Here is a 144179-nt window from a genome sequence, read left to right as displayed (position 1 = left end):
TAACAGGGGAAGGTGCTTGAAAATGGGGGAGTGGAGATCCGAACGCAGGCGTGCCTAATTATGCAGACAGCATTTTGTGGGAGTGCATACGGTTTATGGGAGTGCATAATTAACAAAGTAGCGTCATGGCACATGTGATATGGGAGGTTTTTACACTGACATGATCGTAGAGCTTAAGAGAGGGTATGGTCAACCTTAAGCTCTACGACCATTTCTGATGCTTGCCGATGGTCTCGATTAATCCTTATATGCCCGGAGATGACATGCAATGCGTACGAGAAGGGGGCGGATTTTTTTGTCTTCCGACCGCTTCCTCCCCTTGGTTGGCCAAATACCGATCCGAACTTAGGGACGCAACTTGCGAGGGAATCATTTGCATATACGGCCCCTTTTCGCGTACGACCGTGTGGCCGCTTCGACCGACTCTGAATGAGGTCCTATATCTTTTCTTTACCATTCTATATTGGCACCGGAATCCCCCTTATCCTCGACACACGAACTAGCATGGGAGGCAGATTTGGGACACCCATTGGGCGATGACACCTGGGAGACAATACATCTTACTATTTCTAAATGCTCCATAAAGTTCTCACCAGGTGGTATTCAGTCCCAGAATGCCTCCATCATATGTATCCCAACACCTCTAACCTGTGCTGGAGGCAGTGTGGTCATGTCGGCACATTTTTTCATATTTGGTGGTCGTGCCCAAAGATAGTCCCATTCTGGAATATAGTTTGCTCCCTCATATCATCTGCTGTTACCCTACCTTTCTCTCTTTCCCCCGCTAACATTTTACTCTGTGTCCCGATTGATCAGGTTTCCAAAGATGCTAACAAATTAATTTTCCACATCTCCTATGCAGCTAAATACCAACCAGCATGCAACTGGAAAAAAAATAACACCCCAACTGAACAAGAACTTTTAAATAAAATCTGGTTTGTTTCTAAAATGGAGTATACTACCAGCCTCTTGAATAACTCAGTGCATAAATTTAATTCAATTTGGTCACCCTGGTACTCCTCCCAAGCAACTCCTCTTCCAGGTCTTTCATAAATCACACCCCCTATATCTATTCCCGATGTTTTCATGTTTTCATTTATTGTTTTATACCATGTTGTCCCGACTCACTTACACATTACCCCCCTCCTCCCTTTTTAACTTCTATACTTTCCCTTCATCCCAAATATCCTCTAAATGAACTTTGGGCCTGATTCAGACCCACTCGCGAGCGGCTGTCCGCTCGCAAGTGGGTCGATGTTATGGACTGAGCATGCGCACGACGGAGGGAGCTCCGTCGTGCGCATGCGCCAGATGTGACGAGCGAAGGAAAGTCCTTCGCTCGTTGTGTCCGATCAAAGGGGGCGTGCTGTCAATGTTGATTGACAGCACGCCCCCTTTGGTGGGCGTGCCGGGGGCGTGCCTCCCTGATGGGGGCGTTCCCAAGGGAACGCCTCCCGTCAGAAGCCGGCCCACTGACATCACTAGTGATGTCAGTGGGAGTGATTTTGGCTCTGATAGAGCCAAAATCACTCCGGAGCTTGCGGTTGAAAACCTCAACCGCAGGCTCCGGCTCGCAATTTCGATGGTCGCGATGGTCTCGACCATCGTGGCCATCACAAAGCACGCTCGTATAGCCTGTGGGTGGTGACCCACAGCTATACGAGCGTCCAGGAGGACGCTTCATGAAAATGGAGCCCGGCCCTCATTCAGAGCGTGCGCTCTGCTCAGAGCGTACGGCTCTGAATGAGGGCCTTTGACTTTTTATCACATCTTACCAATGTTGTTATGAATACTTAAGATAATATTTTCCTCAATTTCAAATTAGCTGAAGAATTTCTTCTATTATGATGCCACCGGTGTATTCTCTCTATATGACTATATATATTGTTTTTGAATAATATATATATTGTGACACTGAATTGTACTGTTGTTTACCTCTAATTCTAGCTGGCCACACGGTAGGCCATAAATCATAAGTAAAAAACACAGAATGGAAGCGCTATCCCTGAGAACCTTAATAATAGGTATAATATTTTCAACTAAATCAGTGTTGCATTAACACAATAAACATTAAATGAGCTGGTAATTGATAGACAATTCCATGAGCAGATCAATAAAAAAAACTTTATATAAGAAGAGAAATATAAAAACCAAAAAAATAAATAAAGATAAATTAAAAAACACAGAAAATTAAATAAATATTTAAAAATAAAATCCAAATGAAATTGAATACACATAAATGACAGTAATAATAGTAATGAACATCAATTGGCTTAAAACCATCTAATTGTGTAGCAAATTCATGTAATAGTAGCTTGCTGAATTTAGCTTAGGAAATAAACCTGTAACCCAAGTTTGAACAAATGCCTTTGGCAGCAACTAGATTGCCACACACTTTCAATAAGCTGCAACAGTGTTGCCAGTCAATGTCAATAGACGCTGAAATTTTAGTTCTCCTATAAGCATTCAATGTGCATAATAGCTGTATTCGGCAAGTTGTAGTAGTAGCCACCGGTAGTGAAGGGGTTTATAGAAAACAGGTGTACACCTAATGCACATAAAATGACACTGGGATTTAAACTAAATCCCTATAACACAGCTGATGTAATCCCGATAAGGCCTGTAAGGGAGTCCCGATCGGAGTACAGGCACAGTACATATACAATGTCCTTGCAAGCGGACACTCTAGAGCCAGTGATTAATTCGGCCACCGTGGAAAATAATAATATGGTACCTCAGTGTCCAGTTAGCGGGTTCCACAGTCTCCGGCCATCCGGGATGTATCCTTACCGAGTGCACTCGTGACCGCCTAATTGTTGTCTGTCAGCGCTCATTAGTTGATCAGCGGGACAGTAGTAACTGCAGCGTGTGTCCGGGAGCTCCTAGTCCGGCTCCTGTCAGGCTGCGGTGTGGAAGAAATTAGCACACGTGGGGTTCAGCTGTGCAGAGTCAGCAAACGGGGGTTGTGAGCTTGACGCGTTTCTCGGCACTTGCCGTTTCTTCAAGAAGCAGTCTCCCCAATGATAAACACAGTGGCTTTAAATACCACATATAGCCCATCAAAGAGACAATCCCACACCTAGGTCTCGTTGGTGTTAAATTACCTGACATAGTCAGGTCTTTCATAAAGCCTATTTCTGTGTTAAGCAGCATGGAAATTGAACCTCAGCAAACACAATCATATATAAGGAAGAAAATGTATTATTAACAGCGTGTACAAATAAACACCTTCGATACATCCATATAGTGAATCTTTAGATTAAATTAAATTAAAACCTATACATAGTCAGCTCGCTAGTTAAAAATATATAATGATATAATAATGTAATAATTAATAATAGCAGCAACCTTCCTAGAAGTCTTTAACCGTACTCACTTAGTAAATAAGTAAAGATAGAGAAAAAAAGAATAATAAACTATCGAACTGATTGGGACCAACATAGGCCAAATAGATTTAGTGTTCTTCAACATGAAAATGTCGATACACCAGAGCCCGCAATAGATAATGATGAGGGGACTTCCATCAAACAACGAACACATTTTTTAGAGATTGAGAGAAGGCTAAATCATCCCCCAACGTCTCACATAACAAGAGAAAGGGCCCCCACTATAGACTGGAATGGCAAAAGAGTAAGAGAAGAAGAAAGAGAGGAACCAGAGGAGGCCTTGCCAAAAAGAAATCCAAACAAGAATTTGAGATGGAGATAAACAACAAGGGAGTGTTTAATTTGTCAAGTAAAAAGTTGACATTGGATGAGATTAGACTACTCAAGAAGGGCCTCAAATTTGCCCCAGTTATGAAGCCTAATCTTTTTGATTTATTTATTGATTTAAATAAATTTGTTAGGACTTTAAGCCGTAAGAGGTACTTTGCGCAAAAAACTTTAAAACAAAAAAATATCGATGGTTCCCCAATTGTTCTAGACTCTGGGGATGATGCCTCATTGGGAATTTTAGAATCCCTACTTGAAGAGAATATGAACACTACAGAATTAGAGATGTCTAAATTATACGATGTATCAACACACACCAAAATGTTCAAAAATCCATCTAATTTTTATCCAATGCAACATAGAGGCCCTTATGTAGAGAGCTTTTATTCAGCCACCATGGAGGATTTCAGGGATCTCTGTAGGAGGGCTGATAGGAAGGTCAATGCCAAAGATAATTTGACTAAACAAGAAAGAATGGCTCTCAACAAATTAACTAAGGACCATTCTATAGTGATCAAACAAGCAGATAAAGGGGGGGGGGGGACTTGTCACCCAAGATAGACAGGACTACCTCTTAGAGGCCTATAGACAGGTGGATAATCTTGCTTTTTTATAAGAAATTAACTAAAGATCCCTCTGAGGAATTTAAGGATGAAATGAAATTGATGCTAGATCAGGCACTATTAGATAACATTATCACTAAAGAGATATGGCAATTTTTATTTATTACAAACCCGGTGATCCCAATTTACCCAAAATACACAAAACCCTAACTTCACCCCCAGGACGTCCTATCATTTCAGGGGTTGGGTCACTTACCACGAATTTATCAATGGCCAGAGGATGTGGAACCCGCTAACTGGACACTGAGGTACCATATTATTATTTTCCACGGTGGCCGAATTAATCACTGGCTCCAGAGAGTCCGCTTGCAAGGACATTGTATATGTACTGTCCCTGTACTCCGATCGGGACTCCCTTACAGGCCTTATCGGGATTACATCAGCGGTGTTATAGGGATTTAGTTTAAATCCCAGTGTCATTTTATGTGCATTAGGTGTACACCTGTTTTCTATAAACCCCTTCACTACTGGTGGCTACTACTACAACTTGCCGAATACAGCTATTATGCACATTGAATGCTTATAGGAGAACTAAAATTTCAGCGTCTATTGACATTGACTGGCAACACTGTTGCAGCTTATTGAAAGTGTGTGGCAATCTAGTTGCTGCCAAAGGCATTTGTTCAAACTTGGGTTACAGGTTTATTTCCTAAGCTAAATTCAGCAAGCTACTATTACATGAATTTGCGAAACAACCAATTAGATGGTTTTAAGCCAATTGATGTTCATTACTATTATTACTGTAATTTATGTGTATTCAATTTAATTTGGATTTTATTTTTAAATGTTTATTTAATTTTCTGTGTTTTTTAATTTATCTTTATTTATTGTTTTGGTTTTTATATTTCTCTTCTTATATAAAGTTTTTTATTGATCTGCTCATGGAATTGTCTATCAATTACCAGCTCATTTAATGTTTATTGTATTAATTCAACACTGATTTAGTTGAAAATATTATACCTATTATTAAGGTTCTCAGGGATAGCGCTTCCATTCTGTGTTTTTTCCATGATGTATAAGAGGGTCAGTTCCTCTATCGGCAGCAGCAGTGATCTGAGACCTATCTGATTTATCTTTGTATTGTCTCTTAAATTAAGGAGGTCCTGTTAATAAGTACTGTTATTAGTCCACGATTAATATTATTATCACTATTATTTTATTACTATCATCACTCAATTCCTTCCTTGTTAGTTTAGTGCCTTGATTTTGTGTTTTCCTTTATAAATCATAAGTATTAATATTGTATTTCTATTATACTCTCGCAATAGTTGCAATTTCAGGAAGACATTGAGGCTGATAGTGTAAAGAGGATGAACACACCCACACAGTACTGACCACACCCACACAGTACTGGCCACACCCACATTGCACTGGTCACACCTTCTCCGCAGCTCGCAATAGACCCATGATCATTTTCAGCTCCAGGCCAATGTAGCCATTATTACGGCCCTGGGCTGTGTGTCTGGGAATGCGTCCAATTGCATTGACATGCACTCGACACGCCCATAACAAGCCCTGAATGGCCCATGATTGTGTACACTACTAACCACCTTCCAGTCACGAACCCCCATCACTTTTCCGCCACACGTCTGATACCATCTATCCTGATCGTAATAGCGCCTTTCTGTGTACACTCTGGACCTGATTCAGAGCCGCTCGCTAGATGCGTTCCCTCGCATCCAGCGTATGCAAATTCGGCACCCCCGGGGGGGCCTCAGGGTTAGGCACCCCCCCCCGGGGGACTTAGGTTTAGGCAGCGGGGAAGGGGGTGGTTAGGGTTAGGCACTTAGAGGGGGGATTAGGGTTAGGCACATGGGGGGGAAGTTAGGGTTAGGCACCCCTAAGGAGGGTTAGGGTTAGGGGGGTTAGGTTAGGTTAGTAGATACTTACCTATCCACGATCGGGATTTCCAGCGCTGTCGGGCTTCCGCTGCTTCTAACTCTGCTGATGTCGGGCTGCCGCTGACGGCTGCGGCCGGCGGTATTTCATACCCATTGCAGCGAGTGGGTTGCGATCGCACAGAGTAGTTCACGCACGCGCAGAAATAAGCATGCGCATGTGCGTTTGCATATCATTGGGCCACTTGCGAGCGCACAGCGCTTGCGAGCGGCTCTGAATCAGGTCATCTGTGTAATGCATGCGTCATAGGGGTTTTCAGAAGTTTTCACACATGCACATTTACAAATAATCCTGAACTACATGAATATCAGCATTACGTGAGGTTCTGAATCAGGGCCAGTATTTGTTATAGAGCAGTGAACAAAGGTGAACTTTCTGTTTAAATTGAGCCATTTTAAGATCTTCCAAGGCTGCTGTCCCTATAACCCACAGTGCTTTGCAGGGCAGCCTGCAAGAAAGGGGCAGGAGCCAAAGATAGTGTAGTCCCATAAATAAGGCAATTATTGGGACATGTTTGTCATTTCTTTACCCAGTACACCCTCTTCTCCTCTTAGCTGGAAATGTGCACTGCTATCATCAGTGGCCTTCGGGCCTGATTCAGACCCGTTCATTAGGTTGCGTTGGCACGTAGCCTTCCGATGTTTGCATGTGCGAATTCGTATGCATCTCAGCGCACGTGCGCAAACTAGTCCATGCGATCAGAAAGCATTCGCTCGCAATGCATAGCCTCCTTGCTAGAATGAGTGACAGGACGAGCCGTTTGCGGGCGGTGATGGGATGGTTGATGGAAACGGGGGAGTGGTGATGCGAACGCAGGCGCGTCTAAGCATCTTAACGCCGTTTCAGTGCCGTGCATAATTAAGACACAGCGTTATAATACACATCACATGGTTGAATTACACACTGCAGCACTTACAGTGGTTGCGGTAGGGTATGGTCAGTGACAAGTGCTGCGTACGGGTCCAATGGTGCTCTATGTTACCGATTGTTGCATACACTTCCTGGAGATGACGTGTATCACTAAGGGAAAGTGGGCATCTTAAGACAGGCTGGTGGGCATCTAAATACAAACCACGATCGCACTCCAAGACTTAGTGGGCATGCTAATGCCTTGCCGTGCAATCGCAGGATTTGCATACTTTGGCTGCATGCAAATGCATCTAGCGAGCAGGTCTGAATCGGGCACTTCATTCCTAGTCTATGGAAGTACTGGCTGTATGTAAATGATGAATGACACTATAGAGTTCTATATTACCCTGGAACGGTTTTATATGAACACCTGAGTGACTCAATTAACAGATGACATTGCTATTTTATTTTTCATCTCTAGCATCTTCTCATTCAGTTTCCATAACAACCTATTTTTGTTTAATAACAGCACTATGACTTGAGAAATCACTTATCCTAGACAAAGAACTACAGTACATGGGGGATGTCTGTGGATTTATCAGTATGTTTCACCTGTGGATCATGACCCTAGAGAAGTTACATATCATAAAAATAGGTCTTTTATAAAGTCCATAATTGGGGGCTTTGAAATACAGTACATAGGACATTAAATGAGACCACCACTCAAGAACTGTATCTGATGCATGCCCAAAGCAAGCTCTCTGTCCCATGTAGAATTTTGTTGGGTGCTTCACCCATGGGTCTCACAGTCTCTTTCGTACATGCACAAAAACAAACCTATTTGGACAATGTAGGTCACATTTCTGATCCACCCAAACACACCAGTATCTGGACAAACACACCTAAATCTACAACCCATCCTCAATGAGAACGTAGACCAAATGCAGAGGTTCCCAAACGTGGTCCTCAAGACTCCACAACAGGTCAGGTTTAGAGACATCCATTATTGAGCACGGGTGGTTAAAACAAATTGACTGATGTACTAATTAAGTCACCTGTGCTCAACAATGGATATCTCTAAAACCTGAACTGTTGGGGAGCCTTGAAGACCGCGTTTCGGAACCTCTGCCCTAATGCAATAGCCTGTGATTTGCGAGCACCAGCACAATTTTGGCGATATAGCCCCTGGACCCTAGATTTAAAGCGGCAATGAGTTTTAAAGTAAAACCTGGTTGGTTTGGACTTAAAACTAATTTCCGCTTTAAATCTAGCAGTTATATTGGTGAAATCACGCCAGTGCCCGCAAATCACATTCCATTTGGGTCCATATCTAGTAGACCACTCCCTTTTCTGTCACTGAGAATCAGCACATTCAAACATATGATTTTATAGCAGATATTAACCAGTAGGCCCATCCTGTGTTCCCATTTTTTTGAACCTCTTATGACTAAAGGGAAGGATTAGCATCGCCAGACTTCTCCTAAATTTCCCTACACTCCTAGCCTCTACTAATTCTATTATAAGGTTACTTCACCAATCCCCTTTGCCTCCAAGCATCTTGAAAGGATTGTCTATCTCTGCCTCACCACATTCGTGTCTGCTCACCCTCTTCTCACCCCTCTTCAGTCTGGTTTTTGCCCTCCTCCACTTCACTGAAATGCCATCACCATGGTCACCAATGACCTCCTCGCCGCCATTAGCTTCTTTCAGAAGGATAATGTGCCCTGCCACCCTGCAAAAATTGTTCAGGAATGGTTTGAGGAATATGACAAAGAGTTCAAGGTGCTGAATTGGCCTTGAAATTCCCCAGATCCCAATCCAACAGAGCTGTGGGATTGATTTGTGGGATCTACTGAAAAAGTAAGTCTGAGCCATTACAGGACTTAAAGGATCTGCTGCTGCTAACGTCTTAGTGCCAGATACCACAGGACACCTTCAGAGGTCTTGTGGAGACCATCCCTAGATGGGTCAGAGCTGTTTTGATGGTACGTGGGGGACCAACACAATATTAGGTAGATGGTTTTACTGTTATGACTGATGGGTATAAATGAGTCGAAACAATTGACCTTATTTCTCTACATCAAATTAATTAACATGAGCAACAGGGGTTATATTGCCAGCCAGAGGTACAGCAAAGCCTCAGAGCAGAACAGTCTACTTGCTTTTACCTTTCAATACGACCACCTTTTTGTTGTGAGCATTCTTCCCCATTATTCATTAGTCCATGCCTCGATGGGTCAGAGCTGTTTTGGCGGCATTATGGGGAGCAATTAGGCTGGTGGTTGCAATGTTATGGCTGGGCAGCTGGGTGTGTGTGTATGTATATATATATATATATATATTGTGACACAGTCAGATTAGGGGTCCCTCTCCTGGGTAGAGGTCTCCTTCCTTACACACAGATACAGCAGCAGGGAAGCAGCACACCAGTCTGGATGCAAGTACAAGCTGGTCGGCGCCAGTCTTTATTGTACAATGTCAGAAATAACATAAAGAAAACATAAACATAAATCCTAGCCCTGTCGGGGCACTAACTTCACAGGTAGTTCCCTCACTACCAGAACCTGGCAGGGCCTAATGCCCTCACCAGCAACAAAGGCACAGCACAACACTCACAGTTAGGTTTCCAAGTGTCTCTGAGCAAACTCCCTGTCTGCTCTCCCAGGTGAGACACTCAGCCCTCAACACACAAGGCCTATATTGGCCACTCTCAGGTGGGATCCCTAACAAGCCTGTTACCAGGCTGCGAGAACCAAAACCTGGAGCGGCCGTGGGTGGAGCCCTCCCTCTCCTCTCACCCACACCCAGGTCCCAAACCGGCTTTTCAAAAAGCCGAAACTCAAGCCTGTTACACTGCAGACTTTCTCCTGGGGGTTTAAAACACATAAGACAGGAATCTGGGACAAATGTACCTGCCACAGATCACTTTACCAGTGATCCTATCACATATCCCCCCCCTTTGTTTCGACCTGTGGGGTGGAACAACTGAAGCCCCCAAACAATGAACGCGTGACAATGCGTCAGCATTGGCCATCTGGCTTCCTGGCCTATGTTCCACTGAAAATGTAAAAGTTTGTAACGCCAAGAACCATCTCGTAATTCTTGCATTACTGTCCTTATTTTCGGACATCCACTTCAAAGGGGCATGGTCAGTGATCAATTTGAACTTTCTTCCAACCAAGTAGTACCTGAGAGCCTCTAATGCCCACTTTATGGCCAACGCCTCCTTCTCCACTGTGGCATAGTTTCTCTCATGTACATTCAACTTTCTACTTAGATAGAAAATAGGGTGTTCCTCACCCTCCTTGTTCTGGGATAGGACCGCTCCTATACCTACTTCTGATGCATCGGTTTGTACTATGAATTCCCTTTCAAAATTAGGAGTCATCAGAACTGGTTGGGAACACAACACTACTTTCAACTCCTGAAAAGCTTTCTCTGCCTCAGGACTCCATTCTACCATGACTTTTTGTTTGCCTTTGGTCAGGTCAGTCAGTGGGACTGCCATGGTGGCAAAGTTGGGTATAAACCTCCTGTAGTACCCCGTAATTCCCAAGAAGGCTCTCACCTGCTTCTTATTCAGAGGCCGTGGCCAGTTTTGTATGGCATCAACCTTATTGAGCTGAGGCTTTATCAGGCCTCTGCCAATGGTGTATCCCAGATATTTTACTTCCTCCATGCCTAGACAACACTTTTTTGGGTTGGCTGTCAAACCTGCCTTATAGATGGAGTCCAACACTGCTTGTACCCTGGGTAAATGAGACTGCCAATCAGGACTATGAATGACCACGTCATCCAGATAAGCAGCCGCATACCGTCTATGGGGCCTTAGAATCCTGTCCATCATTCTTTGGAAGGTAGCAGGTGCCCCATGTAGCCCGAAGGGCAACATCTTGTACTGAAACAAGCCCTCTGGCGCTGAAAAAGCTGTCTTTTGTTTGGCGCTCTTGGTTAACGGTACATGCCAATACCCTTTGGTTAGGTCAAGAGTGGTTAAATAACTTGTCGTCCCTAGTCTCTCAATCAGTTCATCCACTCTTGGCATCTGGTAGGCATCGAATTTTGAAACACTGTTCAACTTTCGGAAGTCATTGCAGAAACGCACACTCCCGTCGGGCTTTGGAATCAACACAATGGGACTTGACCATTCACTATGTGATTCTTCAATAACCCCTAACTCTAGCATATTTTTTATTTCTTTCGACACCGATTCTCTTTGTGCTTCTGGTAACCTATAGGGCTTTAGATTAACTTTAACCCCTGGGTCAGTGATGATGTCATGTTTAATGACCGAGGTTTTCCCAGGTACGTCAGAGAACAGCACCCTATTTCTGATCAGAAACTCCTTGACCTCTTGTTGTTGAATTGCCGACAGGGTTTTTGCCACTGTCACTTCGGGAACTAAGGGCCCTGGATTTACTGGAGGGGCTCGGACGGCCGACAGTACTGTTCTATCCTTCCAGGGCTTTAACAGATTTTTATGGTATATCTGTTCCGGCTTTCTTTTCCCCGGCTGGTAAACTTTGTAATTGACCTGCCCCACTCTTTCTAAGATTTCAAAGGGCCCTTGCCATTTAGCCAAAAGTTTATTTTCCACAGTGGGAACCAATACTAACACTCTGTCCCCAGGAGCAAAGCTGCGTAACCGAGCATTGCGGTTGTATACCCTCTGCTGTGCCTGTTGAGCCTGTTCCAGGTGCTCTCTCACTATCGGCACTACCGCAGCAATTCTCTCCTGCATTTGAGAAACATACTCAATCACCGTTTTGTAAGGACTAGACTGCCCCTCCCATGTCTTTTTGGCAATGTCTAGTAACCCCCTTGGGTGTCTCCCATACAACAAGTCGAAGGGTGAAAACCCGGTGGAGGACTGGGGAACCTCTCTTATGGCCAACAATAAATACGGCAATAAGTAATCCAAATCCCTACCATCCTTGTCGACCACTTTCCTAAGCATGTGTTTTAACGTCTTGTTAAACCTCTCGACCAGCCCATCGGTTTGGGGGTGATAAACCGAAGTTCTTAACTGTTCAATTTTGAACAGGCGACATAACTCTTTCATGACTTTTGACATAAACGGTGTACCCTGGTCAGTTAGTATCTCCTTGGGTATACCCAGCCTGCTAAAGACATGAACTAGCTCTCTGGCAATGGTCTTGGTTGACGTATTGCGCAACGGGATCGCTTCCGGGTACCTGGTAGCGTAATCCATTATGACCAGAATATACTGGTGTCCCCTGGCAGACTTCATTAAGGGTCCAACCAAATCCATTGCTATTCTTTCAAACGGCACCTCTATAATAGGCAATGGAACTAGTGGACCCTTAAAATGTGGCCTGGGAGCATGATACTGACACTCAGGGCAGGATGCGCAAAAGTCAGAAACCTCTGCATTATTCGCTCAGTGGTTTTCTCTACCCCTAGATGGCCTGCCGTTATATGACCATGGGCCAGATCTAACACTGTTCTTCTGTAGGCTTTGGGAACTATTAGTTGTTCCACAATATCTTCCCCCTTCTTAGTCACCTGATATAACAAATCCTGACACATTGCCATGTGGGGATAGGACAAAGGACTATCAGGGTCTACGGGTTTACCATCAACTACTTTTACATTCTCCCTGGCTTTTACCAAAGTAGGGTCATTCAACTGCTCCACGGCAAAGACCTCTCTTCTGACCTCTAACTCAGGCAGATGATCACCTGGCCCAACAACACTTCCCACCTCAATGGGAGGCACATCAGTTGGCGGGCCACCGTCACGCTCCGCATTCTCTAGTTCGCCAATCATAGTAGAAAAAGGGAATAACTCTGACTCAGAAGACTCCCTCCTCCACTACATCGACAACCTTCTCAAATGGATCGGGGTTGTTCACCTCTGGAACAAAATGGCTTTCCCACAACTTCCAGAAGTGAGCAAAGTCTCTCCCCAATATTGCATCGTACACCAGACCATGCACCAAACCCACAGAAACTATAGCAGAGCCACATGGTGTCTCGATGTTCACCTCGGCAGTAACATAATATCGAGTATCCCCATGTATGCAGGTCACACCAACAGTTTTCCCCTTATGCCTCAAGGGGTTCACCAGCTCAGCTTTTATAAGTGTCACCAAGCTACCAGAGTCTAACAGTGCCTCTACTCGGTTGCCATCTACAGTGAGTACACACATGTGCTTATCAGTCTCAGCCTGCCGGTCAGCCGTACAGGCTGTCTGTGCAAAGAAAGACCCCCTGCGGTAGACATGAGCAGTATCACATTGCATAGGTTCAGTTGTAAGTGAACAATTAGCGGCAATATGGCCGAAGCCACCACATCGGAAACACTGAGTCATATTAATGTCTAGTCGTTTATGGGGCAAGAACCTTCCTGGCCTGGCAGGCCTGTCTCCAGGTTCTACACCCTCAGTCTTAGGTACATTCCACCGCCCAGCACCCTTCTCCCCTGGAACAGTGTTACCAGTGTCTGTGGGAGTTCGCCGGTGCGCCATCGGGGCTCGGTGGGGCATACTCATCAGCTCCTCAGCCGCCACGTTCCTCTCCACCAGCTCGACCAACTGGTCCGCAGACTTAGGGTCTGCATGGCTCACCCACTTGCGCAGAGTCACAGGTAACGATCGCAGGTACCGGTCCATCACGACCCTTTCCACGATCTGTGGTCCCGTCAGCGTCTCGGGCTGTAGCCATTTTGAGGACAGATGGATGAGGTCATGCATCTGTGAATGTGGAGGCTTGTCCCTATGGAACTCCCAGCGGTGGACCCGTTGGGCATGAACAAAGGAGGTGACTCCCAAGCGAGTTAGGATCTCCTGTTTTAGTTTTTTATAGTCCTTGGCATCAGCCAGGCATAAGTCGAAATATGCCTTTTGTGGCTCCCCAGACAAAAAAGGTGCCACCAGACTTGCCCACTGCTCCTGGGGCCAACTCTCCCTTTCAGCTGTTCTTTCAAATGCGGCGAGATCGGCCTCCACATCATTGCCCAAAGTCATCTTTTGGAGGAAGTGACTGGCTCGTACGGAGTGAGTGGGGGTGGGAGGACCAGAAGTAACCTCTCTGGGCCGGGCGACCAGATGCTGTACCACCTCTCTTATGGCCTGGCTGTTTTCCGCTAAGGCCTGGCGGGTTTCCTCAATGGCGACCTGTTGAAGTCTGTTAGTCTCCTGCTGAGCTCTGGTAGATTCCTGCTGAAGTTTGTTTGTCTCCTGCTGAGCTGCTGTAGCTTGGAGCAAGGCCTTAATAATGTCCTCCATTTTGTCCTGGGGTGTAGGTTGGAAGCTGAACCTTGCCTCTCTGAGCATTGGCTGACGCCTCCTCTATGGGACTCCAAGGACACAGTGTTATTTCCACACTCACAAATTGGGTGTCTGTCCCTTTAATTTTTAAATGGAAAGTTTTCCTCTCGCTGCAACTTCAGTGTGTATGGATGCCCGCATTCTCCACCATATTGTGACACAGTCAGATTAGGGGTCCCTCTCCTGGGTAGAGGTCTCCTTCCTTACACACACACACAGCAGCAGGGAAGCAGCACACCAGTCTGGATGCAAGTACAAGCTGGTCGGCGCCAGTCTTTATTGTACAATGTCAGAAATAACATAAAGAAAACATAAATATAAATCCTAGCCCTGTCGGGGCACTAACTTCACAGGTAGTTCCCTCACTACCAGAACCTGGCAGGGCCTAATGCCCTCACCAGCAACAAAGGCACAGCACAACACTTACAGTTAGGTTTCCAAGTGTCTCTGAGCAAACTCCCTGCCTGCTCTCCCAGGTGAGACACTCAGCCCTAAACACACTAGGCTTATATTGGCCACTCTCAGGTGGGAACCCTAACAAGCCTGTTACCAGGCTGCGAGAACCAAAACCTGGAGTGGCCGTGGATGGAGCCCACCCTCTCACCCACAACCCCCAGGTCCCAAACCGGCTTTTCAAAAAGCCGAAACTCAAGCCTGTTACACTGCAGACTTTCTCCTGGGGATTTAAAACACATAAGACAGGAATCTGGGACAAATGTACCTGCCACAGACCACTTTACCAGTGATCCTATCACAATATATATATATGTAATGCAGATGGCGGCACTCACAGGACTTCCAGTCAATTGAATGATTGAATGCTTACATCATTAAGTGTTTTGGCCATAGGATCACATCCCCCTCTTCGTAGCGGAGTTGACAGACACAAACTGCTCTTTCAAAGGGGCGTGTCAGTGGATATATAAGCTCAATACTCTCTCTCAATGAGGAACTGTTTTTGCCCAGGGACAGAGCCCCCCCCCCCCCCCCCCCTCCCAGTCCCCATGCACTGGCTACACTGTGACTGGAAGTGGCATCTTATTGAAAGTGATACCAGCCAGTCACATACAGCACAGGCAGCCCCAGGGGGAGGTGTCTTCTCCGCCTGGGACTGCCAGTCAGGGCTGCTAATAGCAGAGAGCGGCTTCCAAGCGGAAGCCGCTACTCTGCCTTTTCTCCAGCTCTCACCGACTCCTAGTGGCTGCAGATGATACAATCCTTTGGATGCCGGTGGCATGTGCGGCTCCCCGCCGCAAGTGCGCATGCGCCGGTCCCGACGCCTGACAGATCGTTTGCGCAGGTACCAGGACCCGGTCGGAGCGGCAGCGGGTGAGTGATTGCACCCTCCCTCTCGTTTTCAGTGGCGTTAGCCCCCTTATCTAAGAGGGTAGGAGCCGCTGCTGGTTAGACTGTATATATTGGATTACTTCTGTGAGATAATGTATGTTTCTACTTCCATATATGTATCTATATATTTATGTGTCCACTCATTTGCTTCGTGTTCTCTATTTTTACACTCTGGGTTTGCTTTCTCTGTGCACTTTACTTGATTATTACAGTAGCCTATTGGGTTAATTATCAGTGGTGGATTTTACCTAGGGGCAGCAGGACTGAAGTCCCCCCAGTAAGATCCACCACCCGCCGAGACTTCCTAGCAGTAGCTTCCATTGGAGGCGCTCACTGCTAATCGCAGCTGGACAGGCTTTCTCTCCCAGGGACTGCAATTAGCAGAGAAAGCACTTTCAATGGGAAGACACTCTTCTTCTATAACGGCAGCCCTATCTAGATTCTAGACCTCCCGGTAGTAACAGGTAGGAGTTGCTGCTGCTAATTATTATTTATTACATGAATATTGCTGCTTTAAGTTGATATTACCTATACTTCAGATTTAGTTAATATTTGTAATTTTGATATGAGTACTTTGTGCAACTCTGGGGGTCATTCAGACCCGGTCGTTAGCGCCGATTCGCTCGGACCGGGTCGATGGCCCCCCACGGAGCATGCACACGACGGCGACGGCACCGTCGTGCGCATGCGTGAGACCCGCTACGACCAACAGCGCCGGTCTTATCGGGTCTCGATCCAAAGGGGGCGTGCTGTCGATGTTGATAGACAGCTCGCCCCATTTGGAAGGCGGGCCGGGGGGGTGGCAGCCCAAATGGGGGGGTTCCCATGGGAACGCCTACCATTTGGGGGCGGCCCCACTGACTTCACTAGTGATGTCAGTGGAGAGCTTCCGGCTCAGACAGAGCCGAAAGCTCTCCGGGGCTTACGACAAGAGAGACCCTACCCTAGGGTCTCATCGTAAGCCCCAATGGTCGCGATGGTCTTGACCATCGCGACCATCACCTCAGGCGGTCGTAAGGCTGTGGGTGTTAACCCACAGCCTTACCACCGCAAAGGAGGACGTCTTGAAAATTCAAGACGTCCTCCCCTCATTCAGACCGACCGCACGCTCAGTGCGACCGGCTCTGAATGAGGTCCTCTGTTCTGCCACCTTTAGATAATTGTACTTTGTTATTTTCGTTTGTTTCACATTAATTTTATTATTTTTTCCAAGTATTATATTTTTGTAAGATGATGTTTAGATTGTGCTTCACTGTGTTTTCTGAGCCAGTGATTGTACTAATGCCAGGACTTTGCTAACCTCATGATATATATTGGGAATCCCCGCAACGTCACTTCAGATCTGTGGAGGCCGGCTTCCTTGCTGTTGTAGGAGGTGGGGGCATGTCTTCTGAAGCTGGAAGCCATTGCAGTTACAATGAAGGTTGTGTATTAGAGTATGGACTGTGCTCCTGTCATCTTGTGTGAGGGGGGAGGTTCTTGGATGACGCTTACTCAGCTGGCCGCACCGTCCACCTTCGCGATCAATGGTGGTGATGGTTATCCCAGCCTGCAAAGTTGGTTGCAGTGCTGGGATCGCAAATGTAGCAGGGGGCGTCAGACAGGGCCATAGCTAGGATAGTGCGGCCGGTGCCATCGCACAGGGCACCATAGGTCAGGGGGCGCTATTTGGGCCTGTCAAATTTTTTGTTTATTATCAATCTCACTTGTAGCTTCCTCTTATTTTATCCCCAGCATCTCCTGGCCTCCCCTATCTCTTACGTGGCCCTTTCCCATGAGGCCATGGCCCTTTTTTGGGTGCATTATGTCCCTTTGAAAAATGAGGGGGGCGTCAATGCTCTTTCTGGCACAGGGCACCAAAATGTCTAGTTACGGCCCTGGTGTCAGACACCTCCTGGTACATTTGCATATATGCAAGGACGGAATTTCAAAGCTGCTTGTGTGCGGCTTTGCAATTCCGTCCTCTGCTGAATCAGCTCCATGGTTCAGCATATCAGTGTGAGGTATTGTTATCTGGGATGACCTTTCGTACAGCAGAAATTGCATAGCTCCCAATTGTCCCGATTTCAACGGGACAGTCCCAATTTCAGCAGGACAGTCCCACTCATTGGACACTGTCCCACCCATGGGCTGCAGTGTCCCGCAGGCCCATAGCAGGATATTTTCAGCTCAATTTATTTGGTGATTTTATGGAATTACAGTCAGTGCCGAAAAGAGCAGGCGCAGGCCCGGGTAAAGGGGGTGTGGCCTAATCACAGGTGTGGCCACACCTCCATTTAAAAATGTTTCTGCAGCGCCGCTTCACACTGGGGAGGGGGCGCTGTAAGCCCCTCTGCCCAGCGCAAATCCAGCATCAAGCAGTTTCCCTTTGCAGCCCAGTACACAGCAGCATGTGCTGGGTTGCACAGCTGACAGGGAAGGGGAGGCGGCATCAGGCATCAGACCCGGGCCCCCGCCAAGCCAATCTAGCAAGCCCAGGCATGGGTAATTAGTACCCCCCCTCTCAGCGCCCCTGATTACACTATGACATTTCAGGTTATCAGGTGTGAAAATGGAGGAAATAAATCGGGACACTAATTAAACAGGCCATGCGGAGCCCGGCGGGGTCCTGTGCCAGCTGATGAGGGGTTCTCCCTTTGCAGTGCATATTATTTTACATGTTTTTTGTTCCAGAGAGGGAGTGGCCACGTCTAATGGATTTGGCTTCTCCCCTCTGTGCCTGGACTCCATGTACGTCTCAATGGCCTTGATACAACATGTTATTTTGCATTACCCAACAGGATTACAAATCAGTAAAAGTGAAGTTATGTAGGTGAAAGGATCAGTAAATGGAAAATAGTATCTTATTGCCACAAATGTACATTTCAGAATTTCTGTAAAACACTGTTGTAAAAATAAAAATAAACTACACTGGAGGACATTGTGCAATTTTTTAATATGCTGGAAAACAGGTTCATCTGCATTTCTAGAGTCAGGATAATAAATTGAATTTGTTATTTTTTTTCCATTACAAAGTATTGTTGAGGTTTTGTTATACTGTATGTAAAAAAAACGGCACATCACAATGTACGTATGCTGTAATTACAAACACAGCTCAACTGGTGACAGGCATTTATGAATTATATTTCAAAATACATTGAATAACTTAGCACTTACTTATTGGTGAACTGCCAAATACTTTCACAGGAAAGAAACATCCTTGAAACATTGTAACAAATTAATAATGTAACAAAGCATAAGAATGATACATTTCCAAAATAGTGCAACATCATAAACCCAGCAAGGACAGATCTCATCCCGGAAAAGAATTTAAACTGAAAGAAATCTCAATAATCCAACAACCTACTGCATTAAAAGCGACAACATATCCACACACATTAAATTTAACATTTGAAAGACATTTATCTATTTAAGGAATAACTAATAAACCTATTTAATTTAATTTTAATTTACATTTAATTTTAGATTCAAATATTTCTAACTAACTTCACTTTTCACTGTTTCACTCCTGTTGCTTTAATGTTACTGTAGTTTAATATTTTATTTATATATATATGTTAAACCCGATGGTTTGCATATATCTCTGATTGTTGGGGGCCGGTGCATATGCAGAACAGGTCCTATGTGATTGCTCACAGTCCTCCCTTAGGTATGCAGTCGGGAAGCCGGCGGACTTAATCCCGACAGCCGGCTTCCAGACTGCTTTATCCCAGCGAGGGTTAAATGACAGGCCTCTGACTGTAGACGCCGGTCATTTTACAGACGCCGCGAGACCAGTGCCCGCGGCATCCCGATCGAAGGGATGCCGGGCGCCGAAGTGAATAGCCACGACGGGGGGAGGGTTAGGTTTAGGGCTCCCGGGGGGGACTTAGGGTTAGGCACCCCCCCGGGAGGTTAGGGTTAGGCTAGGGGGAGGGAGGGTTAGGGTTAGGCACCCCTGGGGGGGATCTAGGATTAGGTACCCCCCCGGAAGACTTATGTTTAGGCGGCGGGGAAGTGGGGTTAGGTTTAGGCACTTAGAGGGGGGATTAGGGTTAGGCACTTGGTGGGGAGGTTAGGGTTAGGCACCCCTAAGGAGGGTTAGGGGGTTAGAAATAGGTTAGTGAATACTTACCTTCGACGATTGGGATTTCCTCCTCTGCCGGGATGCCGCTGTTGGGATTCCAACCGCCGGGCAGGGGTCCAGCGGTAAATCATACCGACTGACAAAAGGCAGCATTTGGTGGGTGGATACAAGGATCCTTCTCCAAAGCGTGGGGCATCACCCCTGTTTTGGAGGCCTGCTGAGCCCAGGTTCTGCCTCGTCGGACACAGACGTCCTAGACCCAGCTGTCCAGCTCAGAGACAGCCAGGCTGAGTAATACCTCTTTTCTACCAAAAACCCAGGTCTGACCTGGGTTTTTGAACATGGTTCCAATCCAGGTCAGACCCCATTTACACTGCACCTTCGATCTGGGTTACTCCCAGGTCAGCCCTGTTCACACTGAACTCAGGTCTACCCTGCTAAACCTATGAGGTCATAAAAAGTGGGAGGTGACTGCTCCACAGCCACCAACCAGCTCATTATAGGCATGACCCAGGTCAGATAACCCGGATTGCACCATCACACTGCACCATTACCCGGGTCCATCCTGGGTCCAGCCCTGGTAGCTACCTGGGTTGGATTGCAGGGTCACTTTACCTGGGTAATTTTTCAGGGACCCTTTTACACTGAGCTGCAACCCGGGTAGACCCAGCAAAAACCCAGGTTTTTGCTCTGGTGTAAAAGGGGTATTAGTTTCAGCTTTCACAGCCTGGCCAAAGCAGCAGCCATCTCAATCGATGGTTGGTATGGTCACGATGGTAAGCTAAGGCAGCATCCACGGACACTGCACTCAGCTCACAGATGCAGCAAGGAGGTGTCTGTTTCTTACAGACAGCTCTGGCTGCATATGCATTTTCATTGGACAGTATTGCGCAGTCGCTTCCCTGTGGCTGTGCAATATCGTCCATCTCTGAATGAGGCCCTGAGTAAAATACGGCCTCTTTTTCATTTCTTTTTTATATGACAGATAGAAAGAAATCATAAAAAAAATAAAGATGTTTCATACTAGTTAATACAGGTTTGGAATATTAGGGGTATATTTACTAAAGTGAGAGTTTTTAGAAGTGGAGATGTTGCCCATAGCACTAGCGCACACAGGGAGGGGGTTTCTGAGTACCCAGAAACCCCCCCTGACCAACTTTTTTTTTTTTTTCAGAGACCGGAGACAGACTTGTCTCCATCTCTGCATAATCAGCGGGCCACCCTCGGAGCTGCCCAGCTGCTGCCTGTTCAGCTGTCAGCGCTTCTGCGTCAGGTGCTTTCATACCTACTGACACGGAAGCGCTGACAGCTGAACCGACAGTGGCCGGGCAGCGCGCAGTGATCACCAGGGACTGGACTGGAGGCCCGGACAAAGAGGGGGGCCCGCGCGCCCGGCACCGCCGCTCCCGACCCACGCGCCCGCTATGCTGCAGTGTAAAGCCTGCAAGATAGGTTTTTTTTTCATTTGGAGAAAGAGATATGGTGAGACCCGGCAGCCGGCGCGCATGACATTATGCCGTGCCACTGACAGCAGAGGTCTTTGAGCCACGGCTTTTGACTGAGGAGCTACTACAAGCAGCAGGTAAGTGTGAGGTTGGGGCTAGATGTCTGGGGCAGGGACTGGGAGGCTGGCTATTGGGCTGGGGCAGGGGCTGGCAGGCTGCCTATCGGGCTGGGGCTGGCTGTCTGGAACAGAGGCTGGCAGTGTGGGGCAGGGGCTGGCTATCTGGGGCTGGGTGGCTGTCTGGCTGCGGCAGGGGCTGGCTGGGACTGGTTGTTTGGGGCTGATATATATGTGTGTATGTATATTTAAAATATACATATATATATATATATATATTATAAATGGAAACCCCCCCTTAAAAATCCTGCGTTTGCCCCTGTATAGCAACCAATCAGATTCTACTTAACATTTAACTAGCACCTTCTAGAAGATAATAGCTAAAATCTGATTGGTTGCTACGGGCAACATCTACACTTCTAAAATCTCTCACTTGGCTTAATATATACCATGTATGTCATTGAGTAGTATAAAAATCAACTAAACAGCTCAACTAAACAATGCAGCTAAACATTCAGTTTCTAACCACAAAGACATAAATAGAAAGGGGAAAGGGAAGGGTGAGGGAGGGGAAACCACTTTTATAATGATAATATATTAACATTCTGCTTCCCAAGACTCCTAATGAGCACTAATTCCTCCAGATTTACCAGCATTTATTATTATTTCTTTTACTTTTTTGTTTTGTTTTTACTACTACTTATAATATTATCTAGTGTGTTTATTAACAGAATGAAAGCTAATCTTCACTGCAGCTATTGTCGGGGAACGACTGGTCTGGTTGCTGACATATTTGGCTTCACTCTTTTCTAGTCTATTGGGGGAAACCTCAATTAGGAGCAAGTTTTCAGCTGTGACCTTGTGTATTAATATTCCGCTGTAGTCACAATATTTTTATCAGACTCTCTCTCATGTGATTCAATTATAAGCTTACCATGTGCATATCTCAAGCTAAGTTTTACATTGTGGGAGCTATGTGATGTCCATATACTACAGTAGTTCTCAAACTCTGTCCTCAGGACCCCACACAGGTCACGATTTCCAGGTCACCCAGCAGGTGCACATGTGTATTCATTACTCACTGACACATTTTAAAACAGGGGTGGCCAAACTCGGTCCTCGAGATCTACCAACAGTTCACGTTTTCCAGGTCTCCTCACAGAATCACAAGTGAAATAATTAGCTCCACCTGTGGATCTTTCAAAATGTGTCAGTGAGTAATGACTACACCTGTGCACCTGCTGGGTGATCTGGAAAACGTGAACTGTTGGTAGATCTCGAGGACTGAGTTTGGCCACCCCTGTTTTAAAAGATTCACAGGTGGAGCTAATTATTTCACTACTGATTCTCTGAGAGACCTGGAAACACGCACTGTTTGGGGTCCTGAGGACCGAGTTTGAGAACCTGTGATATACTAGTCCAGTGGTTCTCCAACTCAGTCCTCAGGACCCCACACAGGTCACGTTTTCCAGGTCACCCAGCAGGTGCCCAGGTGTACTCATTACTCACTGACACATTATAAAAGATCCACAGATGGAGCTAATTATTTCACCTGTGATTCTGTGAGGAGACCTAGAAAACATGCACTGTTTGAGTTTGAGAAACTATGTACTAGACTTATACCCCTTTTACACTGGAGCTAAAACCTGGGTTATTACAGGGTTAACCCGGGCAGCTCCTTGGTGTAAAAGGGGTGAGGGTTGGATCGCCGGGTCGAGTGACCCGGCAATCCAACCAAGGTAAATAGCAGGGTTTAACATGGGAGTAACCCATGAAACCCTGCTGTGTGTACGGCGCACACCGGGTCTGGATGACCTGCAAGTGCGCCGCAAGCCAGCCGATTGGTCCGGCTTCAGTGGTGCTTGGAGATGACATCATCTCCAAGCGTCCACTTTCACGCCGGAAAAGCCGGGTCTATGCAGACCCGACTGCAGTGTGAGTGGCGCCGACTTGGGAATATCCTGAGTCGGCGCCGGCTAAATTCTCGGTCTGATCCGGATAGGAACCATGGACCTGATTCAGAGCCGGATGCTCTGACAGAGCGCTCGCTCTGAATCAGGGCCGTCCTTCTTAATTTTTAGAGCGGCCTCCTGGCCACTCTTATAGCTGTGGGTGACCATCGGGCATGCGACGAGACCCTTGTGGAAGGGTCTCGTTGCCACAAGCCCTGGACTGCTTTCGGCTCTAACAGGAATGCCTCCGTCTGGGCAGCCACGCCCCCGGCACGCCCACCATCAACAGCACGCCCCCTTTGGTACGAGACCCATAGCGACGGCTTGGCTGTTGCTATCCGGGTCTCTCGCATGTGCACGATGGAGCCGGGTTTGTCATGCGCATGCGCACTGGACCAACATCGACCCGCTTGCGAGCGCTTAGTGCTCGCGAGCGGGTCTGAATCAGGCCCCCTGTTCCAACTCCGTCTAAGACCCGGAATTTTGGTGGAAAAGGGGTATAAATTAGGGTGATTCCATTAATTGATTGTGGACACAAATACAGTAGTTTTAATGAGCTATTAGCATTTTTTGTCCTTAATATTCATAAACATTTTCTTTTATTGTCCTTATTATTGCTCATTTGTCTTTATGGGTTTTGGAAATTACACATTTCTGCTGTTATAGCCGCCCTATTAGTTACACCTTTCTAGTACTGGATAGGGTCCCCCTTTATCCCAGAACAGTCTAAATTATTCAGGGCATGGATACAACACAGTGCAGAAATCCCATACCCAACTCGTCTGGCACAAGGCAGGATGGATCCATGGTTTATGCTGCATTCTGATGCCACCTTCTGCATGTGACAGCAATATTCAAATGTCCAGTGTTGGTGAGCCTGTGCTCACTGTAGTCTCATTTTCCTGTTCTTAGTGGACATCGGTCCAAGTAAAAGTATGGCGTGCTCTGCGTTCTTTTGTGTATCGCTGGTGTAACGCACAGTTATCCGAGTTACTACTGCATTCCTGCCAGCTTGTACCAGCATGGCCATTCTCCTCTCGTTAACGAGGTGTTTCCACCCACATAACTGCCACCCAGTGGGTGTTTTTCGCCTTGCGCACCATTCACTATAAACTACAGACTGTTGCATGCAAAAATCGCAAGATATCATTAGTTTCTCCGATACTCAAACCACCCCATAATGCATCAACAATCATTCCATGGTCAAGGTAACTAAGATTACATTTCATCCCCATTTTGGTGTTTGGTCTGAACAGCAACTCAACTTCTTGATCATGACTGCAAACTTTTGTGCACTGAGCTGTTGTCACGATTTGCCAACTCGTAATGGCTCATAGGGCAAGCTCCTGAGGGCTGGTGGTGACCATGTTGCCTACAGGAGCTGATTATTAAAAAACTGAAAATGGGCCACAGGAAATGTGTCTGTGTGTGTGTGTGTGTGTGTGTGTCTGTGTGTGTGTGTGTGTGTGTCTGTGTGTGTGTGTGTCTGTGTGTGTGTGTGTCTGTGTGTGTGTGTGTGTGTGTGTCTGTGTCTGTGTGTGTGTGTGTGTGTGTGTGTCTGTGTGTGTGTGTGTGTGTGTGTGTGTGTCTGTGTGTGTGTGTGTGTGTGTGTGTGTGTCTGTGTGTGTGTGTGTCTGTGTGTGTGTGTGTGTGTGTGTCTGTGTCTGTGTGTGTGTGTGTGTGTGTGTGTCTGTGTGTGTGTGTGTGTGTGTGTGTGTGTCTGTGTGTGTGTGTGTGTCTGTGTGTGTGTGTCTGTGTGTGTCTGTGTGTGTGTGTGTGTGTGTGTCTGTGTGTGTGTGTGTGTGTGTCTGTGTGTGTGTGTGTCTGTGTGTGTGTGTGTGTGTGTGTCTGTGTGTGTGTGTGTGTGTCTGTGTGTGTGTGTGTGTGTGTGTCTGTGTGTGTGTGTGTGTGTGTGTCTGTGTGTGTGTGTGTCTGTGTGTGTGTGTGTGTGTGTGTGTGTGTGTCTGTGTCTGTGTGTGTGTGTGTGTGTGTCTGTGTGTGTGTGTGTGTGTGTGTGTGTGTGTGTGTGTGTCTGTGTGTGTGTGTGTGTCTGTGTGTGTGTGTCTGTGTGTGTGTGTGTGTGTCTGTGTGTGTGTGTGTCTGTGTGTGTGTGTGTCTGTGTGTGTGTGTCTGTGTGTGTGTGTGTGTGTGTGTGTGTGTCTGTGTGTGTGTGTGTGTGTCTGTGTGTGTGTGTGTGTCTGTGTGTGTGTGTGTGTGTGTGTGTGTCTGTGTGTGTGTGTGTGTGTGTCTGTGTGTGTGTGTCTGTGTGTGTGTGTGTCTGTGTGTGTGTGTGTGTGTCTGTGTGTGTGTGTCTGTGTGTGTGTGTGTTTTGAGGGCGGCACAAACGGTTGTGATGTGATGCCATGGATGTAAAAGAATCGCTATTGGTTCCATAGTTTTGCAAGGTCACACTCCCCTGTGATGGACTTTTTATTGGCTGTCAACACCATTTACCAGCTGAATGTGCGAGGTGCTGTACCCCTGATACACTGCAGGTCTGGGAAAAACATACCTCAATATGCACCTACCCCCGTAGAGCATGGCCTATATGCTCCATAGAATTACATAAAACAGCAGCAATAATATGTATGTACAGTATATGCTTTTAATAGCAAAACAATTCATATTTTGCCATTAAAAGCATATTCATTTTGAATTTCAGGCTTTAAAATGGGAATCGGTATGATTTACCGCCAGACCCATGCGCGGCGGTTGGAATCCCGACAGCGGCATCCCGGCAGAGGAGGAAATCCCTATCGTCAAAGGTAAGTATTGTCTAACCAAATTCTACCCCCTAACCCTAACCCTCCCTTAGGGGTGCCTAACCTTACCCTTAGCCCCAGTGCCTAACCCTAATCCCCCCTCTGTGCCTAAACCTAACCCACCCTTCCCCGCCGCCTAAACCTAAGTCCTTCGGGGGGGTGCCTAACGCTAACTCCCCCTTCCTCTAGCCTAAACCTAACCCTTCAGGGGGGGGTCCTAACCCTAAGTCCCCCCTGGGAACCTTAAACCTAACCCTCCCCCTCGTGGCTATCCGCGCTCAGCGTTCCTGCGATCGGGATGCCGGGCTCCCAGCATATGTCTAATGACAGGTGTTGGCATATCGACGCCTGTCTTTAGACCCTTGCCGGGATATGACAGTCGGGAAGCCGGCTGTCGGGATTAGGTCCACCGGCTTCCCGACTGTATACCTTAAAATACATGGAAACATCAGCTTGATTAGTAAATAACTCTTGTGATAGCAATTGTCTAACATGGAGGAGGAAGCGCGATGGTCTGGCGCTCTTTTGCTGGATCCCTAGTCGGTGACTTGCACAGAGTGACATTCACCCTGGACCAAAAAGGCTACCACAGCATTTTGCAGTGCCATAAAATACCCTCTGGTTTAGGGCCCAGTTGGACAAGGGTTCGTCCTACCACAAGATAATGACCCCAAACACCTCCAGGCTATGTCAGGGCTATGTCCGAGAAAAAGAACAAGACGTTACAAATCATGGAATGACCAACACAGTCTTCAGACTTAAACCCCATTGAGCTGATTTCCGATGAACTGGACAGAAGGGTGAAGGCAAAGCAACCTACTCATTGTGGGGATTTCTGCAACAGTGTCTGGAGGAACTTCTCCAACAATATTTGATTCCATTGCAGAAAGAACGGCATGAGCGTGTCCAGCAATTATATCTGTAAACGGTGGCTACTTAAATGTTGTTGAACTAAATGATTCAGATTAATTTTTAGTCGTCAATTTATTATTTTTTTCTATGCTGTAAATATCCTGTATATGTAAAGTTTTCCCATTCCTTTAGATGTTTGACATTGAATTTTTATTTTACTGTGTAGGCGTAGGTGCCACATATCCTTCTGTTAGTAGCCGTTTTCTGCAAAATGAGGCTCACTGCAGTGTCCTTCAGTGGGATTACTGACAGGAGATCTGTGTGTAGGAAACAAGCTCTCGTCACAGTCACAATTGTTCTCAAATATCTCTTCAACTCTGATAAGTTCCTGTAACTTTTACTTACACAGACACATTTATGCCGAGTTAGAGGCAAAGGGAAAAAAAAGAAGAAAATCTTACCATGTTGCAATGTAAGGGGTGCAAAGGAACCTATTTTGTTTTTATGTTTTTGCATGCAGGGTAAATACTGGCTGCTTTTACATGTAGCCCAGATTAAAATACATATTAGTTTATAAGGACCACAAGATCAAAAAGGCAGATTATCTGTATGCTGTCTGCAATGTACTATGCTTAGTGCACTCAGGGCCAGATTAAGATGTTTCCACAATGCCGATATTTACGCATTTATCAGCCGATTGTGCGTGCATCGTGGTCGTACTGCGCACACACCAAGATACCTTAGCAATGCTGATCTTAAAAGTGATTGACATTCAGGGACAGCTTTGGGGGTAGTAACGGGGAGCGGTGGCAAAAATACAGGCGTGTCGTGACCATTTTTGCGGCATGTCTCAGCATACAACTACAAAACTATACGCAGATAAATTGACACCAATGTCTCAGTTCCCGCAGCCAATCAGCGTGACTATAGGATTACTCAGATGGATGATTATCGAAGGAACTGCGATCGTCGCTGCCTGTTTGTACGCACTTGCTTGGATCTGGAAGCAGCCGGGCAGCGTCTCAATACATTTCCCAGAGGCTGCGTGCATTAGCGTATTTTCACACAGCAGCTGCGTACAGGCTCCCGGCTGCGAATGCATTAGCGTACATACAGTATGCGAATCAGGCCCTCTGTACCTTTCTACATTCCCCACCTCTGGCTCCCTTGTATTATTAGAGCTTTTAACATAATATGGGCCGTATTCAACTAGAAGCGAAAAGTCCGAGGCCTGTTTTTTCGCCGTCATCGGAGGTTTTGCCGTCGAAAAGTTATAGCGCGCGTCCCCGTTTATCCCCGTATTCAATTCAAGATCGGAGAAAATGGGACCTGGCGAAAACAAAATTGGGGGAAAAGTTCTGTCAGTTTTGGGGAAATCAGCCTGACACCCCCCCCAAAAGATGCTCTGACATAGGGGTTCACTATGGGTACCCCCGAATAGCCCTGCAAAAGCTAATTGGGGTCTCTGAATGGTCTCAATAGGTGCTGTTTAGCGTTTTTAAGAAGGTGGTGAAGAATAGCATTTAGGAGGGTTTTTTGGGGCAAAATAAGTAGTCCCATCAAATTTGGGGTACTTGAAAATGGGTGCTAGCATATTTTAAAGTTGTTAATATGAAGTTTTAAAAAATTTGAAAAATCCACCTTCCGCAACAACCTGTCATCAATAAAACACCTGGGGCATACTTGGGGACCCCCCTAAGTCTATTTCACTAGTTTAAAAGTTTGTCCCCAACTTTGTTTTTCTTTCGCCCCCAAAATTAAAGTACTTTTTCTGGGTACTTTTTTAATTTTTTTAATTTTTTTCCAGCTTGTGCTCCTCCACTAAAATCACCCATTCAATACCACAGGCAGTGGCATCTTTGAAAGGGGCACCTACTGTACCAGCACAATATGTCTATCACATGTCCTAGAATCGGGATAAAACCAGAACGTTGGCAGACAAAAATGTAACCCAAAAGTTACAACATAAACCTCAGTTCCGGCAAACTTTGTAAACCGTTACACATACAGTATAGGAGTCTATTCAGCCATCATTTGTTTACTTAAATCATGTGCAAACCTTAGTTTCCGCATGATTTACGCGTCCCAGCTATGCAGGAACGGGCAACGGAGAAGATAACGCAATTGTCTACTCCGTTACTGCGCATATTCTACAATATCGCACTGTAGAGCGCACGCCTATAGCTCTCTACAGCGCTTAATGCTTTCTGATTTTCAGTTAGCCGGAAAACCTTTAAAAAAATCCTTAATGGCTTACCTGATATAATGCCATCTGAGAATGGCATTATATAGGGAAAATCCTTATTGATGTCAAAAACTGCAGGGACAGATGGCTCCCATCCAACCACTCCCTACACCCTGCTGATGCTCCTCCCACTCTCTGCCCCTCCTTCGGTAATTACTCTGCCAGTGTTCCCAGGCGTCTAATTACAAGGCTTTGCAAAAACGCATATATATATATATATATATATATATATATATATATTGTGTGTAACAACTCACCTAATGTCCAGCACTTCCTTGTGCAGCCACAGCATGCCCTGGTGCATTACCAAGTTTTTATGTATAACCCAGTGCGTACGGGTGGCACTAAGGGTCTCAGCAATGTTATTACAATACTGCCATTGTCTGTGTATTATTAACATTGCTGAGAACCCGAGTGCCATCCATACACAATGGGGTATATATATATATATATATATATATACACAGTCAGGTCCATAAATATTGGGACATTGACAGAATTTTCATATTTTGGCCTCTATTCACCACCACAATGGTTTTGAAATGAAACAAACAAGATGTGCTCTAACTGCAGACTTTCAGATTTAATTTGAGGGTAATTACATGCAAATCAGGTGAACGGTGTAGGAATTACAATGGTTTCTATATGTGCCTCTCACTTTTAAAGGGGCCAAAAGTAATGGGACTATCAACTCAGAAGCTATTTCATGGACAGGTGTGGGCTATTCCCTCGTTATTTCTTTATCAATTAAGCAGGTAAAAGGTCTGGAGTTGATTCTAGGTGTGACGTTTGCATTTGGAATCAGTTGCTGTCAACTCTCAATATGAGATCCAAAGAGCTGTCACTATCAGTGAAGCAAGCCATCATTAGGCTGAAATATCAAAACAAACCCATCAGAGAGATAGCAAAAACATTAGGTGTGGCCAAATCAACTGTTTGGAACATTCTTAAAAAGAAAGAACGCATCGGAGAGCTCAGCAACACCAAAAGATGCGAAAGACCATGGAAAACAACTGTGGTGGATGACAGAAGAATTATTTCCCTGGTGAAGAAAAACCCCTTCACAACAGTTGGCCAAATCAAGAACACTCTCCAGGAGGTAGGTGTATATGTGTCAAAGTCAACAATCAAGAGAAGATTTCACAAGAGTGAATATAGAGGGTTCACCACAAGATGTAAACCATTGGTGAGCCACAAAAACAGGAAGACCAGATTAGAGTTTGCCAAACAACATCTAAAAAAGCCATTACAGTTCTGGAACAACATCCTATGGACAGATGAGACAAAGATCAACTTGTACCAGAGTGATGGGAAGAGAAGAATATGGAGAAGGAAAGGAACTACTCAAGATCCAAAACATACCACCTCATCAGTGAAGCATGGTGTGGTAGTGTCATGGCGTGGGCATGTATGGCTGCCAATGGAACTGGTTCCCTTGTATTTATTGATGATGTGACTGCTGACAAAAGCAGCAGAATGAATTCTGAAGTGTTTCGGGCAATATTATATGCTCATATTCAGTCAAATGCTTCAGAACTCATTGGAAGGCGCTTCACAGTGCAGATGGACAATGACCGGAAGCATACTGCAAAAGCAACCAAAGAGGTTTTTAAAGCTAAAAAGTGGAATGTTATGCAATGGCCAAGTCAATCCCCTGACCTGAATCCGATTGAGCATGCATTTCACTTGATGAAGACAAAACTGAAGGGAAAATGCCCCAAGAACAAGCAGGAACTGAAGACATTTGCAGTAGAGGCCTGGCAGAGCATCACCAGGGATTAAACCCAGCGTCTGGTGATGTCTATGCGTTACAGACTTCAGGCTGTAATTGCCTGCAAAGGATTTGCAACAAAGTATTAAAAAGTGAAAGTTAGATTTAGGATTGTTTAGTTTGTCCCATTACTTTTGGCCCCTTAAAAAGTGGGAGGCACGTATAGAAACCGTTGTAATTCCTACACCGTTCACCTGATTTGGATGTAATTACCCTCAAATTAAATCTGAAAGTCTGCAGTTAGAGCACATCTTGTTTGTTTCATTTCAAAACCATTGTGGTGGTGAATAGAGGCCAAAATATGAAAATTCTGTCAATGTCCCAATATTTATGCACCTGACTGTGTATATATATATGTGTGTGGGGGAGGGAGCAATATGAACTATAAAGCTGCATACACACACAACGATTTTGTTACCAACGATTTTATGAACGATTTTCTGTCAGATTATCTGTCAGATTTTTTAAAGTGTAATGAACGATTTTTTTGAACTACAAACGATTTTTGCATATTCCCGTACTGAAAATCGTTCAGTTGACAAGTTTGACTGAACTACAAACGTGAACGCGCATGAACGCTGATCGTTCATCATTTGACTCAGAAAGTGAACGATTTTTTCAAACGATTATCGTTAAACGATATCGTTTAACGATAATCGTTCAAAAAATCGTTGTGTGTGTACGCACCTTTATGGAGCGTACACACGGTCAGATTTGTCAGACTTGTCAGATTTGTCAGATGAACGACTGAACGATTGAACGATTTGAACGATTGAACGATTTTTGACTGCATTAAAATGAATGGAATCGTCCAAGTCTGACTGCAAACCCATCAGATGTCAGATATCGTTATCTGACAAACGGGAACGCGCATCATTGATCGTCCATCGTTCAGGCATGTCAGATATGTCAGATTTTCCTTCAGATATGAACGATTGAATGATTTTTTAAATCGTTATTGTTCAGATCTGAAGGAAAAATCTGACCGTGTGTATGCACCATAATGGAGCATACACATGGTCAGATTTGTCAGATCTGTCAGATGAACGATTGAACAATTTGATCGATTGAATAATTTTTGACTGCATTAAAATGATTGGAATCGTCCAAGTCTGACTGCAAACACATCAGATGTCAGATATCGTTATCTGACAATCGGGAACGCGCATCGTTCATCGTCCATCATTCAGGCATGTCAGATATGTCAGATTTTCCTTCAGATATGAACGATTGAATGATTTTTTAAATCGTTATTGTTCAGATCTGAAGAAAAATCTGACCGTGTGTATGCACCATAAGGCTGAAAAGTGCCGGAAAGACAACTTATGTATCGATGTTGTCTGAGAATATTCTGGCCAATATTGACACTGATGCTGAACAGAGCCCGTAATTCTGAATGTACTGTACATAGTTAGACATTTTTATTAAATGAAGGAACTATTGCACTCTGCATTCATTACCCTGGGTAAATGTGACCTATTTATGTGCCGAGAGGAACACTGATAATATAACACACAGCGCACACAACTGATTCATTTTTCGGGTTGGATTTCCAACGTCGCCTGTTATTCCATGTCACGTTAAGCCCACAGATTCCTACACGACACAATACGTTTTGTTTTTTTTCCGCCTTTATTACAGCAAGGCAAAGCTGTTCTGCTTTATTACGAATTAATTGTTGTACAAGATGTGGCATTTCATAAGCAAGTCTTTCAACCAGGGCAAAGGCTTTTTCATGCAAAGAAAACCTAATTTAAGCAGTTTCATCTCCTCCCACACGCTGGAAATGCCTTCACTTTCATATATTCATCAGCAAAACCCGGTGCAGCTGGTGATAAATCTGTCAGCCTTTTAACGCCTGACCCTGAACTAGATTTTGTTTGTTAAGAATATATTTCTTTGTAAAGGAACCAAATTTAGCACTAAAGAAATGCGCAGAGGTAATTGTTAGTTACAGACACTTTCTCTTGTCTGGCTGAAGCCTGATTGTGCAATGAAGTTTCTCCCCATTACATATAAAAGAAGTTTGAGATTTATATATATATATATATAGCTGGCTTGTCTCTGTACAGAAAGAAATGTGTATTTATAGATCATTTGATGATACATCACAGTGCTAATTTTATTGATCAACTAGAGAAAAACAAAAACGTACAGTAAAAAAAAATTTGGAGGTAAATATTTTTTTTTGTTTCAAATGTTTTTGGACTTTGGAGATGTTTATCCCTGGCGTCCAGGTAACGAGATCCAAAATAATTTAATGTAAGCATGGTGGTGCCACGTCACTTCTCAAATCCTAATATTTACACTCCATCCCAATTTTAGGACTCTTATGGAGCATACACATGGTCAGATTTTTCTTTTGAACGATTTGAACGATTTTTTTTTCAAACGATTTGAACGATTTACTCAACGATTTGAACGATATCTGAAGAGAAAGAACGATATCTGACAAATCTGACTGCAAACATGTCAGATGTCAGATATCGCTCTCTAACAAACGTGAACGCGCATCGTTCATCGTCCATGCTTGTACACATGAACGATTTTTTCATCAGATTTGAATAATTGAACGATTTTTAAAATCATTATTGTTCAAATCTGATGAAAAATCTGACCGTGTGTATGCACCATTAAAATATCCATACTGCTGAGTGCATGATCTTCCAGAATGAGACAGAAGTGTATGCATTCTATGGTATAGATTCCATAGGTGCAGAGTAGGTGTAGGACCTCAGAGCATGATTTAAGGGGGGGAGGTATTTATTAAAGCTTGGAGAGAGATCAAATTGTGAGAGATATAGGGCTTCATTTATCAACAAGTTTTAATCACTCACAACGAGTGATAAAACTCGCTGCATATGATAAATGGTGATCCAGCCAATTAGCTCGCACCTGTCATTTTTCAAACAGATGACAGTTGGGAGCTGATTGGCTGGGGCACTGTTATCATACGCAACGAGTTTTATCACTTGTTGTGAGTGATAAATCTCGTTGGTGAATAAAGGCGCATATCCACTACACGATAAAAATGAACGACTGAATGATTACGACATCGTTATTGTTTAATCGTGCAGTGAATATGCCGGCAACGACCAGAGATGCGCGCCCCCGCTGGTTGTTGTCGGCAACGGTCATCGCCTGAACATGCAGGCCAGCCTGCCATAATCGACAGGTTGTGCATGTTCGGGGATGAGGGAGGGTGCCGGCACTGAATGACATCGTTCGGTGTTGGCACAATATCCACTGCACAGGATTATGAACGACTGAACGATTACGATGTTGTAATCGTATAATCGTTCTACACTCGTGTACTGGATACGTACCATAAGGCCAGAAGTGCCAACCAAACAACTTCTAACTTTCATTTTTCAAACACAGCCTGTAAAATATAAGTTAGAATTACTGATCGGTTGGTATTTTATCTCTCACAATTTTATCTCTCTCCAAGAAACCAGGGGGCGCTAGGCAAGATACCAATTTGGGAACCCTTCTCCCCCTCTGTATTTAGATAAAATTGGATCACGGTTACCTATGCCTCTCAGTCATACCTGCCTACTCTCCTTCAGTGGCTGGCAGGCTCCTGAGAATAGAGAGGCACTCTCGGCAGCCCGAAAAAGTGGGCAAGTCTCCCAGCTGGCCGCCTAACCCTGGTCACCCCCACACACACACAAACTCGCAGCAGGAAGGGGGCGATGATGTGATTTGCGTTAACTTGCATCTGATCTGAGCATTTGCACAGCAGATTTGGGGGGATGGGGTCATAAATCATGTAAGCATTTTGAAATTTTTTTCTGTCACCAGCATTAATATATATTATGTCACATCTTAAATGAAAAGTATACATTTCTATAGATTCCTAAAATGAAAAGCTATTTACAAGCAAAGCAGAATTTTCCGAGTTCTAAAGCCCTAGATTATATTATGACAACACGTAAAGATATTTCAAATTATAATTTTTTTTAATTTAGGCAGCAGGGAATTCAAGGCATGTGCAATTCCATTAAGGGATTTAAACACTGCGCAAAGCCCTGATCAATTCCTTTTTATTAGTTGTTGCCTATTCACCGGCACTTGGCTGAGACAGTAAGAGCTGGAATCTCCTGGTCACGAGTAAGCTAGCTAAAAACTCTGATCCTAAACTAGGAGGAACTACGCAGAATGGACTGTGCCAGAGTCCCAGAAGCCTGAAGGAACAGTTCAGTGTAGTCCCAACTGTTGTTCCTAAGCGCTAACTACTCCACTGATAATTAATGGCTGATACTCTGTTCTACTAATGCTCTGATAAAGCATTTTCTCACGTGGAAGAGAACTTTAAAAAAAACCCCAGACAATATTTAAAGCTTTTAATTAGTAGAGTTTCCACCCGCCCTGTATCCGGCGTGATGTTCTTCTTCATGGCTCGAACGCGTGGCACCTGTAATACAACGGGAGAATTTTATTATTACAACGATTTATAACCAGATCTTATTTGACGTCTGTAATATTGTGCTACCTACTGTTGTTGTTGCTGTTTTTGTTTTTTAAACATGAAGATGTACATTCACATTAGAAACATTTTTGTTTTTAGATTGTTTCATTTTTTCTATTTTCCCTTTTAAAATTTCAAGTGTAATCAACATAAAAAAAAAACAACTTTTTTTGGGGGGGGGGGGGCAAAAATTTTACTCTACATTTTAATAAAAGAAAGGACCAGTGTTTGGGGGTGACTCATGGTTTACAGTACACATGCTCATTATCTCAACGTAAGATACCTGTAGAATATACAGAGCAGTCTGGTCATGACGATTTGCGCTTGGAACACCGCACAAGCAAGGTCATACTGAAAAGCCGACCAAATGCTCATCATGAAATGAATGAATGTTAATTTCCCACTGCCAAATGCACAATAGTTTCCACGACAAACACAAGATATTTCTGAATCTCTGTACTGCTATGTGACATGTAATGTACAAGGGTTCAAAAACATTTTGCACTCATTATTTAAAACATGGACATACAGACAAGCAGGAGATGAAGTGTTCTGGGTTAGAACATCCTGTAGCGATAAATATTAACAGCTCAGCTAATTATTGCATGTCCGTGTGCAGGCGAGATCAAGGTTTAAGTGATGGTGTTAAGCCGGGTACACACTAGACGACATTTTAAACTAATTTGCCAATAACAACCATTCGTTATGACAAATTCGTCCAGTGTGTACGTGCTATGTCACTGGCGATGCGCGCTCCGGCGCGTCGTTGGTGACATCGTACGGCGGGCCTGCATGCAGGTCCAACGGGCGTTATCGTCAGCAGGGGGGCCACGCTGCCGAATGCAGAATAGCCCCCGCCATCGCTTCTGGCATCGGGAAGTGTGTATGCACTTGACGATGCCGGCACCCGGCCGGGTCCAGTTGCTATCGAGGTAAGTACACATTAGACATTGTCTAGTGTGTACCCGGCTTTAGTCAGTGATAGGCCTCTACCTTTGGCCTCCACCTCCTTCCTGCTTCATTAGCAGGTTTGTTTGCTGTGGCTAGTAACACCTGTTCAAACTGTCTGTTAAAATGTTATTACAGATAGGCTTTTTCTTCTATTAAATGTATTGTTTTAACTTATTAGTGTCCATGCGGGCCCTGAAGTGTATTGTGTTGTCTGTGACTGGTTTAAGCCAATATATAGTGGTTTCAAATGGCTAAACTGTAATAACAGCCATTCTAGCATAACGCTCGGGACTTCGCTTACGGAGTGCACCACGAAACACCTTAGATTTGCAGCTTACATCGATGTACATGACTCTCTCCGCTCTTGGGGGGGGGGGGGTGGCACTGCAAATTAGCAGTGCATCTAGGCGTGCAGAGAGGTGGCAAAAATTGTAATAACATACAAAGGGTGTGAAGCTGGGATGGGAATAAAGCAAGAAAGCCAGTAACTGTGCACCGTGGTAAAACACTGTTGCAATGCAGGTGGGGCAGATTTAAAATGTGCAGAGAGCTATAGATATAAGAGGGATGTGTCCAAACCAGAGCTGAAACTAGACATTTTGGTGTCCTGTGTGGAAAAGAGCAGCTTGGAAAATCTGACAGCTTCGCAAACCCCCATAGAAACCTATGGGAGTTGCCGCTGCTGTCAGAACTGGAGGGACCTCAGCAGATATCAGATATATTGATAATGAAATTGTGGGAAGTGAGGTTATGCGGGAGGGTGGGAAGATGATCAGCTCAGTCTTAGGCACAGGCTGATATGTACCAGTGGGGGGCAAGCAGAGCTCTAACGGAAGAGCAGTGAGTCAGGGGATCAACTGTCACACTGCACCTGCACCGACAGTTACTCATTTCCTCCAAGCACATTTTCATATGCCATGGTCTCCAATGTTGGTCTGTAGACATTTCTGCTCGGCAATGATTTCTGCTCTGCACTGATTTCTGTTCTGCAGTGATTTCTGAAACCACAGTGATTTGGAAAGCTATACTGATTTCTGTCCTGTAAGTCACTTGTAAAAACTTGTTGCGTATGATAAATGGTGCTCCAGCCAATCAGCTCCCAACTGTCATTTTCCAAACAGATGACAATTGGGAGCTGATTGGCTGGAGCACCTTTATCATACGCGATGAGTTTCATCTCTCATTGCATATGATAAAACTCATTGACAAATGAGGCCCCTTTTGTGTGGTATGTGCATAAGTATTTGAGCCCCGGATTTCCTCTGCCTATGCTCGTCCTGAGGAGTCTGTGTACTAGATAAAGTGGATGGAGATAAAGTACCAACCAATCAGCTCCTAACTATAATTTTTCAAACACAGCCTGTAAGGTGACAATTAGGAGCTGATTGCTTGGTAGTTTCCCCATCCACTTTATCTCTCTCCCATGCTTAGTACATAGACCCCTGCGTCATAATTTGTCTTGTGACTCAGTAGTCCTCTCCTTTTACACACTGATCTGTGATCTAATCTGCATTTTGGACAATTATATGACTCACACAACGCATTATTAGTTAATATGTTCTATGAATGAAGGCATGGTCTTTGGGGGCTTATAATCATTCGATGTTAGTATACCTGATGAAGAAAATGTATTACATGCAGTTCACATAATTTAGGAATTTTGCAGTGTCTTGAATAAGCTGCTGTTGATCACATTGCAGGAAAAGATGTCACTTTTATCCAAACAATATGCGTTTTGTGTGTTTTTCACTTAATAAGGACATTTTAAGATGTCTCATTGGTTTCTAATCCATTTACACAAAGCTCATAAGATTAGATGTCATAAAACATCTTGATTCCATGAAAAATAAATAAATGCACGCACACACATATCACATAGGGGGTGATTCCATCCATCCAATTCCTTCCTTGCAAACATGCAAATGCAGCAGGGGGTGTATGACACACCCTGCTGCATTTGTGAACCAAGCACTGCACCGAGGTCGCAGGCTGGGATAACCACTGCGACCATCGTTCGCGATGCTGGACAGTGTCGGGCCGCTGGCAAGCTAAGTAAGCCTCAGCTTGCTCAGGCTGTCTGGCTTGTGAGGCCAGGAAACTGCGTCCGTGGACGCAGCCCCTGCCCTTGCCACCCCGCGAAAAACGTGGCGGACACGCCCCCATTTTCGGGAACCCCGGCTATCCTCGCCCCTAGACCCCTCCTTAGATGCCTCAGAGGATAGAAGGGGCTGCGTGCGATCACGCAGGACCTGTTATGCACATTCGCAGAACGAGTCCAGATAATCGGGAATCTACGTTCAGCTGAATTAGGCCCATAGCTTCCATAGGGTGACAATCACAGCACTCACCTGGCCACCAATCTGTCAGCTCACTCTCACTCACTCTCACACTGACGCTGTCTGTGCAACTTGCTATGAATATGCGAACTTGAATCTGCCTGCCATCCTGCTGCAGCCACCGCCAACGGCTCCTCGCTCGGCGCTGTGGCTACACCCAATGGTGGAGGCCAGAAGGCGGAGATCCTGAGCACCGTGACCGGACTGCAGAGAAGGAAGAGCCGGGCGCACCCCTGGTAACAACATCACAGTGGGCACCAGCCAAATGGAGATCACGATGGCGGCCGGTTCTTCCCCAGGGCATCCTGCTCTCTCTGCGGCTGCACCAGCTGCACCGCCCTAGGGATGGAATTGGGTAGAAAACCTTCTGGATGTTATGTGGGAGTTGTGAACGGTGATAAGCTGCCTGAGAGGGTGAGTTCTCCCTGGGAACGCTTGAAGGAAAGTCTTGATGAGAGACGCAGACATTGTGCAGAATGTAGGGGTGAAGCCGGGAGATATTTATTGATAAGCAAAGAGATGTAAATTGGTGTAGTTTAGTTGAGAGCCTTCTATATATGCAGAAGTATTTTATATTTCATTTGGTAGATTACAGGTAACCAGTGTACGGAGTGACAGAGTACAGCAGCAGTAGTAGGATGATTTGTGCGGGAATGAGAATGTAGGGGTGACAGTGTTTATGGGGTGACAAGTAAGGCGGCTGTTAATGCGGGAAATAATGATTACATGAACACTATGAACATCTATTCCAATAATCTGCAGTACCCGGCATAACGGTAAATTAAGAAGTTCAAATCATGTCTGAGTGGAGCCAAACTTTAATGAATGTGCTGTATATTTTGCAAATCTTCTTTCTCTTTTTTTAGTAAAGGGGGACATGACTTTTCTGACAAGTGAGACTAACCAGCACTCAGACTGTTACTGCATGTTTTAATATAGTTCTAGATATAAATCGAAGGCATTACCTGACCTGCCAAACCTCCCACAGCAGATGTCAGTGATAGAGGCCTGTGACACCTCTCAGAGATACCAGCAAAGCCTGTCTCAGACATTATAATAAAGAAATAATGTATTACTATTCCCCAAATAACAGGTTGTAATAGAAAAGAGACAGGGGGCGGGATGTACTAAGGATCGCATTGTGGATGCAATACATACCGACGTTAACAATGAAGGAATGCACCTAGAAATCTCCCGATAAGAGCTGTCCTTTGTGATAGAAGATGGCATTACACAGCGAGTCTAAGATCCATTCCGGAGCTTGGTACATATGAGAAATGCAGCCATTCCGAAACTGCCAGTTCTCAGATCTGTACCCGCATTTTTTGTTTAGTAAATCCCACCCTGGGTGTTTTGGTACCTAACATTACTACAACCCTAAAGATAAATATTTTGCAAGACAAACACAGCTCAACTTGCTTGAGGCATACAGGGGTCTCAAGGTGCGTACACACTAGACGATATGCTCGCTGAGCGATATCGTCTAGTGTGTCCTCGGCAGGCTGTGCTCAATGTCGTTCAGCGCCGGGCTCTCTTCCCCCATTCCCCAACATGCAGCAACCTGACGAGGTCGTCAGATTGTGCTGCATGTTCAGGCGATGGACAATGTCATAAACGACCAGCGGGAGTGCGCATCGCTGGTCGTTTCCGACATAAAAGTGCACGATTTGTGCACGATCACTGAGCGATTGCACGATTACGATGTCGTAATCGTGCAGTCACTCAGTAATATCGCCCAGTGTGTACCAACCATTAAACTGTGCAGCTGATATATATGACCACTACCAATCAACCACATCAGGGAGCAGATGGGTCATACATTTGTCCATGATCCAGGTCTTCAGGTGTGACACCAAAACAACCAGATCACTACGTATGTAAGAGACCCTGGGCACCTACTTATTATTTGAAGGAAAAGGATTAGGCACTGTAGGTTCTTTACAAACCACTCAGTCTACACAGGGGCCCATTTATCAATTAGTTTTAATACTCGTTGTGTACGATAATGGTGCTCCAGCCAATCAGCTCCCAACTGTCATCTAATTGAAAAATGACAGTTGGGAGCTGATTAGCTGGAGCACCATATGCAAAGAGTTTTTAAACTCGTTGATAAATGGGGCCCCAAATTCAGCAATTTAAGTTCTTATTTTAAATTTAAGTATTGATTGTGAATTTTAGTTCTGATTGTGAATTTAAGTTTTGATTGTGAATTTAATTTCCCATTGTGGAATTAAGGGCCTGATTCAGAGCCGGACGCAATTAGCGCTCGCTCGTCCAAAAAATAGGGGTGGCTATTCAAATGAACCGTTCGCTCTTTGCGTTCTGTTCACGCCTCTAGGTCTGAACGAGCGAACAAAACTTGCGGTCGTTTTGTGGATAAATACGCCCCATGGCCGCTCGCATCCTACGTCATGTCCGCTATTTATTAGATTAATCGAGTACATCGACCAGCGTATGAACTGCTCGCTATTCTTGTGGTTGGTTTTGCTACCACAATCTTGCGAGCAGTTCTGGCTATAAAATAACACATCCATAAAACGCCCGTTTTGACCTTTAAGCACGCCTGCGTTCGGATCTCCACTCCCCGTTTTCAAGCACCTTCCCCTGTTACCACCCACATACGCCTCTTTCTGTCACTCAAAATAGCAGGCATTCGCTATTTAGCGAACAAACGATTTTCGGCCGCACTGACTGGTTCGCGCATGCGCATTACGATCCGTACGCATGCGCAGTTGGGCAAACATCGCTCAGAACGAGCGTACTGCCGCTTACGAGCGGCTCTGAATCAGGCCCTAAGTTCTGCTTTTGAATTTAAGTTCTGCAATGTTACAGACAGCTACAGCATGTCAGACATTGTTACCCAAATACTATTCTTTCAAACAATAATGAAATAATGTAATTTTTTGCTCCTAAAATGTATAACATTAAAGGGAATGTTACCCTATGCTTTTTTTTTAGTAATATAATTATTAATTTATCTTTTCATTTGCCTAATTTAAAGCATACTGATGTAGTAAAAATAATCTTGCTACAGGACTTTACCTACTTTTTACGATGGTGCTGGTAGATGCTTTTTGATAATTGCAACATTCAGTCCAATGGGGCTGGGATGTGAATAATTCACTATTCTCTGGACATCGATGTGTAATATGGGGAATGTAGTTTCAATCCTGGCTGTCGGGATTCCGACACCAGTCAGAATCCTGGCGGGTGCATCCCGGCGGTAAGTAGTGGGGTTAGCGGGAGGGTTAGGCACTTGGCAGGAGGCTTGGGGTTAGGCACTGACGGGGGAGGGGTTAGTTTTATGCTGCATGGGGGGAGGTTAGGTTTAGGCACTAGGGGAGCGGGTTAGGTTGTCGGGATGCCGGTGTTGGGATTATGACCGCCAGTGTCCCGAGAGTCGGCATCTCGTACCCAACCCGTACTATGGTAGTGTTAATATTACTGTCCCTCTTAATCCAGCAACCGAAACAGCTGAAGATGAGTCAACTTTGAAAAGTGTTGCTTAGTATAGTTACCCCTCCGAGCTGACAGCGTGACTTCCATGGACTTTCTCTGTAATGCTAAACATCAATAATAAGACTAATGTGATTAAGGAGATTTAAATCAATCGATTTTCTAGCCCCTCCGGAGCTTCTGTACTTTTTGATACTATGTAGCTAACTACATTGGAATAAAAGCAATCCATGGCTGCCGTGTAAATAAGTATAGGGCACACACAGGTCTGTGTGTTTATCAATGTCTCCGTAGTTTATATTTTCAGTTATATCTCCCACAGAACTCCGTCTCTGTCCTCCTGACTGTCCTATCTATCTCTCTCTCTCTCTCTCTCTCTCTCTCTCTCTCTCTCTCTCTCTCTCTCTCTATATATATATATATATATATCTCACCAGCTCACCCTAGGGAGCCAGCCCTCCAGGTTAGCAATGGGCTGTGAGCAAAGCTGCAAAATAATGTAATTCTTCTACTTAAGCTCTGAAATAGAGAAAACAACAACAAAACTAGAAACTTAATGTAAAGGGACAAGATAGTAATGCAATACATATATATATATTTAAAAAAAATAGCAAGCTATGAATTTATAATTAATAATGGGGAGGAATGCTGGTCGTATTAAAAGGTAAAAGCAAGTAGACTGTTCTGCTCTGAGGCTTTGCTGTACCTCTGGCCGGCAATATAACCCCTGTTGCTCATGTTAATTAATTTGATGTAGAGAAATAAGGTCAATTGTGTGGACTCATTTATACCCATCAGTCATAACAGTAAAACCATCTGCCTAATATTGTGTTGGTCCCCCTCGTACCGTCAAAACAGCTCTGACCCATCTAGGGATGGTCTCCACAAGACCTCTGAAGGTGACCTGTGGCATCTGGCACCAAGACGTTAGCAGTAGATCCTTTAAGTCCTGTACGTTGTGAGGTTGGGGCCTCCATAGGTCGGACTTGTTTTTCCAGCACATCCCACAGATGCTCGATCAGATTGAGATCTGCGGAATTTGGAGGCCAAGTCAACACCTTGATCTCCTTATGCCTGAATCAGTATGGATCGCAACTGCGATCGCAATAGCGATTGCGCGCGCTTTCTCACTGCGAAGATATGCTAGTGTCTGCGATTGCTATTCCATACGCAGCCTAACATAAGGACACCCACCTTATCTTACACACATAATATTAATACTAATACTTAGCAAGACTGCAAAACCATCGGTAACAGTGAGTACCATCGCAGCCTCACGCACACATGCACAAGATCTGACCTTACTCAGGAATTGCTAACCTCGTTGCACGCAGTGAGTACACAAGCTGCGGGTGGCATCGCAGTGGCTAATTTATGCACATCCCTGCAACAGCATTCAAATGCACTGGCACGCCTGCGTTTTGACGCTCCCCCCGTCACCACCCCCAAACGGTACCTCTTGTCAATCACTCTGCGATGAGTCTGCGTAGTCACTGCAATCGCAGTCCTGATCGCAGTGGAGCGTTCGCGCACGCGCACTGTGATGCATACGCATGTGCGGAACACTCCAATCGGCCGACTGCGTGCGTAATCGCAGTTACGATCTCTGCTGAATCAGGCCCCTTGTCATGTTCCTCAAACCAATTCTGAACAATGTTTGCGGTGTGGCAGGGGGCATTATCCTGCTGAGAGAGGCCACTGCCATCAGGGAATACTGTTGCCATGAAGGGGTGCACTTGGTCTGCAACAATGTTTACGTAGGTGGCATGTGTCAAAGTAACATCCACATGAATGGCAGTACCCACAGTTTCCCAGCAGAACATTGCTCAGGGCACCACACCGCCTCTGCCGCCTTGCCTTCCTCCCATAGTGCATCCTGCTGCCATCTCTTACCAAGGTAAACGACGCACACGCACCCAATCATACACATGTAAAGGAAAACACAATTCATCAGACCAATTCATGGCTCAGATGTTGGGAGATAAGCCTGAAAGCGGGACCTGCCAAAAAGCCCCCACCCACAGCACCAGATTGGACAAGTAATACCAGGCTAATGCGAAAGATTCTTCTTATTGGTGATCTGGACACACCCACAGCCATTGCTGTACAGGACTGGCTGCAAACTACATTATGGGAGTAGAGGAGCATGATGCTAGGCACAAAGCTGGGCGACAGCACACATGTGCAGGAGGAACACGCAAAGGAGAATTGATGAGGGAAAAAGCAGACACTGGCTTGCCATTCTAGCAGTTGCAAGACGTTGGAAGGTAAGTTGGCGTATGGGCAGCTTGTGAAAACTTGGCCCCTCTATACACTAGGCATGTCGCTGGAAGGGCAAGGTCATGCGTCTTGGGGTGCATGGTCGAACCTCCCTGTTAGGCCCTTTGTGTCTGATTTCACCCCACAAACACACCCTGGCACCAACCATCATAGCAATTCAAGGGATCAGAGGGGTGTTGCGGGCAACCTAGGGTTTGGAAGAGCTGGGGATGCCCCCGAATGTGCCTGCTTGGTTTTGACGTAAGTTTGCAGGGGTAGGGGACATTCTATGCTGTAGGGGGCATCAGGCGAAGTAATCAGTACAGGGGAGTGGGCTTATAAACCCTTCAGAAACCTTCCTGTCCTTAATGCTTTAGGAGTAAAAGCCAGCCTGCAGAGACATGTGTTTCCAGACATATATCTGGAGCAGGGATGATTCAGCTCTACTCAAACAAAACGTACAAACTCCCCCACACAGTACATTCAAGGTTTAGTCTTTGCAAATTATGATCATGCAAATCAAGTTTGCACGAGACACATACCACAAATCTATGTCAATAAAAATAAAGACTGATAGCTGATCTCTCCTGCAAAACAGTCCAGGGATCCAGGGCACGGAGAGGTCAACAGCCTGTGCTGGCAGCCACCTATAGACCCGATTCCGAGATGGACGCAAACAGCACAGCCACTGTGTCTTTTGCACACAACGGTTGAGCTAAAATATGCTAATGTAGCAGGCGCCATCTAGTATAAAAATATATATCAGAACTGAGGGCTGCCTCTGAAGATGCTTCGGATCTAGGGCCTAATTCAGAGATCTTCATGTACATCTCCGCTGTTTGTGCAGATCTCGCCCTGCGATTGCTGCTTGCAGCGCCCTGGACGCTGCAAGCTGATCGACAACCTGCAGGCATTCTGGGGTGCAGCCGTTTTGTGGGAGCACCTAGGATGGTGCAGCAGAGATGAGGCAGCCATTTTGTGGGAGCACCTAGGATGGTGCAGCAGAGATGAGGCAGCAATTTTGTGGGAGCACCTAGAATGGTGCAGCAGAGATGAGGCAGCCATTCTTAGTAACCATAGGCTCCCTCAGGTGGCAGTTGCTTCAATAGTTGCAATGTAGAAGCCTGGCTCCACCTCAGAATGCCTGCAGCCTGTCTATCTCCTGGGTCGGGTATGGGGTCCCGACGGTCAGGATGCCGACAGTCAGAATCCCAGCAGATTTCTGTAAGTATTACATCCCTTACAGTAACACTCCCCCCCCTGCAGCCTAACCCTAACCCTGCCGCTAGAGGTGCACTGGGTGCCGGAGTGCAGGAGGTGAAAAACGAGCTGACTCGCGGTGGCTTGGGGGCTGTAGATTCAGAAAACAGCCATCCAAAAATGGCCGCCGCCAAGGAAGAGACAGATGCTAGAGGTCCTTACTGGACCTCTAGTGTCTGTCTCCTCCTTGGCGGTGGACATTTTTGGATGGCTGCTTTCTGCAGATTCCATGCGGACTAGCCGTCCGCATGGACTCTGCTAAAAATGGCCATCCAAAAATGGCCGCCGCCAAGGAGAAGATAGATGCTAGGGATCCTATTGGACCTCTAGTTTCTGTTTGGCCAGCGCAATGCAAAGCATTCCCAGAAGTGACGGGAGAAGATGCTGAAAGCTGCATCTTCTCCTGGGAAACCCCATAGCAACAAGCATAAAACCCATAGCAACGAGCATGAAACCCCCTGGCAATAAGCATGAAACCACCTGGCAACAAGCATGAAACCCCCTGGCAACGAGTATGAAAACCCCTAGCAAGGAGCTTACCTCCCAACATGACTCTCTCCAGGAGGGACACAATGCTCTGGTCCTGGACTTCTCTGGTAATTTATGATTGGTGGCGGCTCCAGAGGTGAGGTTGCAGTACAGTCCAAAATTCAAATAGGGGAGTCACACCAACTGCCAGGGAGTCCCATCCAGTGATGTTTAGCAGTGTGTGAAGTGACAGTTGGTGAGGCTCCTCTATTTGAAATTTGAACTGCGCTGCAGCCCCACCTCTTACCAGGGAAGTCCAGGACTAGAGCATTGTGTCCCTCCTGGAGAGAGTCATGTTGGGAGGTATGAAGGAGCATGAAACCCCAGACAATGAAACCCCCTGGCAATGAATTTGTAATACCTGGCAACAAGCATAAACCCCATAGCAACGAGCATGTAACCCCTGGCAACTAGCATAAACCCCATAGCAATAGGCATAAACCCCATAGCAACGAGCATAAACCCCATAGCAATGAACATGAAACCCCCTGGCAACAAGCATGAAACCCCCTGGCAACAAGCATTGAATTTTAAAGTAATTAGAAATCTTACTGTGGGGCATAAAATGGTGTCGGGCAAATATGTAAGTGGCACTTTGGTAATAGGCATTACAGTGTGTGGCATAATGTGTAATGGGCATTATGATGTGTGGAATAATGTAAGTCACTATACCAGGGATGTCTGAGTAATGCACTGCCTTATGGAGGAGCAAGGACAAAATCCAGGTACGGGAAGGGAGGGAGCGCAAAATTGCTGCCTTGCACCGGGTGACAGATATCCTAGTTTTGGCCCTGCCTCCCGTCCCATAGCCTAACCCTAACTCTTCCCTCCCAGAACCTAACCCTAACCCTAACCCTCCCCCTGACCCTAATACTTACCTTTGTAGTCTGTCGAGATTCTGACAGTTAGGATGCCGCTGTCGGTATTGTGAATGTATTGCTCTCCCAGGAAGGAGAGCAAGGTCGCGGCCACCAAAATGAGGGGGGAAGGTCTCAGATCTTCACCCTGGGGAGGAGAGGGAGGTAGTGGCCACCTCCCTCGATCCACCACTGGTAAAGACAAGACCCTTTTCTATGCTTCATGCTACCAAAACTCTCAGCCAGTATCTCATTATTTCCCATCTTGACTACTACAACAACGACCTCCTGTCTGACCTCCATCCCTCCCATTTCCAATTGAGCATCAACCCTGCAGTAATTTTGTTAAGGGCCACGATGGCAATAGTATGATCCAGAATCCATGTTCAGCACTTTGCATATGTTGTTTAGTCAACAACGCTGCATGTTCAGACTGGGTTTAAGGCACATGGGAAGCAACGCGATCTGAGGTGTACATACTGTACATTATAAAGTGATAATAGTGTATTTACTTCTCAGAATAGCCTGAGTTCCTTAGAAGGACAAATTGATTTGCATGGACAAACTAATAACTGCACAAGTGCAGGAAGTACTGTAAATGGTAACTAGCTAAAGTACACTCAACTTAATCCAGCGTGAAGCTGTTGATTGCTATCTTGCTGCATCTGCCAAGGGACAGAGGGAGGAGAGTAATGTTCTACAAATCCCTACAGAGAAAGGGGGAGGTCAGTAAAGCCTAGTGCAATATCAATTTTTTTTCTACCTTTGGGTCTTATCCTATACTATCAAGAAGACACGTTCTGCGCATCAACATTGCGATTTGACGAAGAAACACATTTCTAGAGCAATGTAATAAAAAGCTTCACGCACACACTGGATCATGCCTTATAATGTACATAGCTACCATGTCCTTTTGTGGGCAATCCGAGCAGCCATTTAGAAGAAAAACATTAAAAAGTATGAAATAAAATATTGTGGTGCCTTAATGGGATATGAGATTTACGCGATTGCACAGCGTGGTACGTGCGATACTGGAGGTTTTCCTGCCTCTCTGCACACCTGCAGTTTGTGGGGGCGTCTCTTGGGAGCAGTGAGTAGGTGAACTTGAGTGTGCTTAATACATTGTTCCCAATATTAAGGTATTTGAGTGTGTTTTGTTTTCCTAGGTGCTCCTTTCTCATCCTTCATACAAATCAGTTACATTTATGAAGTAGGTTTCATACAGGGATGCATCTGACACAACAATCTTTCCATCTTAGTACTCTGTGCTGCTGTGAGACCCTGCTCCTTCCAATATATAACTCTCTGTCTGTGACTTCATCCTGCCTCCATTCCCCTCCTCACATCATATCACTGTCCCTGTCACATGCGGCCCTGTCCTCACTAACACATCACTCATCTCCTGATATACTCTGTGCTGCTGGGGACCCTGCTCCTTCCACTATGTAACTCTCTGTCTGTGTCTTCACCCTGCCTCCATTCCTCTCCTCACATCATGTCACTGCCCCTGTCACATGCAGCCCTGTCCTCACTAACACATCGCTCATCCCCTGATATACTCTGTGCTGCTGGGAGACCCTGCTCCTTCCACTATGTAACTCTCTGTCTGTGGCTTCCTGCTGCCTCCATTCCCCTCCTCACATCATATCACTGCCCCTGTCACATGCAGCGCTGTCCTCACTAACACATTGCCCATCTCCTGATATACTCTGTGCTGCTGGCGGACCCTGCTCTTTCCATTACATTAGTGAATAAGTCATTGCCTCCCCCAAGATCATCTATTACTGTAGTGCATAGAATGATTCTCAAATTCGGACCCCATACAGTGCATGTTTTCCAGGTCTCCTCACAGAATCGCAAGTGAAATAATTAGTTCCACCTGTAGATGTTTTAAAATCTGTCCGTGAGTAATGACTACACCTGTGTACCTGCTGGGTGACCTGGGAAATGTGACCTGTGTAGAGTCCTGAGGACCGAGTTTGAGAAGCACTGGTTTAGTATATTATAAACTATAGCAGATGCTTACCCATTTTATTTATTACTAGATTTAAATTCACTGATTCAGTCAACATAATCTATAAAAAAGTAATTCTAATTGCTCCTATAACAGGAGCCTCAGGGTCTCATTCAGACCCGCTCACAAGCGCCTATGCGCCCGCAAGCGGGGTCGAAGTCGAGGCCCTTTGCACGCGCAGCGGTCGCACTGCGTGTGCACAAGCCCCGGAGTGAGAGAGAAATTCTCTCGCTCCGGTGCTCACTACAAAAGGGGCGGCTGTAAATGGTGATCGACAGCTCACACCGTTTTGTAGGCGGGGTGGGGAGGTGGCTGGCCAAACGGAAGCGTTCCCGACGGAACGCCTGCCGTTTGGGGGCAACCCCACTGACATCACTCGTGATGTCAGTGGTGAGCTTCCGATTCTAATAGAGCCGAAAGCTCACTGGGGCTTGCGGTAGACAAGACCCTACCATAAGGGTCTCGTCGCAAGAACCGATGCTCGCGATGGTCTTGACCATCGCGACCATCAACCTGGCCGCTCGCTAAAGCTGTGGGTGCCTAGCGAGCGGCCAGGAGGCCGGCTCTGAACATAGAAGCGGAAGTCCTCATTCAGAGCGAGCGCTGGCATTTTGCGAGCGGCTCTGAATGAGGTCCTCAGTCTGCCTCCGGTCACACTTCCTGAGCATCTGTGCATGTCTATACAGCAAGCTAGCACAAGGCTGAACTCACAATGGCGTCACGGAGAGAAAAGTGCAATACAGGATTACCTGCGATTTATGTGTATTTTTATTGGGATTTGACTGCTGTGGTATTTTCTACCTCTCACATCGTCCTGTTTGGATGTTATTGCTTTTATAAAAAATAAAAAAAAATTTAATGAACAATTGTAGAAGTTACTTGAGTGGGAAATATGGAGCCTTGCAATACAGGCCTGACAAACGGTAAGGGTTAACTACCCCCTTGTCGGGTCAGTCTCACACGTGTCACATGGTCCTGAAAGTCTGGATATAAGCCCCTCTTTGCATGCATGCCGGTGTTAATTACGGCAGTATGCATGTAGAAAAACTCTCTCGGTAAGAGCTGTCCTTTGCGAATGAGGGACTTCTGGGTCTATGACCTAGAAGAGCCTCTGACGTCCTTCTGCAGATGCGCAGAAGGACGCACTTGCCGCGAGGGGGCTCTGGGAGGGATCCAAGTGGGGTGTCACTGTCTGCTCTGGTGCTTCTAGCACACTCTGGTCTGCATCTTGGCAGTTTGATGCATTAGCTGAGTGTGCTAGAAACACCAGAGCATAGAGTGACACCCCAGGCAGGAAAGAGGACCTGCACAGGTTGTGACAGGTGCAGGCATGGGCGCCGAGAGGGGGGGGGCGGGTACAGTTTACCCGGGCCCGGGCTTGCTAGAGGGGCCTGGTGGGGCCTGGTACGGCGTCGCCCCCCCCCTTCCTCATAGCAGTTCAGCCCAGTTTGTGCTGGGCTGCCGTACAAAACTGCTTGCGGCTGCTGCAACGGTCGTAGCAGTCTCCTATGGTTGTGGGGGGGAGCGATCACACTGATCGTGCCCCCCGCCTGCTTAGCGCCGGGCTGGGGGGCTTACAGCGGCGATGCAAAAGTGATTCTTTTTTTTGCAAGGGGGCGTGGCCACACCTTCCCCAATTAGGCCACGCCCCCTCCTTTACCTGGGCCCGGACGGGCTCTCTACGGCCCTGGCTGCAGGGTGCTACAGTGAACACTAAAATAAGTGAAAATCCAGCCGCAGTCATTTCACATGACAAGTAGCTAAAACTAATACAACTTTAATTATACCGTCATTTCCTGTTCACACAGATTTTACGCGATCCCTCTCAGAAAGTTTACCGCCTAAGAGGGTTACCTGATTTTTTTGTACAGCTGAGACCTTGTGTAGATTGAAATCCTAAATACTAAAGTGATAACAGGCAAAAGTACGATTTACTGAAAGACAACTGATTACAGGATTTAGCAATGTCACAAATGCAGAATTGCTGGAAAAGCCACATCTGTCTTCTTGGCAGAATAAAGAGGTCAAGAGAGGATTTTAAGATCTATCTGATATAGGACAGAGATCTTACACTGTTACACGGAGGCCCAGGCAGTGCCAGGAACAAAATGCATCCATCAGCCTTTAGATGTTAATCTTAGCAGATTTAATTATTACAATGAAAATCAATTATTTTCAATCACTTATTATTTAGCCCTAAAGCCACCAACTGATGAGTGTATTTGCATCTTTCTGCTACTGTCTGAATAAAACAATGTAGGGCAACAAATGATCATGTTTAAAGACTCCTTTTGAGGCAGCTTGCATTTATATGCGGGAAGACACAACTATCGGACGCACGACGGTCAATCATCAGACTTCAGGATAAACCTTATAGCTGACGGATATAAGATGCTGAGGCCACTTTGACTGTGTACGGGATCGCACTCACAAGCAGTTGCATGCCTACAAAATGGAGGCAGCAGGAAGCCACGGACTGAGAAAGAATTAGTGGAAGGTGCAGGGACCCCCAGCAGCACAGAGTATATCAGGAGATGAATGATGTGTTAGTGAAAGGGCTGTATGTGACTGGGGCAGTGACATGATGTGAGGAGGGGAATGGAGGCAGCAGGAAGTCACAAACTGAAAGTCATATAGTGGAAAGTGCAGGTGTTCCCAGCAGCACAGAGTATATCAGGAGATCAGTGATGTGTTATTGAGGACAGGGGCAGTGACATGGGGTGTATTATAAAAGATCGACAATAAAAAGGTTGACAGTGCAAAAGGTCAACAGGGTTAAAAGGTTGACAGGTTCAAAAGGTCGACACAATAATAATTGACACATTTTTTTTTGTCATTTAACCCTAATCCTAGCCCTAACTCTAACCCTCCCCCTAGTGCCTAAAACCTAACTCTCCCCCTGGTGCCTAACCCAAACCACCCACCTATTGTTTAAACCTAACCCTAGCCTAACCCTCCCCCTAGTGCCTAACCTTAACCGTCAGGCAACTGTAGCGAAACTTCTAACAAAAACTCAGCAGAAGCACATTTTGCTATCAGTTACAATGAGAAGAGCCTCTTCATACCTTCAACATCTGAACACCCTTTGCAGGACTTTGCCTCTCTCTTGTCATCTGTGGGTGAGATGTCCTCAGGAGGCCAACGCAGTTCTCCACTCTCCACGTCTCCAGATTCAATGGGCTCCACCACTATTGACGGTAACCGCTTGGTCAGCTTAGGGTGCTTGTCATGGGAGTCTGGGAAGATCTAGGGTTAGATGCATTAATGTTATCTGAATGTCCTTTCTGAAACAGTATATGGAAGCCAATGTATTACTGGCGGTTGTTTATATATAAATGAGTAATGAAAGCATTATTATTGTTATTACTGTACATCTTATTTATAGGGCACCACAAGTGGTCCACAGCGCCGTACATACAGTACATGGTGCACAGAACATTACAGTAACCAAATTATAAACAGAGCACAAGTAATAATTAGCAACACAATACACAATACAGCTGGGAAGCTGAAAGTTGTCATTGAAGTGCTAGAGAAGAGGGCTGTGAGACAGTAGGGAGGAGGACCCAGCTCCTGGGAGCTTACAATCTAGGGGAGAGGGGAGACAGACAGATTACATGAGGCATGAGTGTGTAGATGGGGACCTGAGGGCAGGAAGTAGGCAAGGTAGAGATGACTGAGGCAGGAGGGAGAGCGACCTGGTGACACGATTATGTGGTTGGAGGGTATGCTTTAAAGCATTAATTTTAATATACATTACTGTTAATAGGACAGTTCATTCATTGATACCTGTACAAAACAGAGACTTGGAATATTGGGTACAGTACGAGAGATATGACAGCGGGCGGTGAACAACTTCTGATTTTCTACATAAATAAAATGTTAGGTGTACTAACTGTTTGAAGTATAGAGGTATTTTTCAGGACAAGTCCCGCAACAGCCTTAAGAGCTGGTATTCTTGGCAAGCTGCGGCCGTTAAACAGCCTTGAGAGCTGATGAGGTGTAGCAAAAAGGTAGCCTTTAGGCAGAGCAGAAAGAAGCAGCCTTTGGGCCGTAGCAACAGTCTTTAGGGCTAGCAAGTCTAGACAAGATGTGGCCTTTGGGCCGTGAACCAAGATGCGACCCTTGGGCCGTGTGGCAGCCTTGAGGGCTGTGGCCTTTGGGTCATGTAGTAGCTTTGAGGGCTGGTAAGCCTTGGCAAGATGTGGCCTTTGGGCCTTGAAGCAAGATGTGGCCTGTGGGCCATGTAGCAGCCTTGAGGGCTGGTAAGCCTTGGCAAGATGTGGCCTTTGGGCCGTGTAGCAGCCTTGAGGGCTGGTAAGCCTTGGTAAGATGTGGCCTTTGGGCCGTGTAGCAGCCTTGAGGGTTGGTAAGCCTTGGCAAGATGTGGCCTTTGGGACGTGTAGCAGTCTTGAGGGCTGGAAAGCCGTAGCAAGATGTAATTTTGGGCCTTGAAGCAAGATGCGGCCTTTGGGCCATGAAGCAGCCTTGAGGGTTGGTGAGCCTTGGCAAGATGTGGTCTTTCATGCGACTCGTGCTGCCGAGTTGACACAAGCATCAGTACACCTGATTATGCACACTGAACACTGGAGTGCGGTCCGTGCCGCCTAGATGACACAAGCAGCTGGAGACTGGAATGCGGACCGTGCCACCTGCATGACACAAATGGCAGGAAGCTAGAATGTGGACCGTGCCGCCTGGATGACACAAATGGCAGGAGCAGTACAAAGCAGACAGGGAGAACTGGATACTCGACTGAAACAGGAGACCAACACCAGAACCGGAATGTCATGACTCTGGGAAAGTTGGCCTCCTGTGACGAATCAGACTCTGCGGGCTGAGACCGTGGTAGCAAGAACTGAGGAGGTTTAAGATAGCTTTTCCTCATAGGAGAAATAAGACTTGAATCCTAGTAGTTTTTTTAATGAATTTGAGGTTTTATTAAACAACAGAAGGGTGTTGAGGACAATGGGTAGAATTAGAACTAAAAGTCCAGAATGATAAGAACATGAATCTTGAGAAATCTGTGACGAGAATGTAGCAGTTTAGTAGGAATGAGACGACTGGTATAAGTGCGTGAACTCCACAACAAGCAGGACATTAGTTAGATAATGCAGACTATCCACAATCGAGTCCGAGTCACCGGGGTTCACCCAGTAAGACGATACGGGAATCCTAGGTCAACGGCATGGAGGTATATCCAGCTAGACTGTGAAGCCTTTGTCTTGCGATGAATGTGGGTCTTGAGCACACAACGGTGCGCCGAATTCCAGATGTAGTACACTGCGATGCGTCACGGTGATATGGACAGAATGTGTAGGGGTGCATCTATAAGTGCTCCGGGTTTGAACCCCGCGTAGCGTGTTTAGGTACTTTCAGGTTTGTACCCACAGTAGCGTTTGAGGTGCTTCAGGTTGTATCCGATGTAACATCTTTGGACAAAGAGCAGAAAACGGTGATATACAGGAAGTCAAAGACTAAATGATATCAGGAGCCAAATACTAGGACATTGTACAGGCACTGAATGATCATCCAGGAAGGATTTATATATGCAGTGCCTGTTGTTGATTGGTGATTGGCTTCCAGCTGACTAGTGAACCAGGAATCACTGTCTACAACAACATGGCCGCGCCCATGGACTGGAGACACCACTGGCAAGCCTGGAGGATGATGTCACACTGCCTGAGGGACACCCATCAGTGTGGAGAGGAGAACCTGTGCCCTGCGGCTAGAGCGTTGCCTCGAAGATGATCAGCGGCTGCCCAGGACCACAAAGCGGAGACCGGAGGTGAGTAACCCAGCTGGCTGGGCTCTGTGTCGGGGCCCGGAAATGGAGTTCCTGACATGGAAACACATGAAAACACTATCACCGGCATCTGAGCAGCCTTCGCACCAGAAGGAAATCCAATCCAGTTCAGACCAGGGATGACGGACAGCTGATTGGAGGAGTTCAGTGAATGATTGCCTGGCATTCGCATCAGCAGCTTGTGACACTAACCTAGTTTGCTGGGTAAGGTAAGGTAGCGCTGCATAGGTTCTGGGGGGAGGACGAAGGGCAGTGGCAAGGGGAAGGGGTTGTGTGGTGTGGTTATGATTGGTGTGGTGTGTGGATGATAATGGGTGGAAGCATGAATAAAGACTGATACAGAGGTGCAGGGTGAACTAATGTTTATTGCAGTACAGACCGGTACCGCTATGGGGACTAGGTTCGCTCCAAGCTATGCAAACCTCTTCATGAGTAAATGGAAGGAGGACAAGACCTGGTGAGGGCATAGTTTTGAAGAGAACCTAGTCCTCTGGCGAAGATATATTGACGACATCATATTCATATGGAAAGGACACGAACAGTCACTTCTCTCCTTCATTGAACACCTACAAAATAACGACCGCAACCTCAACTTCACTACCACATACAGCAAAGAAAGGATTGAATTTCTCAACTTGGACATACACATAGTCAACAAGCAAATAGAAACCAAAACATTCTACAAGAGTGTGGATGTCAATAGCTATATACTCTCCAACAGTAGCCACCACCCAAATTGGCTGGACAGCATTCCCCTGGGACAATTCATCAGAGGGAATTGCACAAGCATCGACACATACAGACAACAAGGTAAAGAACTCAAACAGAAATTTTGAGAAAAAAACTATAACAGAGAAAAAATACACTGCATTCACAAAGCAGAATCACAGAACAGAGATGATCTCCTACAATACAAACAGAAACCAGATGTCAAAGGGAACAAGGGCATTTTCTTCATAACACAATTCACCACATCAGCAAACAAAATCAAAACTAACATCAACAAACACTGAAACGTATTAATGTAGGATGAGGTACTGGCTTCCAATTCTTCCAACACAACCTAAGGGTGGTATACAGAAAAGCACCCGACATTAAGACCGCACTTGTGTGCAGCCATATACCACCTACTAACCTTGTACAAACCACAATAGATGACTCACCAAAGAGACAGGGATTTCACCACTGTGGGACATGCACTGGCTGTAATACCCCATGCAACACAGGGAAACATTTAACAACAGAAGTGAAATCAAACATAACAGGACAAATACACAAAATTAAACAGGAGCTAACTTCTCATACTAAAGGAGTTGTTTATTTAGTCTCATGCCCATGCAAACTACAATACATAGGCAGGACCATTAGGCCTCTGAAGACAAGGATAGCGGAACACATACGAAACATAGAAATTGGATACGAGAAACACAGCCTGTCACAACACTACAGATAAATACATGGACAAGACCCATCCACCATCACCTTCACAGCCATACAACACATACCAAGAGATTGGAGGGGAGGAGACTACATAAAAAAGAGAAACAAAACAGAACTAAAGTGGATCTACACGCTAAAAACCTTAGCACCAAAGGGTCTAAATATGGACTTCAACATAATATCTTCCATATAACACACAACTTGTCTCGCACCATCCCCTAGTTTCTTGTAACCCCCCACCTAAACACCATACAACCAACCCAACCCCGCCCCCTCTGTCAGTCCCCACTCCCATCATTTTAGCCCTGACCCCTGCCAACCACAGTCTTTTAATATAATAACCCCCACCACGTTGGCACCACTGACCTATACATAAGACACAAACCCACAATCGTTCCCCCCAGTAGATCACCCACACACAACCTTATCATAAAGGGAGGCACATTTCCAAGCGCCCCATTTACACCCCTATTCAAGTTACAACCACTTGGTCCACTGCATGTAGCCCCGACACACAGACACCACTGACACACACTACTTGCTACTAATAAACCACATTACATTTTCACAAATCCAACGAACCATCACTCCCTCAAATATAGCACACAAGAACACATGGAGATCCTAGACAAAGGCACTCAGTGCCGAAACACGTTGGACCCGTCCTACACAGGCACACACACTGCCCTCAGCACAAGCGTGAAGCCTATGCCACTCGAATCCACGTGACCCCGCTACAGGAGCCAGGACCAAGCGGACACTGAGGAACGTGTCACCGGTTCAACACCAGCGCACTGAGAGCGAAGAGGACACTAAGCACAACCAACGAATGAACTTTATACCTACAACACTTTTATTTTAGTACCACCTATAGTTATTACAGGTCAATTGGAGTAGAATTCGTAAAATTCTACTCCAACCCCTAAGTATCACTTATTTTTAGTAAAGCAGATCGCATTTCCCATAACTGTAATGGGAAATGTGATCTGACCATAGTTACTAAAAATAAATGTGAAAAAAATATCAGGGAAAGCCCTGTGATAATAATGCCACCTGGAGGTGGCGTTATCCAGGGTCTCCCCCGGTTACCAGCCTCCTGCCCTGCTATAACGGGGAGAGCAGAGCTGGGAGTCGGTCCCAGTAATCAGCTGTGTGGTCTAAACAGACCGCAAGCTGATTACTGTAAAAAAAAGAACAAAAAAAATTGTAAAAAAAAAAATGTACTTACCTGACTCCAGGGACCGGTGATCGGGCCTCCGGTGATGACTCCCCATCCAGTCAGCTGGTCTCCCACAGTGCACTGCTGCCCGGTCATCAGGTGATCGGGCCCCAGTGCAGTATGGGAGATCACCTGACCGGAGGAATGGAGAACATCACCGGAGGCCGGAGCATGCAGGTAAGTGTAATTAAGGGAGAGGGGGGTCACGGGGGAGGGGGGGTCGTGGGGGGTCCGCGATCGCGGGAGGCGGGGCTTAGCGCCGGGGGTGGTAGCAGTGGCGACCGGTCGGCGCATGCGCGGGCACTTAATCACTGTATTTTTTGCGAAAATACCGTGATAAGGCTCCGAAAGGGATTAGCAGGGACAGAGCTTTATCGCAAGCTCTGTCCCTGCAAGGGATTTGTAGTAAATCCCTGTGATATTGCCTGAATTCGCAATGCGAATTCACTCGGTAATATCACACTACAATCTGCATTACCAATGCGGATTGTAGTAAATAGAGCCCTAAGCCTAAGCAGGACGCCGCCTCTAGCACTAGACACTTTACCGGACCAAGTCAGCCGCTCAACCTGACCGGCCACCTTCACATTGACTCGTTCGCCCATATCAGCAACAGGGTATGAACAAAGCCCCCTTTATCTGTACTGCAATAAACATCAGTTCACCCAACACCTCTGTATCAGTATTTATTCATGCGACCACCCATTATCATCCACACACCACACCAATCATAGCCAGACCACACTACCCCTTCTCCTTGCCACCAGCCTTCGCCCTCCCCCCCCCAGCACCTGTGCAGCGCTACCTCACCTTACCTATATATACTCATTAAGAGACTTGACATCTCTTAAGATAGCTGCGCACAGACCACCAACCCCCACCCATCGCCCACCTCCGCTCCTCCCCCCCATCGCACACCCGACCAACCCCCCCCACCGCTTTATCCATATGAGCGCAGTGTTCATCCTATTTTTCACGATAACCTAGTTTGCTACCTGGGTCAGCAACAATATTGCCACCCTTTGTATGCCATAAACATTTGTGCATGAGTTGGGCAGATATTTTCATTTGTATGCATCACTACAATTTGCAACAGGTAAAAAAGTGATTTAGACTTCTGCATTAATAATATTCTTCATTTAAAAACCGCACAGAATCAAGACCTCTATGTACAAATCCGGCTAAAAATCTACTACTGCATATAAAGCAATGTTTATGTTTCAGTTCTTTTTTTTCCTCTTATCTTTTTTGCTGAATCATTTTCTGAATATTCTCTGACGTAACGAGAATAAGATAAGACAGTACAAGTATAAACTACACATTATACACTTCATTATCTGCTTAGTTTCTCCTTTCATAGTTTAAGTTTCTGACCATTTTCGCAATCAATCCAGCTGACCAAATAGTTAAGTGTATCGGCAGCTTACGGTCACCAGGAGGCGTGAGGTCTGAGTGGCCCTGGGTGTAGTGATGATGGTGCATGGGAAGCAGTTATATTAAAAGCAAGATCATTACGAACAAGCAACATACTTGAACAGTGAGTCCCTCTGCCCCCGATGAGGCACTCAGAGTGAATTCTTCCATTGCCGGTTCGCAAGTGTTCATCACTTCTGTCATTCTGCAAAACAATATAAGAATGTTATCGCTCACTGGAGTCAAGAAATAAGTGCAAAGGACCATGAAAACAATAAGAGACTGTGCCAAGTGGCAGGTCCAGCTGTACATGTCTGGTACCATTTGAAGATGTATTGCTCATCCTATTGAAAGTCATTACGTTTTGTGGCAAATGTCAGGACTGAGGGCCTGATTCAGCCAGGATCGCAGCTTGCGAATGCAATAGCGATTATGCACGCAGTCTCACTGCGATAGCATGCTAATCCATAGCCATCGCTATGCCGTCGCAGCATAACATACGGACGCCCACTTTACCTTACATACATCCGTAATCCTTAGCAAGACTGCAAAACCATCGGTAACATCAAGGACCATCGCAGTCTCACGCACACTTGCACGAGTTCTGACCGTACTCAGGAATTGCTAACTTCATCGCACGCTATTAGTGCTCAGGCTGCGTACGACATCGTAGTGGATCATTTATGCACGCCCATGCAATGGTGTTCTAACGCACTGGCACGCCTGCATTTCGCTCACCACCCCCCAAACGGTACTTCCTGTCAATCACTCTGCGATGGGTCTGCGTAGTCACTGCCATTGCAGTCCCAATCGCAGTGGCCGGTTTGCGTACGCGCACTGCGTGGCATGCGCAGAATGCAACAATCGGCCAAATGCATGCGTGATCGCAGTTGTGATCAGTAGTGAATCAGGCCCTGAATTTATACGTAAAAATGATTAGCTGGCTAGTCTGACATTTCACTCCTTCTCCCATCATTCAAAAGTAAAACTTACGTAGGTGTACTGTGGGGCTGATTCAGACCCGCTCGCAAGCCGGTCAATGTTTACCCCCTGTGCATGCGCCACCTCCGGCATGCGCAAGACCTGGCCAGCGATGGGTGCTCCGTCGCTATGGGTCTCGCACTAAAACGACTGTCAATCACAATCGACACCAAAGCGGCTGTCGATTGTGATTGACAGCTCGCCCCGTTTTGGAGGCGGGCAGGGGGGGTGGCTGGGAACGCCTTCCGTTTGTGGGCCGCCCTACTGACATCGCTAGTGATGTCAGTAGGCGGACTTCCTGCTCTATTAGAGCAGGAAGTCCACTGGGGCTTGCGATGGACGAGACCCTACCACAAGGGTCTCATCGCAAGCCCGATGGTAGCGACGGTTGCGACCATCACCTGGCCGCTTGCAAAAGCTGTGGGTGGTCACCCACATCTTAGCGAGTGGCCAGGAGGCCGGCACAAAATAAAATGCCGCCATGATTCAGAGCGAGCGCTCTGTAACATGTAAGCTTTTCTGAGTAGTTCACTGTGGGAAAAGGAAACCATTGAGATGCACTATCTGCTTAGCATATTTGCATTGATCACATGTAGTGGGCTCGCCCATACTGTCCAATGTCCAAAACAGAGTTAAATCTCATCTAAATTACTATGTAAAATCATGGAATAGTTACTGTACCAAGAATATTGGCACAAAGGATTTTATTCGCTAGGCATCGCTTCCTGGTGCGTTTAAGACCAAATTTTAAAAGAGCGATACTTTCAATAGCAAAACATTTCTGCAATTAAAAGCACTGGCCTTTAAAATTTCAGGCTTGAAAGCGACGAAAGCTTCTGATTGCTTAGTAAATAAACCCCAAAGTGTCTCAGACACAGGAGTACCAGAGTTTTCAATGGCAACATGAGCACTAGACAACATAATTTGTTAAAGGGGATTTGCACTATTAAATTATTCTTCTCCATGATGCCACTTCCCCTTATAAACTGGTTTAAACTGGTGCTTCCTTTCATTCTGGCCTGCCCTGAAATTCTGCCCCCTAACACCATGTATATGAATTCATGGTATAGTCCTGATTTGTTCTGTCCTTGACAGGTGAGAGGCTTACAGACTTGAGGCATGACTTTGGTTAAATACAGGCGTGGCTAGGAGGGATCAGAGGGCCTCATTCAGTACGGATCGCATATGCTATCGCAGCTGCAAAATCAGGCTTGCCTGCCCTCCCGATTTGGCCAGGTGCCTACCAATTTTCGGGTGCCGCTCCCGGCCCCCCGGAGAGGCAGGCAAGCCTCTCCGGAAGCCTGCGACCCTCCCGACCTCCCCCCAGAAAAAAATAGAAACCCCCGCAGCGGGGGGGCGGTGACGCGATTCGCGCTGAATCGAGTCATCGTGACCCCGCCCACTACTTCACAATGCCGAAAACAACGGCATTGTGAAGAGGGGGCGGGGGTCACAATGATGCTCCGCCCACAATGTGGCGTCAATGGCATACCCCGCCCCCCACTGTTAGCCTACAATCAGCTCCCTCCCGGAAGGTTGGAGCTGATTGTCGGCAAGTATGATGCAACGCAGCTGCGAATATAAGCTAATGCCTGCCACAGCTCAGCCAGCATAAACTCGCCCACTGCTGCTTTCGCAAAGTCGCACTTCTGCGTATACTATAGTACCATTGACGCACATCGGTCCGTTGCAGAAACTGCAAGCCTCATGGCACGCAAAGACCTCTTATGCTGTTTAAGCAATCGCAGTGGCTAATTTACGCACGCCCATGAAATGGCGCTCAAAGGACAGGCACGCTTGCGTTTCTCCAACCACTCCCCCGGCACCACCCCCAAACGCTTACATCCTGTCACTCACTCGCCAGTAAGCGTAATGCGGACGCTGTGCAGGGGCAGTGTGGCTTGTACGCATACGCAATGGCTAACAATCGCTCAACTGCATTCGATATCGCTATTGCGTACGCTGCTAAATGGGGTTGAGAGTGCGGCTGATGGCTGTTAACAGACAGGAAAACCAAAGATAAAAAAAAGTAGTTTGTAAATTGTTAATAACAATGCAAAATGCATTAATAAAAATGGTCAAAATGAAACAGCCCTACTGTAGGGAACGGTATGGCCGGCGGTTCAAATCCCGATATCGGAATCCCGGCAGAGGTGAAGATCCTGACAGCAGCTAAGGTGAGTACACGTTAACCTATTACAGACTCTATTACATTGGCCGCTTCGACTGTGTTCAGAGCAGTAACGCTAATCTCTGATTGGTCTAAAACATAAACAGGTCCATTTGTTGTATCTGATTTTAACAGCTGTCATTTTACATAGCTACTAACGATTCACTGACTGGTTTATTATTATGCAGAATAGGCCATTTTGGCAACTTTTAGATACCCATCTGCCTTTTTACCTTGGTTTTGGTCTTTTACTGGGGGAGATTCATCAAACCTTCGAGAGAGATAAAGTGGAGAAATTGCCCCTAGCAACCAATCCATTTATAGCTGTCATTTATATAGCACAGTCTATAAAGTGACACAGACTGATGGGCTGCTTTGGGCTACTTCTCCACCTTATCACTCTCCAAGGTTTGGAGATTATGAGATAGCAGCTGCTGGATTCATTTTTACATATACTTAAACACTGTGAAGGAATGCACTTTAGTTGGTGAGTGCGGTTATAGCCCGGCAATTCAAGACATAGAGAAATGTCCTGAGTTTTTATTTGTAATTGCCATCATACAGCGGTGGCCAACCTGCGGCTCTTGAGCCACAAACGGCTCTTCCGTTGCTCTGATGCGGCTCCCCTGACTGACATTGACGGCCTCCTCTGGTAGGCACAAAGCTGTTCAGAGGAGGCTTGTCCATTGTTGCAGCAGTCTGCTCCGCTCAGGAGGCATGTATGGGCGATGTGGTGATGTCACGCAACATGATAAGAGCTGTGGAAGGAGGCTGGACTGGAATGGCCCAGGGAGAGAGGGGTGTCTCCAGTGGCACCTGAGGGTCTGCTGTTGTGACATATGAGTGTCTGCTGGAGTGACAAATGGGGGGCTGGAGTGACACATGCGGGCCTGCTGAAGTGACACATGGAGGAGCTGCTGGAGTGACAAATGGGAGACTGAAGTGACACATGAGGTGGACTGGAGTGACAAATGTAGGGGCTGGAGTGACACATGGAGGAGCTGGAGTGACACCAGGGTGGGTTTGTTTGTATTATGTGAATCTGTTTTTTTTTTTTTCAATGTATTTTTTGCGGATGTGGCTTTTTCAGTGTATTTTATGTGGATGTGGCCTTTTCAGTGTATTTTATGTGGATGTGGCTTTTTCAGTGTATTTTATGTGAATGTGGCTTTTTCAGTGTATTTTATGTGGATGGGGCTTTTTCAGTGTATTTTATGTGGATGTGGCCTTTTCAGTGTATTTTATGTGGATGTGGCTTTTTCAGTGTATTTTATGTGAATGTGGCTTTTTCAGTGTATTTTATGTGGATGGGGCTTTTTCAGTGTATTTTATGTGGATGTGGCCTTTTCAGTGTATTTTATGTGGATGGGGCTTTTTCAATGTTTTTTATATTGTTGTGGCTTTTTCTTTCCCTTTAATAGTTGCTTCCACGGTGATTGTCTACATGCTCCTACAAACATGATGCCAGGGGTGTGGCCTAGCTGACCACACCAATTTTTTTGCACGCGCGTCTTTGGCATGCGCATGATCTTGGCTCTTTGCCTCTGACTGGTTGGCCACCCCTGCCATCACACCTCCCAACTGTCATCTTTGATTTGGGTGTTCTATCCTGCCATTCCGATCGGGACAGCTTTGTCCTGCGAATGGGAATTTTTGGTGGTATCTCCTGCTCACTGGTGGTCACATAGCAATGAATGAGTGCTTGGAGGGGAATCCTAACACTAGAAAAATGCTTTGCACACCCCCATCTTGACTTGGCCACCCCATCGTCTGATTCACAGATCTAAAATGTTATGAGGTATGTACAATGGGGGTGATTCAAGGTCTGACGCTTTTGCTATCTCAGCTGCTACCATAGTAACTGCGCTAGCACTATTATGGTAGTGCAGCACGAGGCATCCCGCCTCCTGCATGCATTACTGTTCTGAGCTGCGTCCATGAACGCAGAATCGGAACATCTGCGTGATCCTCTGCCAGCTTGAGTGTCCATGGGGTCTCTCAAGCTGGTGAACCTAGTTACTCAAAAGAGGCCAGGAAATCTCAGTCAGCCAATCCTGGCCTCTTCCCTCCCCCCCAATGGCGGCAACATACCTCCGTTTGGGGAAACAGAGGCAGTCGCCGCCCCCTCACTGCCCAGAAATGGCAACAAACTGTCAATCACCGACAGTCTGCTGCCGCTCTGCGTGCAATTACGCAGGACCTGTACTGCACATACGCAGTACAGGTTTTGTGCCGGTGCTGAAGGGCACAATCGGAGATGTGCGCTATCCATCAGGTTGGCGCACATCTCTGAATTAGACCCTAAGACCATGGGTAAAAACAGAGAACAGGACCAACATCCTTAATACATGGAGTCCAGCTAATTTAACGAAAAATAGGATGTACTGTAGCTGTTGGTTATATATGTTGCCAAAACAAGCAGGCATTGTGCACATGTAACAAAATAAGTGACTCCGATATTGACATTGATAAGGAAGGTTCTGTTATATTTCATGCCGTAGAGCTAAAAGAAGGGCTGTAGATTTATAATGGCTCTCCTGTAAGACAGAGCTGCTGCATTAAGTGTACATTCCTTAAATTATTCTACAATGTATATAGGTCAGCGCAGAAGTTCCACAACCCGCCGCGCAGACTGGAGCCGGGTGCTTGTGACACTATATAATTTCTCACTCATCTTATGACTAATTTAGATTCCGTCTCAGCCAATTAGATCTCATTTGGCAAATTTGCTCCTCGTTCGGAGAGAACAGCTGATTATATCTGTTTGTTTAGTACGCCAGATGTATAGCTGAAATCAGCCTCCCTGCACATGAGTATACATCCAACGTCATTTATAGCTTCAGAAATATTTAGCCAGTAGATTTTGGGGCGGAAGAGGAGCTTTTTAAAATGCAGTGTGGCCGGGACGGGGGAGAAGTGGGGTTTATGGAGAAAAAATATAGCATTAAAACTGTATTCTATGCAAAAAGAAATATATATATATATATATATATATATATATATATATAGCATATATATATTCAGAGGGCAGTCAGACAAATCCAGGAACCAGTTAATCTTTTCATAAGCCAAGGTAGATACATTAGTATTAATCTGAATAAATTCCAAAAGTTTAGCTTCAGCAGTAATTTGCTAAGGTACATTGCTTTCGGGATAAATACTGTGGGCGATTAAATTCAGCGCAATGTTAAGTCCAACGACAGCATTTCTTCTCGTACCCTCCTGAGGTGCGAGCAGAGATCAGACTTAAGTGCCGGCTGAGATGCTGGTTACCTGCTTAGCGCGGCGATAACAGCTTCATGGCTGGCACGTTAGTTGGAGAATGCTGATTAGCGCAACTAAACACCCAGCTTTAGGCGTGCCAACCGGCATGCTCCAACTTAAGTGGTTCTAGTCGGACTTAACAGCGTGATGAATTGAATAGCTCCAGTATCCTTCCCAGGACTATTCAGCATTGCGGTACATTTAACCACCCCCATTGTGTTATTATTATTATTATTATTATTATCATTATTATTATTATTATTATTATCATTATACTGAGTAGGACAAGTAAAGGGGGCCTATCCATTAGCAGATAAATTTGGATGATGAACGATTTATCGTTCAGTCGTACAATTTATCTGCTAATGGATAGGCTCTGAACGATGAAAATGCGCACTCCCGCAGCCGATAAATTTTGTCTTTTGTCTCTCCAACATGTTGGTCAATTATCGTTTATCACTGACAGATATTAGAAATATCTGTCGCGGTAAACGACGAACGATATTTTTAATGAAAATTAATAGAAACATTAAAAAAATCCACTCCCTGAATGATGTCATGCAATATCATTTGTCGTTCGCAAAATTCTATAATGTACATGACCGCAGCCCCAGGAATTTTCAAGGGATAAATCTTTTGTTTTTCATCTTACAGAAAGATCTGCTAATGGATAGGCCCCTTAACAGAGGCAAGTGTAGGGCAATTCACTGTTGCTATACAGAGCATGAAGTAGTGAGTTGTGTGATGTCAGCAGTCAATTCAATACTCAATGATTTTGTACTCAAATTATAGGGTCTCATTTATCAACAAGTTTTATCATTCACGACGAGTGATAAAACTGGTTGCGTATAATAATGGTGCTCCAGCCAATCAGCTCCCAACTGTCATCTGTTTGAAAAATGACAGTTGGAAGTCAATTGGCTGGAGCACCATCTATCTTATGCAACGAGAGCCAAACCTGAGAGAATTTGTGGCAGTGGAGGTGGCAGGTGTAATAGATAACCGCAATTTGGGGGGGGGGGAGAAAGAGCAGTCCAGGGTGCCACCCAGGCAGTGGGCATGAGTAACAGAAGAAAGGGTGATCAATAGAGAGAGCGAGGGGCCTTGGAAGGCGTGATGTAGAATTTAAATATGCACCGATTCGAAGGGCTCTGCAATGGGCACTATAATGGGGCACATACAGTGCCTCTCATTCCCACCCTTTCCATTGTTCTTTTGCAAAAAGAATGCTTAAATAAATAGATTTAATCATTGGTGGCAGGTTAGCATAGAGAATCTGGTCTATTGAGCTTACAATCTTATATTGTATATATATAACAGACAGTATGACCTTGTCCCAGTTAGGTAGGACAGTCTCTGATTGTGAGAACTGTACTGTCATCTGAACAGTAAGCACCTATGCCTCATGGGGAATTTTGGGAGTTATATCCCACTCATTATGGTGAGTGTGTGTCACAGGTTTAAGGTACAGGTGAACGCAGCAAAGCAAGGGTCTGTTTAAAGGTGGAAAGGCGGTTTGGGGGTGGTCATGTACATCTCAGGAGGATATGTGAAATGTACCCACATTCAGTTTTGTGCCACCAGCAGCAGGACAATGTAGGGGGTATGCACTGTGGGATTATTTACAAACGTATTGCAGTAACTCATAACAACCAATCAGTGACTAGTTTTTATCATTCTAGTGCAAGGTAGACTTAAACAAAATATATATATATATATTTTTTTTTGATTGGTTGCTATGGGGAATGTTTGTACTGTTAGTAAATAACACATTAGAGTTAAAGATTAGTGTTTCCAGCAAGACACTGCTACCTTACAGCCAGTGCTCTTGGCTACTGAGCCAACCTATTGTGTCATAATAGCTTAAATTGTGAAATAATGAGACAGGAAAAAAGAGATAAACACTGAATCCCAGTACATTGAACAAGTCACTATATCTCAGACCCTGGGGAAATGTCTCCAATCTAGGCGTCACTGAGTATTTCAGGCACTGTCACTGTCAATCTCAATCAAGGGGAATATTTGTGACTGTTTCTCCCCAGAAAAGTATTACTTTGCTTTTACAGTGAAAAAAAAATCACCTGTTAGCAAAAAAAATATTGCAAAGCAACGGAGGACTATTTATCTGCCACAAGGATAATAATCTAAAGAGTGTGCAAAGGGCCACTTCACATGAGACAGCTCACAAGCTCCGGCATGGGTGGTGGAACTGATGGACTGATGGGTTTTCAAATTAATAATAATAAAGTAATAAAAAAACACACAAAAGAAGTATACCGGGAAGTAACTAGGGCATACATGGTGGTGTTTTTATACATACATAAATAATCATTATTTTACTTATTTCAACAGTCAACGGAACTTTATTTTCAATAATACTCCTTTATAAAAGATAAGCATTTTTTAAGCTTTTGGGAATGACATTACCTCCCATAATTGCATTGCAAGATCATAGCGCCGGAATGTATCATCTGGCCCATGCAGGGACAGGGGTGAGAGGAGCCCATCCCTGTGACGTGCCCGGAGAGCAAATGGGGCTACTGCGCACGAGCAGTCTCGCTGACTGCACGTGCGTGGCCTCCATTGCCGGGGAGGGTTCCGGGGGAACCCTCTCCCAGCTAATTATGTGAAGTGTAGCCTATAGGCTACAACAGATGACGTTAGCTGCGGGGGCCAATGCATTCTGGTAAGTTGGTAAATCTGTCAGGACCGGATCCGCCATTGAAATCTATGGGGGTTGCTGCTGCCGGCGGGAATGGAGGGATCGCATTTTTCACGTGAGGATGGGCTACTGAATGATGGGATGCTTTGAGTGCGTAAAGTGGAGCTTTAGATGTGTTTCTTTCACTCTAGTATTATCGTGCCAAATAGAACAGGCTCAGGGAACCATTTATCATTGTATATTTGTGGCTTAACCCCCGAAAACACCAGTTTTCGGGGGTTAACCGCAAATATTAAGTTTCCCGCAGATGAATGACGGAGGGACTTCAGCAGATATCTCTGATACCTGATCTGGGGATAAATCACGTGATAGAATCTGGGACATACATTAGTCCTTATCTGGTGGATGCAATAGACTCTTTCCCATTCACATTTGGAGGTGCTCCCATACCTTCAGCAGGGAGATTTGCCTCTTGGAGAGTGAGTACAGTGAGGACTGCTTAGCCTTGTAGACAGGGCAGGGAAGAAGAGACTGGAATTTATTTATTTATTTTATCCAAAATGGCGTCAAAGGATTTGTGAATGTATTTTATTGCCTAAATCGCAGATTGAGATAATAAGACGTGGTAACGCCCCCAGCCCCCAGTCCTAATTTAAAAAAAACTTCTGATGTTGTAGAGAGGTGCCTGCTTGAACCCCACTATCTACAGTATGAGTCTGACCACCAGAAATGGGATCAGGGGTGCTCCTTGATACCCCTTTCAGACATACTCAGATTCCCGGGAATTTGGCCTGCCTCGGCCAAATTCCTGGGATCTCATGTATGTCTGAAAGGTATCTACCCGGGAAAACGTTCCCGGGTAGCCGACCCTCCAATTGACCTGGGAATTTCCCGGGAGTTAAGTCTCGGGAAATTACCCTGCTCATATCTGAATGGTGCTACCCGGGAAGCACCAAGCAGCTTTTACATTGAGTGGGCAGCGCAGAGCGTCCCATATGACGTTCAGTGCTGCCGCTCACCACCCCCCACGCCAGTACACCTGCCTGCGCTGGAGACCACCGAAGGGTCTCTGCCATAGCGGGCCACCCGCACTCCCGCTGGACCACCAGGGCAATAAAATAAATAAAACAAATAATTTAATAATAAAATAAAATATAAAAAAAATGCAGCATTTTGATTGGCCGGCTGCCTGCTGCACTTATGACATCATCAGCGGCAGCCGGAGAGGGGATAGGCTAGGAGGGGCAGACGGCAGAGGAGAGGCAGGTAATATGGAAAAACCCAGGTTATGTTTGAAACGGGTCTACCTGGGAATTTCCTGGGCAGACGCTGTAGTGTGAAAGGGGGGTCTCGACCAAATACCCAGGATTTTGCACAGGATAAATTCCCGGGTCTGAGCAGGAAATTTCCCAGGTAGTATGTCTGAAAGGGGTATTAGTGTGGATTAGGCTCAACATTAGATTTGCAGTTATATAAAATAATATTTTGTTGGGTGAGATGATTTAAATGATAGAAAGGGATGGAGAAGATGGATTTAGGCACATCCTGTCACTCCTCCCCAGAAGTAAGACCTGAGGGATCATGCCTCATCCTATACGAAAACTCTGTACCTATTAGTTGCACGTTTGCAGAAAAGAGTATTTCTAGGCTATCAAACACATGTACAGTCCTGCCGTCCCCTCTCTCCCATGATGAATTTATCACATAAATCATAGTTAACTACTCTCCTGGAAGGTGCCTCTGGAAGAGTGGGTAGATCGGTCCATACAGAGGGGGCGTGGCACAAAGCCAGGGCCCGCCCCCACCCGAAGTGGTACCCATAAATATTATGTATCCCCTGGATGTATGTACTGTAGGGGGTAAATTTACTAAAGTGAGAGTTTTTAGAAGTGAGTTTTAGAAGAGATGTTGCCCATAGCAACCAATCAGATTCTAGCTATTATCTTCTAGAAGGTGCTAGTTAAAGTAGAATCTGATTGGTTGCTATGGGCAACATCTCTTCTAAAACTCACTTCTAGAAACTCTCACTTTAGTAAATTTACACCTAAATATCTGCTGTGACCCCCTACGTTTCTATGGGGACTGCTTCACTGCTGAATTTAGCAAGCTCCGGAATTGTTTGCCTTCCAGAGCTTGGCACTTGTAGCTACTGTAGTGCCATCTTTAGATAGCATTAGTCACTGTAGCCTATGGGCTACTTGCCACAAATTTCTTCGGGACAGGGATCCATAGACATTAGGTATGGGCAGAACAGGCAAGGGGGGCAGAAGCAGGAAGCATAGTGCTCACAGTTTCAGGTGAACCTCCAAACCCAGGTGTAGAGAGACCCCAGTTCCTACAGCCGGTGACTGGGGTTTATGTTCAAATGTGTTTGGCGAACAATAGTCACACTTGCGTAAATAAAGATGCGTAGGTCCCAATTATTTACAGTGTGTACATATCAATTTACATTCACAGTTCAGCTAAAGAACATGAACGTACAGGAATCGGTATGATTTACCGCCGGACCCATGCCCGGCGGTCGGAATCCTGCCAGCGGCATCCCGGCAGAGGAGGAAATCCCGATCGTCAAAAGTAAGTATTCTATAAACCTATTTCTACCCCCTAACCCTCCCTTAGGGGTGCCTAACCCTAACCGTCCTCCCTAGTGCCTAACCCTAATCCCCCCTCTAAGTGCCTAAACCTAACCCCCCCTTCTCCGCCGCCTAAACCTAAGTCCCCCGGGGGGTTGCCTAACCCTAATTCCCCCCTGGGAACCCTAAACCTAAACCTCTCCCCCCCCCCCCAGCGGCTATCCGCACTCGGCGCCCGGCGTCCCTTTGATCGGGATACCGGGTGCCGGGCTCCCGACGTATGTCTAAACAGGCGTCGACATATTGACGCCTGTCTTTAGACCCTTCCCGGAATATGACAGTCGGGAAGCCGACTGTCGGGATAAGGTCCGCCGGCTTCCCGACTGCATACCAATGTACAGGTCCTTTAATAATAGCTGAACAAAATGTCAGAATTGAACTCTCGTATGTGGGAAAGTCCATATTTTTTATAGCATAAAACACTCCGACACATTTGTTAGAGTATGACATTGCTTCAAGCAATGTCCAGCTCTGTGAGTACTTCCTGTTCTCCAGAACAGTCTGTCAGGGATATTACATCCCACACAGAACACATGTCCTTACAGAGATTTACAAAAGACAATTAGGAATCTTATCTTTCAATGGGAATGCTGTGGCGTGTCCTGCACACAGTGATGGCAGGGAAGTGTTCTCTGAGCTCGTATCACCTATGGGGTACAGGGATTCCTTCCTACTGTCAGGAGCCGTCTGTTACTGGCGCCTTCTACTGCAAGTGGTGTTTGTGTATATGTATTAGGTTCTGATAAACTGGAACCAACCTCGTTTTGCCTTAAAACAAATTGCCACTTTAGTGGCTAGATTGCCGGAATCATGTTGTATCAGGAAATTGTATTCTATTCCCTATGCTCCATAGTCGTTGCCACCGCCAAGTTCCTACACTGGCACCTGGAAGCATTTACTTCTGGCTATATATGTGCAGCTGCACTGTTGCAAAAGGAATGGTTAAGAGAGGATGTACAGTCTGTGTGTGGGCCCTCCTCTCTCGCAGCGCATTTTCAAGTAGACTCTGGCACTGTGCAAGTCCGTGACATGTACTCAGTGACTTCTCTACTGTGCACACGTAAATCTTTGGAAAAATGGCAGCAGTGCCCCCCTGGGATCCCCAGCCTAGACTGACTAGTTTAGGGTGTTAATGCTTTGGCAGTACACCTCGGCTAGTGGAGCCCGGTGCTGGTTTTAAAAATACGGGGGAACCCTAAGCCATTTTTTCCCCATATTTTTAAAACCAGGACCGGCTCACAGAGCTCAGTGCCGGTTCATTAAATACGGGGCACCACCTACACATTTTGGCCCCCGTATTTTTTTAACCAGGACTGGCTCACAGAGCCCGGGGCTGGTTATGCTCAGGAGGGGGGAACCCCACAACATTTTTTTTCAGTTATTTACACTTTTTTTATACAATATACTCCCGAACATGCAGTCTGCACATATCAGCGAGATACGTTCAGGCTGCATATTCGGGTATGTTTGTCTACGGCGAACACAGGGAACAGAGGGAACACGATCACAGATACCATCGAAAAACACAATTCTGCAAAACGTGATTTTTGGTAATTTTTGAGTGTTTGAGCTGACAAAAGTCACCCATGTTCCTGCAATGATCTGAGTGTTTAAACTCGGGCAATCTCAGACCAGACACGATTCTTAGTAAATTTACCACTAAAAGTTATATTTTAATAAATACACACATAACATAGTGTGCCCCACAAAGGAGACTTTTCTCTTTTTGCTCTACATGTGCCAAGTTAATTACCTTTTACACATGCACATTTCTTAGCTGTGCTGCAAATCATGATCTCCTGTTCAAAATCTTTCTGGGGTGCAGAGTGTGGCTGCCACTGCCACAAACACACATGCTCACAGCTCTAAGCATGTCATGTTAAAGCAGAGGGCTGGACAAGGAGGAGTAAGAATTACAGTCCACAGAGCTCAGAGGGGCAAACCAAAGCCTCTCTGCTCTCTACATCAAGTGTAGCAGAAATATTTTCTGGCTGATGCCTCCTAGAGGAGATTAGGTTGGTCTTAGACTGCAGGCTTTGAGAGATATAGGAGCTTCCCAAAGGGATATAAGGACAGTCAAACACTGGCACTGTCTCTGACACAACTAATGTATCGGGGTAATAAATCCATATGGAACATTCTTGTTACTCATATAAAGTGAGCTGATCGCCAGTAAAAAAACAAAAAGGTCACTAGTCTTTAGTTAGTTCGAAAAATATTTTTTCTTGTCTTTCACAACATCATATAAAATAAGTGCACAGTCCATATCCTGCCGTAAAGACTCCTATTTCATAGACATATGTACAAATTAAGATCATATCACTCATATAAAGAAATAACTATGGATAAATAACTGCCATTTACACACATACAAAGTGCTAAATGTTACTTTCTGATAATGTTGTAACAAATAATATGACAACATTCCATTTAAAAAAACAAGTGAGACCACTTTAATAAACATAACATAAAATACTTAAAAAAAAAAAAGACTGAAACTTAATAGAAAAAGCAACAAACAAAGCATAAAATGAAGGTAAAAACAGAGTAGGGTCTCACTTGTTGTACAGTCCAAATGCAAATGCGTATAGTACAGTGCAAATGCGTATAGCTATATAGGAGCCAAGTTGGCTGGCGCCTGTAACTATGTGATTACAGTTCTGTGCGGCATCAGATGGTGAAGCTCCAAGACATCTCTGTATTATAATACATTGTTTCCACTCTTACACAGGAGCTTCCTTTATGCTGTGAATGGTGTGGGCTGTGTATTCTGATCCTTTGTCACAATAATTATGGTCTCATATCAGATGGATCCATCAGTCAAAATCAGTATCTGCAGCAGAGCGATGTGTCTCTCCTGCTGGAAGAAACGCCTGATATTATCCCCCGGGCTCATAAACTGCTGTTTTGGTAGCAGCACAGGGTTAAGGTGGGTTTTTAATGTTAACCCTGTATTGAAAAGCCAAGTCTGTATTTATCATTAGTCATATATATAATTACATGAGTGGCGCTGCTGCCAGGGGCAGAACTATGGGAGACAATGGAGGCGCCTGCCGCCAGGTGCCAGCACTGAAGGGGCACCTCCTCCATTGCCCACAATATATTCACCGCACATAGGGCTGTAAATATGTACCCGGATTGTACTGTCACGGCCGCCCAATATATGGCACCCCTTCCCGGCACCTGAGAAGCTACCATAACAATATACTAGTGCAGGGCTCCGTGTCAGACCATCAGATGCCACTTCCGTCTATCTGTAGCCTGTACCCGCTCATTGATGTCGCTGTTCCTCAGCAGCTTTTCATGCCAGTGTGACTCTGGTGCCCCCTCACCCACAACTCCCTGCCCCACTCCTCCCTGGTGGCAGCTCTAGCTGAGGATCAGTGAGGCGGGCAAAAGCTTAAGTGTGGCTGCAGATCTTCCAGGAGCTGGATGTCAACGATGCACCAGACGGAGCTGCGGGCAAGAGGGCAAGGGAGGCGGGGCCTGGGGCACCAGCGACGTTGGTGGGGCAACTTCCTGGCATGTGAAGCAGTCGGCAGTAGACTGGGCATTTTGTGATTTGTAGTTCCACCACAGTAGCAGTCTTACAGTATCTTGACTCAAACTCAGTCCTCAAAGCCCCCACATCAGGTGGTTTTTCCTGTCTATCTGGGGTACCAGGAGGGCTCCCCACCCACATCAGTTGGTTTTCCCCTCCATCAGGGGTACCAGGAGGGTCCCCACCCACATCAGTTGGTTTTCCCCTCCATCAGGAGGACTCTGAGCCTCATGCTAATTGTACTATACAGGTCACTATCTGCATAGCTGTATACACCCGAATAAAGGGTTGGGGACATCCTGCAAATTTACTTTAGTAAATAGGCCTAATAGAAACAAATTCACATATTCTATATTAGTGTTTTTGTGCATATAGATAGAAAGATAGATATGATATATATAGATAGATAGATATGAGATAGATAGATAGATAGATAGATAGATAGATAGATAGATAGAAAGATAGATATGATATAGATAGATAGATAGATAGATAGATATGATATAGATAGATAGATAGATAGATATGAGATAGATAGATAGATAGATAGATAGATAGATAGATAGATAGATATGAGATAGATAGATAGATAGATATGAGATAGATAGATAGATAGATAGATAGATAGATAGATAGATAGATAGATAGATAGATAGATAGACAGACGGATAGATAGATAGATAGATAGATAGATAGATAGATATGAGATATATAGATAAATAGCTAAATAGATAGATATGAGATAGATAGATAGATAGATAGATAGATAGATATGAGATAGATAGATCAATAGATATGAGATAGATAGATAGATATGAGATAGATAGATAAATAGATAGATAGATAGATAGATAGATAGATAGATAGATAGATATGCACAATATTTATTTTCCATTTTTTAGGAGGGCGGGAGAGCGGGGGGCACCAAATTATAACTTCCCTCCGAGTGCCTGGCGTCTTGGATGACGACTGCCTCTGTTTCCCGAAACGGGAGCATGTTGCCAGCGTTGGGGGGTGGGAGGGAAGAGGCCAGGATCTCTGTCTACTGACGGAGCTTTCCTGGCATCTTTCTCTCATCTGCGGCAGCCGGCTTGCGTGGGTCACTTAGCTGGCCGATATTCTCGCAGATTATCCGATGCTGCATTGTACTACGCAGCTCGGATAAGTGATGCCTCCTGCTGCATTACCCTAACTGCAAGGATACTTGCACATTCGGCCGCAAAGATGTACATGATAAAAGGAGTTTGTAGCAGCATTTGCATGAAGTCCTAGATGGGCAACCACCAATAGACACTACTGTGTGTGCTTCTGCGAGCGACTCAGAATAAGTCCCCTTATTCTGAGTGCCCTGTGCCATCATTTGCTTACTTGTGCCATTTTCTACTGACCTAGAAAATGGCACAACAATATCCTGCCTCGTGCCGTGCATTGCTACTTTGTGATGCCCCATGACACCCTACATTAATATCTATTCCATACAGCACTGCTGCCCCATTCTGTGCTTACTCAGTTCCAGTCTGATGTCATGTGCGACTCTGTACAGTTGTGATGTCATAGCCTATACTGTACATTTTGCTGAAGCTACTAAGGTGTGTTAACCCAAAATGACCTGTCTTATGCATGCTCATAAACCCAACTGATATACAGTATAACCGCGGTCTGCCTGCGTGCACATCTGTACACCCCTGACTGATTTTGGACACTAACATTGGTGGTTACATTTGAAACATACTGGGTCATTCAACTCTCAGGCCAAACAGTGTCATCCCAATTTCAGGGAGTTCTAGATTATCCTCCTGGATCCAACTAACTTCCCCAGTGGGCAGTCTGCTGACTTGATGACGCAATTCATGGCAAATCGAAATCGCATCATAGTGTTCCGACCGACCCCCTCCTGCTTCTCGATGCCATGAATCACAGCTTTATACCGAGGCCGGGGGGGAGGGAAAGTATATTTTATCCCCAATTTGTAAATGTTCTTGGAGGTGACGGTAATAACACATCAGATTTTACCATCAATGGATGCCGATTATTAACCTGCATTTATATAGAGAGCTTATTGTACAGCACTATACAGAGAATGATTAATTGTTCACACCAGTCTCTGGGCCTGATTCAGAGCCGAACGCTCTGACCAGAGCGCTCGCTCTGAATCAGGGCCCTCCTCCATGAAAATGGAGCGTCCTCCTGGATGCTCGCATAGCTGTGGGTGACCACCCACAGCTTATGCGAGCGTCCATGATGGTGGTCGCAATGGTCAAGACCATCGCGACCATCGGGCTCGCGACGGAGACCCTGCGGTAGGGTCTCGCTGCCGCAAGCCCTGGAGTGATTTTGGCTCTATCAGAGCCAAAATCACTCCCACTGACTTCACTAGTGATGTCAGTGGGGCCGGCTTCAGACGGTAGGCGTTCCCATGGGAACGCCTCCGTCTGGCAGCCACGCCCCCGGCACAACCAACAAAGGGGGCGTGCTGTCAATCAACATCGACAGCACGCCCCCTTTGGTGCGAGACCCGGAGCGACGGAGAGCCCGTCGCTATCCGGGTCTCGCGCATGCGCACGACGGAGCTCCCTCCGTCGTGCGCATGCGCAGTGGGGCAACATCGACCCGCTTGCGAGCGTCCTGCGCTCGCGAGCGGGTCTGAATGATCCCCTCTATTCTCTGTTCCAGCCACATTCTCTACCACACACAGACATGAGGGTCAATTTCATCCAGAGACAAGTAACCTGCAAATATATTTTTGAATCCTGTGGGAGGAAATGAAAACACCCAGAGGAAACAAGCTCCCCACAGTGCCCTAACATTGTGAATCAGCAACACTAACCACTGTGCCACGTGCCACCCACATGAAAGAATATATTTAAATGCATAAATTCCATTGTCATAAAATATAAACTATAGAACCATGGCACATAAAATAAAGACAGAACCAATGTCATGACTTATACATTAGCTTCCAACAAGCGGAATATTGGGATAAAAAAAAGGCAAAGTATTGAGGGGTCGCCCCAAAGAGTTTTATTAATCACTTCTACATTGCTCATAGAGTGTTTTCATTTTAGGGCTTAATTACAAATTAAATAACTTTGTGCCAGATTGCTAGTCATTTATTCATTAGCATATTTATTAAAAACAAATTATTGCTGGGGTGCCCAGCGATACTGGCATGAAGTGGTAAGAGATTTGATATTTCGTCTCCAGATGGTGAACACCATAAACTAAAAGTGGGCGACTCAGTGGGTTCCGGACTGTAGATAGTGAGTAAAAAGGTAGACAATGTCTAGATAGACATCATATGTTAGACAGTCAATAGGTCGACTGGGACAAAAGGTCGACACACTAAAGGTCGACGTGAAAATGGTCTACACAAAACTGGTTGACACGTGATTTTTTTTTACATTTTTTTTTTAGGGTTAGGCACTTACCGAAGGGTTAAAGTTAGGAACTGGAGGGGACGGTTAGGCTAAAAAAAAAAATTGGCGACCATTTCCATGTTGACTTTTTGACCCGGTTGACTATTTGTACCTGTCGACATTCTTACGTGTCTACCTTTAGTGTGTCGACATTTTGTCCCTGTCGACCCTTTCTCCCAGTCGACCTATTGACTGTCTAACATCTGGTGTCTATCTAGACACTCACTAGCGCACGCAGGGGGGTTTCTGTTTCCCCAGAAGCCCCTCCTGACTGGAGAGCAGGCACCATCTTCTAAAGCCCTGCACCCTCACAGCAAAATGCCATGATTCGTGGGTCATTCGGGAGGAGGCGGAGCCAATATGACGTAAGTCCATTAGAATCGCATCATTTGGCTCCGCCACGATTGACCTGCTAATTTTGCCATTTTGTTGCTAGGGGGAGGGGGCTAATGACATGGTGCCAGCCTGCCAGGTCCCATCCAAATCAGGTCTACAGCCCACAGCTGCTGCAAGGTAATGGTGTGTGTGTAATGTATGTGTGACATACAGTAGGTGTGTGTGTGTAAGGTATGTGTGACATATGTGTGTATATATATATATATATATGTGTATGTATTTATATATATTCCATAGACAAAAAGCCTTACGGTCCCATTAAGGCTTCATTAGACATGATCTGAAATTTCACAAAACCTACTGAATTTCTGCCACTCAAACTCAAAAAAACAATGAAATTCCGATCATTAAGGCTGATGCCTTAATAGCTGTGTTCCTTGCGCAATACAGATATGGTATGCCATCACACCCTGTGGTTAACTGCAGATTCAGCACTCACAGAGTGAGATTGCTGTCGCTCACAAAATGGTGGAGCTGCTAATTCACAGAATTATGTGCTCATTGGAATACACACATGAGGTCTGAGCAGTTACAGTATATGGCACACACCTCCCACTCACTGCCCACAATCTTCCCATTCGTTCACCACAACAATCCTACTGGGTTCCAACATTCTTATCACTCCATACATCCATCTCATTCAGAATACACATTCAGCTCTCTAATTTCTAAAACTATCATACTCTGTCTATGCATGTACACTATCTTCGCCTCCATGCTGTTATAACTTCCCCAATCCCTACAGCTGTGTGGTCTCTTACATGTGCTAGTTCTGTATTCCTTCATCCGCACCAATCTGGATATATTAGGAGGTGTATATGACATATATATGAGGTGAATGGACATGTCTAGGATATATTAGGAGGTGTTTATGACATATATATGAGGGGGATGTAGTCAGGAAGCCGACGGACTAAATGTCAACCGCAGGCTTCCCAACTGTCTAATCCCGGCAAGGTACTAATGACAGGCATCAAAATCCCGACACCTGTCATTAGACCTATGCCGGGAGCCCAACGCCCGGCATACCGAATGAAGGTACGCCGGGCGGGGAGGGTCAGGTTTTAGGGGTCCCGGGGGGACTTAGGGTTAGGCACCCCACTGGGAGGGTTAGGTTTAGGCTAGGGGAAAGGGGGGTTAGGGTTAGGCACCCCCGGGGGGAGGTTAGGGTTAGGCATACCCCTGGAGACTTAGGACCTCATTCAGTCGATCGCTTGCTGCAAGCGATTGCTCTGAATGAGGGCGGCCGCTTACTTTTTTAAGTGCCGCCTCTTGGTCGATCGCTAGGCTTTGGGTTACCACCCACAGCTCTTGCGATCAACCAGGTTGATGGTCGCGATGGTCAAGACCATCGCAACCATTGGGGCTTGCGACAAGACCCTAATGTTGGGTCTCGTCAACCGCAAGCCCCAGGGAGCTTCCTGCTCTGATCGAGCAGGAAGCCCCCCACTGACATCATTGCTGATGTCAGTGGGGCCGCCCCCAAACGGCAAGCGTTCCATCGGGAATGCCTCCGTTTGGTCGGCCACACCCCCTGCCTGCCTCCCAAACGGGGCGAGCTGTCACTCGCCATCGACAGCTTGCCCCCTTTGGTGTGAGACCCGTAGCGATGGAGCACCCGTATATGACATATATATGAGGTGACAGGACATGTATAGGATATATTGGGAGATGTGGATGACATATATATGAGGTGACAGGACATGTATAGGATATATTGGGAGATGTGGATGACATATATATGAGGTGACAGGACATGTATAGGATATATTGGGAGATGTGGATGACATATATATGAGGTGACAGGACATGTATAGAATATATTAGGAGGTGTATATGACATATATATGAGGTGACAGGATAGGCTATATTAGGAGGTGTATATGACATATATATGAGGTGACAGGACATGTATAGGCTATATTAGGAGGTGAATATGACATATATATGAGGTGACAGGACATGTATTGGATATATTAGGAGATGTGGATGACAGGACACTAGTTCTGCAGACCCTCCAACATGACCTGTTCCATTAGGTACAAAATGCTCTGCTCGTGGACTTCCCTCTTAATTTATGATTGCAGATACCTGTGCTGAAACACTTGTCTCATCAATTACCTAGTTCAACACAGGTGACTGCAATCACAAATTAGCTGGGAGGTCATGTTGGAGGGTAGGTAATTATTCACAATTCACTGCAACAAGGAATCCTTATTTGTCTGAATGTATTATTACTGAGTTGCTGGGACATGGAGCTCATCCGAGGCCACTTTACTTCCTGCTCCGCCCAGCTGCTGTAGTGCAGGGGCGGATTTACCGCTAGGCAACCTAAGCAGCCGGCAGGTCCCAAGGGGCCCGTAGCCGGGCCCCCCTGAAATCTTGTCCCTAGAGAGTACTTGGCCCTGCTGCAATGTGTTTCGCACAGCGCACACAAGCAGCAGGCAATACAGTATCAGCAGCACAGGGGGCCGGAGGAGGATGGAAGAGGCAGAGTTACAGGCCAGGGCAGGGGAATCTACACACTACCATTGGGCTCACACTATTGCGTGGCCGGGTGCCGCGATCAGGCAGTGTCCGGTGTTCTGGAGAGCTCTGTGACAGCCGCTGCAATAAAGTTTTCTTTTCTTTTGAATATTGGCACAGCGCGGGTGACGTCATTACGTCACACGCCGTGCACTGTGCAGAGAGACTGAGACTGCCGGAGAGGAAAAACTGAAGAAGAGGTGGTGTCTGGATTCCCTTCGCGGAGAAGAGAAGAAGAGCATCAGGGTGGGAGAGTGGAGACCCGGAGAATGGTAAGTGAGGCTGCTGCACGGTGTGTTGCTGGGCTGACAAGGAAGTCTGTGTGTCATGCTTGCCGACTATCTGGCTGCCCCTTCCAGGAGGGAGCAGCCAGATCGGCTTGAGTGGGGGGCGTGGCCAGCAGAAGGGGGTGGGGCCGGCCAGACTACAAGAGTTTGTGGGCAGAGCAGGGGGCGGAGCCATGCGATCGTGTCATTTTGGCCCCGCCCCCGCTACACACTGCCGATATTACAGGCAGTGTGAAGCAGGGGGCGGGGCCAAAATGACGCGATTCTGCATGAATCGCGTCACAGGCCCCCCGCTGCCGGGGAGCTTCTTGTAATTGCAGTGGGGGGTAGGAAGGGTCGGCAGCTGCCGGGAGACTTGCCTGCCTTCCTGGGAGGTCGGGAGCGGCACCCGATTTTCGGGAGGCTCCCGACCAAATCAGGAGGGTAGGCAAGTATGCTGTGTGTGTCATCTGAAGGAGTCTCTAATGCTCAGGCACGCCCTCTGACTCACAAAGGAAGCTCCCCAGAGGCTAGCCAAGGGATCAAGCTGGGCTGAAGGATTTCTTATATCACAATCATGTGAACCATGACGGCAGGGTGAGGGGTAAGGTCAGTTGGCTACTAGTTTTACAATACACCTTTTAACTTTGTCCTGTCTACTGTGTTCTGGCCTGGCCCTGTCTCCACTGTCCTTGCCCTGTCCCCTCTTTCATGTCCCTGTTACCACTGTCCTGTACAGGGGCGTATTTATAATGGGTGCAGGGTGTGCAGTGTGGGTCCAGGGGGGGCATGCACACCTTGCACCCATATTATACTTACCTCTCCGGAGTCCCACGTCGGCACCGGTGTCTGCGCTGTAGAAACGGCTGAAAAATGGCCCCCGCGGCCATTTTCCCGTTTGCGCAAAAGCGCAATACAAGGACAATGGCTGCCGCGGGCATATTCCCTGTGACCTGCGCATGCGCTACAAACTCTGGGCACACTCTAGTGCCCAGAGTCTATAAGTGTGGCGCTGGCCACGCACCGCTCAGTGCACTGACGGCCACCGAGGAGGGGACCCGTGATGAAGACTACACACGGGCCCCCTATCTAGAAACGCCCCTGGTCCTGTACCTGCACCCCTCTCTCCTGTATCTCTGTTCTATCCTGGCCCTGTCTCCCCTGCCCCCACTGTCCTGGTCCTGTGTCCCTGTCATCTTTGACCTGTTACCTCTTTACTGATCTGTCCCCACTGTCCTGCCCCTGCCACCTCTGTCCTGATCCTATTGTTCTGCCCCTGCCACCTCTGTCCTGATCCTGTCACCTCTGTCCTGATCCTGAAAATATAGTGCTATGGTTTGCTTGAGGGAGGGGGGGGGCCCAAAACCGTTACCTTGCCTAGGGCCCTATGAGGTCTAAATCCGGCTCTGCTCTAGTGCACACGCGCCAATGTCTGGTGGTACATGTGCAAGCGGGGAGGGGGTCCCACGGATCCCTCTCCCAAAATATCCTGTAGCACATTGGCTACAACGGGCTAACGCCATCTAAAGATGGCGTATTCCAGAGCCTGGTAGATCTGACAGCCTAGTCGCCCCCAAAGAAAGCGAGATATGTGGGCTGCTCCTGCTGTTGTGAATGGAGGGAGCACGGATGATATGTACTGCAGTCCCTCCATGGTATTTGTGGGTACACCCACTCCAAAAATATACTAGTAGGTTATTTGGCTCCCAACAAGAACCCCAGTGTGCATGTTGTAGGGAGCATAGCGTGTAAGCTCCACTGGGGCAGGGACTGATGTGAATGGCCAAATATTCTCTGTAAAACACTGCGGAATATGTGTGCGCTATATAAATAACTGGTAATAAATAATAATAATAATAATAATAATAATAATAATAATAAATATGGATGTATTTGATAAATAGGCCATGAATGTCCAGTCTTGTAAAACCAAATCTTGGTGTAATACTTTTTGCATAGCCTACATTCAGCCAGGAACATGGGACCTTATTCAGAGGCGGCCGAACGGTCAACAACCGCCTCGATGTTTGGCCAGTGCGCATGCGCACGAGGGAGCCGGCTCCCTCGTACGCATGCGTGAGACCCGCTACGACCGACAGCGCCGGTCGTAGCGGGTCTCTTTCCAAAGGGGGCGAGCTGTCGATGTTGATTGACAGCTCGCCCCGTTTGGAAGGCAGGCCGGGGGGTGGCAGCCCAAACAGAGGCGGTCCCATGGGAACGCCTACCATTTGGGGGAGGCCCCACTGACATCACAAGTGATGTCAGTGGAGAGCTTCCGGCTCTGACAGAGCCAGAAGCTCTCCGGGGCTTACGACAAGTGAGACCCTACCCTAGGGTCTCGTCGTAAACCCCGATGAGACCATCGCGACCATCACCCGAGCGGTCGTTAGACCGAAACAGAGGCGGGCGGTCAGGATGCAAGCGGCCGCCCAGTTTCTGAGCGACCGCTTGCATCCTCCGACCGCCTCTGAATGAGGTCCATGGTTCCTCTCATTAAAAGATGGAAAATGTTGCACTACTCCACTTTCCCATAGACGCTGTGTTTCTGATGTCTGCCCTGCGTCCCCGGTGTAGTGCACTCCCAATTTATGGTCTGTGGGCCTGATTCAGAGCTGAACGCTCTGACCAGAGCGCTCGCTCTGAATCAGGGCCCTCCTACCTTTTTTTGGAACGTCCTCATGGACGCTCGCATAGCTGTGGGTTACCACCCACAGCTATAGCGAGCGTCCATGATGATGGTCGCAATGGTCTTGACCATCGCGACCATCGGGCTTGCGACGGAGACCCTGTGGTAGGGTTTCGCTGCCGCAAGTCCTGGAGTGATTTTGGCTCTATCAGAGCCAAAATCACTCCCACTGACATCACTAGTGAGAACCAGACGGAGCCTGCCTCCGTGCCTGCCTCCGTGCCTGCCAGACGGAGGCATTCCCATGAGAACGCCTCCGTCTGGCAGGCACGCCCCCGGCACTCCCACCAAAGGGGGCGTGCTGTCAATCAACATCGACAGCTCGCCCCCTTTGGTGCGAGACCCGGAGCGATGGAGAGCCCGTCGCTCGCCGGGTCTCGCGCATGCGCACGACGGAGCTCCCTCCGTCGTGCGCATGCGCAGTGGGGGAACATCGACCCGCTTGCGAGCGTACTGCCGCTCACGAGCGGGTCTGAATGACCCCCTTTGTTCCCAATCTACGCGGAATCAGTATGAATAACCACATAACGTCAGCCCGGAGGTTCAAATCCCGATGCCAGCAGCCCGCTGGGTGACTCCTCTACCCCTCCAAACCTTAGCCCTCCCTTAGGGGTGCCTAACCCTAACCTCCCCCCTAGTGCCTAACCCTAACATCCCCTCGTTAGTGTCTAAACCTAACCCCCCTCTCCGCATCCTAAACCTAACCCTCCTGGGGGGGGAGCCTAACCCTAACCTCCCCCCCTAGTGCCTAAACCTAACACCTCCTTCCCCTAGCCTAACCCTAACCTTCCCCGGCGGGGGTGCCTAACCCTAAGTCCCACCGGGGGTCCCCAAACCTAACCCCCCCATCCCCGGCTAAGTAAATACGCACCCCGGCAGAGGACGAATGGTCCGGCATCCTCTCGGCGATCCGACGTCGGGATTAACATAGGCATTGGTACTTCATAACTACATCCCATCTACGCACTTTACTCTAAATATGTGCACTGCATTACCGATCTGCGGCGTGCAAATAGTTGCAATTATGTTTGTGTGTGTATGTTAATATATATATATATATATATATATATATATATATATAAATTGAATGTCTGCACTCCAAGCCTTAATAGGTCAACATAGGGGTGTTCCTTAGTGATCCAAAAAGGTATCCATGCATAAAGAAGCAAAGAAAATGTCACTAACCAGGTATTTGTAGTAACGTTAAAAATTACATATTTATTTAGTATTCATAAAACAGGATAATGCTGGCCGACATTTCAGTCCTCACAAGGACCGTCTTCAAGACATAAACATACTGATAAGCTCCCCAACACATGAGTATATAATGGGGAGCATATCAGTATGTTTATGTCCTGAAGACGGTCCTTGTGAGGACTGAAACGTCGACCTGCATTATGCTGTTTAATGTACTAAATAAAGATGTTATTTTTAACTTTACTACAAATACCTGGTGAGCGCCATTTTCTTTGCATATATATGCAAAGAAAATGGCACTCACCAGGTAATTGTAGTAAAGTTAAAAATTACATCTTTATTTAGTCTAAATTTATACATATATATACACACGGGTTGAGTCTCCCATATCCAAAATGCTTGGGACCAGGGGTATTTTGGATATCGGAATATTCTGTAGTTTGGAATATTTGCATACCATATTAAAATATTTTAGTAATAGGGCCCAAATCTAAACATCTTGTACACGCAGCCTGAAGGTAATTTTATACAATATTTAAATAATTTTGTGGCTCGAACAAAGTTCATGTACATGCATGAAATTAATTTATGTTTCATATACACCTTATACACACAGCCTATAGGTCATTTTCTACTTTATTTTTTTATAATTTTGTGCCTTAAACAAAGTTTGTGTACATTGAACCATCAAAAAGCACAGGTTTTACTAGCTCAGTCATGCTAAAAATATTCCGTATTTCAAAATATTTGGATATGGGAGACTGTGTATATATACACACAAAGTATACATATAGCAAACACACTGGCAGCACTAGGTGAATAAAACTCCTGATGACGAGACATTAAAGTGTCTCGAAACATTGTGTTTTTTTTACACAGCTGTGTTTTGGAGTTTTATTCACCGAGTGCCACCAGTGTGTTTGCTGTATCTAGGAGCCCGAATTTAGGGCTTCCAAGGAGGGCACCGGACTGTTACTAATTTCTTAAGGAGTGCTGCCCAGTTGGATTGGTAAATATATATATTTGTATATGTATGTATATACATATATATATATATATATATATGTATATACATATATATATATATATATATATATACACACACACAGTATATATATATATATATATATATATATATATAATTATTTTCTTTCATTTTTATTTTTGTTTGGCTTTTATTGGATATACTGTGTGACTGACTATTTGGTCATCTCATCAAGCTCAGTTGATTACTTTCTGTACATTTTCTAATTCGCCAACTTCCAGGATCTGAGCAATGAATAATTCAATCTGTTCTGACTTCCTCTTCCTTTGATCTCTGCAATTAACAACAGTTTTGCTCAGAATAACTATGAACACAAGAAGACTATTGGTTTTATATGACTGTGCTCACACACCCACATGTGTTTCTCCATTAGGTTAGCACTGCAAGCTTGAGATCATTATTTTCATGTACTGTAATACACAAGTGATTTTAAAACTTGTAATGTACAAGTGATGCTAATATGTGTTAACTCAGCTAAGACCTGTATAAATTGTGAATTGCCTATAATGGCGAGTCCATATGTCATTGCCTATAACGGCGAGTCCATATGTCATTGCCTATAACGGCGAGTCCATATGTCATTGCCTATAATGGGGAGTCCATATGTCATTACCTATAACGGTGAGTCCATATGTCATTGTCTATAACGGTGAGTCCATATGTCATTGCCTATAATGGGGAGTCCATATGTCATTGCCTATAACGGTGAGTCCATATGTCATTGCCTATAATGGCGAGTCCATATGTCATTGCCTATAATGGCGAGTCCATATGTCATTACCTATAACGGTGAGTCCATATGTCATTGCCTATAATAGCGAGTCCATATGTCATTGCCTATAACGGCGAGTCCATATGTCATTGCCTATAACGGCGAGTCCATATGTCATTGCCTATAATGGGGAGTCCATATGTCATTGCCTATAATGGGGAGTCCATATGTCATTACCTATAACGGTGAGTCCATATGTCATTGTCTATAACAGCGAGTCCATATGTCATTGCCTATAATGGGGAGTCCATATGTCATTGCCTATAACGGTGAGTCCATATGTCATTGCCTATAATGGCGAGTCCATATGTCATTGCCTATAATGGCGAGTCCATATGTCATTACCTATAACGGTGAGTCCATATGTCATTGCCTATAATAGCGAGTCCATATGTCATTGCCTATAACGGCGAGTCCATATGTCATTGCCTATAATGGGGAGTCCATATGTCATTGCCTATAATGGGGAGTCCATATGTCATTGCCTATAACGGGCAGTCCATATGTCATTGCCTATAATGGGGAGTCCATATGTCATTGCCTATAACGGTGAGTCCATATGTCATTGCCTATAACGGGGAGTCCATATGTCATTGCCTATAACGGAGAGTCCATATGTCATTGCCTATAACGGTGAGTCCATATGTCATTGCCTATAATGGGGAGTCCATATGTCATTGTCTATAACGGCGAGTCCATATGTCATTGCCTATAATGGCAAGTCCATATGTCATTGCCTACAATTGCGAGTCCATATGTCATTGCCTATAACGGCGAGTCAATATGTCATTGCCTTTAACGGTGAGTCCATATGTCATTACCTATAATGGCGAGTCCATATGTCATTGCCTACAATTGCGAGTCCATATGTCATTGCCTATAACGGCGAGTTCATATGTGATTGCCTATAACGGTGAGTCCATATGTCATTACCTATAATGGCGAGTCCATATGTCATTACCTACAATGGCAAGTCCATATGTCATTGCCTATAACGGTGAGTCCATATGTCATTGCCTATAACGGTGAGTCCATATGTCATTGCCTATAATGGCGAGTCCATATGTCATTGCCTATAACGGCGAGTTCATATGTCATGACATGGTGGTCCTGATTCTGAGTTGCATGCAATGTCGATGTTCATGCAATTGAGTGATTATTTGCAGTTGTACATACATAAAGAGTCCAGAAAAACCCAACGTCACACAGAGTGTACGTACACAGGCTCTGTTACGATCGGGACAGACGGTATCAGAAAGGTGGGGAAAGTGATGGATGGTGAGTGGGAGGGGGAAAGTAGGGCACGCAAAAATGGTCCATTCAGTGGGCGTTATGGGAGTGTCACGGGTGTGGCAGTGCAAGGGGCTGCATTCCCAGACGCACAGCCGCAGGAATGGGAGACCGCGATCAGACAGAGAAACTGCACATGTCATAGGGCTGATACAAGCTTTGATGGTGTGCTACAAGGGGAGTAGTTTGTAGGACATTTGGCGACGGCCAATAGGCACTTTTGCTTGCGACTCAGAATCAGCCCTTAGTGTTCAGTAGGAAAACGGAGCACACAAACTACTGCAAGTTATTTAGAATATTAGAAGCCATCTGCATCTGGTGACGATTTTGGGCCTGATTCTGCTCCGCATGAAAGTGGAAATCTTGTGGATTTCAGCATATTGCACCACAGTAAGAAATCTATGACTGCGCATGCACCGGATAAGGCATACGCACTTTACACTACTACATACGGATTGATCCATCTGTCACTTTCCCGCGAACCAGGTAGTAAATGGGCAGCAAATTGTTGGAAATATTACGCCTCATGGGAGTGTGCGATGGGAGTGTAAGCCAACGTCCATGCTTGATCATAGCATGGGACGGTGATTGGACGCCTGTTTCAGAAGAATCTCTTGTACCCAGAATGGGTTGGGGGCAAGTTCAGACACTAATGAAAGTTGTGGCTGCAGACGGTAATACAGTGGGCGTGCATGCAGACGCATGGATCTTTGCCATACACGGACAGATTCTCACACTACCATAAAGAAGTAAGTAGCCTGCTGCAGCCATATGGAAAGGCTGCCATGGATGCGTGTGACTCACAATCAGCCCTATATGCCTAGCTGTGCGGAGAGGTGGAAGGATGTGAAGAGGCCCATACTGCCTGACTCCACCCCTCAGCCTGGGCAAGTGTCTTCACTGCCAACTACGCCATATTGCTCTGTAAACCTATGGTCTTCGGCAGCAATTTTAGATGCATGTATGTGACTTGAGTGCAAGGCAGGATCAAAACTAAACCATGGCTATTTAGTGCATCTCAATTGACCTCCAAACATAACTTTAAATATAAATAAATTGGTGTGAAATAATTTACTGTCTCATCCCGTGGACTAGTCCATTATGTACTCTCATTTACATATATAGGGGTATTCAATATGGGTGCGACAACATCGTTTTTTGCGTTAATATCGCACTTTTTAGCATTTTTGCGTTAATATCACTGGTTTTAGTTTTACACCATATTCAATTTCAAAGACTTAGCGCAGTTTTGAAAAGTCTTTGATAAAAAACGGTGATAACTTTTCACCATTGAATAGGTGTCGAAAAAAAGTGCAGATTTGGGGTTTAGGGGTGCAGGCTTAAAAAAAAATAGCTTGCACCCCTGAGATTGACATTTAAAAGAGAACTGTGTCAAAAAAAGTTTTTAAAAAAATAGGGACACCCCAAAAAATTAATTAAAAAATTGGGGTGCAAAAAAAAATGGGAAAAAATTGTTTAACAATAGGGAAATAGGTTCAGGGCTATTCTGCAAGTATGCGGCAGGTGTTTTCTAGAATAGAATTATAGAGGCAGGTGCACAAATGCAGAATTTTTAAAAACTTAAAATATGCTAGTACCCATTTTCATGTACCCCAAATTTGATGGCACCACTTAAAAAAACGAAAAAAATAACCTAAGTGCTCTTCTGCATCACTTCTTTAATGTCGGGAAAAAAACACCTGCTGCGGCTGTTTAAAGCCCCGACTTTCAATTAAAGGCTAAAATGGGGGTACCCATAGTGATCCCCCATGTTTTTACAACTTTAGGGGGTCTTACAATTATTTTAAGGAAAAATTCAACTACGGAGTTTCCCGTTTTCGTTAATTTGATATTGAATACGGGGATAAGCGGGAGCGCGCACCATACCTTTACGCAGAAAAAACTCCGATATGAAACGTTAACTTCGCCAGGGAAGTTAACCTTTCATATTGAATACCCCTCATAGTGTGATGAAGCCATTCTGTTGGTGACTGGATTATCATTAAAATGTAACCTATTAGTTCTCCTAAGAAACCATCACTTTCTGCCTCATGCATGGGCGTAACTACCACAGGTGCAGGGGCTGCAGCTGCTATGGGGCCCAGAGCTGAGGGGGCCCATCTTCCTTGTCATGTTACATGGGTTATATACATTTTTCACCATTGGATGGTACATAGGGGCCCTTACAAACTTTTGCTATGGGGCCATCAAATACCTAGTTCTGCCCCTGGCCAAATGCCTCAGTGATGTCATTATTTTGCAGCCTTTTCATAGGTTAAATAATAGTTAAGTCCACAAAATGGTTCATGATTGATGAAAACACTGTATTTTTTCTTTGCAGTAATATATCTCAGTGACATAAACCTTATAGGTAATTTCTTTGTTGCAGTAGCAAAGCCATTTTTTTATTTTAAACCCAATGTATTACATTTGCTAAGCCATGTACGCGTGGAACGTCTGAGAGAGTCCTCTCACTGGTGCTTACTGGTTTTTCTGCTGCTGCACCTATATTGGGGAGTTCCCTGACTTGCATAAATTGTTTTTCAACTCTAGCACAAAAATATTTGAAATCAGGGACAGAGAAGTCTGTATAAAATCGTCACATTAGTGCGCTAAAGGCATGCAGATTTTTTTCCAATGGGCGAAAAGTCCTATTTTTATTATAACCCATTATGGTCATTCTTGCCTACTGTCCCTGAAAAGCCCGGGAGGCTCCTGATAATTGTGTGGTGCTTCCGGCCAGCCGGAAAAGCGGGCAAGCCTCCAGGACCCCACCCCCCAGAAACACACCCCCAGCAGCGGGGCAAGATGCAATTCACGCTGAATTGCGGCATCATGGCCCCGCCCCCTGCTTCACAATGCCAGTAATCTCCGCATTGTGTCACAAAGGCGGGGCCTAATGCCGTCTAGTGTCCCCGGCCATGCCCCCTATGACGTGCCATGCCCCCCGCTATGCTGACCTGGCTACCGCCTCCAGAAGGGTCGGCTAAAATGTTGGCAATTATGGTTATAGTGCACCATCTTTATAATCCCAGAGAAGATTTAAACATTCTCAGTCCCTGCTGCTGTGGAGCTTACAAAATACGGGCTCTATTTATCATTAATGGTTCAGTAGGCTGGGCTTTGTACCACCAGGGCTGTAGTAGGGTAATAAGGCGCCCTGGGCCAGGGACCAGAAAGATACTGGTCAACCGGAGCGCCCAAAGGATGTGTCGGGTGTTCAGGCAGCTGCTCCCCAGGCTGAGCGTGCTGTTCCAGACACCCTGCAAGCCAAATGCAGGTGCCACAGTGCCGCCTCCTGTGCTTTGCGCCTTGGCTGGCTTCACCGCATGCCCACCCCTAGTTACAGCCCTTTGCATCGCTGCATATTCCAGCAATACACAACACAGTAGAGGTTTTCTCAGGCCCACAATAATATATACTTGGATATTCTTGCACATAGATACCTGAGCCAGAGAGGATCCAGCAAAACCTTTCCATCTTGGTTGGTCCCCCATTTGCTGGGTACGGCTAACGCAATCTTGAGTCTTTGTTAGATAGAGTGCAAAGATACACTTAAATAGACTCTGACTGCTATCCCCATAGAAGTCTATGGGGTTGGCAGTAAGGGGCGCAAAACAGGTGATCATTAGAGAAATATATTGAATTTCCTTCATTTTTGCAAGAGAAACGGCTTATTTCAGCTTCATAAATAGATGCCAATATTAATCACCACACTAACATACAAACTGGGGTTAAAGTCATCAGAATCCAGGTAACCAACTGAGACGGGTGTGGATTACCAGATAGACAGTAGGGGCAAATGCAGGATTTATACACACACACACACACACACATATATACTGTATAATATATATATATATATATAAATATATATATATATATATATATATATATATTAATATATATATATATATTAGGGGTGAGCGGGTTCGGATTTCTGAAATCCGAACCCCCCCGAGCCCCCCCGATCCGAGTCCGATCCGAGTCAGGCTCGACTTTTCCCGGCTGACTCGGATCTGAAATCGAGGCAAAACTTCATCATCCCGCCTTCCGGGTCTCGCGGGTTTTGGATCCTATATAAGGTACCCGCGTCGGCGCCATTTTCTCACTCGGCTGTGGACAGTGAAGAGGGAGGGTGGGAGTTAGGGCTGGCTGGGCTGTGTAGTGTAGTGTAGTGTAGTGCAGAGTAGTGTTGTGCTGTGCTGCGCTGTGCTGCTGTTGTCCACTACTTCAAAGTCCATAGGGGCTGGCTGTGTTGTGCTGTGCTGCTGTTGTTAATAGGGGCTGTGTCCACTACTTCAAAGTCCATAGGGGCTGGCTGGACTGTGTTGTGCAGTCAGTTCTCCATAGGGGCTGTGTCCACTCCAAAGTCCTGTGCAGTGTCCCAGTCCTAAAGGGGTGCTGTAGTGTTGTCCAGGGGGTGCTCTGTCTATCAGGGGTGCTCCCCCCAAGTGCTAAAAAAATTATATTTTTTGTGTGTTTGTGAATTGTGTGCGCAGTAGCCGCACGTGCATCAACAAAGTAGTGCCAAGCGTGCGCCTGTGTCATAAGTAAAGGGCCGGCTGGCTTGACCGTTAAAGGGTGCTGTAACCCCCAAAGTACACTCCAGTCCAAACCAAAAAAAAAATTATTTTCTGTGTTTGTGAATTGTGTGCGCAGTAGCCGCACGTGCATCAACAAAGTAGTGCCAAGCGTGCGCCTGTGTCATAAGTAAAGGGCCGGCTGGCTTGACCGTTAAAGGGTGCTGTAACCCCCAAAGTACACTCCAGTCCTAACCAAAAAAATATATATTTTCTGTGTTTGTGAATTGTGTGCGCAGTAGCCGCACGTGCATCAACAAAGTAGTGCCAAGCGTGCGCCTGTGTCATAAGTAAAGGGCCGGCTGGCTTGACCGTTAAAGGGTGCTGTAACCCCCAAAGTACACTCCAGTCCAAACCAAAAAAATAATTATTTTCTGTGTTTGTGAATTGTGTGCGCAGTAGCCGCACATGCATCAACAAAGTAGTGCCAAGCGTGCGCCTGTGTCATAAGTAAAGGGCCGGCTGGCTTGACCGTTAAAGGGTGCTGTAACCCCCAAAGTACACTCCAGTCCAAACCCAAAAAAAAATTATTTTCTGTGTTTGTGAATTGTGTGCGCAGTAGCCGCACGTGCATCAACAAAGTAGTGCCAAGTGTGCGCCTGTATCATAAGTAAAGGGCCGGCTGGCTTGACCGTTAAAGGGTGCTGTAACCCCCAAAGTACACTCCAGTCCAAACCAAAAATAAAATTATTTTCTGTGTTTGTGAATTGTGTGCGCAGTAGCCGCACGTGCATCAACAAAGTAGTGCCAAGCGTGCGCCTGTGTCATAAGTAAAGGGCCGGCTGGCTTGACCGTTAAAGGGTGCTGTAACCCCCAAAGTACACTCCAGTCCAAACCAAAAAAAAAAATATTTTCTGTCTTTGTGAATTGTGTGGGCTGTAGCCGCACGTGCATCAACAAAGTAGTGCCAAGCGTGCGCCTGTGTCATAAGTAAAGGGCCGGCTGGCTTGACCGTTAAAGGGTGCTGTAACCCCCAAAGTACACTCCAGTCCAAACCAAAAATAAAATTATTTTCTGTGTTTGTGAATTGTGTGCGCAGTAGCCGCACGTGCATCAACAAAGTAGTGCCAAGCGTGCGCCTGTGTCATAAGTAAAGGGCCGGCTGGCTTGACCGTTAAAGGGTGCTGTAACCCCCAAAGTACACTCCAGTCCAAACCAAAAAAAAATTATTTTCTGTGTTTGTGAATTGTGTGCGCAGTAGCCGCACATGCATCAACAAAGTAGTGCCAAGCGTGCGCCTGTATCATAAGTAAATGGCCGGCTGGCTTGACCGTTAAAGGGTGCTGTAACCCCCAAAGTACACTCCAGTCCAAACCAAAAATAAAATTATTTTCTGTGTTTGTGAATTGTGTGCGCAGTAGCCGCACGTGCATCAACAAAGTAGTGCCAAGCGTGCGCCTGTGTCATAAGTAAAGGGCCGGCTGGCTTGACCGTTAAAGGGTGCTGTAACCCCCAAAGTACACTCCAGTCCAAACCAAAAAAAAAAATATTTTCTGTCTTTGTGAATTGTGTGGGCTGTAGCCGCACTTGCATCCTCAAAGCAGCAGCGACAAGCGTGCGTCTGTCTGTTAAAGGGTGGTGTAACTCTCAAAGTGCTCCAAAAAATAAAAAACTATTTTTTTTATGTGTTTGTGACTTGTGTGCGATGTAGCCGCACTTGCATCCTCAAAGCAGCAGCGACAAGCGTGCGTCTGTCTGTTAAAGGGTGGTGACACCCTCAAAGTGTGCTACACAAACAATAAAAATATTCTTCTTCTTTTTTCTGTCTTTGTGAATTGTGTGGGCTGTAGCCGCACCTGCATCCTTAAAGCAGCAGCGACAAGCGTGCGTCTGTCTGTTAAAGGGTGGTGACACCCTCAAAGTGTGCTACACAAACAATTAAAATATTGTTCTTTTTTTTCGGTCTTTGTGAAATGTGTGGGCTGTAGCCGCACCTGCATCCTTAAAGCAGCAGCGACAAGCGTGCGTCTGTCTGTTAAAGGGTGGTGACACCCTCAAAGTGCGCTCCACAAACAATAAAAATATTCTTTTTTTTTTTCTGTCTTTGTGAATTGTGTGGGCTGTAGCCGCACTTGCATCCTCAAAGCAGCAGCGACAAGCGTGCGTCTGTCTGTTAAAGGATTACATCGGTGACAGCATCCAAGTAGGCATGTCAGACAGTCCGTACCCGTACTGGCAGGAAAAAGAAGCAATTTGGAGGTCCCTGTACAAACTGGCTCTATTTTACCTGAGTTGCCCCCCCTCCAGTGTGTACTCCGAAAGAGTGTTTAGTGCAGCCGGGAACCTTGTCAGCGAAAGGCGTAGGAGGTTGCTTCCACAAAATGTGGAGAAGATGATGTTCATAAAAAGAATTATCAACTCTTCCAGGGAGACCAGCCTCCAGAACGTACAGAGGGACCTGTGGTTCCAGCGGGGACGAATTAATACTCTATGAGGATGAGGATGTACACACTGAAGAGGGTGAGGAATCGGTGGATGAGGAGGATGAGGATGACATCTTGCCTCCGTAGAGCCAGTTTGTGCAGGGACAGATTAATTGACAGCTTGTTTTGTGGGGGCCCAAACGAACCAATCATTTCAGCCACAGTTGTGTGGCAGACCCTGGCGCTGAAATGATTGGTTTGTTAAAGTGTGCATGTCCTGTTTATACAACATAAGGGTGGGTGGGAGGGCCCAAGGACAATTCCATCTTGCACCTCTTTTTTTTCTTTGCATTATGTACAGTTTGGGGCCTAGTTTTTCAAACTGCCATCCTGTCTGCCACTGCAGTGTCACTCCTAGATGGGTCACGTGTTTGTGCCGCCCACTCGTGTCGCTTAGCATAGTCATCCAGCTACCTCGGTGCAACCTTTTGGACATAAAAACACTATTGTGAGGTGTGAGGTGTTCAGAATAGACTGGAAATGAGTGGAAATTAAGGTTATTGAGGTTAATAATAGCATAGGAGCAGAAAAACCTACAAATTCTGTGATTTTAGCTGTTTTTATGCTTTTTTTCAAAAAAATACAGATCCAAAACACAAAACCCAGAACCCAAAACACGGAAGGGTGGTTTTGGCAAAACCAATCCAGATCCAAAACACGAAGAAAGATCCAGATCCAAAACCAAAACACAAAACACGAAAAGTGGCCGATGCACACCCCTAATATATATATATATATTAGGGATGAGCGGGTTCGGTTCCCTGAGAACCGAACCCACCCGAACTTCGGGGATCCGGGGCGATCCGAGCCCAAGCTCGGATCTCCCTGTCTGCCCCGGATCCCTCTCCCGAGGCAAAACCTCGAGATCTGCTGTCGGATCTCGAGGTTTTGCCTCGAGCGGCCATTTAAAAAAAAATGCCTTTGCCTTTAATGGGCAAAGTGCTGATTGGCTGACAGAGCCGTCTGTCACGGCTCTCAGCCAATCAGCATTATGGTGCTCATTTGCATGTAGCACGGACTCGTGAGATCCGTGCTACATGCATCTGTGTGATTGACAGTGACACAGAGCACAGATGGGTCAGTGAGACCCGTCTGTGCTGCTGTGTATTTCAATGACACAGATGCACGCACGGACCAGGAGATCCGTGCTACTTGCATCTGTGTCATTGACACAGAGCACTAACGGGTCCGTGAGACCCGTCTGTGCTGCTGTGGTAAATAAAAAAAAAAAAACCTGTGTAAAAAGAGAAAAAAATGGCGTCCTCCCCCCCAAAAAAAGAGCAACCAGCCCCGGGCATTAGTGACCCAGTGCTGGGTGTGCTTAAATACAGGGGACAAACGACATAGGGGTCCCCTGTACTTAAACACAACCAGCACCGGGCTAGTCAGAACCAGAGCTGGTTGCCAAAATACGGGGGACAAACGACGTAGGGGTCCCCCGTATTCTGCGCAACCAGCTCTGGGCTCTGATCCGGTCCTGGTTCTGGAAATACAGGGGAAAAAAATGAGTAGGGTTCCCCTGTATGTTCCAGAACCAGCACTGGACTTTTTCTAGCGGGGGGCTGATGCCACAGCCAGGGGAGCCCTTTCACCGGGCCCCCCAGCCGCAGCATCAGCCCTGACCGCTAGTCAGCCCAGGCCGGGGATCCCTGGAGAGCTGGGGACCCCCCCAATAAAGGGGTCACCCTCTCCAGGGCACCCCAGGCCCAGGCTGATAGCCCGGGGCTATCCCCGCCACCCCTGGTGGCGGTGGGTGGCGGGTTGATTGTGTGGTGTGGTGTAAATAAAGAATATCAAACATTGTCTTTACAAGTAGAACTGCAAGTCCCAGCAAGCCTGCCCCGCATGCTGGTACTTGGAGAACCACAAGTACCAGCATGCAGGGCATTAAGGGCCCACTAGTACCTGTAGTTCACCTGTAAAAAAATGTTTAAAAAAAACACAGGACACACACACCGTGACAGTATAAGTTTATTAAACATACATACACACACACACATGTACACATACTCACCTATGTAACCTGTAGCATCGGTCCACTTGTCCGGTAAAGTATCCCTAGGGGACCTGTGAAAAAAAACATACTCACCATCTCCTATGCGAGGTTCTGTCCTCTTCGTTCCAAAGTAGGCATCCCCGGACTTGGCAAAAAAAAAAAAACGAAAACGCGATCCACGAACTTAGTACCGTTCTATAGAACGGTACTTCCCGAATGAGAGCTTAGCGGCGGGGTATCACCATGGAAACCCCGCTGCTAAGCGTTCATTGGCTGAGAGAGGCCATCTCCCGTCTCTCTCAGCCAATGAACGGCTCCCTCCATTGTAGTCAATGCTGGGAGCCGCAAGGTTATTAAAGTTTACCCTGCGGTTCCCACCATTGACTACAATGGAGGGAGCCGTTCATTGGCTGAGAGACGGGAGATGACCTCTCTCAGCCAATGAACGCTTAGCAGCGGGGTTTCCATGGTGATACCCCGCCGCTAAGCTCTCATTCGGGAAGTACCGTTCTATAGAACGGTACTAAGTTCGTGGATCGCGTTTTCGTTTTTTTTTTTTTGCCAAGTCCGGGGATGCCTACTTTGGAACGAAGAGGACAGAACCTCGCATAGGAGATGGTGAGTATGTTTTTTTTCACAGGTCCCCTAGGGATACTTTACCGGACAAGTGGACCGATGCTACAGGTTACATAGGTGAGTATGTGTACATGTGTGTGTGTGTATGTATGTTTAATAAACTTATACTGTCACGGTGTGTGTGTCCTGTGTTTTTTTAAACATTTTTTTTACAGGTGAACTACAGGTACTAGTGGGCCCTTAATGCCCTGCATGCTGGTACTTGTGGTTCTCCAAGTACCAGCATGCGGGGCAGGCTAGCTGGGACTTGCAGTTCTACTTGTAAAGACAATGTTTGATATTCTTTATTTACACCACACCACACAATCAACCCGCCACCCACCGCCACCAGGGGTGGCGGGGATAGCCCCGGGCTATCAGCCTGGGCCTGGGGTGCCCTGGAGAGGGTGACCCCTTTATTGGGGGGGTCCCCAGCTCTCCAGGGATCCCCGGCCTGGGCTGACTAGCGGTCAGGGTTGATGCTGCGGCTGGGGGGCCCGGTGAAAGGGCTCCCCTGGCTGTGGCATCAGCCCCCCGCTAGAAAAAGTCCAGTGCTGGTTCTGGAACATACAGGGGAACCCTACTCATTTTTTGTCCCCTATATTTCCAGAACCAGGACCGGATCAGAGCCCAGAGCTGGTTGCGCAGAATACAGGGGACCCCTACGTCGTTTGTCCCCCGTATTTTGGCAACCAGCGCTGGTTCTGACTAGCCCGGTGCTGGTTGTGCTTAAGTACAGGGGACCCCTACGTCGTTTGTCCCCTGTATTTAAGCACACCCAGCACTGGGTTACTAATGCCCGGGGCTGGTTGCTCTTTTTTGGGGGGGTGCACGCCATTTTTTTCTTTTTTTACACAGGTTTTTTTTTTTTTTTTTTACCACAGCAGCACAGACGGGTCTCACGGACCTGTCATTGCTCTGTGCCAATCACACAGATGCATGTAGCACGGATCTCCCGGGTTCGTGCTACATGCAAATGGGCACCATAACGCTGATTGGCTTCCTGTCTGCCACTGCAGTGCCACTCCTAGATGGGCCACGTGTTTGTGCCGCCCCCTTGTGTCGCTTAGCATAGTCATCCAGCTTCCTCGGTACAACCTTTTGGCCTAAAAACAATATTGTGAGGTGTGAGGTGTTCAGAATAGAGTGGAAATGAGTGGAAATTAATGTTATTGGGGTTATTAATAGCGTAGGAACAAAAAAAGGCCCATTTATGTGATTTTAGCGGGTTTTTTTTATTTTTTAAGAAAAAATCCAGATCCAAAACACAAAACCCAGAACCCAAAACACGGAAGGGTGGTTTTGGCAAAACCAATCCAGATCCAAAACACGAAGAAAGATCCAGATCCAAAACCAAAACACAAAACACGAAAAGTGTCCGGTGCACACCCCTAATATATATATATATATACAGTATGTTGGAGGATCTGTAATTATGTCCCTGGGTTGCTCTTACATTGGCAATAATAATAAATGCAATACATGGCTGGTTTTGCATGTTTCAGTGTGAAAACCAACAAAACTCTACAGCTTCCAAATGCAGCCGCTCAGTAAATCTAGCCATAAACTGCCACACATTTTCAAAAGGAGAAGGCAGTACCTATCAGTGGCAAATGCAGGATTTTGACAGGGGGGGTTCAAATAATTGGTTACAGAAGCAATGAGAAGAAAGTCTAACCAGAATAAGCCTGCAACATACACTATATTGTGTACTTCAAGTGTTTTAATATAAATAACATTAAAATTAGTTCTGCTGAGCAATAATAGACATCAGCCTGAGCGAAGTCGCAGGCAAACGCTAGTAAAAAACAAAAAAAGAATTAACCAGGGCTGCCATCAGAAATTAAAGCATGTGGCTTCACCCCGCCCCCCATACACAGACAGCACAGCCACCATGTACATTCCCACCTCTGCACCACCCCTCCACAGACAGCAGCACTACCACCATCATCTGCCTGCTCCCCCCCCCCCTCTCCCCTTCCTTCACTCCGACTCCGATTCCCCCCCTGCCTCCCCGCTGTCATGCTGATTAATGGATATTACCGGCACCCGCCTGCTCACCCCATACAGGCATGAGTGAACAACTTTACCTGAAGCTGCGCCTGCACTGTGTAGCCGTCTCGGAGGACACAGAAAACTCGCCACTCATCCCACGTGACAGAGCAGCCCAAGAGGAGCTGTTGAGAGCCGCGGCCAGCCTCTCACACTGTGTTCACCAGAGCTCTGCAGCCGCACAGTCAGTGAGTGACATACTGTACTGCGGTTGGCTGCGCTGCTCCGGCGGCGATGTACTGATCCAAAAAATAGTCAGCTGCGATAAATCGGTGGACGGGGGGGATGTAGTCTGGAAGCCGACGGTCTAAATGCCGACCGCCGGCTTCCAGTCTACTTAATCCCGGCGAGGGTTGAATGTCTAGACGCCTGTAATTTTACCGACACAAGGAGACCGGCGCCCGGCATCCCGATTGAAGTGATGCCGGGCGCCGCAGTGGACAGCCCGGGGGTGGGAGGGTTAGGTTTAGGGCTCCCGGGGGGGGACTTAGGGTTAGGCACCCCACCGGGAGGTTAGGGTTAGGCACCCCCCCGGGGGACTTAGGTTTAGGCAGCGGGGAAGGTTGGGTTAGGTTTAGGCACTTAGAGGGGGGGTTAGGGTTAGGCACAGGGGGGGAAGGCTAGGGTTAGGTACCCTAAAGGAGAGTTAGGGTTAGGGGGTAGAATTAGATTTGTTTATACTTACCTTTAGGACAATCGGGACTTCCTCCTTTGTCGGGGTGGCGGTAATACATATCACACCCACAGGGGGGGGGGGGTTTCTAGGTACTCGGAAACCCCGTCTGAGTGCGCGTGTGCCTACAGCTAGAGAATGGGTACGCTTTTGCCTAAAATTTCATGCATTGCGGGAGTGTATTTTTAGAAATTGAGTAATAACGCCCCTGATTAAAGGAATAAAGGAAATCAGCATAGATTGTGAGCTTTTCTACAGCTTTCATAATTCCAACAGACGCCTGTGCTATACTCATATTTATCAAACATATTACTACAAGGATGATCGTTCTCATGAACTGAGGGCCTGATTCAGACCCGCTCGCAAGCGCATAGCGCTCACAAGTGGGTCGATGGCGGGGTACTGCGCACACGCGCGGCGTGCGCATGTGCATGCCCCGGAGCGAGAGAGAAATTCTCTCGGTCCGGGACTCACTACAAAAGGGGCGGCTGTCGATGTTGATCGACAGCTCGCCCCGTTTTGTAGGCGGGGAGGGGGATGGCTACACAAACTGAGGCGTTCCCGAAGGAACGCCTGCCATTTGTGGGCGGCCCTACTGACATCACCAGTGATGTCAGTGGAGAGCTTCCTGCTTTGTCAGAGCAGGAAGCTCTCTGGGGCTTTCGATGGACGAGACTCTACCACAAGGGCTTCGTCGCAAGCCCCGATGGTCGCGACCATCCCCTGGCTGACCACCCACAGCTTAGCGAGAGGCCAGGAGGCCGCAACCCCCCCAAAAAAACACTCCCTGATTCAGAGCGAGTGCTCTTAAAGAGCGTCTGTCTCTGAATCAGGCCCTGAGTTTCAGCAGTAACTGTGATCAGACCAAGGGGCATATTTATCACTGTATATTTATGATTTAATCACCGAAAACACACCTGGGATCCCTCCATTCCTGCCGGCAGCCGCATCCCCCCATAGGTTTCTGTAGGGGATGCCATGCTGCCAGATTTACCAACTTCCCGAATGTGATGCATTCCGGAGATTACCTCCCGCACCTGACGCCATTCAAAGATGGCCGCTGTAGCCTATGCGCTACACATCACATATGAATGCCGGATGAGGGTACTGCGCACGTTCAGTCATTGAAACTGCGCATGTGCAGTAGCCATGGCAGCAACGTGCCCCTGTCCTTGCGTTTGCCGGTTGATACATACCAGCGCTATGATCACATCGTGCAATGCGATCATGGGCGGTAATGACATGACCAGATCGCATTGCAAATGCAATCATTAATAAATGGGCCCGTATGTGTCTAGGGGGTGTATTTACTAAAGTGTGGGCTTTTAGAAGTGAAGATGTTGCCCAGAGCAACCAATCAGATTCTACTTAACATTCATTCAGCACCTTCTACAGGATAATAGCTAGAATCCGATTGGTTGCTATGGGCAACATCTCCACGTCTAAAACCTCTCACTTTAGTCTATACGCCCCTAGGACCATTTAAAGTTATCGTTGATTTTTGCTGAATTTGACTCTGTTCCAGATTTGAGGTGTTGGTATCTTTTCCTACAGCTCACGAAAAACTAAACCCCAGCAGGACCACCCCCTCCCCCTACAGCTGGCCGCAATGCTCAGGGAAATATTGTACAAAACACTTTTTCTAGTATTTGAAAGCTGAATATTTGTGGGATTAAATTTTGGCAAAAGGCAGACCGGTGAAAAACACACTCACACCCATAGAACAAACAGCAACGTATTTACAGGATGTGGCAAGCTCTCCCCTTCCGTGCATGAAATCGTAATCTCCTTGCTAGCCCGGCGGAAATATTGCTGGGCATTCAGGTTGGTTATGACGCTACCAGAACAGCAGCCGTATAACATTATACCGCATGTGAGGTGCAAAACACAAAAGAAAGAAAAGCTATAGAAACTCAGATAATTGGGTTCTTGGTATATATATATACACAGCGCAAAACTGCAATGTAAAAACCCAGCTTGTGAAAGTGAGCCAGATGAAGCGGCAGGATAAACATACTGTGTACCGTAAGGCGAGCCATAAACTTCCCGCATCCGCCAGTCATGTGGCACCCTCGCTCTGTACATTCATATCACTATTTATATCTGCAATGTACTTATTATCAGGCAAAGCACATCAAGACATCTCACTCCCTGCCTTCCAGTTCTGACAGAACAATATGTCACATTCAGTGTAATTAGACGCATAATAGGCTCCAGTTATCTGATGTGTATATTAATGAGGTACTGGTTACATGCAAGCTCTAACTTACAATGTATCCGAGAGCAGGGACACAAAGCCAAACTGTAGCTCACTGTGAACACCCATATTCATAATCAACATTGTAATTATGGCCCACCCATGCCAGACAAGCCAATGTTTAGGAGCTATAACACCGGATCTGGATGAATGACATAAAGTCCAATGATATTAATGTCCTGGTGGAGCCCCCACATGGAGCGTCTGCTGCTGACATGAGGAGATAGCTTAACTTTGCAGGTGCCAGCTGTGCTCCGCAATATTTGTCATGGGTTGGAAGGGTGGCGCGTTTATATGATGACATTGGCAAACGCCACTCTCGCTAAGATGCTGTCCTCCTAGCCTGCTGGGATCCCTTTGGTGAGGGCCAAGGTGGCATCCACCTCAGTTGTGGATTGCAAGAGACTTCATCCCCACTTCCCAATACCATGCTCTCCCCAATACGAGTGGTAGCAACAGAACCCAAGGGAGGTGCTCTACATCACGCCAAAATGAGTAAAAACACCCCGATGTTGCCCTTTCAAGTCCCCCCTTATAAAGAGGAAGGGTCCCTTTATCCACAACCCCATGGACTAAATAGAGTATTTCCACACTCCAAACCGGCTCAAATACGCACAATTGTTGATTAGCACCGGCCGGCCCTACTAAGCTCTGCCTATATGTGAGAACGCTGCGTCCCACCTCTGCCATGTTTCTACAGCCTTACAATTTTGTATGCAGTTCTTCATAGGTGCATAGGCTCCCATATACGTTACGAGTGAGCGTAAAGCAGAATCACGCCAGCAGTGCTACGCAATGAGTGCTCACTATGCATCAGCCCCTCTGTGTGCTGATACAGCAGATACTGTAATCCCATGTTTTTGTATATGGTGCTTGACAATGTATCATTTTTCCTTAAAGGATAATATACATATAAAAGGGTTAATTGGGGTGGGGGGCCATGATCGCATGGAAGTATGCGATGACAGCGCTGAAATGTATTAAATAGCACACGCAGAGACAGGGGCTCTGAAAGGAGCCCGTCCCTGCAATGCACTAAGGACCTGATTCAGACCCGTTCGCTAGCAAGCGGCCGCTCGTTGCAGACGATGTTCACTAATGTGCGCATGCGTATAGTTCGCAAAGCGCGTGCGCAAACTAGAGGTGAGCGGGTTCGGATTTCTGAAATCCGAACCCCCCCGAGCCCCCCCGATCCGAGTCCGATCCGAATCAGGCTCGACTTTTCCCGCCTGACTCGGATCTGAAATCAAGGCAAAACGTCATCATCCCGCCTTCCGAGTCTCGCGGGTTTTGGATCCTATATAAGGTACCCGCGTCGGCGCCATTTTCTCACTCGGCTGTGGACAGTGAAGAGGGAGGGTGGGAGTTAGGGCTGTGTAGTGTAGTGTAGTGTAGTGCTGCTGTTGTCCACTACTTCAAAGTCCATAGGGGCTGGCTGTGTTGTGCTGTGCTGCTGTTGTTAATAGGGGCTGTGTCCACTACTTCAAAGTCCATAGGGGCTGGCTGGACTGTGTTGTGCAGTCAGTTCTCCATAGGGGCTGTGTCCACTCCAAAGTCCTGTGCAGTGTCCCAGTCCTAAAGGGGTGCTGTAGTGTTGTCCAGGGGGTGCTCTGTCCATCAGGGGTGCTCCCCCCAAGTGCTAAAAAAATAATATATTTTCTGTGTTTGTGAATTGTGTGCGCAGTAGCCGCACGTGCATCAACAAAGTAGTGCCAAGCGTGCGCCTGTGTCATAAGTAAAGGGACGGCTGGCTTGACCGTTAAAGGGTGCTGTAACCCCCGAAAGTACACTCCAGTCCAAACCAAAAAATAAATTATTTTCTGTGTTTGTGAATTGTGTGCGCAGTAGCAGCACGTGCATCAACAAAGTAGTGCCAAGCGTGCGCCTGTGTCATAAGTAAAGGGCCGGCTGGCTTGACCGTTAAAGGGTGCTGTAACCCCCAAAGTACACTCCAGTCCAAACCAAAAAAAAATTATTTTCTGTGTTTGTGAATTGTGTGCGCAGTAGCCGCACGTGCATCAACAAAGTAGTGCCAAGCGTGCGCCTGTGTCATAAGTAAAGGGCCGGCTGGCTTGACCGTTAAAGGGTGCTGTAACCCCCGAAAGTACACTCCAGTCCAAACAAAAAAAAAATTATTTTCTGTGTTTGTGAATTGTGTGCGCAGTAGCCGCACGTGCATCAACAAAGTAGTGCCAAGCGTGCGCCTGTGTCATAAGTAAAGGGCCGGCTGGCTTGACCGTTAAAGGGTGCTGTAACCCCCGAAAGTACACTCCAGTCCAAACCAAAAAAAAAAATATTTTCTGTGTTTGTGAATTGTGTGCGCAGTAGCCGCACATGCATCAACAAAGTAGTGCCAAGCGTGCGCCTGTGTCATAAGTAAAGGGCCGGCTGGCTTGACCGTTAAAGGGTGCTGTAACCCCCAAAGTACACTCCAGTCCAAACAAAAAAAAAATTATTTTCTGTGTTTGTGAATTGTGTGCGCAGTAGCCGCACGTGCATCAACAAAGTAGTGCCAAGCGTGCGCCTGTGTCATAAGTAAAGGGCCAGCTGGCTTGACCGTTAAAGGGTGCTGTAACCCCCGAAAGTACACTCTAGTCCAAACCAAAAAAAAAATTATTTTCTGTGTTTGTGAATTGTGCGCGCAGTAGCCGCACGTGCATCAACAAAGTAGTGCCAAGCGTGCACCTGTGTCATAAGTAAAGGGCCGGCTGGCTTGACCGTTAAAGGGTGCTGTAACCCCCGAAAGTACACTCCAGTCCAAACCAAAAAAAAAATTATTTTCTGTGTTTGTGAATTGTGTGCGCAGTAGCCGCACGTGCATCAACAAAGTAGTGCCAAGCATGCGCCTGTGTCATAAGTAAAGGGCCGGCTGGCTTGACCGTTAAAGGGTGCTGGAACCCCCAAAGTACACTCCAGTCCAAACCAAAAAAAAAAATATTTTCTGTGTTTGTGAATTGTGTGCGCAGTAGCCGCACATGCATCAACAAAGTAGTGCCAAGCGTGCGCCTGTGTCATAAGTAAAGGGCCGGCTGGCTTGACCGTTAAGGGTGCTGTAACCCCCGAAAGTACACTCCAGTCCAAACCAAAAAAAAAAATATTTTCTGTGTTTGTGAATTGTGTGCGCAGTAGCCGCACGTGCATCAACAAAGTAGTGCCAAGCGTGCGCCTGTGTCATAAGTAAAGGGCCGGCTGGCTTGACCGTTAAAGGGTGCTGTAACCCCCGAAAGTACACTCCAGTCCAAACCAAAAAAAAAATTATTTTCTGTGTTTGTGAATTGTGTGCGCAGTAGCCGCACGTGCATCAACAAAGTAGTGCCAAGCGTGCGCCTGTGTCATAAGTAAAGGGCCGGCTGGCTTGAACGTTAAAGGGTGCTGTAACCCCCAAAGTACACTCCAGTCCAAACCAAAAAAAAAATTATTTTCTGTGTTTGTGAATTGTGTGCGCAGTAGCCGCACGTGCATCAACAAAGTAGTGCCAAGCGTGCGCCTGTGTCATAAGTAAAGGGCCGGCTGGCTTGACCGTTAAAGGGTGCTGTAACCCCCAAAGTACACTCCAGTCCAAACCAAAAAAAAAATTATTTTCTGTGTTTGTGAATTGTGTGCGCAGTAGCCGCACGTGCATCAACAAAGTAGTGCCAAGCGTGCGCCTGTGTCATAAGTAAAGGGCCGGCTGGCTTGACCGTTAAGGGTGCTGTAACCCCCGAAAGTACACTCCAGTCCAAACCAAAAAAAAAAATATTTTCTGTGTTTGTGAATTGTGTGCGCAGTAGCCGCACGTGCATCAACAAAGTAGTGCCAAGCGTGCGCCTGTGTCATAAGTAAAGGGCCGGCTGGCTTGACGGTTAAAGGGTGCTGTAACCCCCGAAAGTACACTCCAGTCCAAACCAAAAAAAAAATTATTTTCTGTGTTTGTGAATTGTGTGCGCAGTAGCCGCACGTGCATCAACAAAGTAGTGCCAAGCGTGCGCCTGTGTCATAAGTAAAGGGCCGGCTGGCTTGACCGTTAAAGGGTGCTGTAACCCCCAAAGTACACTCCAGTCCAAACCAAAAAAAAAATTATTTTCTGTGTTTGTGAATTGTGTGCGCAGTAGCCGCACGTGCATCAACAAAGTAGTGCCAAGCGTGCGCCTGTGTCATAAGTAAAGGGCTGGCTGGCTTGACCGTTAAGGGTGCTGTAACCCCCGAAAGTACACTCCAGTCCAAACCAAAAAAAAAATTATTTTCTGTGTTTGTGAATTGTGTGCGCAGTAGCCGCACGTGCATCAACAAAGTAGTGCCAAGCGTGCGCCTGTGTCATAAGTAAAGGGCCGGCTGGCTTGACCATTAAAGGGTGCTGTAACCCCCGAAAGTACACTCCAGTCCAAACCAAAAAAAAAATTATTTTCTGTGTTTGTGAATTGTGTGCGCAGTAGCCACACGTGCATCAACAAAGTAGTGCCAAGCGTGCGCCTGTGTCATAAGTAAAGGGCCGGCTGGCTTGACCGTTAAAGGGTGCTGTAACCCCTGAAAGTACACTCCAGTCCAAACCAAAAAAAAAATAATTTTCTGTGTTTGTGAATTGTGTGCGCAGTAGCCGCACGTGCATCAACAAAGTAGTGCCAAGCGTGCGCCTGTGTCATAAGTAAAGGGCCGGCTGGCTTGACGGTTAAAGGGTGCTGTAACCCCCGAAAGTACACTCCAGTCCAAACCAAAAAAAAAATTATTTTCTGTGTTTGTGAATTGTGTGCGCAGTAGCCGCACGTGCATCAACAAAGTAGTGCCAAGCGTGCGCCTGTGTCATAAGTAAAGGGCCGGCTGGCTTGACCGTTAAAGGGTGCTGTAACCCCCAAAGTACACTCCAGTCCAAACCAAAAAAAAAATTATTTTCTGTGTTTGTGAATTGTGTGCGCAGTAGCCGCACGTGCATCAACAAAGTAGTGCCAAGCGTGCGCCTGTGTCATAAGTAAAGGGCCGGCTGGCTTGACCGTTAAAGGGTGCTGTAATCCCCAAAGTACACTCCAGTCCAAACCAAAAAAAAATTTATTTTCTGTGTTTGTGAATTGTGTGCGCAGTAGCCGCACGTGCATCAACAAAGTAGTGCCAAGCGTGCGCCTGTGTCATAAGTAAAGGGCCGGCTGTCTTGACCGTTAAAGGGTGCTGTCACCCCCAAAGTACACTCCAGTCCAAACCAAAAAAAAAATTATTTTCTGTGTTTAGCCGCACGTATATATCAAATCGATATAACATAAATGGAGGACCAAACTTTCTCCGATAAAAATAAAATAGAGAAAGATCAAGAACCACTTCCTCCTAGTGCTGAAGCTGCTGCCACTAGTCATGACATAGACGATAACATGCCATCAACATCGTCTGCCAAGGCCGATGCCCAATGTCATAGTAGAGGGCACATACAATCCCAAATGGCAAAGTTCAGGAAAATGACCTTGAAAAAGACATTTAAATCAGCTGAAGAGAAACGTAAACTTGCCAATATGCCATTTACGACACGGAGTGGCAAGGAACGGCTAAGGTCGATCCCTAGTATGTTCATGACTAGTGGTTCAGCTTCACATGACGATGGAAGCCCTCCTCCCACTAAAAAAATCAAAAGAGTTAAGCTGGCAAAAGCACAGCGAAGAACTGTGCTTTCTAAGAAGATATCACAAATCCCCAAGGAGAGTCCAAGTGTGGTGGTGGTTGCGATGCCTGACCTTCCCAGCACTGGACGGGAAGAGGTGGCTCTTTCCACCATTAGCACGCCCCCTGCAAGTGCTGAAAGGAGCACCCACAGTCCACTTGCTGATATGCAAATTGTAGATGTCACTGTTGAAGTACAACAGGATGAGGATACTGGTGTAGCTGGCGCTGAGGAGGAAGTTGGCGAGGAGGATTCTGATGGTGATGTGGTTTGTTTAAATCAGGCTCCGGGGGAGACAGTTGTCCGTGGATGAAAAAGCCCATCACGGTCATGCCTGGGCAGAAGACCAAACATTCCACCTCTTTGGTCTGGCAATATTTCTATCCAAATCCGGACAACAACTGTCTTGCCATATGTACCATATGTAAAGGTGAAATAAGTAGGGGTAGGGACGTCAACCACCTAGGAACATCCTCCCTTATACGGCACCTGCAGCGCGTTCATAAAAAGTTACTGTCAAGTTCAGAAACTTTGGCTAAGACCGTAAGCAGTCCAGGGACACCTAAATCCCGTTGTCCTGTTGTATCCAAGCGCCTGCAAACCACACCGTCAACTCCCTCCTCGTCAATTTCCTCCTTAGTCAGGATCGGAAGTAGTCCTGCAGGCCATGTCACTGGCATGACTGACTCTCCTATCCGGGATTCCTCCGGAGGATCCTGCATTGCTACGCCTACTGCTGCCGCTGCTGCTGTTGCTGCTGCTGGGAGTCGTTCATCATCCCAGAGAGGAAGTAGGAACACCACTACTTTTACTAAACAATTGACCCTCCAACAGTCCTTAGCGAGGAGGATGAAGTACGACAGCAGTCATCCTGAAGCAAAACGTATAACTGAGGCCTTGACTGCTATGTTGGTGTTAGACGTGCGTCCGGTATCCGCCATTAGTGCAGTGGGATTTAGACAATTGATGGAGGTAGTGTGTCCCCGGTTCCAAATCCCGTCTAGATTCCACTTCACTAGGCAGGCGATACCGAGACTGTACAGAAACGTCAGAAAAAGTGTCCTCAGTGTCCTGAAAAATGCCGTTGTACACAATGTCCACTTAACCACGGACATGTGGACAAGTGGAACAGGGCAGACTAAGGACTATATGACTGTGACAGCCCACTGGGTAGATGTATCACCTTACACAGCAACAGCAGCAGCGTCACCAGTAGCAGCATCTCAGAAACGCCAGCTCGTTACAAGGCAGGCTACGCTGTGTATCACCGGTTTCAGTAAGAAGCACACCGCCGACAACCTCTTAGAGAAACTGAGGGAAATCATCGCCCAGTGGCTTACCCCACTTAGACTCTCCTGGGGATTTGTGATATCTGACAATGCCACCAATATTGTGCGGGCATTACATCTGGGCAAATTCCAGCACGTCCCATGTTTTGCTCACACAATAAACTTGGTGGTGCAGAATTTTCTGAAAAGCGACAGGGGCGTGCAGGAGACACTTTGGGTGGCCCGAAAAATTTCTGGCCACTTTCGCCATTCAGCGACTGCGTGCCGAAGACTGGAGCGCCAGCAAACACTCTTGAACCTGCCCCGCCATCACCTGAAGCAAGAGGTTGTGACGCGGTGGAACTCAACCCTCTATATGCTTCAGAGGATGGAGGAGCAGCAAAAGGCCATACAAGCCTATACATCCACCTATGACATAGGCAAAGGAGGGGGTATGCACCTGACTCAAGCGCAGTGGAGAATGATTTCCGTGTTGTGCAAGGTTCTCCAGCCCTTCGAACTTGCCACACGTGAAGTCAGTTCAGACACTGCCAGCTTGAGTCAGGTCATTCCCCTCATCAGGCTTTTGCAGAAGCAGCTGGAGAAAGTGAAGGAGGAGCTAAGACGGAGCGATTCCGCTCGGCATGTGGGACTTGTGGATGAAGCCCTTCATTCGCTTTGCCAGGATTCCAGGGTGGTCAATCTGTTGAAATCAGACCACTACATTTTGGCCACCGTGCTCGATCCTAGGTTTAAAGCCTATGTGGTGTCTCTCTTTCCGGCCGACACAAACCTGCAGAGGTGCAAAGACCTGCTGGTGAACACACTGTCAGCTGAAGCGGAACGTGACACGTCAACGGCTCCTTCTTCATTTTCTCCCGCAACTGGGGCTGCCAGGAAAAAACTTAGGTATCCTAAGCAACCCGCTGGCGGTGATGCAGGGCAGGCAGGACCAAGTTTGGACATCTGGTCCGGACTGAAGGACTTGGCAACAATTTCTGACATGTCTACTGTCACTGCATATGATACTGTCACCATTGACAGAATGGTGGAGGATTACATCGGTGACAGCATCCAAGTAGGCATGTCAGACAGTCCATACCTGTACTGACAGGAAAAAGAGGCAATTTGGAGGCCCCTGTACAAACTGGCTCTATTTTACCTGAGTTGCCCCCCCTCCAGTGTGTACTCCGAAAGAGTGTTTAGTGCAGCCGGGAACCTTGTCAGCGAAAGGCGTAGGAGGTTGCTTCCACAGAATGTGGAGAAGATGATGTTCATCAAAATGAATTATCAGCTCTTCCAGGGAGACCAGCCTCCAGAAGGTACAGAGGGACCTGTGGTGGTGGATTCAAGTGGGGACGAGTTAATACTTTGTGAGGATGAGGATGTACACACTGAAGAGGGTGAGGAATCGGTGGATGAGGAGGATGAGGATGACATCTTGCCTCCGTAGAGCCAGTTTGTGCAGGGACACATTAATTGCCAGCTTGTTTTGTGGGGGCCCACACGAACCAATAATTTCAGCCACAGTTGTGTGGCAGACCCTGGCGCTGAAATGATTGGTTTGTTAAAGTGTGCATGTCCTGTTTATACAACACAAGGGTGGGTGGGAGGGCCCAAGGACAATTCCATCTTGCACTTCTTTTTTTTCTTTGCATTATGTACAGTTTGGGGCCTAGTTTTTCTAACTGCCATCCTGTCTGCCACTGCAGTGTCACTCCTAGATGGGTCACGTGTTTGTGCCGCCCACTCCTGTCGCTTAGCATAGTCATCCAGCTACCTCGGTGCAACCTTTTGGACATAAAAACACCATTGTGAGGTGTTCAGAATAGACTGGAAATGAGTGGAAATTAAGGTTATTGAGGTTAATAATAGCATAGGAGCAGAAAAACCTACTAATTCTGTGATTTTAGCTGTTTTTATGCTTTTTTTAAAAAAAATACAGATCCAAAACACAAAACCCAGAACCCAAAACACGGAAGGGTGGTTTTGGCAAAACCAATCCAGATCCAAAACACGAAGAAAGATCCAGATCCAAAACCAAAACACAAAACACGAAAAGTGGCCGGTGCACACCCCTAGCGCAAACTAGTACGAGGTATCGGAATGTGCTCGCTCGCCCTGCCAAGACAGCCCAGTGGAATGAGTGACAGGAGAGGCCGTTTGTGGGTGGTAACAGGGGCAGGCCAGTAGTAACGGGGGAGTGGAGTTGCGGACGCAGGCATGCCAGAGTGTTTCCACGCCGTTTCATAGACGTGCATACTTACCAGGCAGCGTCACAGTACACGTCACCTGGGAGATTTTTATACAGAACTGCTCGCAGTGCTTGCGGTAGGGTACTGTCAACCACAAGCGCTGCGGTCTGATCCGATGGTTCCCCGATGTACTGATGGTTGTATATAATTCCTGGAGATGACGTACGCAAGTGGGCGGCTAAAGACAGGCTGGTGGGTGTCTATAAACACAAAGTGATCGCTCGCCAAGACATAGTGGGCGTGCTTATGTCTTGCTGTGCGAGCGCCTGCCTTGACGTCACTTAGCTGAATTTCCATACGCTGGGAGCGAGCGTCCGCAACTAGCGAACGGGTCTAAATCATATCCTAAGAGTGAAGAGACTCTCCTGGAGGAACCCTCTCCCGGTAAATTTTGCGATGTGTAGACCATAGGCTACAGCAGCACAAAGCCATCTTCAGATGGCGGTAGCTGCGGGGGCCAAACCCTGTAATGCTTTGGATTCTGGAGCTTGATAAATCAAACAGTATTGCACCACCATAGAAATCTACGCGGCCTGCGGCTGCTGTTGGAAATGGTGGAGCCGCAGCAGATATCGGAGACACATAGTACGAGTGTCCACAGCTCCGACCGACGCGGGAATACAGAGAGGTACGTGTAATATAATAAGGGCGCAGGGTGTGTGCAGTGGGGCCCCTTGGTCCTGGGGCCCGTGTGCACGCATTAATTATAGATACGCCAATGACCACAGTTGTCACCTGCTTCTGATTGGCTGATTACTTTTAAACTCCTCCAGTGCTTAATTCATTAGTGTTGCGGCTGTATTACATGAAGTCGTGGCTCTCTATTCCCATTACTTTAGTGACATTTTATTTTCCTACCGCAAAGAATATTCCCATTTGTTTTGCATTGTTTTTTTTGTTTGATTTTGTTTTTTAAATGGTAAAACAACAGATGTTTGTATTTAATTTGTGTTTGTATGTAAATACATTTTTATTAATTAGTGTCAAGATAAAAGACCTGATTTACAATTGCACGTAGCTCCGAATGCACACGGATCAAATAATTTTTGTTCTTTGCATACAGGGGCTGATTCACTACTGCACGCAACTGCGATTACGCAGTTGCCGCGTTACTCGCCATTCTGAGTTTTGCGTGTGCAGTGTGTATGCCGTATCACCTGCAGCCAGCAAAGGGTCGGTGTAAATGCCAGGGATGACTGCCGGGGACGCTGCACACAAAGATTTGTATGGCTCAGAATACTGAAATGAAATCGCATCCGCAAACTGATCGTAACGCGTATGCAGATGAGTCACTGGCCGAGCATCACAGCGCAGCTAACTGCTCAGAGCCATCCACGCCACACGCGACCGCGCGTCCGGTGCGATCGCAGTGCGCGCCAAAGTGTACTGTAGCGTATATCTACTGCGGGGAATCGCATGGGGCGATGCATGCGCACGATTGTGGCCAGATCAGCCACAATGTAACTGGACGCATCTGTAGAAGCTGATTGGTTGCTATGGGAAACTTCTCCACTGGTCTAATTCTCCATCCTTTTCACTGCTTGGTAAATAAACCCCTAAGTATGGTCACTGTAAGGAGCGCTGTAAATTTAGGCCCTGATTCAGAGCTGGACGCTCTGATGGAGCACTCGCTCTGAATCAGGGCCATCCCTGCTCCTTTTTGGCGCGGCCTACTGGCCGCTCGCATAGCTGTGGGTCACCACCCACAGCTATAGCGAGCGTCCAAAATGATGGTTGCAATGTAGTAGGGTCTCGCTACCGCAAGCCCTAGAGTGCTTTTGGCTCTATCAGAGCCTAAATCACTCCCACTGACATCACTAGTGATGTCTAGTGGGGCCAGCCCCAGACGGTAAGCGTTCCCATGGGAACGCCTCCGTCTGGGCAGCCACGCCCCCTTTGGTGCGAGACCCATAACGACGGCTTGGCCATCGTTATTCGGGTCTCGCGCATGCGCACGACGGAGCCGCCTCCATCGTGCGCATGCACACTTGGGCAACATTGACCCGCTTGCGAGTGCTCAGCGCTGGCGAGCGGGTCTGAATCAGGCCCTTAGTGCAGAGTGGGGGAAATATAGCGGTAATTATTAAATATACTTTAAGATATATAAAAAAAAAACTTCTCCAGGCATCCCTCAGTCCCAAGCATTCCAGATAATAAACTCTATTCCTGTATACAGTCACAACACAGCGCTTCCTTCATCCTAGATTTTCCGTGATCTCCGTGTACACAGCACAGTACTGCCCACTGATAAATATCATCCAGGGACCTCACGGCCAGCGAGAGCCTGTATTTGTTTTGCATTTAATTCCAGTTTAAGCAGCCACAAACTAAAATAAGACCCTGCTACAACACAAGCGAGTGTCCCCATTTACAGCCTTACCACAACACCACAAGGCTTTCGTATGTGAGCGTGTCTGCGGCTGGGATGTGAGGGACGGATTGCCAGCTCAGACAGAAGACTTGCTGTGAGCGATTACCTGTGCAGAGAATACATGCTGACAAGGCCCAGCAGTGTATAAGCAGGCAAATGGATATTATGGGGGAATTCAAATGTTGGCTCTGCCTAATGAATGCATGACAGGGCAATTCAATTGTTGCTCTGTTGGGGCGCGATAACCACGGACGCCAGCATTTCTGCTCACACCCTCCTGGGTTGTCGAGCAGAAATGTGCGAAAAGTCCGTGGTTTGGGCGCCCACACCGGAGTTAGGGCGAACTAACCTGGAGTTTAGATGCTGCTTTACTCGGCTAAACCCTGTCTATTTGGGCGCGACATACATGATAAAGCAAGGGCGCCCAAAAACGATTGAATATCATCCCACGATCTCCCGTCACTGAGATAGAGCGCGATAAAACAATTGAATCACCCCCTACATGTCTCCACACAGTGGAGGCCGCCATTGTCTGAGTTTAAACAATATATAGCCATCAGTTCACCTGGAACTAGCGACATCCCTCACTCACTGTTACCAGTTACCCCAAGCGATTGACACAAGCAATGGGTTTCCGAAAATCCACAAGCCAACTGGAGCTCCTGTCAACAATTTAGTGCAGGGACCATTGTGGACGTGGCCCAATAGGTCTTACATTTCCGCTTAGGGAAGCTGTGAGATACAGAGTCAGCTGCTAATTGGATAACACAAGGTTTTTCCTGTCATCGGTACAGCATTGAGTGCAGAGTTAACGGATATTCATTAGCAAAGTCAATTGGCATAATATTTAATATGGGAGCTATTACACAGCACATGCTACCATATATCCCAGGATGGGGTGGGTTTGGGATCCCGGCGGTTGGCATGCCGGCGGTCAGAATACTGACAGCGGCATCCCGACAGTCGCAATCCCGACACCTTGAAGGTAAGTATGCTAACCCTAACCCCGAACCCTAACTCTCCCTCCCCCAGCCTAACCCTAACCTTCCCCACCACAGACTAACCCTAGCCCTCCCCCTAGTGCTCAACCCTAGCCCCTAAACTTAAGGATGGCAGTTGCGTCGCTGAGAGGCAGTAAGGAAGGGGCTATAAGGAGACTCCCCAAAGCTTTCTTAAAGAGTTTAGCATGTATGTGAAACACACAAAGGATTTATTTAAGAGTCCTAAGCAGGGCCGAAACTAGGGTTTTTGTCACCCGGGGCAAGACAGTAATTTGGCGCCCCCCCCTGGTAATTCCCCCATAGTAATGCCCCCTGCAGCAGTGCCCCTATAGTAATGCTCCCTTCAGCAGTGCACCTATAGTAATGCTCCCTTCAGCAGTGTACCTATAGTAATGCCCTCTGAGGTAATGCCCCTGTAGTAGTGCCCATATAGTAATGCCCCAGTAGTGCCCAGAATGTAATGCCCCCATAGTAATGCCCCTGTAGTGCCCAAATGGTAATGCCCCTGTAGTGCCCATATGGTGTTGCCCATATAGTAATGCCCCCTAGTAATGCCCCTGTAGTGCCCATATAGAAATGCCCCCCAAGTAATGCCCCAGTAGTGCCCATAATGTAATGCCCCCTAATAATGCTCCTGTAGTGCCCATATAGTAATGCCCCTGTAGTGCCCATATAGTAATGCCCCCTAGTAATGCCCCTGTACTGCCGCTTACAAAAATAAAAGGAACGTCCGGTCCGCCCGGCTGCTCCTCAGAACTATGGGAGAGACGTCATGATAGTTCCCGTGGGGAGAGCCGGAAGCAGATTCAGGAGAGAACGCCAGCCTCCGGCTACCGCGGCGCTGCAGGGAAAGAGACGGGTGCCCGCTGGTAATAACATTTCAGCGGGCATCCGGCTTGGAGCCTCCCTGCAGTGCCGGGCTGGAGGACACTGGCGCCGGGTGCAGCGACACACCCACACCTCCAGCCCCCCCCCCCAGTTGCGGCCCTGTCCTAAGCTTCGGGTCCGTGCATTACTTCTGGAAACTCAAGGTTCCTATCGGGGCTGACCAGTTTAATACAAGTCCCTAATTTACCTGCAATTTGTTACATTTAACAAATACATAGGACAAAATTTACTAAGCGGCGGTTTGACGACGGGTTCTGTTCTATTCTAAACCCCGGCGGTTTGGTGGCGGGTTCTATTCTGTTCTAAAACCCAGGGGTTTGGTGGCTGTTTGCCAGCGGTTTCTAAATGACAGCCCTGTTCTATTCTATGCTAAAATGTGTTTTGACTGTGGTTTGGCAGCGGTTTTGCTATCTGCAGATTTACTAAGGCCAAAACCGCTGCAAAACTGCCATCAAAACACATTTTAGAATAGAATAGAACAGGGCTGTCATTTAGAAACTGCTGCAAAACCGCCACCAAACCCCCGGGGTTTAGTGCAGAATAAAAACCGCCATCAAACCGCCAGGGTTCAGAACAGAATAGAGCCCGCCGTCAAACCGCCGCTTAGTAAATTTTGCCCATAGAGTCCACCCATACCACTAACATAAATTTTATACTGCAATATGCGGGATCAATCATGGACAGATTCTCTTTTCCTGAGCTACAAGATCATAAGGCGATCAGCTTTTGGTTACAGGGGTAGTGGTTGCTACATCAGCTGCAGATAAATTAGTGGGAACTTGTCCAAAGGTATCACTCCTCCCCAACAGCACTGTAATTGGTATTTTACTGTTCCATAATGTATGTTCTTGCATTTGTGTGTGTTGTAAAATAACACATGCACATCCTTCCCTAATAAGTCCCAACAGAGGTGGTGTCAGGCCGCCCCACTGCAGGCACTGCTAAAGATTGGCCACCAGGCTCAAGGTATTAGGTGCCTGTTAGCTGCCTGCCCTGACCTTAGACATTCTAATGGAGACTGCTTCGCTGCACCTGCCTGAAGGTCCATTATTATTATTATTATTATTATTGTTATTATTAATAATACAATAAGTTCAAACAGACAGTACAGGGAAAGAAAAAAATTAGTTATATTCCTATACAGCTGACCGACAGATAATAATAATAGCAGTCAGTAACCCAGTGCCCTGGGAGGGCAGACACAAAGGATCAGAGCGGCTGAGTCAGTAGGCAATCACTGGTGACAAGCATAGTGCAGGGTGTGAACCATAAGGGTGGAGTGCCCTGCTCGTGAGAGCTTACAGTCTATGGGACAATAGCACAGTTTAGCCTAATATTGGCCTCTCCTTTCTGTTTCTGTGAACTTACATCTTGTTTATCCTGTTCTGTACTTGGGTCTGGTACCTGGAACACCTCTGACTCATGCATAAGGCCTGGGGACAACTGAATATCACCGTGAGCCAAAAAAATGTGGTCTGCACACGGATAATTAAAAGTGATAGAGAAAATCAACAAATTACATATCCAAACAAAAGTTCCGTACAAACTAACGAACAAAATGTCAAAGAAACAGTTTTTCGTGATAAAGTTGCAATTTGGAAAAATCTGAGTTACTATTCTTACACTTCCAATATTGTACCAACAACAAATAAATGTTTACTATGCAAATATAGGTGTAACCAACTAACTATGGTATGTGAGCTACAATTACAACTACTTTGTGTCCTCTAAAATGAACAGTAAAACTGAGTTACCAATCTGTTACATATACCCACTTTTTAAGATGGGAAGGGTACGGGATGCCGATGCTCGAGGTCCAGGCGGTCAGAATCCCGTCGCCGGCATCCCAACCAGGTTACAATCCCGACGTCTCCAGGTAAGTAAGCCTAACCTAACCCCTAACCCTCCCTCCCCGCAGCCTAAACCTAACCTCTCGGCCTAGTGCCTAAACCTAACCTCTCAGCCTAGTGCCTAAACCTAACCTCTCAGCCTAGTGCCTAAACCTAACCTCTCAGCCTAGTGCCTAAACCTGACATCTCAGCCTAGTGCCTACACCTAACCTATCAGCCTAGTGCCTAAACCTAACCTCTCAGCCTAGTGCCTAAACCTAACCTTTCAGCCTAGTGCCTAAACCTAACCTCTCAGCCTAGTGCCTAAACCTAACCTCTCAGCCTAGTGCCTAAACCTAACCTCTCAGCCTAGTGCCTAAACCTAACCTCTCAGCCTAGTTGATTATCTTGACACATCTATACTTTACACTTCACTATCACCTTTCTTCCATTTTTCGTGTGATGCCCTGGGAGTGGTCCTTGGCTACGTTCTTTTGGGCTGCTCTGCACCTCGGACGTGAACCCCTTAATGTTAGGGATGCCGGTATAGAGGAGCCTTGACGCTGGCCTGGCGCTTATTTACAAATGTATGCAACCAATACCTCTGAATTTCTATTATCATGTAGGATTCAAGTATTTTTGCTAATATTGCTGCAGTGTGCTGGAGGGAATCTTCTTTTTTCTGTGGTTCAGTGTAAACCCCGCCCTTTACAAGCACCTGAGCAATATCATTAAGCTGATGTGAGCGACCGCCATACTTTCTATTTGCAGTTCTGAGAGGCATGAAAGGAGCCAGCATTGGGAGGATGTCCGTATAGTGCCATTTGGATCCCCGGCCTGGGCTGACTAGCGGTTAGGGCTGATGCTGCGGCTGGGGGCCCAGTGAAAGGGCTCCCCTGGCTGTGGCATCAGCCCCCCACTAGAAAAAGTCTGGTGCTGGTTCTGGAAAATACAGGGGAACCCTACTCATTTTTTTCCTCTGTATTTCCAGAACCAGAACTGGATCAGAGCCCAGTGCTGGTTGTGCATAATACAAAGGACCCCCTACGTCGTTTGTCCTCCATATTTAGGCAACTGGGGACGGTTCTGACAAGCCCGGTGCTGGTTGTGCTTAAGTATGAGGGACCCCTGCATCGTTTGTCCCCTGTATTTAAGTACGCCCAGCAAAGGGTCACTAAAGCCCTGGTCTTGCTGCTTTTTTGGGGGGGGGGCACGCCATTGTTTTTTTTTTTACGCATTTTTTTTTACCGCAGCAGCACAGACGGGTCTCACGGACCCGTCTGTGCTCTGTGTCAATCACACAGATGCAAGTAGCACGGAGATCCTGGGTCTGTGCTACATGCATCTCTATCGTGTACGATGTGACAAACAGCATAAACATACGTGTGTCACATCATAAACGATGGTTCGCAGATCTTTCTGCAAAACCATCTGATCTACGATGCCGATACACGACGTGGGGGACGTGCATCGGCATCATAATCGTGTATGAAACACTACTTTTCACACGATTGGTAGTTACGATCAGTCGAAAATGGCCAGATCGTGTGACACTTTACAGCTGACACTTCTAACTCATTTGTGGCGAAGCAGCTAAACAAGTCTACATGGACCAAATAGGATTTGGGCTTAGCCCTGGCCAAGAGCTGGGTAGGCCCAATACTGAGGTTTTCTTGCCACAGTACCACCATCATAGTGCTGGTGGTAGCAATTTCAGTGAGACCACAGTTTAGCACTTGGGTGGTGGAAGCTGCAACAAACACACCTTCAAGACGTACCTGGGGCTTCTTCAACTCTGTAGCCCTTATAAGGTGGGTTATCATACCCTTACTGTACTCAGGCTACATCAGCCCATCCCCTTCTGTCCACCTCTTTAAATGGAGTGAGTCACAAAATAGATATACTCTCTATACAGGGTCCTGCAGCTGTAATTTATACCCTGCTGTAGTAGTGAGCGCTAAGCCAACCAACACCCCACAAAATAGATATAAGTCTCAGGACCTGATTCAGGAAGGATCGCAACTGCTAAAGTATACGCAGACGGACAATTATTGCGCACTGCGTGTGCATATGCATCGCAGTGTGTGAAGGCACCACAGTGACTATGCTGACCTATTGCAGTGATTTACAGGAAGGACCGTTTGGGGAGGGGGTGTGGTGGCGGGGGGGTGGTCAGAGAAACACAGGCGTGCCAGTGCATTTGAACGCCGCTACAAGGGGCGTGCATAAATTAGCCACTCCGATGGCATACGCAGCTTCAGCTCTCACTGCGTGCAGGAAAGTTAGCAATTTAGTGGTTGGGTCAGAACTGCCTTAAATGTACGAGGGGCTCCGATGTACTTCGATGTTACAGATGTTTTGGCTGGATTGCAAGGTATTGCGGATGTGCGCAAGGGGAAGTGGGCGTCTACATGTTGTCAGTGAGAGTGCTCTGCAATAGCAATTGCGTGCGCGCATGATTAATACCGCCATCACAGTTGCGATCCTTGCTGAATCAGGCCCTCAGTCTGCATACAGACTGGAACTTACTCTTTTTTTACGCTGCGCATGTGAGTACGAAAAAACTCCTTCTCCGACTGTACACAAGAGAGCTGTGGTGATGACGGAGAATTAAGTCATTGCGCTTTACTTTTTTAACAGAGCGGCAGTGTGATGTCAGTGTGACATTTAACAATGTATTTTACTGTAATCTCTGAAAAATTCGATTTTGGGGGGGGAAAGTTATTTGGATTTGACTATCCATCCCTACTGATAATCAGTTTGGCCATTTTCTGCCAAACTGTGTGGGTGCCCAAAATCAATGTCCACTTCAATTAAAATTTGGACTGATATTACGTATAAAATACATATAGTGGGAGATGTATCAAGTCTCGTTGAGAGGTAAATTGGAGAGGTTGTGCAAAGCGACCAATCAGCTTCTATCTGTCATTTATCTAGCACAGTCTTTGGGCAACTGCTCCACTCTATCACTCTCCAAGGCTTGGTACACCTCAGCCTAAGGGGAATATTTCTCAAAGCTTGGAGAGAGATAAATTGGAGAGTGATAAACTACCAACCAATCAGCTCCTGTCATTGTTCAGGCTGGGGGTCTCATTCAGACCTGCTCGCAAGCGCTGAGCTTTCACAAGCGGGTCGATGTTGAGGCGCTGCGTATGCGCAACGGGCGCACTGCACGAAATTCTCTCACTCCGGGGCTCACTACAAAAGGGGCGGCTGTCGATGGTGACCGACAGCTCGCACCGTTTTATAGGCGTGGCGGGGGGTGGATGGCCAAACTGAGGCGTTCCCAAAGGAACGCCTGCCATTTGGGGGCAGCCCCACTGACATCACTCGTGATGTCAGTGGTGAGCTACCGGCTCTATTAGAGCCAAAAGCTCACTGGGGCTTGCGGCAGACGAGACCCTACCACAAGGGTCTCGCCGCAAGCCCTGATGGTCACGATGCCATCAACCTGGCCACTTGCTAAAGCTGTGGGTGGTCACACACAGCTTAGCGAACGGCCAGGAGGCTGGCTCTTTACAGAGAAGCGGTCGCCCTCATTCAGAGCGAGCGTTCGCATTTTGCGAGCAGCTCTGAATGAGGTCCATATTCAGAAAACCTGCTTATGCCTCTATATGCCTGTCTCCCTGAATAAAGACTCTCTCCCATTGTCTTCACCAGAAATGGTCAAATTTTTAATTATTATTATTAATTAATTAGGTAAAGAACATGTATATCAAAATAGTATTTTTACTATTTTAGTGGGTAAATATTTTTTAGAGATGTCTAGCACCACCCTGGGAGCAGATTAATTTATACCCAACGCTCCCAGTGGCAATAGACTCTACAGTGGCATTACCCCCACCTTAGAGAGTGCGTTCATATATATGCCCCTGTCCATACGTGTAAATTGTAGTATTATCCCCCAACCCTCTGTGTCCACACGTGCCCATTATAGCATTAAGCCTCAACTCTCAGTGTCAGTAGATCCAGGGGTAGACCAAACCTATCAGGAGAGGATGTTTCTGCTTGTTTCCAGTGAGAGGTGGGCTTGGGTTGCGTCAGAGAGGAGGGGGAGCCACCCAGGATCGCCGGTGACACCAGCGTATACTGACGCCAGCGTATTTTGAGTATAGGTCGGGACGGACCTGAATAGATCCCTCAGAGGCAATAAAGTGACTGAAGTTCCCTTCTTTGCACTTTTTTAATTGCCGCATGCTCTCCAGGATAGCGATCGCACAACATTCTGGGGTACAATATCAGCGGTGATGTTGGCAGCCACAAAGCCAGTGGCAGGACAGGACATATGCAGAACTGATTTTCTTAAAAAATGCAGAGCCTCGGAGGAGGAGGGCATGGTCGCATGGGATGCGTCGATGTCAGTAGAAGCTCATCTGGTGGGTCCCATTATTATTATTATTATTATTATTATTATTATTATTATTATCCTTTATTTATATGGCACCACAAGTGTTCCGCAGCACCTTACATAGTACATAGAACTAATAGGTGAACAAGAAACAAGTAACTTACAGTACATTACAGTGCAGGACAAGGACATGACTTATATACATTGCTGCAATAGCGAGTAAACACTCACAATAAGCAGCCGGGATTTGGCAGTCACATGTTAGGTGCCCTTATTGGGCGTAAGGAGTAGAAGAAAATGTAAAGAGAAGCACATGAGGGAAGAGGTCCCTGCTCGTGAGAGTTTACATTCTAAAGGGGAGGGGCAAACAGACAGGCGTGACACAGAAGGGGAGGGGCAGACAGACAGGCGTGACACAGAAGGGGAGGGGCAGACAGACAGGCGTGACACAGAAGGGGAGGGGCAGACAGACAGGCGTGACACAGAAGGGGAGGAAAGAGCATGAGGTGGGTTAGGATGAGAGATGGAAGGTCTTGATGAAGTAGTGGGTCTTGAGAGCCCATTTGAAGATTTGTAGAGAGGTGGAGAGTCTGATAGGGAGAGGGAGAGAGTTCCAAAGGTAGGGAGCAGCACGGGCAAAATCTTGGATGCGGGAGTGGGAGGAAGTAATTAGTTGGCAAGAGAGGCGGCGTCTATTTGTTGAGCGAAGTGGACAGGCGGGAGTGTGAAGGGAGATGAGGTCAGAGATATAAGTGGGAGATGATTTGGTGAGGGCTTTGTAAGCAAATGTAAGAACCTTGAATTGGCATCTGAAGGGGAATGGGAGCCAGTGTAGGGCTTGAAGGAGAGGGGAAGCAGATGTAGAACATTTGTAGAGGAAGATGAGCCGAACAGCAGCATTGAGAATCGATTGTAGTGGAGAGAGGTGAGAGACTGGGAGGCCAGCTAGGAGAAGGTTACAGTAGTCCAATCTGGAGATGAACAGTGAGTGGATGAAGGTTTTAGTGGCATCCTGGGTGAGGAAAGGTCTAATCCTGGAGATATTTTTTAGGTGGAAACGGCAGGACTGCGAGAGGTGCTGAATGTGTCTGCAACTGTGCTAGTTAAGTGGTTACTCTTTCTACACCTGATTTTCTTTATCCTTTCTCTTACGCATCTAAAAAGGTTATATACACTATCCTTGTGTATCAATGCTTATTTCCCTATAGATTGTAAGCTTGCAAGCAGGGCCCTCTTACCTCTATGTCTGCCTGTTATTACCGTTTTGTTCTATAAATGTTTCCAGTTGTAAAGCGCAACGGAATATGTTGCGCTACATAAAAAACTGTTATTAAATAAATAAAATAAATAAACTTACTGATTGCAATTTTCTCCTAGTGGGACCCAAAGATTAGCAATCATTAGGGGCAATGCAGCGTTTCCCAGATGATTGTGTAAAAAATTCAGCAATGTATGGGGTTCAATGACTGATGATTCCAGTAAATCAGGTTGTCCAATTTACCAACTAATGGGGGCTGTAGATTGCTAGAGTATGTTACCGATCAGCTGTTTTGCAGACCGTTCCTTGTAAAATGATGAGCCTTTCACGATTGGCAGATCTGTTCTTTGGTGAAAATGATCTGCAAATCACTGACGCATATAAGCAATGCATGGGCACAGATTGGTGGGTCGGAGAATCGATAAATTAGGGGGGAAAACGCAGATCTGTGAATATGTTTTTGTGATTGCTGGTGTCTGGGGCCCATTAGCTTGAGGTGTTGTACATATAAATTCTTTCTTAGCCTCCTCCTGCTAAACCAGATCTAATACTTTATCTATATTCTTCTGAGTCTTCTTGTAATTCTTAAAAGAAAAAAAAATATTTTTGCTTTAACAATGCTCCCGACCTTGGCCAGGTGTTCTCATTGTATTCTTTGACAAATTGTCTTTAACAATTTTTAGAAAATATAGAAATTATTTTAAAAAAAAACTGCTCCCTACCTTAGAGAACCAGGCTGCCTTTATGGTACTTTGTGTCTCATTCTGTCATGCATGACACAGATTGTTGCTTTTCCTCAAGCTGCTCCTGTGCGCTCCATTCAAATGCCTCCGCCATGCCATAGGATCACTTAAGTATATTTTCACCTACGAAGACAGCCAACCTTAAACCTGACCACTTAATTTTGGTGTGGTGTATTTTCTCCTATGTCTTTATAACAACCAATGATCCACCCAAACACGCCCAAATCTACCCATACCCTGCCCCGATCCGTCCAAACCCACTCCGATATGCTCCTATTGAGGTCCGCAACTTGGGACAGTCCCATTACAATCAGAACAGTTGGGACGGATGCAAACAGTTGCTAGTCAGATCTTTAGAAGAGTCACAGGTTTAGCCTTGTCACTGTATTAACCAAAATAGTTTTTTCAAATATAATGATATTTGCAAAAACAAATACAACTTTGTAACCAAATACAACCAAATACAACTTTGCCATCTTATATCCACTCTAAGAACAATCACAGGGCTAATTCTGTAACCATGCAGGGCATTAGAGCATCCACAGCTCTTGACTAACCTGTAGCCAATCAGAACATTAGGATAACCAAGGGATTTGCTCAAATTAGCCAATCAGAGCATTTGGACACCCATGGGTCTTGCCAGGGCCATAACTAGGGGTGTGCGACCAGTGCCACTGCACAGAGCGCAAGGGCTCTGTGGGCGGCACCTTCACCTACCTACGTCCCTTGCTTCCGGCTAGTAGGATGCCTGGAACGGCACCCTGCAACTGTCCTGAGCATCCTGTGGACGCTCCAGATGGACCGATTGCAATCTGTGCAGCTGAGCAGGTGTCCTCAGGACTCCAGGTCAGCGCTGCACTTACCGGTACTGCCCCTTTTGCTCTGCACTTACCGGCCCAGCCCCTTTTGCACAACATCAGGGGGCGGGGCTGGCACAGGGCGCATTTGTATCCTGTTACAGCAAAGTCAATCTCACCATTAGAACAGCCAAGTGACTTAATTAAACTTTAGCCAATCAGAGTATTCATGTAACAAATATCAAAAGAACAAAAGCAAAAACTGATATGTGTGAAACAACAAACTATATATAGATTCAACTTGTCTAATACGTGCACAGGAAAACACACTTCCTGCAGAATGAGCCTTATCTCTGCACAGTTAAATAAACTTCCTAATGAGTAGAAGCTGCTTGAACGCCAAAGATAAAATAAGATATCAGCCATACACTGAAACGGAACAAGGCCCCTTGTAATTACTGAAAATAATAGAATGCTGGTGGTTTTACCATTCAGTAACTTTCCAACACAACATAGGACATAGGACCGGAACCTGGTGCACAGGTAACGGCAAAAAGTACTGGAACCCATATCAAGCAGATCGACAATTTTCTAGCACAATATAAAAAAATTAAAGGAAACAACCGCGGGATTGCTTATGGTTACAGCCAGTGGTGTAACTATGGAGGGTGCAGGGGGTGCGGTTGCTATGGGGCCCGGCGGCTTAAGGGGCCCGCCAGCCCAGCGATCACACCCCCTGCACCCTCCATTTGCTGGGCGCCCGCTGAGATTGTGATACACCAAGGAAGGGATGTTTTAAATGTCTTAATTGTCTGACCTGCAGATATTTACCTCCAGGAAACAGCTTTGGTCACCCTTGTAGTAGCAAACAATTCTATATAGACCATCATCTTACATGTACCACAACACGTGGGATTTATTTAATTACTTGTCCATGCGGGTTGAGCTTTGAGTGGAGAACGGATAGGCAGTGTAGGGAGCGGTGAACATTACCACCGCCAGCACTGTCAGGAGTCATAAAGGATGCTGTAACCCTCTCACTCATTTTGGGGAGTTCTCCCAGATTTCCAGGGAAGATCAGCCTCCCGAATCCTGGACACTTCCCCCAGCGAGTTGATTGGTCCGGAGCTCAGTGACACAATCGCACCCCCTTCCCTCCCCAATGATCCCCCCTGGACTCAGTCATTTCAAAGGTAGCAAGCGTCAACTAGCCTTAGCTGGTCCAGCATTTATGAAGGATTATCTGTATAAAAAAGTGGCTTCTTATTGAACTGGCTGCGGCTTCCGTGAATAGCCGGGAGAAGGCACTTACTGCACGCAGTAACTGGAATTATTATCCACAAAGTTAAAGAACCAGAAGAAAGAAAGAAATGAAATGACTGAAGCATCACCATGAGGAGCTCTGCTAAAGAGTTTAATAAAGTTTTGTGCAAAAAAAGGAGAACATTTTAATTGTCATCTTTTATATTTGATACATGACACTCCAAATTACTGGGATAACCCCTGTGCAGAAAACCAAAAGGATTCTGGATAAAACAGATCTGGTACCAGTATATATATGAAGCATGACTATATCCCAGGGGAAAAAAAAACATTTGAATATGGCAGATATCACCACAAGATGTGAGGTAGCGAATATTTGATCATTACCGCAGAAATTGCCCAGAACTGTGTGCTTCCCTGAGGCCACACTGTGCGTACAGCCTCCTCTGACACCTACAGCAGCAAAATCATCTGAGCTGTCAATATGACATCCACCCACAGCCATCACAGAGCAGACAAGTGCATGCCAGAGACTGAACTAGCAGCTTTGTGTCAGGACTATATCAAGCATTTACTGTAAGCATCATTCGTATGCACAGTCACTGTGGTAAATTACGCTTGCCTTGACCGGTCTACATTAATAGCATTAAATTCAATAGTACACTGGAATGTTTTAAGTAACCCAAGAAAAAAAGTGGGGAATCCTCTAGTAGAGGCAATGCCAGCTGCTGTGGAGGCTGTCAGGCATGCTGGGATTTGTAGTTCCACAGCCTGTTGCCAACCTCTGACCTAATAAGTAGACAGGTGTATGTGTCCATTGACACTATTCAGATATAGAGTTGCAGGAAATCCTGAATTTTTTTATTTAAATTGAGTATTTTTTATTGAAAATGTTTTCCTATTAAACAATACAATATAACAATAAATCAGCAAAAAAAACCAAACAATAATTATCACACATCAAAATTGTAAAACTGCAGAGCATAAAGAAAACAAAAAACCTACTGCATATATAAACGTATTATATAAGTATATGAAAAAGAGAATAATAGACTTAGTGCAGAATAGTCTCAACATCATCTAGTACAGAATATACAATATATATTACGCTAGAGCATTAACACTTAAATGATAGGGCACATGATGCAAGGACAATTTAAGCACATCTAGAGCATGTGAACCCCTGAGGCAGTTCTTTGCCTGACATATTTCAATGCAAGTAGAGAAATATATTTTAGAAAATATTTAAGTTTGCAGTATGCAGACCCCTTTCTACTGTCGGTCCCTATACAGTGTGTTACCCAGCAGTACCCACATCAGTCAAGCACAGCTGACTACAGATCGCCCTCTATGAACATCAATGGGTACAGCAACCCAGCTCCAATTGTTCTTAACCCTTAGGAACCCCTGAAATGAAATGCACAGTATTTATTTATTTATTAACAGTTTCTTATGTAGCGCAGCAAATTCCGTTGCACGCTTTACAATTTGAATCAACATTAACATTATACTGGGTTGTAAAAGACATACATACATACATACATACATACATACATACATAAAAGACATACATAAGGGGAAGAGGGCCCTGCACGCAAGCTTACAGTACATACCTAGGATAACAGCACTCACTTCACCCAGCAAAATGTAACAACCCAATGATACAAGTATCTAATAGCAGAAAGATAATCCCTACTGGGTATAATATGACTGAGTACTTACATACAGTATGTTGTCAGGTAACCCCTTCACTCCCAGGGCAAGGAGAGCTACAGACAGTGGTGCAGGTAGAGACCTCCTGTCCTGTGCGCAATTTACTCAGCCACTGGTACAGTTTGCGCCCCCAGTACAGCCGGTGTGTTTAGGAGCCCGAAGCAAGCAACAGGCAGATGGACTGGGTAGAATCCACTAATGAACAAGCCTGCAAGTTGTATTTTTAACTCCCATTTCCTTCCTTCCTCTTGAAACTCAATTCGTGCAACATAAAAGCTCAGAGAGATGAGCCGGCAAATGGGGCGCAGCATGCATAGAGCTGGTCCCACTCCCCAGCAGCTATTTGCATGATGTGTGTATGCATAAGCCACAAATACATAGAAAAAATTGGGGAGGGGGGGGGGGCAGCCCCTGTGCTCACCTGGAGTGGGGAGGGGGGATGCTGGAATTGCTGCTGCTTCTCCCTGGGTCAGTGTGTCAAAAGCTGGACCCCTCTTCCTCTTCTGGGCACAGGGCTTGCAATGCTGGGTCAGGAGTGGGAGAAAAGGATTGTGACTGAGCGAGGCTGGAGAGTGTCAGAGAGACAGAGAGAGACCTTGGTAATGTACAGGGAGAGACAGAGAGAGACCTTGGCAATGTGCAGGGAGAGACAGAGAGAGTGTGGAGTAATTCTCTGTGCACGCTGAAATACAGGCAGAGGGAGCCTGTGCACTCTCTCATTCCAAAGCATGCACACAGGTTACCACCAGCAGAGGAGGTGGTGCTGCAGCATATTAGGGTCCATCCACACGAGGATCCGGGGGCACAGAAGGGGTGGGCTGCCTACAGTGGGATCAGCTCAATGTGCCGGATCGTTACTTTAGGTCATGTTGGAAGAAACACAAAGGATCCTGTTGTGTGAACGTGGATCTGGTTAAACTTTTCTTTATTTTCTTATAGATTACTATCATTACTTTTAGAATGTAAGTTCTCTCATGGAGAAGGCAATCCCTACATTTTACTTTTCGGTTTGCATTAATTTTATATACCTTATATATCCCTATGTTATGTATGTCCTGTAGTAGTATTAATAATAATAATAATAATAATAATAATAATAATAATAATATTAAGAATAATATTTAAGGTTGCCGCAGAACCTCTTAAGGCCCCTACACACTACACGGTATCTTTAACGATTTGTCCGATTCTGACACATCGGAACGACAAATCAGGGCGATAACTAGGGTGGTGCGACCAGTGCCATGGCACAGGGCACCGCAGGGCAGGGGGTGCTGTTTGGACCTGTAAATTTTCCTGTTTATTATCATTGTCACTTCTAGCTTCCTCTTATAATATCCCCTGCATCTCCTGGCTGCCCCAGGAATACCCCTATCTCTTCCCTAGCCCTTCCCCATGAAGCCATGTCCCTTTTTCAGGTGCATTTTTTATGTCCCTATTTAAAAAAAATGGGGGGGGGGCGCCAATGCTCTCTCTGGCACAGGGCTCCAAAAAGTCTAGTTACGGCTCTGCGACAAATCGTTAAAAAATGTGCAGTGTGTATGCAGTACATTGTGTAGTGGGCGCTGCCGTGGGGTCGTCAGCCTCATTGCCTGATAGAATGTGCAGCATGTAAGATCAGGCGATGCGGCTGACAATCCTATGCAGCGCTATGCGGTGGGGGGTGCGGCGTATCAGGCGGTCGGGCACCAGATCACCCAGTGTATACGGACTAGTGATGTTCAGTGAGGTGAGGCAGGTTTGCAGAGCCTTTCCTCTCATACTTAAGTATACTCTCATTTTTTCTTATCATTTTTATAGTCAAAACTTTGAAGAAACTATTATAAATATCTTCTTTGTATTTTTGTAATCATTTTTATAGTCAAAACTTTGGAGTAAAAAGTCTATGGCAGGTGAGGCACTGCCTCCCGTCAATATTTGCCGCACATCCCTGATCAAAACCCACCAAATTTCCAGCACTATATACTGCTGCACCTTTGTATAATGCCCACATGTACCCTCGGGTTCATATATGTATGTGTAAACCTGGCTCTGATACTAGCCAATGCCCCCTCAGCCATTTACCTCACATCACGTTAATTGGTACGGACCCCCCGATATGTTGGCCCATCGGTGCTGGGACCGTCAGCGACATCGCTGGGTACACATCATGTAGTGTGTACCCAGCTTTAGAAGCAATGTTGTATCAATGCACAACTCTTTCCTGCTGTAAATGATTTATATCACAATGTCATTGTGTGTTTGCGTGTGCGTGCGTGTGTACGTCTGTTGTGAAGATGGTGCAACTTGAAAGCAGAGTTTTCTATATGCATAACGCAAAAAAAAAAAAACTCCTGTTGTGGAACTAAAAGTTCCACAACAGGTATCCATGATAGGACTTGTAGATTGCAAGTTGCCTAAGCCTGGCGTAACAGCCCACTGCATGGTATTGTTTGCAAGGACACAATAACACTATTCACGTCTCCTACTCCGCCCTATTGTCCTGTTTTGTGGACTCCCCATACATTCCATGACAGTGGATAAGCACAGGGACGTGTTAAGTGAGGAGGGGGCCCATGTGCAGTCTCCATCCGAGGCCCCCTCCTCTGTACCTGGCAGCCAGCAGTACACTGAGCGCATCAGGCTCCAGTCGCTTGTAAACTGTTGCGCTGTACCAGAGTCTACTGCGCATGTGCAGGTCTCTGGGAAAATGGCGCAGCACACTTTCCTAAATGCGCAAAATGCGTGAAAATGGCCGGTGATCTGTATAGCGCTGTTACCACCAACCCGAGACTCCGGAGAGATAATTATTGAATTGCAGTGTATGCGGTGTGGGCCTTGTGTTCTCTGCATGCCGTGCACCCATTATAGATACGCCTCTGGGTAAACATACTCTCTTTACTTCGCAGACCAGTCCTAGTCCCCCTATACAACTGCGTAATCTGGCCATGCAGCTGAAAAGCCACAGGTAACTCTGACCTCACCGTGGGGCCCATTTATCAATTAATATTTGCGGCTTATTCACCGAAAACACCCGATTTAAGGATGGGTTCCCACAAATATTACCTATCCCCCCGAATGTATTACAGAGGTACCACAGCAGATATCTCCAATACCTGCTGCCATCATTCCATTCCGGTGGGCAGCTGCAAGCCCCATAGGTTTCTATGGGGGATGCGATGCTGCAATATTTACCAACTTGCAATTCACTCTGGAGATTGGCCACGCAGTTATTGCAATCTGGTGGTGGCCCGCTGTAGCCTATGGGCTACACATAGCAATAACTACCAGGAGAGGGAGCTTCTACTACCCGAATGTAAGTCCAGGTGGCTGCCTAAGTACCGGTGAACGTATCATAGTTCTAAGGGAACAGAGTCCTGCTCAGGTGCTTGCAGCCCAGATCCAAACACTCACCCAGAAAGTCCAGGAACTCACTACGAGTTGAGGAAAACCATTCTTCTGTACATGCAGCTCCTCATCTTGAACCTAAGGTAAATATGCCAGATCGGTTTTCTCGGGATCGCCGCCAGTGTTTAAACTCTCTTCAGGGACTCAGTTGCAGCAAGTGGGACTGGTAATCTCTCTCCTTCAGGGGGATACACAGACTTTGGCCTTCGAACTGCCTTCAACCCATGTGGCATTACAGACCGTTGAGGCTTTCTTTACAGCCTTGGACCTTTTGTATGACGACCCGGACCGTGCTGCTTTGGCTGAGTCCAAATTGCGTACCCTCAAACAAGGTCAGAAGGTAGCAGAGCATTTCTCATTAGAGTACCGCAGATGGGCAGCTGACTCTAGTTTGAATGATCCGGCCCTACGTAGCCAATATCGTCTTGGTCTTTCTGAGTCCATCAAGGACATCCTTGTTCAACATTCTCCTCCTGAGTCATTGGATGATCTTATGCAACAGGCCATTAGGGTAGACCGGCAGCTACGGGAACGTAAATGAGAACAAAATCTTCCCATCAAATCACCTCGTTATCTGGATTGGGTTCCATCTACGGTCACAGAGGACCAATGCAGATTGGGTCCTCTCGCCTATCATCAGAAGAGAGACGCAGAAGATGGTCCCTTGGCCTCTATATGTATTGCGGTGTCAGGGGACATACTGTGAATAATTGTCCGCTCAGACCGGTAATGAGACAGGGCCTAAGTGTTCAGGAGGATTTACACTTGGGTCTGGCATCTATTACTTCCAAGAATTCTGTTTTAGTCCCAGCAGTCATCCAACTCGCTAATTCCACTTTTTCTACTTCAGCCTTCCTTGATGGATTTTCATTCCTTCCGCACTCTGGGAGTACCAGATGTCCCCTTGGAACAGAAAATTTCGATCTGTGGTCTGGACGGAGGTTTGATTTCTTCAGAACATGTGAAGTTTAAGACACCTCCTCTACGGTTTTTGGTAGGGTCTTTACACTCAGAGACTTTGTCCTTTTACCTCTTTAATTGTCCTTTGGCTCCAGTCGTTCTAGGTCTACCATGGCTTAGGGATCACAATCCTGTGATTAATTGGCAATCTGGTGAAATAATCAAATGTAGTCAGACTTGTTAGAATCATTGCTTGACTATGCCTTTTCGGTCTGTACTTCCTATGATTTCTGAGACATCTCCGGCCATTTCATTTCAATACAGGGATTACGCTGATGTTTTCTCAAAAAAAACTTACGGATGTTCTTCCTCCACATAGGTCTTACAACTGTGCTATCAATTTGATGCCCAACGACATAATAAAACGTAAGAACTTGAAGATACACCTCTGCACCGATTGGGATGAAACCAATGCGAGGTGGCCCAGTTGGATCCATGGCAGGTTTTATGGGGGTTATGGTCCTGGTCGGACCTCCCGTTGGTGTACGCTGGGCAGAACTTTGATCCAGAGAGCCTGTTCAGAGCCTTCCACCGAATGGATTTGGACGAAAACTTCAGAGTGGTAACATTGGATCCCAGAAGACATACTAGATGGTTGAGGTCCCAGTCAACCTCTTGTTGGTGTATTCTAGGCAGAACTTTGACATGGGGATGCTGGACAGAACTTTGACCCAGGGATTCTTTTCTGGGCCTTCCACTGGATGAACTTGGATGACATCACATAATAAAACATAAGAACTTGAAGATTCACCCCTGCCCCGATTGGGATGAAACCAATCCGAGGTGGCCCAGTTGGATCCAGGACAGGTCCTAGGGGGGCTAGGGTCCCGGTTGGACCTCCCGTTGGTGTACGCTGGGCAGAACTTTGACCCAGAGAGCCTGTTCTGAGCCTTCCACTGAATGGATTTGGACGAAAACTTCACAGAGTGGTAACATGGGATCCCAGAAGACATACTAGGGGGTTGAGGTCCCATTTAGTCCTCCCGTTGGTGTATGCTGGGCAGAACTTTGACCCGCGGAGCCTGTTTTGGGCCTTCCATTGGATGGATTTGGGTGAAAACTTTACAGAGGAGTGGCAATTAGTCTGGGATGATTATTGAAGTGGTTGGAGTCCTGGTCAGACCTCACGGTGAAGTGCGCTGGACAGAACTTTGAGCCAGGGAGCCTGTTCTGGGCCTTCCATTGAATGGATTTGGATGACATGACATAATAAAACTTCATAAATTGAAGATTTAAACCCGGGCAACACTGGGTACTTCAGCTAGTTACACATAAAAGGCAGCACATGACTTTAGGTCTGTAATGGCTACAATAACTGAATGTTCTGTCCTTGTTGCCTATGTCATATACTGATGGTATCGTGTGCTAACCACACAGGTGTTCTGTGATGAAATAGGGTGTCAGTACATAGGTGCTGGACACCCCTCAATGTCCGAGCTGTGTTTAACATTGTTTGTATTCTGTTAACCATATAAGTATGCATTTTATGTACATCGTACAATTCTTAACTGTTACCAGATGGACAACATACAATGCTAATATTCTGTAAACATGCCTTGAGCCACATCCTGCTTTAGCAGACATGCTGGAGGCACACACCACTGGGCACCTGTAGCTCTTGGTAAGTGCAGACCCAGTCCCAGGCAGGCGTGTGTGTTAAGGTAAAGTCCATATAAGGCCACACCACAATGGGTATGTATGAGGGGTCTAAAATTAGCAGATGCAGATCAGAAGGTCTCTCACTTCTGGAGTGTTGACGCAGGTTCAGCTCCCATTTGACTTGTTGCAGGTTGGCAAATGATTGGCCACAAGGGAATCGCAAAATCTTCAATGCCACCTGCCAAAAGGTGGAAGACATTGAGTTCAGTCCCTACCATGTGAGTAGAGGCAGAAACACGCTCAGCAGAGTGACTGTGGAGCCTATTCATCATCAGAGACCATGTTGAACTTGCTATCAGGGATACTTAAGTATCCAACTTGCAGCAGAAGAAACGTGACACCGGAGCAATTCATCATTGTTCCGGTGCGGGGACAGCTGCTCCGAAAAGCAGCTGTCCCCTGGGTTAGTATCGCAACTACTTCTGTAGCTGCGTTACTTACCTCCTCTCCGTCATCCCGGCTACGCATGAGTGACCCGAGGTCACACATGCACACAGCCACCGGGGAGGTAGTGAGAAGGTGGCGCAGGGATCCGCTCGGATCCCTCTTAGCATCTCCGCAATTCGTTCCCATAGGAATTGAGAACAAGCGCTGTCTGAAGATGGCGCTTGTTCTCAGCAGCAAACTCCGAAAACTTTCAGTTTTCAGAGTTTGCTGAATATCAGGGGGTCCATTTGGGACCCTTGATGATGAATAGCCCGGGAACCTAAATATTCGGAAACTGCATAGTTACCGGGCCATTTATTGGTTAATGAATAGGTCCCCCAGACATAGATGGTGTTAGACTGTTTATTTATTTACAGCGTAGTGAACCCCTGGTATTTGTTTGCTAAATTTGCATTTATTTTTATTGTGCACCTTAATTATAGAAAGATTAGTTTTTCATATACTTAATCCTCCATCTGTGAATACCCAGAGACATCTGCACACAGGGCCCCTCCGGTCTTAATATGACTGTCTTGCAGACTGTTTGACTATAGCTTGTACTGTTTGCAAGGAAAAGGTTTTAGAAATGACAACATTTGGAACATTTGGGTTTAGTAATGTAAAAATATGTGACAATCTGGCCACTAGAGGTGCTGTTTCCTCTGAGTCTAAGGAGTTAACATCCGTGAAGGCAACCAGCATTGTACGACCACTGCTACACTCTGCTTCAAAACTTATTAAAGGGGAATAGAAATCATACTTATTCAGGAAGCAGCCCTAACAGGTTACATGCTATACATATCTCAAAAATATTAAAGAGGCTCTGAGAAGAAATTAATCTGGATCCACCAGCTCAAAAGGTATTTGTACATATACAACGACTGAAGATGTTGCACATTCTTTTGGAACAGGTTGCAGTTCCAGTTCCCAGAACGGCAATTAAGAAAGCTCAGCTAGAAGTGTTAAGGAGGAGGCGGAAATAAGAATAACAGTGTTGCAAGTGTCTAATTTAGATGGTCCCTGCTCTGGGTAAGTAATAACTGGCAGGATTACTGCAGCCTCCTCTTGGGAAGCAGTCGGGAAGCCGATGAACAAAATCCCGACAGCCGGCTTCCCAACTGTCTATTCCCAGCAAGGTAGTAATGACAGGCATCGAAATCCCGACGCCTGTCATTAGACCTACGCCGGGAGCCCGAAACCCGGCTTACCGATCGAAGGTAAGCTGGGCGCCGGGTGCGGACAGCCGCAGGGGGGGAGGGTTAGGTGTCAGGGCTCCCGGGGGGGGACTTAGGGTTAGGCACCCCTCGGGAGGGTTAGGGTTAGGCTAGGGGAAGGTGGGGTTTAGGGTTAGGCACCCCCAGGGGGAGGTTAGGGTTAGGCACCCCCCGGGAGACTTAGGTTTAGGCTGCATTGAAGGGGGGTTAGGTTTAGGCACTTGGGCGGGAGGTTAGGGTTAGGCACCCCCCGGGAGGGTTAGGTTTAGGCTGCGGGGAAGGGGGGGTTAGGTTTAGGCACTTAGGGGGGTTTAGGGTTAGGCACTTAGGGGGGTTTAGGGTTAGGCACTTGGGGGGGAGGTTAGGGTTAGGCACCCATAAAGTAGGGTTAGGGGGTAAATCATACTGATTCCTCCCTCTTCAGTGCTAAGATAACCCCATACTGGTGTACATACAGGGCCAGTGCAAGGTATCTCAGTGCAGTAGGCAAAATTGTAGCCTACCACCCCTCTTACCCCAAATACCCACTTCCCAGCTCCTCACACGTGTTTAAAAAATTATAGTTAAGAGCTGATTGGACAGGGCAGGATGTACTAAGGCTAAAATGCGGGTAAAAGTGCCGCTTTCGGAGTCCTGGCTGCATTCCCAATATGTGCCAAGCTCTTGTATGCAAAACCTTCTGGAGCTTGGACCTGTTAGGCAACGCCATCTAGAGATGGCGTTGTCTAATAGAAGCCTATGGGCTTCTCTTCTCAATGGTTACTGAGAGGGATCCAAGCAGATCCCTCCCAGTGTGCCCCGTGGAGCACGTACCAGCCGCACATGCACAGATAGGACTCCCAAATCATAAACCCGGGAGTCCTGTCATCGCAAAGAACAGCTCTTTTTAAGAAGGGATGTCATTTTGGATTTAATCATTATTAATGCAGGTATGTACCCGATAAGTTGGCGGGATATACCGCATCCATAATGTGATCTCACCCACAGCCTGTGAAATGCCAGTTAGAAGCTGATTGGTTGGTACTTTATCTCTCCAAGCTTTGATACATCTCCCCCTTAACCCGCCAACTGCCCCTAGTGTATAGCAAAGACAGGAAGGAAACAGATATATGAATGGAGGACAAGAGCAGGGCTTTTAAGAGAAGGAATGGGCCTGGTACTGGGAGGCATGGCCACACCTCCTCCCCCCAAAAAATATTAAAATACTATGCGGCAACGTACGCTGAAATCATGGGCAGTTCCAGGGGGAGGAGACAATCAGTGCAATTGCTCCCCGCCCCACCCACACATCATGTAGGGAGAGAGCGACCTCCCTTGGATGCTCCGTAGTACAGCACAGGTGTAGCATTCTTCTCTCCCAAGTGTTACGAGGGGTGAAGGGTGTTGCCCGGGCTCGGGTAAAGAGTACCCGTCCTCCCCCTCTCAACACCTCTGGATGAGAGTAAATTACCACTTCAACAATTCTTATGTGCTACATTTATCTTCCAAAAGTCCTAACAGATGTTGCCCTCTCTTGAGGTGCGTCAGGCCGTTTTATATATTTTTATTATCTTTAGAAGAAGAATTTTTACCAATGATTTTTGTAAGGTCATCTTGTGACAGTGACGAATTAGGGTTACAGAAATAAAACAGAGGGGTTGATGTATCAGGCAGTGAAAAGAGTGTAGTTACCCATAGCAACCAATCACTTGATAAATGCTTCCTCAAAGCTGATTGGTTACTATGGGCAACTTCTCCACTCTCTTCATGGTTTAATACATCAACTCCTAAGTGATCTGTACGATATCACGCAATAATAATTCTGCCTTCTATGATTTTCCTTTGTTACTTACCTGCATAATTATACTTAAAAATACCTGTATAAGTACTAGCAAAATGACCCATTAGTAATATTATTTTAATTAGTACAGCCATTTTTGCCATGAAATAGCTTCTTCTGTGAGTACAGTATCTACTAGTAGTTAATTATTTGTTAATTACTATACAGTGTCTGCTGGTGAGCCATTCCTCTGTTGTGTGGCAGGTTAAAATTGGTCCTGCCTTTTATTTTTATTAATTGTGATTCGTCTAATTATTAGAAAATCAGATTTTTGTGCAATTAAAGGCGATAAGTCTCCATGTTGTTCTAAGTAAATGGCTTCTACCCAGATACATTAACTGAATTGCTTGTCTAGAAATGAGAGAATCTTAAAAAAGAAGACTTAATAAAATGGACATTTGAATAGGGACTCCAGAGGGGTATCTATAATAGTTGCAGGGTGTGCAGTGCACATAGGCCCCTGGGTCCAGGGGAGCCCACACCATATACTCTGCACCAGTGGCGGCTCCAGAGGTGGGGCTGCAGCATAGTCCAAAATTCAAATAAGGGAGCCACACCAACTGCCAGTGAGTCCCAGCCGGCAATGCTTGCAGTGCTTGAAATGGCAGTTGGTGTAGCTCCCCTATTTGAATTTTAAACTGCGCTGCAGCCCCGCCTGAGGAGCCTCCACTGCCCTGCACCCATATATTATACTCAGCACTCCGGAGTCCTGCGTCAGCGCTGCAGAAATCAGTGCGAAAAATGGCACTGAGACTGTTTTCACTGGGAACATGACTTGGACGCCATGTTCCCTGAGACCTGCATAGCAGACTTTGGCACAGTGCCAGAGTCTACTGAGCAGCGAGAGAGGAGGGGTCCACACGGAAACTGCATGCGGGTCCCCTGCTCTCATAAGCCACCCCCGACTCCATTTCTAATGTTCATTATGTTTCCTTTTCAGTGCGCTGCTATCCTTGGAAGATATAAAATATATCTTTTGTTTTATGTATTTTGTTTACTAAACATGCTAGCTTTATGCCTTACCAATTTATTCTATTAACATGAACCCAAGTACTGAATGCGAACCTTTCAAATAGTCAGTAGAATAGTATTTTCGAGGAACACATCTGGGACACAACTCTGCACCATGAACTGATGTTATTGAGTCTTACCATTGGTTCAGGATAATTGCTAATAGCAGGCAGAGAGGGTCCCACGCTACTGCCGTCACCAAGGTCTGATCCATATGTTAGTTATAATTCATCTATGCTTACTTACATAGCAGTCACCTGACCTTGGAGTGTTTCACTAGCCTGAGCCACCGACACTTCAGTAGATAGAGCCGAAGCTTTATCAGTGTCCGTTATTATTGTCAGGGAGGACCTCGATAGATGGAGCTCTATAGTCAGGAGCAAGGCTTGAGGTGACATGTGTATTAAGCAGCATAGATAAAAGGTATTCCTAGCACTAAGCGGGGATATATAAAATTGGTGTGCTATATTATGTCGAAATTCAGAATATATTACTTGGACGTTATATCAACATATATTAGTGTTAGAGCGCTGACCCTAACCTTAGCCTAAAAGCAGCCTAACTTTAACCATAACCATACCTCCCAACTGTCCCACTTCTGGCAGGACAGTTCCGCTATTCAGGTACTGTCACGGCGTTCCAGTGTCCCGCATTGGGGGGGCAGTTGGGAGAAATCAACCTTGCGCACACCATCTCTTCACTGTGCAGGGAGGGCCTGGGGGCAGCCCACCATCTCCGGGAATGCTTGGCACGCCCCCATAGTGATGAAAAGGGGAATGTTCTGCGAGGCAACACCCCTTCACAATGAGGCCACGCCCCTTCATAACGAGTTCACACCCCCTCCACAGTGAGGCCATGCCCCTTCATAACGAGTTCACACCCCCTCCACAGTGAGGCCATGCCCCTTCACAACGAGGCCACACCCCTTTACAATGAGTTCACAGCGAGGCTATGCCCCCTTTCGGGGCGCGCACCGCAGGAGCGTGGGAGTCCCGATCATCATCTATACAAGATTGGGAGGTATTCCATAACCCTAAACCTAACCACAGCCGAACTCTTAAGCTGCATACACACACAACGATTTTGTTACCAACGATTTTATGAACGATTTTATGAACGATTTTCTGTCAGATTATCTGTCAGATTTTTGAAAGTGTAATGAACGATTTTTTTTAACTACTAACGATTTTTGCATATTCCCTTAATGAAAATCGTTGAGTTCAGTCTGACTGAACTACAAACTACAAACGTGAACGCGCATGAATGATTATCGTTCATCGTTTGACTCAGAAATTGACGATTTTTTTAAACGATTATTGTTAAACGATAATCGTTCAAAAAATCGTTGTGTGTGTATGCAGCTTAACCCTAAGTCTGTACTGCCAACATTGTCAAATATTCTCAATAGCAACATAATGACCATGTTGATACTATTGGGGTATATTTACTAAAGTGCACGTTTTTAGAAGAGATGTTGCCCATAGCAACCAATGAGATTCTACTTAACATTTAACTAGCACCTTCTAGAAGATACTAGATTGTAAGCTTGCAAGCAGGACCCTCTTACCTCTATGTCTGTCTGTTATTACCCTGTTTTGCTCTATAAATGTTTCCAATTGTAAAGCGCAACGGAATATGCTGCGCTATATAAGAAACTGTTAATAAATAAATGAATAATAGCTAGAATCTGATTGGTTGCTATGGGCAAAATCTCCACTTCTAAAACCCCGCACTTTAGTAAACATACCCCTATGTATCTCGACATTGTCACTGTCAACATTTCGACCATGTCAACATTCTGGTGTTGACATGGTGAAAACATAATCCAAGGATCTGGTACAGCTGAGGGCAATACAGCAGCAATTGGGTGAGAAGTGTCAGGAAAACAGCGAGTAATTGGCTTCTGACAAAAAGTGGATTTAAGTGCGTGCCGTTAATTTAGACTGTAACATTCATTGTGTCCCCATCTCACATGATTACAAGAGACATCCTCTTGACGTGAATAATTAATTGAATGCCTTGCCCATTTTTTGGCTTAGTCATCTTTGGTGTGTTGAAATTTTGTAATTGATTATTTATATTATCACTGGTCCATTTACAATATATTTAATTTTGTGCTGATTGAAAATCACTTTATACGGCTTTTACTATGTGACTAATCCCACGTATCTCCTTAATAAGTACTCGGTAATAGCAGCATTGATTAGTGAGCGTTTGTAACAATTTAAAGGATTCATTAACAGTTTCTTTCATTTAGCAGGACTTACATAAGCATATCAGCTAGATTCCTAATTATGCTAATTCATGCCCCTTTTACACCAGAGCTAAAATCCGGGTTATTGCAGGGTTAACCCGGGTAGCTCCTTGGTGTAAAAGGGGACAGGGTTGGATTCCCGAGTTGAGTGACCCAGGAATCCAACCCAGGTAACTTGCAGGGTTTTACACGGGAATAACCTGTGAAACCCTGCAGTGTGAACGGCGCGCTCTGGGTCACAATGACCTGGATCGTGCCGCATGCAGACCCGGCTCCGGTGTGAACGGCACCAACTCAGGAATATACTGGGTCGGCACCGGGAAAATTCCGGGTATAATCTGGATTGGAACCCTGGGCCTGATTCAGACCCGCTCGCGAGCACTATGCGCTTGCAAGTGGGTTGATGGTGGCCCAGTGCGCATGCGCGAGACCTGGATAGCGACGGGCAATCCGTCGCTCCGGGTCTCGTACCAAAGGGGCGTGCTATCGATGTTGAGTGATAGCATGCCCCCTTTGGTGGGCGGGCCGGGGGCGTGGCTGCCCAGATGGAGGCGTTCCCATTGGAGCGCCTAACGTCTGGGGCCGGCCCTACTGACATCACAAGTGATGTCAGTGGGAGTGCTCTCGGCTCTGTTAGAGCCGAAAGCTCTCTGGGGCTTGCGGCAACGAGACCCTACCACAAGGGTCTTGTCGCATCTTCCTGGCCGCTCACATCTTCCTGGTCACCCACAGCTATGCGAGCAGCCAGGAGGCCACTCTGAAAAACAAGAAGGACGGCCCTGATTCAGAGCAAGCGCTCTGTCAGAGCGTCCAGCTCTGAATCAGGCCCCCTGTTCCAACCTCCAGGTCAGACCTGGAATTTCGGTATAAAAGCGGCATTAGGTGTTGGTTCAGAGTTAGGAGCAAAGCAAAAATAAAGGGAGCAATTTGCACCCAGGCAAAACCATGTTGCACAGTAGGTGGGAGGAATGTATGGAGAGATATAGACATGAGAGGAGCGTGTCCAATCTCATGTATAAATTGCAGTGTATAAATACAGCTACATGCAGAAGCAGCCAGTGTTTACAGTGAAGGGTTGGGTATGGGATGCCAGCATTCGGGATCCTGACACTTTGTTGGTCAGTATCCTAACCCACCTTTGATGTGCGGAGAGGTAAATGGATGGGGAGGCACTGGTTAGTATCAGAAATACATGTATGAACCTGAGGGTTCATGTGGACAATATACAAAGGTGCAGCAGTATATAGTGCTGGAAATGTGGTGTGTTTTGATCAGGGATGGGTGGAAAAGGTAGACAGGGGAGGCAGTGCCTCACCTGCCATATACTTTTTACTCCAGAGTTTTGACTATAAAAATGATTAGAATAATATAGAATAAGAAGATATTTATATTTTCTTTCATTTTTTCTTAGAATTTCTATAGTAAAAACTGTGGAGTATGACAGGAAATCTGCCTCACCTGCCCGCACACCACTGCTCTCCCTACCCTAAACCCTAACCCTCCCTCCCTAGTGTCTAATCCTAACCTCCCCCTTCTCGCACCCTAAACCTAACCCTCCCCCCCTCAATGCCTAACCTTCGCCCTAGTGCCTAACCCTAACCCCTAACCCTCCCTGTAACTCTCCAGCCAACCCCACTACTTACCTTCAGGATTCAGGTGGTCGGGATATTGACCGCATCCCACAGTAAATGTACTTGTTTGGTGATCTCTATGAATGGATTTTATGATATGATACAACAGGACCTATGCTGACTTGCAGTCCATTTATCAGAGTAACTAAGGTTTACTGTTGTTGTGAGAGGAGTTCCATCGATATGCACTTTTCCACCTGATTTCCTATTATCGATTGTTTTATATTTTTAATGTATGTGTGCACATGTATTACACTATTTTTTACTTTATTGTGTACATATATATTGTATATACCCCTGCATTGGGACAGCGCTCCACCCTTTTGATTTTTTGGCTGTAATTTCATGAGGGTAGGCTCCTGATAGCCTAACCCTAACCTCCCCCTACAGCCCAACCCTAACACTCCCGTCCGCAGCCTAACCCTAACCTCTGAATGTACATATGTTGCTGATCGATATTTTAACAGTGTTGATATCATAACTGGGGACATTGTGTTGTCGATATTATGCATTTTGATATTGTCTTTGTCGACCTTTTGACTACATCCCTTATTCTGGCCCTTCATGACCTATAAAGACATTATTTATTTATTTGTAACATTTTTCTCTCCAATGTTAATTGATTCTGCAGTTTTTAATGATAAACATTCTACACCAAACTCTCAATTTCACATGTACTGTATCTGCATTAACAGTTAGTGCCAATTCCCTGCTACAGATCTGATAGATGTAAGAAAGAAAACATGACATTTATAATACATGAATACATTACTTTACTAGTCCATTACCAGAAAACAAAGACAGTTCTTAATATTTTTGACATGCGATATATTTTATGCAGTATATTTATCATTTATCAGCAACATTTAAAAACTTTACGTTCAAGATAAAGGAATCCGGAAGACGGCTTTGGACCACCCAGGTTGCCCAGTATTGCAGCAGAACACATCTGTGGCCAGTGGCTTCTACCGTGTTATTTACCCCTCTGATGATGAAAGTTCATTTTGAAAATACTGTAAGTGGTGATAAAAAAGAGAAATACTTTTCAATACACATTGTGGGCCTAAAGCAGACTCACTCATTGGGCCATATTTAATTAGCCTGCGAAAACGGGTTATCGGCAATATTTAATCGCCGATGACGTAATTTTCGCATGTTTCACTTATCCCCATATTCAGTTACAAAGACTTTTCGCAGGTACGAAAAGTCTTTATTAAAAAACGGGGATAAGCTTTCACCACTGTTTAGATGGCGAAAAAAAGTGCAGAATTGGGGTTTTGGGGTGCAGATAAATAAAAAATAGCCTGCAGCCTTTGTAACGTCCCCTTAAAGTAATCTGTGTCAAAAAAGAAATGTAAAAAGTGCTTTAAGTTAGGACACCCCAAAAAAGGTACTTTAATTTGGGGGGGAATATTGGGGGACAAATGTCTAAACTAGCTAAATCGATCCCGGGGGGGGGGTTCCCTTGTATGCTGCAGGTGTTTTCTAGAATGCGACTATTAGCGGCAGGTGCATTTTTGAAGAATTTTCAAAAATCAATTTAGGGACTTCAAAATATGCTTGCACCCATTTTCATGTACCCCAAATTTGATGGAAGTAGTTATTTTTTGCAAAAAAAAAAATCTAAGTCCTATTCTTCATCACTTCTTCACAGGCGCATTTATGCACCTTCCGCGGCTATTTAAAAACCCCAATTACCTTCAGCAGGCCATAGTGAACCCCCATGTCTGGATATCTTTAGTTTAAATTGACAGGACTTTTCGCTACTTACCTTTCTGCCAGGTCCCGTTTTCGCTGGATCCTAATTGAATACGGAGAAAAATGGGCACGTGCCCGATACTTTACCCCTCCTAAAACGGCGAGGATGACGAAAAGTCTGACCTCTGACTTTTCGCCCCATATTGAATATGTCCCTTAAACTTACTGTAATCGCAATTATTTATTTTATTAAAGTAGCATCTCTGCAACAGTCACTCATTTTATTTATTATCAGTTATTTATATAGCGCACACATATTCCGCAGTGCTTTACAGAGAATATTTGGCCCCAGTGGAACTCACAATCTATATTCCCTATCACATA

At 46.3% G+C, this 144179-nt stretch overlaps 1 protein-coding gene across 2 annotated transcripts; it reads right to left on the bottom strand.

The window, feature by feature from the left end:
• Window positions 1-32817: 32817 nt before the first annotated feature.
• Window positions 32818-128464, bottom strand: LBHD2 (LBH domain containing 2). 2 transcript variants are annotated; one of them, XM_088464283.1, is made up of 4 exons: window positions 128158-128464; window positions 59059-59146; window positions 52129-52309; window positions 32818-35348 (listed from the first exon to the last, which is right to left on the bottom strand). In XM_088464283.1, exons 2-4 carry the CDS (start codon window positions 59143-59145, stop codon window positions 35278-35280), a joined length of 339 nt encoding a protein of 112 aa, XP_088320409.1. In that variant the 5' UTR covers window position 59146; window positions 128158-128464; the 3' UTR covers window positions 32818-35277. The 2 variants fall into 2 exon arrangements, with proteins under 2 accessions (XP_088320409.1, XP_088320410.1); XM_088464284.1 differs by lacking the exon at window positions 128158-128464 and adding an exon at window positions 127746-128053.
• Between the last annotated feature and the right edge of the window lie 15715 nt (window positions 128465-144179).

The sequence above is a fragment of the Taudactylus pleione genome, unplaced genomic scaffold (genome assembly GCF_031769625.1).
Source record: "Taudactylus pleione unplaced genomic scaffold, aTauple2 ptg001628l, whole genome shotgun sequence".
NCBI lineage: Eukaryota > Metazoa > Chordata > Amphibia > Anura > Myobatrachidae > Taudactylus > Taudactylus pleione.
The sequence above is the reverse complement of the archived record's forward strand: the minus strand, read 5'-3'. Positions and strand labels throughout refer to the sequence as shown.

What these genes read in the sequence shown, in the direction of transcription:
- LBHD2 (XM_088464283.1), bottom strand. Translation starts at nt 59,145, where the DNA reads ATGACAGAAGTGATGAACACTTGCGAACCGGCAATGGAAGAATTCACT. An exon ending in CAGAGGGACTCACTGTTCAA is followed by an intron (nt 52,310 to 59,058) that starts GTATGTTGCTTG and finishes ATCTAACCCTAG; the next exon opens with ATCTTCCCAGACTCCCATGA. An exon ending in AGGGTGTTCAGATGTTGAAG is followed by an intron (nt 35,349 to 52,128) that starts GTATGAAGAGGC and finishes GTTGTATTACAG; the next exon opens with GTGCCACGCGTTCGAGCCAT.